Source organism: Muntiacus reevesi, chromosome 3 (genome assembly GCF_963930625.1).
Source record: "Muntiacus reevesi chromosome 3, mMunRee1.1, whole genome shotgun sequence".
Lineage (NCBI taxonomy): Eukaryota > Metazoa > Chordata > Mammalia > Artiodactyla > Cervidae > Muntiacus > Muntiacus reevesi.
In genome coordinates, this window is record NC_089251.1 from 117121489 (window position 1) to 117259005 (window position 137517).

The following is a 137517-nucleotide window of genomic DNA, read 5'->3' on the forward strand; positions in this document are numbered from 1 at the left end:
CCCAGAGGTCCTGGTTCCATGGCACAAGGCCATTTTTCCATAGTCAATGAGCCATTTGAAGCCCTTCACCTGTCGCTGTTCCTTTCTCCAGACTAGAGGACTTCTGTGGCCACCCGCCTTCCCCCATCAGATCCACCATCTGCATTAACCCTGTGTGTAGTTAGCTAGAGTCTCACTTCTTCCAGAGAAATGAATAGGGTTTCTCTTTCTCCAGTTGTCAGCACACCTCCTATCTCCTGCCTGGCTTAGCGCTGAGCATGCATATTTCTGGGCTCTTGTCTGCTCCCAGGCTGTTGGGCCCACCCTTTCTAAGTTGGGGAGACAGTTCGATTTTCCTCTGACAATACGATCTCGCACCAATTGGCCCTTATTCCTTTTATGCTCTGATCATCAATTAAATGATCCTTTCTGGTGCCCATGGTCATTTGGTGGGCCTGCACTCATTTGGGACTTACAGCTTACCGGTGGTTGTTTCTAGAGGTCCAGTTTTGGTATGGTGCCCTTTTCCTGCCTTTCCCCCTGGTATGGTTTACCTGTGACCACCTTACCAAGCCTTAACTTGGGAGAAGACAGTCTTACCATTGGCCCATCAGCTGGTGGGGTGCCCCCTTCCTTTGGCCTCCAGCCCCCTGCCTGTGTGGCCGACCCAGAGCCCATGCAGGGCTGGTGGGGGGGAACCTGTGAAGCTCCTTGATGGGAAGGGCTTTGCCTTCCACTCCTGGGGCTCCACCTTGTCCTCTTTCTGCTGGTCCTTCATGAGCCACACCTGCTCTCTGGGGCCCCTTTCTTTACCCTCTGCTCCTTTGGGTCTTACTGTTCCTCCCCTCCCACTGTGGTTAGGGTGGGGGGTGGTCCCGTTTAGTTTTTTTTTTTTTTTTTTTTTTTTTTTTTAATATTATTTTATTAGTTGGAGGCCAATCACTTCACAACATTTCAGTGGGTTTTGTCATACATTGACATGAATCAGCCATACAGTTACATGTATTCCCCATCCCGATCCCCCCTCCCACCTCCCTCCCCACCCGACTCCTCAGGGTCCTCCCAGTGCACCAGGCCCGAGCACCTGACTCATGTATCCCACCTGGGCTGGTGGTCCGTTTCACCATAGATAATATACATGCTGTTCTTTCAAAACATCCCACCCTCACGTTCTCCCCCAGAGTTCAAAAGTCTGTTCTGTATTTCTGTGTCTCTTTTTCTGTTTTGCATATAGGGTTGTCGCCACCATCTATCTAAATTCCGTATATATGTGTTAGTATACTGTAATGTTCTTTATCTTTCTGCAGCACTGTTTATAATAGCCAGGACATGGAAGCAACCTAGATGCCCATCAGCAGATGAATGGATAAGGAAGCTGTGGTACATATACACCATGGAATATTACTCAGCCGTTAAAAAGAATTCATTTGAATCAGTTCTAATGAGATGGATGAAACTGGAGCCCGTTTAGTTTTATAAGCATTTTTTAAAAATCTGAGCTCATGGATATGTTTCCCTCATGTCAAGTGGGGCTCATGTTGATTTACTGTCAGGTTGGAAACCTACAGCAATTGTGGGCTGGGTGCTGACTTAGGACAGGCATTGGGGAAGGTGAGGCTGGTGGGTGGAAAACAGGCAGTTTCCCTGAGTAACAGGCTTGCAGGTGTTCCCCCTGGTGCTGGCACTGATGGAGCTGCTGGAACCTGCTCTAGGAAGCAGGAACCCGGGCGCCACCATAGAGCAAGATCTGGACATTCAAATCAAGCATCGCCCCTCGAGAAACTTCTTGGGCTTCTTATAATAAAATAATTTTAGATTTATCCAAGAGTTGCAGAAATAGTACTGAAAGTTCCCATATACCCTTCACCTGGCTTCTCCTAGTATTAGCATCTTACATGAACATGGTACACTGATCAGAACTAAGAAGTGAGCTTTAGTATACTGCTTTTTTTTTTTGGCTGGGGGGGCCATGTATGAGGTATTTTAGTTCCCCTACCAGGGATCGAACCCATGCCTCCTGCAGTGGAAGCACAGAGTTCTAACCACTGGATCCAAAGGGAATTCCCTGATACATTGTGAGTGTGCTAAGTCGCTTCAGTCATGTCTAATTCTTTGCAACCCTGTGGACTGTAGCCTGCCAGGCTCCTCTGTCCATGGGATTCTCCAGGCAAGAATACTGGAGTGCATTGCCATGCCCTCTTCCAGGGGACCTTCCTGACCCAGGGATCGAACATCTCCTGCATCTCTCGTACATTGCCTGCATTGGCAGGTGGGTTCTTTACCACTGGTGCCACCTGCGAAGCCCTCCCTGAAACATTACTCTTTACAAAACTTCAGGCTTTTTTCAGATTTCCCGTTTCCCATTCGTGTCCTCTTTTTTTCTTGCCCAAGATTCCACATTAATCAGTCATGTCTCCTTCCCTTCTCTCAATCTGACAGTTTCTGGATCTTTCCTTTTCTTTCATGATGCTGACTGTTGGGAATAGTACTGGTCAAGTGTTTTGGTATTCTGTAGACTGTCTCTCAGTGTGGATTTGTCTGGTGTTTTCTCATGAGCAGACAGGTTATGAATTTGGGGGGAAAGACATCAAGTGTCCTCGGCACATATCAGCACACATGGCGTCAGCACGACCCAGTGGTGCCATGAACCCAGATTACTTGGCGAAGAGGGTCTCTGTCAGGCTTCTCCACTAGCAGTTACTGTTTTTTATTTTCCACACATGCCCTCATTAGAAGGGAGTCTTTTCTTCTTCTCCTTATTCTTTTGGCACCACCTTGCAGCTTGTAGGGTCTTAGTTCCCTAGAGCAGAGGAGAGTAGAGACTTCTACTTTGGCAGTTGGTGGACCACTGGATTTCTCCAGCAGGGTGCACTTGAGTGCTGGAGAAGGGATGAGCTCTGGCCTCATCTCAGCGGTAGTAGTGTGCTCCTGAAGCTGAACAAGCTCAGGTCAGTTTCGTTCCACCCTCAGACACCAGCACCAGGTGAGCGGCATCCACCCCGAGGTGCCTCCCCCTGGAGTCACTGCCTCCTTGGTTTTGTCTCCTTTAGGCCTTTTTAGTGGCTGAGTCAACAATTTCATCATCTTGTTAAAATAACTTGCCTGGTTTGTGCTTCCACTTGGACCATGGCTGATAGACAGAAAGGAAATTTCTATTGAAATGCAGTCTCAAAACTACACTGCTTTACATCTTTTGTAAGGCTTTGCATTAAGTTTCATTCTCCCCTGGTATTTCACATGGGCAATGGTCACTGGAAAGCATTACATGCCCACCTTTGGGCTAAATAAAACATTCCAGGCTAAGACCCGGGGTGGTTTCTTATTTCCAAATTTAAATCTTTGAATTCCAACATTCCTCATTCCAAATTAAGAATTAACAACTATATTTTGGTATAAAAATGTAAATTAAGTTTTGGCAATGATTAATATCAATTAGAGAACAGTATTCTGATATTACATTCATGTAAATGATACTGGCAGTGTCTGGACTCTTCCACATATTTAGTTCTGGAATGCACTTAAAACAAAGACTCATGTGCTGAAGGGCAGAAGCAGGAAGCAAAACACTACTAGTCTCCCCATTTTCCACTGTATTAAAGAGTCCACAACCAGGTTCTTGCTGATATTTTCCATTTATTACTGCAGTAGACAATTGCTCTGAAAGTGCAACACTAAATCACTCTTGTCACAGCCTCTGCTCCTCCACTGGCAAATACTTGGAAATTCATTCTTGGAGCATCGTGGACCACAAGCGTCTCTCTGGGTGGAAAACTGTGACTGCCAATGTCACAGGGCAAACACACACACACATGAACAGGAGGGTAAGAGGAGAAGAGCACTGGCGAGGTGTGGGGCCAGTTTCTGGGGGTCCTGGGAACAGCCTGCCTGGGCACAGGGGGCGCCCCACCTCCAGCAGCCACCCCACACATCTGCTAGGTTGGCAGATGCCTGGTGTACCTTGCTTCCTGTTTCTCTGGAAATGGTGACACCATAACCGCAACTGCGTCCTGTCTGTGTCACGGAGGTCCATGGAGTCATTAGGAATTGAAAAGACCTCGCAAACTAGTGTGGAAAATGGGTGGTTTGGAGAACTGACTCTTCGATCTCTGGTTTAAAACTGTTAGGCAGAAGATCTGGAAAGTTCTAGGGTGAGACACTGTCTAGCAGAAACAACTCTTGTTCTAGCCAGCATATTTTTGATGGGGAAAAAAATAACTTTCAAATACTACAAAGACACAGATGAAGGCGGGGGGCAGGGAGTGACATCAGCAGCTCTAGAAAACACGAGGCTAAGAAATTAAAACGAGACCCCCCCAAAAAAAACCCCACAAATACGGACAACTAAGCACTCGGTCTGACAAAACCTTCACTCGGGAACATGTAACAAACATATGCACCCACACACACATACTAACAGTCAGTCAGGTAGATGCCCAGAGGGCAAATCCAAACGTCCGCTCTCTTTGGGATTTTCATGGCAAATCTGAGTTTAGGCAAAAGTGAAGACCTCCCTGGGGTCTAAACTCAGGAGGCAGCATTTGTCCCCTTCTTGGGCCAACATTGCTCCTGTATTTGTCTGAGCCCTTCACAACTGTCTGGGCACTAGAGTTTATTCTTCATACTCCTGGAGTTTAAATCGCTGCTAGACCTTCTCTGATCTAACTTCACCTGCAATGGAAGCACCTCCCTTTTGGCCCCTGTTCTTTTATATGCCTCTGTTCTTTTAGGAATAAGCACCCCAAGACAGTGGTAATGAGAGAGTGTTCAGGAGTTGGAAAGTAGGAAGAGTAATATAAATACCAGAAGGAAATGCCTGTTACTCTCCTATGATTTCTCTGAGACCAGGAGGCCAAGGATCCCGGCCTGCAAGGATAGGTTTTAGGGGAGGCCTTAATTTAAGGTACTGCAATCTGTGCTCACAAGAGCCAAGTAAGATGGTGCTCCTCGCAGGTTGCTGAGGACTGGTCCTCGGTACTTATTCCAACCCTAGGTGCTCTCTGACCTCTCTGACTTCAGTCCTTCTGGAGTCAGATCACCCAGCTTCTCTGGCGTGTGCCTGGTCATTTTTAGAGCCTGCCTGCAACAGCCCACAAGGTTTGTGTTGGGCTTCCTGGATCAGCACACACCAGCTAACACATTTACCGGGTGATGAGGACTGACAGCAGCATTCTCCACCACTGCAGACAGGCAGAGCCATGCAAAGAAAGCCATCTATCACGGTCACCTTTTCTCCAGATGTCCCAGTTTTGAGATCACAGAACTGACCATGTTAACACCTGGCAGCAGCCAACTTCTGCTTCCCTTCCTCCACGAGGGGAAGGCAAGAACCCACAGCAACAGGCTGGACACAACAGGTCCTGCCCATCTGGGAACCTGGGTCAGAAAACACCCTCAGCTCCAAATCCTGCCCTTGGAACCTCTAGTACAACCTCGCTCCTCATCAAACTGCAGTTTGGTGCAGTTTAATTACAATCATACCTTCTAAGCTGCCTCAGTGAGACCTGTGTGGCCCACTGGTTACAATTCTAAGTGCAGCAGTGCCTAAAAGGAAAGAGTCCCACAGGAGGGAAGACTGGAGGGCGTAAGGCAGGAAGCTACAGAATTAGTAACACACATTCCAAAAGGGTGGCCTTGGGGGACAAGGGGTGTGAAATAAACAAAATGTCCCAATAATTAAATGGCAGATCTAGAAGAGAGCGTTTATAGCTATTCTGGGACTCTCCAACAAAACGCTTTTCCTGGATGCACAGACATTCATAATACTGCTCACTCTCAGTCGACAGCTCTGGCCTGTACACGTGGTCACGATGCCCTTCGTACAGCAGAGGCGAGCACGGCAGAGTGCCCGGGAGGCACCTGGACAGCACACAGCAAGACGAAAGGCTGAACTCCCCCCCACAGAACCCCGTTTAAAAAAAAAGTCTGTCTGTTACAAAGTCACGTGTTCCATTTTTTCCGCTTTATAAAGTCAGCGACGCTGGAGGGTGTCTAGCGGAATCCGTCCTCCAGGAATGAGTGCAAAAGGGGAGCACGCGGCTCGGGGACGTCGCTTCAGTGAGCAGATAGAGGGGCCAGCCGGAGACCTCCCATCTGCTTCGGACACACACACACATACAGAAAAGGATTATTGCCAGCTTGTGTACTCTCACAAGGTGATTTTTGTATTTCGAAAGCTTGAATTGTCCCTGAAAGAAAAAATGGGAGAAAAGAGGGCATTCAATACACAGTGTCATCTCCAGGCAACACACACACACACACACAGGGGGAAACCTGAGCTCGGCAGCTCTGGGGCTCACCTGACACCCTGGGACCTTCCTTCCTTGCTCATCTAATGCCAGCATGGCCATCTGCCCCCACAAGTCCCTTCAAACGCTTGGGCTCAACTGGCTGTAATAGTAAGAGGTCAGAAACAACCCAAATGCATGTGACCAGGGGACTAAATATTACTGGGATACTGTACAGCTTTTAAAAAGGGGGAAAGAAGTTCTCTACTGAGACTTCTGAAAAGAAGTCTTTTTCCCAGAGAGTCCAATAGGTTAAGGTGCAGAACAGCATGTGCATGTGACGCGCTACTGTCTGTGTAAGCAGGGGTGGAGGAAATAAGGTTTTTATTTGCCTCAAGTTAAGCCATACATACTAAAACGCTGTAAGGCTCCATGGGAACCAGTAACAGTGGCTACCTGGGGCGTGTGCTGGCAGAGGAAGCGGACTCTGGAAACTGGGCTGATGGAGAAAGAGTAGAAGGGAAACCTCTTTTTCTGTTTTCTTACACACACATATGCACACAGAAAATGTTTTAAAAAACTGAATCATCAATTTGTATTACATACTCAAAAAAGAAAAACAAAAAAAAACACAACCAACCAAAAACCCCTTGGTTCAAAACTTACAGCTGCTTACAAAAGGATATTCCAGGTGAAATCTGGACACCCTTCCCTTTAAAAACCTGGTACGTACATCTATGTGTGCACGTGTATGCATGTGTGCGTGTAACAGATCACAAGGTATCTTCTTAGTTGCCTTCTAGGGGATGCAGACAGGTTTGGCTGCCCACTAGTAACCTCTCCTGTTTCAGCCTAGAAATCCAACACCTTAGCCATTTTACTCCCAAAATCTCAGGGGTGGAAGGGGTTTTAAAAGTCACTGCACCTACTACTCTGGTCCCAGGCTTTGGATTTAAGTTTGTGTGAACTTTTGAGACATAAATTCTCATTTATGTCTAGAAGCTTTGGTTTTCATTGACTTGTCGGAGAATTGCTACAATTGACTGGGTATCTGGCAACTGGACTGGAGAGAGTTAATACTGATGAATACGTATGCTCAGTCCAGCCAAAGAGCCGTGTCTTCCTGCCGATGGCTAACCAAGTCTCCCCCATGATGGTGGCAGGCTGACAGTAACTTACAGCCCTCACTACACAGACAAGTAACTGCAGATAAGAATGCTGAGAGGGAAACCGGAGCTGGCATGGGTGAACTCTGGCTGGGAAGAAACTGATATTATCTCAAAAGCCCACTGGCAATTTTGTAACTGACACGCATAACCATGTAGCTCCATGATCAATGCTACTAGAATTTGAATGATTTCCATCTAAGGAGTTGACTGAACACAAAGAGAACTTAGTGGAGTAATCAACTTTTTAAAGGAATGTCCAAAAGGACAGACTCCCCTGAGGTGCAACAAGTAGCTAGCAAAGGAGGAGGCATCTGATAGTAAGACAGAAAAGCAGGAGTCACTGAGGTGTGCTAGTTGAGTGCCCCCAGGAACACCGTGCTGCAATACTGAGGGCTGTATGATGGAGAATGCCTTTAAAAACAAAGAAGTGGTTGGGAAGGAAGGATTTGTTTGGCTTCCTTCTTCCCCTTTGATGCCATCTCGATCCCCATGGGCCATCTGGTGGCTCAGATGGTAAAGAATCCTCCTGCAATGCAGAAGACACAGGTTTGATCCCTGGGTGGGGAAGAGCTGATCCACAGATCAACTGGATCACAAAAGTCAATCAGCAGGCAGACCAGAAAGGCAGGGCTTCGGGAAGGCAGAATGAGCGAATCTTCTGACTATGGGAAAAGGATCTATCTTGAAGTGGGAGAGATGGCAGGCAAATATCTGGACTCAGTCCTTTCACAGCTGTTTAGTGATGTAAAGAAGAACGTTCTCAGGATTAATCGTCCCGGTGAGCAGGACATCTTATCTTCTGGGAGAACTCCTGTGCTGTGCTGGAGCTGGGCCAGAAACAAATTCTCTCAGGTGGCAGGTGAACTGAAGAGCTCTACAACACGTTCCCATTCAGAAAGAGGTAATATTTAATTCTACTGTCATAGATCTCTTCATAGAAATCCTAAGAAGTCAGAAGCATTCTAAAGTTTATTTGCAAAACAGAAATGGGGAGGAACAGAGTAACGGAGCTAGAATCCAGCTGTTTTTCCTCCAGAATCTGATATAAAAGAAAAACAGAGAGGAATGAGGGTGGGCAACAGGTTTCTGATGACGACAAGCTGAAGCAGGCTGATAGCAGTGGGCCCCTCAGGTCCAGCCTTTGTTTAAAAAAAAAAAAAAAGTGGGTTGAGAACAGCCTGGTGCCAAATTTAGTCTGAGGAATGTGTTTACATCAAAGCAGCTGAGAACTAACCCTCAGCTGTCCCTCACCCCAGGCTGCAGTGTATAGAGAGACGAGAAGATGGGAAAAGGTAGACAGGAAGTGGCAGAGATCACAAGCAAGTTTTTTCTCCCCCTAAAGATGGGTTTCTGTTCTTTTAAAAGCAAATTAAAATTTAGACAATTAAGACTGAGCACTGAAAAGTTAGACCCTACAGGCATCTTGCAGTGGGCAGACTATTGGCAAGGTTTACTGGTTTTGTTTTTTCAATGGTTCTCAATAATATAAGAGATCATTCAGAAGGAAATGATAACATGTTTTACATCATGGTCTTCAGGGAAACATTCTCTGGCTATTCAGCTGCCCAGCCCAGGCCAGCTCTGGCTTTCTCCTCATGCCCTCCCTGCATAGTAAATAAAACGGCAAACCACCTAGGTTCACTCGGGTAAACTTCAATCTCTCATCTCTGCGAAGTGACCACATTAACTTTATTCCCCATCAGTAGAGACCACTGCTCTGCGCATGCCAGTCTAGACAGGCAGGGACCCAGAATCTCCGCCCCATCCCCCAGCAGCTAACTGGGACTTCTGCTGAAGCTATGGTCAACAGTGCCATGCTTATTTGTAAGGGTAATAGAGGTCACATGACACAGTCCTAAAATATCAGCAGCCACATGGAATGGCACAAAACAGCAGATAGATTGAGGAGAATTATTTGTGGTTCAAGAATTATTTAACTAGCAGTTTATCCCTTCATAGATCATAATCTACTTGGCGGGAGAAAAGGCAGGGAGGACGAGAAGGCTAAAGTCCTAGGGGGCCTCTGAAACGGCAGCTGGTATGAGCATCTTCTTGGAACACCCAGTTAAACACTTTCAAGGTAAAATCAAAACATATGAAATAAAAAAATCCTTCTCAAGTCTGTCATAACAGGGAAGTGAGCTGGGTTTTTTGTTTAGATTCAAATATTCCTCTCATTCTCCCAAGTCTGTGCTTCAAAGAGAATACTTAACCCATTGAAAAAATGTACCCTTCAACCTGCCCCATGAAAATGATATGGGGGTGGGGTGAGACAACAAAAAGAACAAAGAGCCTACAATATGGCAATTATGCAAATATGACTGTTCAAAAAAATTCAAAGGTATTTTTCCTGGGGAATCTAGTGCCAGCTGAAGGGAGAGGGAATAATTTTAAGTTTTCTTCTATTCTGTCTTTTCCAACTTCATTTTAAAGCCCCCTCCCACGACCCCATGGAACCTAAGATGCTGCTGAATTTTAAAGGTACCATCATTCTATGTATTTTGAGAGGTAAACACTGCCATTAAACTATGACAAAAATCTTTCTTATCACATTCAGTGTAAGAAGCCCAATTTTAGGGATCTTCAAAGCAGAAAAAAAAAAAAAGGAATTTTATATGTGGTAATGCTGTTAAAGCAAGTCCCATATCGCACCAGGACTCTGGAAATTTAAACTATGGATGTATTTTGAATGTCTGCTATTTTCCAGCCTACAAGTCAACGTGTTGGTATTAGAACTAATACATGTTTTCATCCCTCTTTGATATACTAGCCACCATCTCAGAATTCTATATTGAATATACTTTACAGGGAATCCCTTTCAATTTCAATTCTGAAAACTTAGCATTATCATCTAAAAACTGAATTCGTGATGAAGGAATTAAATTATTTGAAAAAGAGATATGAGTGGCGTGAGGGTACAGGAATTCTGGGACTGTCTGTTACTCAGACCCCAGCCACTTGCTCTGTCCCTCACAGGGTCATACTCTTTTTGGCTCATCTAGGGAACAGGGCAGGTCTCCTTTCCTGGAAAAAGTCTCCCTTGCTTCCTGTTCTGAAGTGGAGTTCTGAAACAACTACTGCAGCTGGCATGTTCTTCTCCAATTTTAGAAATTCTCCATTTCTTAGGGATGGGGTCCGGTGGTTGGGGGCAGGGATAGTTAATGTCCAGGGATGTGCTTTTGGGCCAGGCACATGCAGACATTGTCCCTGTAGCCATTCCTCTCATCCAGAATAAATTCATCCAATCCCTTCTGCTAAAGAGACAGACATGGACTTGGAACTCCCTTAACTGAAATATAAATATTCTTAAAATGAATGCTTTGCTGACCCAGCCTTTGCTATCCCAGGGCCCCTCTCTGCCAGCAAACACGTGTTGGTCTCGCCATGATACAACCTGGAACCATGCTTCCTACACAGCCCTGAAGTCTCCCCTATCCCCCACCATTCACTTTAGCCTTTGAAACTTGGAGGTTCCACCACTGTTTCCTCACAACTGACAAATACCACCAGCAAAGGAGACACACCTCTCGCCTAAGTCATACAGGGGCCAGAGGAACTGCCCTATTAGTCACAGGACACTGCCAGATAGCTTAAACATGGCTATGTCTGGGAATTAAATAAAAAAAGACCTCTGGTCCATTTATAGTCATGAAATGTCAGCATCCAAAGAGACCAGAGACGTAAGTCTATGGAACCTCACTTTCCAGATCAGAAAGCAGAGGTGCAGTGAGGCTCATCAACCTGCCCAGGGGTTCACTGGGAGACACATGACCCAGGGAGGATAAGCCAGCAGCTCTGGACTCAGTGTTTCCCTCCAAGACGGTGGGTGCCTGGCACAGGCTCAGTGTTGGCAGAGATAAGCCTGGGGGCAGATGGGGAGGGGCAAGCCCTTTGGAGGAGGGTCCTACAGCTGGGAGGGACATCACAGGGTTACGGAGTAAGATAGACGAGGCCCTACCCTGAGTGTGAGAGACAGAGGGGGAGCGTCCGATCAGCGGCCGCTGCTGTTCACCAGGCCATGAAACTCCTCCCAGGCCCTGGCAAACCAGAGACAAAAAACACAACAGCACATTCAGATCAGAGGCTTTTCAACAAAGAGAGCAGACAAGATAACCCCACACCCCAATTCAGATACCCTCAAGGTCAGGTGGGGCCCACCGATACCTGGAAGCACCGCTGTGAGGGTCTCCGCCTAGACTTTCCTGTTAAGCAGGGTGGCTGACACCTTTCAGGGGCACCTGGCACTTCTGGCTTGTGCTACTGCCCATCTGGCCCTCACTGTCCCCAAGAGAATTTCCACATCCTTCCAGCCACTCCTTCCACAAGTCTACTGGGGAGGCCACGGAGGTCAGATTAAGTTCACCCACCATGGGACACACTTCCAATTCACTGAGGTGAGGGGCAGCAGCACTTTCTGTCTTGGGGATGTGAGGAGAGGAGGCAGAAGTGATTTTTCTTCATCAGGCCTCACCCTGAGGGTAAAGGCAGGCACCCAACAGCACTGTGATGCTGACGCAAAGACGGATGAGGAATGACACTGCTTCCTCTGCTGCCATACATCACACCTTTTAACCCTTTTCAACTCAGATCCCAAATTCATGTCAGGTTCCACACGTTTCTGATAATACCCAATTAACGATTATCTTAAAAAATTGTATGTGCCACAGCATTTACAAGGACCAAACTCCTTTGAAATTCCCCAGGACCGATGCTCATCGCAACTTTAATGGTTACTACCTAAATTTAGAAACTGGAGCTAGGAAGGGATAAGGAATGTGACTGAGGGTGAGTCTCTTGGAGGACGTTCCACAGAGAACAAGCCTTGGTGGCTGCAGGCCAAGCACCAGGAGAAAGAGGCTCCCTCATGCCTCCGAAGCCCTCACCCACCTCAAGTTCTGAGAGGAGTTGACGTCCTTCCTTTTTGCCTGAGCCATTTTTCAGCCACTTAGGGGCAAACTGTCAGGTAACTTCCCTGGGAATTATACATAAAATGGGTAATTTGGTGCCTTTGAATCTAAAATCCCTTACCATCAATTATTCCATTCGTGGCTTAAAGGGGTGAAATACTCATGGTAACAACATACAGGGTTTAATATGTTAAATTATTTGCTCACTACAGGTTTAATATTATGACCACTAAAACTACACTTCATCATTAGGTCTCCTACAGATAGCTTTTCTTCTTTTCTCAAATAGGAAAGGATGAAACAAAGACTGGCCCAATAAATTTATTCTTCCATGCAATCATCACATCAGTTTCATTAGTTATTTCCCTTTTGAAGAGCAACACTTATAAGTTAATGATGTAGCTCTCGGAACAAGAGACTGATCCACAGTTAATGGTTTCTTCAGAATATTGCCAAAATCTGGATACATGTATGTTCACTGAATGGAAGGAAAACGTTAAGAGTACCCAGTAAGCATGCATCTTGTCAGTTTATAAACTCAGTTTCCATAGAAAGACATGTTTCACAGCTCTTTCTGGAGAGACGGTAACACAATGAACTTTTGAGAGTCCATCAGTGATGGCAGGAGGTCATTTCACTCTTCACTCCAAATGACGATAAAGAGAAAGCAAAATTTGACACCCAGGCAATGACCCAGGAACGGCCCCTTCTCATTCTAAGAATGAGGTTTAAGTTATATTTAAGCAAGTTAGGTGTCAACAAGAAACTGCATGGCTGTGTTGAAGGTTCACCTCACTTATCCTTTAGTTTCCAGAAAGGCCTACACTAGTCCAAATGGAAGTTCTCTATGTCAAGAACTTACAGAAATATGGATTTCAGAGTTCTCCTCTAATCCAGTTTAGTATTAAACTGCCCTATTTTCTTCAGCAGTATATTCTTTACATGGAAAACTTCAACATGAAGAATCTGGGCAAAGAAATTTCCTCAGGTGGATTCAGTGGAGATAAAACCACTGCTCACAGTCATTGGTACCATCGCTGGTTCTCAATGATTGACTAAGTAAACCAACCGCCTAAAACTAGGTGCAAATGTTCTAGCTATTTTCCACCTGGCATCCCAGGCATATATGTAATTTTAAAACTTGTTTCTTTGAAAGGTAAACAAAGAACAAGTTAAATGTTATATTTGTCATGTAAACTGAGTTTCGTAAAAACTTTCCCCCTCCCCTATTATCCTAATACAACCTACAGGGAATTTTAAACAGATTCAAATGACAAGGTAACAATGAGTCCTTTCAAGACCACTTTTTACCAGCTGGCTTACCAGAGAGCAAATTCTAAAGGCAGAGATCTCATCCCTTAACTCTGCATTTGCCCCAACTCTGGCCGAGCCCCACTTCACAGCCTTGCCCTCAGCTGGCCCTCACACTCACAGGTGAGCTGGGCCTCATACTGGTCTGGGCTTTACCTTGCACATCAGCGTAGAGGGGCATTTCCCAAAAGCAAAGCCTGGCCAGCAATGATGCTGGGTGACACAGCGCCCCCAGCTATGATTTAGCCATGGCAAGAGAAGGGATGGTTGCTCCCTGCCTACCAAATTCAATATTTAAATAAAATGAAATCTAGATGTGGTGGAGTCCCCATGATTTGACCCATTTCTCCTCTAGAACAAATGAATAAAGACAAGTCACCTACCCTCAGCTCTCTGTGCAGAGGGGGCTGGTCAGTCTTCCCAACACTGTGGCCCACCAAGTGCAACAGGCCCTGTCTTCCCCTTCCCATCCCAGGCCGGAGGCACAAAGGGACTCAACGGACTACTCCAAACAGGAATTTCCTCACAAAAGACACTGCTGTTTTATACGGCCCTGTGACCCAAGTCTTCTCCTGGTGGTCCCATGATTCTAGGGTACAAGTCTGGCTGTGTTATGAGGCTGTCCACCTGAAAGGACCCAAATCTCTGAAACCTCAGCCGCACACCCAACACTTGATTTAACCATTTTCCCACTTCTCAGTGGGCCCGTGCACTTAAGGGACTGACTGTTAGCAGTAAACAAGGGTGCGAGGCAGCAAGCAGCGTTCCCTCTGCAGCAAAGCGGCTCACCATGCCCCTTGCGCAGTGGCAGCGGTCACCTCAGCTCAGCAAGTGGTGCTAGCAAGGAGCGCAGCAGGAAAAGGCCATGAGCAGTGTGAAGGCAGGCTGGGGAACGAGACACTTGAAATAGGACGTTGGAGACTGGACAGAAACACAGCAAAGGGGAGGGACACCTAACCGAGAAAGCTAAGCCACCCCTAAAACACTCCCCTCACCATTTCCAGGACCCCTCATCTCCAGAGTACATGGGAAAGAACAAGTGTTGGCTTTTTCCTCCTCGTGTCCCTTCAATTCTCAAGTCCAAGCAGTTGCTGTTCCTTGACTCAAACACAGCCACGCCTGTGGGAGAGTCACGGGGAAGGACAAAGCAGAACAGTCCTGGCTTCTGTTCAGATGTGGCAAGGCTCAGAGGGGTCAAGGTCAGTTCGGTGCTTTCCGATCAACTCTTACTCTGGTGGGTGGAATCAGGCTCAACCTCTGGACCAGCTATATTAGCTGAAATTAAGATCAATACATGTGGACATCACAGCAGAAGGCAAGAGGGAAAGGGCCATAGAACGTCATTCTTTGACAAATGTTGAAAACATAGAAAATATGTATCTCTACACATCAACCATCTCCATCTTTCAGGAACTTTAAGTAATTTGGGGTAAGTGATCACAAAAAGCAGCAATGACAGGGCCACTTCCAGGATGCTCAGCCCACGTGCTAGTCCTGATGTGTGGTCTGTGGGATCCCAGGCCTCATGGAGATGGATGGGCAGTCAGGATGGCACAGCTCAGGGCATCACTGCCAAAACGGAGCAGCACAGCCACTTTGGAGAACTCCACACTACGCCCACAGTCACCTTCACAGATGCTATCAGGCCACCTGGCCTAGTGTGGGCAGAAGTGATTTATTTATGGTTTGGGTGGAAGCTCTAAAGAAAATCTTCACATTAAGCCTTGCTAGATTTCTCCATGCAGGTTAGGGGCCTGAAGGCCAAGTTGCAGCACATACATGCCGAGCCTCAAAAACACGTGAGGGGCTGGGCCATGCTGTGGTCAGATGTCCTAAGGAGTAAAGTCACATAGGACAAAGACACGTCCCCACTCCCAGGTCCTGAAGCATGACAACCCTAGGGACTGGGGAAAGGGAAGGGCTAGAACTTTGCAAAGTGTAAGCAGTGTGAGCTCAGAGAGGAAGACGAGCTGGCTCCAAGGGGAGAACAGAAGGGAAAAAGCTGGCAGAGAGCTTGCGGTTGGGCGGTTTTGGCCAGTGAGGAAAGCCCACTTACACAAAGCAAGGAAGCTCTACACACACAGCGGCACACAGACGGAAGCAGGGCTTCGCCTCCAAGCAAGACATGTCTCTGAAGTAAGACAAATGAAGTCAGCCAAGCGAAGGTCAAGAATCCCCCTTTCCAACCTGATGGACTTTTGAGCTGAATTCTAAATCAGAAATCACTCTGTTCCTGTCCTCAGCATGGCTGGTGGAAACTTAAATACCAAAAAAACCGTGGGGGTCTCTTTCTGAGAGCCAGATGTCACCTCAGTGTCAGACCTCAGCGGAGATGGGACAAAATACCGTGTGATGTGATACCATGGGCTTATGGAAATGAGGCTGCATTCCCCGGATGGCTCTCCACGGAGAAGTCTGTGCCATTCCTTAATATGGTGACAGTCAGTCTGAAAGGCCACTTCTTTGATGCACCATAAAGAGCAAGAGCATGAGACAAGCTAGTTTAGCACCATTTATTAAGTGATCTCAGCTGTTGTTGTAGCTGCTGCATGTCAGCCTGTTCTTAAAACATAAAATGCTCTTCCAATTCCTCTTGTCCGGGACGGAAGGATCTTCCAGGTAGCACACCAACAGAACAAGAGGCTCCGATGACGCCGGCTTCAATGACGGTGCCATCCAGAGAGGGAGAGGGTCACGGCACATTCAACCGCGGCTTCCAGAGGTTTTGAAAAAGGAGCCTTTGGGAGCCCAGCCTGCCTGGCATTCTAGTGGAAGTGCAAAAGGTTGGCACGTTGGGAGAGAAAGAGAGGGAGCCGCGAGGGGAAAGTGGCATCTAGGTGTCAAGGAGGGGTTTCTGGCCCCTGTGGCTGCAGGGCTGGAGGACTAGGCAGACCTCTGATAAAGCAGCAAGCAGCAGACTAAGGCACCAAGCCCCAAGGCTAGCCTAGACTCTATGGACCTGTACACACTGCTACACAAGTCAGGAAGAACTGCTTCAGGGTATTTGAAAGGGAGAAGAGTGGAGAGGGGAGAGTTGAAAAATATCTTTCCCTTTCCTATCTGGGTGAAAAGGTTGCTTGGGGGTGGGGTGGGGGGGTGCGGGGGGCATTTGGGAACACTAAACACAAGAGTCCTAGGAAAAGTAGGTGTGGACCTCTCCAGCCTAGACTGAGTCTGGCTGGAGGGCAGAAACTATTTGTATTCCAGAACAAAGAATAAGAAAAATCTGCCAAGAGAAAAAGAGTGCTGACCCAGGGCTGCCAAGGCAAGCCCTCAGGGTCGTAATGACTAATAACTGCTGGTGGCTGTGATGAGCCACACCCAGCCATTTCAGACAGACCACCTCCTATGGCAGCATTCCCAGTTAAAAACTGGAGCTTAGCTGGTATGAGCCAGTTCCACCCACAACATGATCTGTAAATGCAGGGGAAAAGATTCCCAAATGATCTGCCTGCTGAGCCATCATTGGGCTCATTACTATAATGCTTGTAATAACAGCGTGATGATGTTATTACTAACGATGATGAGAGCAATAATCCTTGACCCTGTTAGAGCATACTCCATCTGAGGATCTTCAATTACAAAGACTGAATCAGTCTCACAAACAACCCTGCTCAGTAAAGCACTCTTACCCCCCACTTTTCCGATGGGACACGTGAAGCGGAGTGGCAGAGACTTTTCAAAGGCACGCAGTGGTATCTGAGTCAGAGGACAGAACTACACCTATAGGTTCTGACTCCTAGCTGCCTTGCTCTCCCTTCACATGTGAGAAAACTCTTTAACAGCCACTCCCCACAACGTGTCTGTAACACCCTGACTTTATTTATGATCTTCAGTCACTGAAGGAGCAACCCTGGCCAGTGATTCTCACTTGTGGATGTCCAGCTCCACTCCCCTGAATCTCAGGTAGACTGCCAAGCTAACCTCCCCTCTGGCATTCCTGTTCCCCTTAGAGTCTACTCTCACACACACACTATTCTACTTCCGCTTTGACTTCAGCTCTGCACACAAGGAAATGCAGTCATCATTCCTGGTAAAGAAGTCAATTTCCCGGAACAAAGAGAGCAGACTGAAGCTAACAAGTTAAAAAGACATGCAAAAGTGGAGTGAGGGACAGACAGGGAGGAGGGCCTCACTGTTCAGTGAAATTATTTTAGGAACTGCAAGAAAAAGAAGAGCACTTTGTCTTTCATTTTAAGATAGAGGTTAGTGAACGAAAGACAAGACAGCCTGTGTGAATACAGCAAGCCCAGGTGGTTCAGCTGGGACTCTGCAGAAGGGATGTCTCTCATCCAGAGCACCCAGGGTGCAGGCAGGCAGAGAAACGCACCAGCAGAGAACTGCTATGAGTGGACAGAAGTACTGGGGGAAGACTGGTCTGTCCCTTCTCCTTAAGTCAGTCTCCTGGAAGACCATATTCCTCTGGACCTGACTAAGGAACTACTTTTGCTGAACTCAGGGACATGCCCCCCACACACCCCAAACCCCCACAACACATACTTGATGCTGTCGGTGTGGGTTTTGTATTCCATAATGGTGTTGGGAGGTAGGTTAAGCACTCGCCGAAGCGTATCCCGTATGCGGGCTGTGGTGGCTTGATCGCTGGCAGTCTTATTCCATATGGAAATAATGTCCTCCTATAGGAGGGACGACAGAAGGATTCATCAAAGGAAACTGGAGGCAGTGAGAAGAGCAGAGGTAACACACGTGAAAGCAGACCTGCCCACGAGGCAGCTTACCTGAAAGCGGACAGAGACCACAGCCCCGCAGATCTCCTCCCCAACCATGAACTGTTCCCCCAGCATAGCCAAGATGAGATTCTCCCAGCAGCGGGATGCCAAGCCCTTCCGCAGTCGAATTATCCATTTTCCGCCATTTTTATTTGCATCATCCTGTAAAAAGAAAGTATTAAAAGTTAAAATATCGTCTCACAGCATTAGGGCCAAGGATTCATGACCACTGAGAAGTCTTGCCGTTTTCCAACCATTCAACTCTACAGGAAAATGTGGAAGGACTATAGGCAGAAGAAATGAGAAAAAAGAAACACAAAGTGGGGATCCTTGCAACCAGCCATTAAAGAAAAACAGCCAAACAGACCCTTTAAAAATAATCCTCTTTTGGGAACTCCCTGGCAGTCCAGTGGCTAAGGCTCAGCACTTTCAGTGCCAGGTCCAGGTTTAATCTCTGGTCGGGGAACTAAGATCCCATAAGCCATACAGTGTGGCCAAAACAAACCAACCAACCCTCTTTTTTGAAAACTACATTAAAACAAAATAATGTCAGATTTCAAACACAGATCATTCCTTACTTCATTTGCTAAAAGTTTATCAAGCGTCACCACGTCCCCAAATACAGACATGAAGTCACGATCTCTACCCAGATCCAGTCTAGTAAAGCAGATGGACAAAAAAACTAATTACAGTAGTATAGTCTGACAAGTACTGCTGTAACAGAGGTACACACATGAAGTTTATGAAGAACAGGATAGTCAGAAACACCCAGGAACAGGAAAACATTTTAGCTGGGTTGTAAGGGACACAGACGTTAGCCAGGTGAAGGGCTCAGCGGGCACCGGGAAGGACACGGCTGTGTGCAAACACTGACTGTGAGGCAGAGATGCAAAGAGGAAGATCTAGCTACACTGAAGGGAGGATCTGGAGAGGACAGGTGACAAGTGCTGAAAGGTAATTAGGTATAAGATCATGTGTGCAACAGAAAACTGCATAAGATTTTTAATTAAGGTGTGTGTGTTTGTTGTGGGGGCGAGGGTTCCCTGATGGCTCAGATGGTAAAGAATCAGCCTGCAATGCAGGAGACTGGGTTCGATCCCTGGGTCAGGAAGATTCCCTGAAGGAAGGAATGGCTCCCCGCTTCAGTATTCTTGCCTGGAGAATCCCCATGGACAGAGGAGCCTGGTGGGCTACAGTCCATAGGGTCGCAAATAGTCAGACAGGATGGAGTGACTAATGACTAAGCACAGCACATGTGTGTGTGATCAGAGTCCTCTGGAAGAATGCTTTGGCATCAGAATAGAGAAGATGGACTACAGCAAAGAGATCACAGAGCTCAGTTCTGGGTCTCTGGTGACTGCCCCTAAGCTTATTTTTACTCACTTTAACCATATGTACACTATGGTAATATATTACACACACACAAAACCAGTCTATGTGAAGAGTAATCCACAAAAATCCTTCAATGTTGTTACAACACCGTGTTAGTGAGAAAACAATCTTTGAAAACCATTCACACAAACAATGGAATCAAGGCTTCTTCCTAGAGTTCCCATTTCCAAGGATGTACCAAACTGTGACGTACCTTTCAAAGAAGACTTTAACCAATGCCCGGCACTAACCCCCAAACCAAACAAACAAAAAACCCCCGAAAAACAGAAAACTTCCTCAGAAAAGCAGTCTAAGGCTCTTAGTTCTCACCTCCCACATGGGTTTAATTCCTTCTTTGAAGAGATGGAAGTCGCTGTGGCCTGTCAGGTCCCCGGGACGCACCATGTGGCTGTAAAACCTCCAGAACTGCTCCACCTACAGAGAGAGGATGGCAGAGTCAAGAGAGGTGCCTTCTTTTTCTCTGAGCGAATGTGAGATTTAAGAGAAGAGCATAACCATGGAAGACACTCTGCTAGAGGCTCTACTTTTTGGAGGACAGATGCTCATTCCGGGGATTGTGGGGGAAGGACAGCAAGTTGGAGGGAAGCAGACTGTCTATTTTGATAGAAGAATAATGTCATACTGTCGACACAAGAATAAACTCTTTAGATGAGAAATGCCAGCCTCAGCCAGGAGCCTTAGTTGGTAAAATGTCAATACACATCATCCTGTGGAAGCCACAAGAGAATCACCACATGCTGTAGGAGAACTTTGTTTTACACAATAAAAACCACTTAGATTTGAGGTATATTCAGTGCCACATAACCTCAGCCTGAACCAAATCACTTAAAAAAACAAAACAAAACAGTGTTATTAACAGTGTGAGTTAACTAGTCATTGTGCTCTACAGTACATGCCCAAGACTTATTTACAACTGCAAGTTTGGGTGCTTCTTGATCAGAGGTTTACTGTCAAAATACAGCATTAGCTACACTGAAGTACACTTTATTTCTATGTAGTTACTGAGCATTAAGTGACAGAATCAACCGCAGGCACTACTCTATACCACGGTGCCCTTGCTAAGGCCCAGACGGTCCAAAAACCAAGCAGACCTTAGCTTCTTCACTCAGGGTTTAAGTTTCTCTTCTTAGCTATAAAATTTCTCTTTGCTCCTCCTTCACAGTCCTGTTAGAAAAATCATACATATTTCTCTGTAAAATGTATGCTTATTTATATTTATCACACTATTTCTGTTTTTCTCACTAGTGATTGGATAAGAAGAAATTACTTCTTTGTGTGTGTGCATGCATTCATGCTAAGTCACTCCAGTTGTGGTCAACTCTCTGGGACCTTATGGACTGTAGCCCACCAGGTTCTTCTGTCCATGGGATTGTCCAGGACAAGAATATTAGAGTGAGTTGCCATGCCTTCCTCTAGGGAATCTTCCCACCCCAGGGATCGAACTCACATCTACGGCATCTCCTGCATGGGCAGGCGAGTTCTTTACCACTAGAGCCACTTGGGAAGCCCTTGATCACTTTCCTATTCCTCTGCAATTCACAGAGAACACCTACAAAGTACTGGGCAGTCAAGTGCACACTTTACAAGGAAAGAAAAAAATGTGAAACAGCCTGAAGAAAATAGTTGGTATTTGCCAAGAAACTGCTGAAGAGGCTCTAAATAAACATGAAGCAAGATTCCATAATGTGCAGGTAAAAACAGGTACCATGCAGACAGAGATTCGGGTCACACTCCCAGATCTGGATAGCAACTGAGGAGAAACCCTAGACTGTGTGAAATGGTTGTGCCTCTTGATCCTCTAGAGCATAGAAACCTGGGAAACATCTCATGTTACAAGGAAATTAGGAACGAAGCCATCTGCAGGACTTCAACACAGTATTTCACCTCAGTGAGTGCCATGCTTAACGACACCCAGGGATCTGGGCCAGTGAATGGTCCTATGCATACAACGAGCAATAATCTTTTCCCCACCCTAACACAGTGCAAAGAAATGAAGCTTGCCTTCTAGAAACTGTGGCTCACTGTGAATGAGGACTTGACGGAAGTGGTGGGGACAGAGCATACCAATCACCTCCAATCCTCCAGTGGAGCACTGCTTTATTAACAGTTTGGTCTCCACCAATCTGAGAGCCATTCTCTACAATCTTATAGCCAGAATTCTATACCCAAATCACGAGAGATGAAATAATAAGCAGGTCGAGAAACAGTAATACTATAAACCTTTTTTTCCCCCATTCTCTTAAGGCAACTTGCATTCTTGAAACTTTCAACTGGAACCCAAGAATAAATATTTAGACTTAGAACATGAAGTGCAGAAAAGACTTTAGAAATCATTTCAACTTCTTTCTTTGCTTTATAATTGAGAAAACGGTTTCAGAATTTGCCCCAGCTCACAGTCAAGCAACAGAACTTGTGATCCCCGAGTCCAACACTTTTTCCATCTCAAGATACAGCTTTCGGTCACCTCAAGAACTTTTAAATGTTGTTAAATACTAGGATCAAGGACCAGTGGGAAATACTACTTCAGCATCATTAGTTTCACAATGTAATTACTTTTCTGTGAGGAATATTGTGGGACATTTCCCAATGCCTCGACTTATATGACATTGGTGAGTATAAAGCAGCATTAACCCAAGATGACGCTGACGATAAAACTGTTCAACTTAGCATATATGCCCAAAGAAAACAAAAACTCTCCTTGCACAAGCTGGGAAAATTCACACATGCTTTTTTTAAGCGGGAAAGAAAAATGCTAGTAGTTATAATCATGCTAAAATAATTCAACAAAATCCTGAATGGTTCAGTTTCTTCTCTCATCCTAAGTGCTTAACCAGTTGTTCATAACATAATGGCTGCCATTTTACCTGAAATGTCTAGCAACCTATCAAAATTTTTGTGGATTCAGGAATGTTAGGATGATATGGATAATTTTTTAAATTCTACTGTTCTCTCTTCCAAGAATTCCTTCCTCTTATCACTTGTTCAAATTGTCTGAATTCAATCTTAAACCCATCTCACTCCCAAAGAGGCTTCTTCAGGCTGAAATGAATCCCTTTATTCTGAACTGCAAGAGCACCCTGGCTATATATGCACCTCCTACTGCCTCCCTGTATTAGAAATTCCTGGACATGTCTTATTTCCCTAAGGGCAAGGTTTTTTAGTCATTTTAGAACCCTATTATGCCCCAAATTCATTCAACAAACTTTTCTTGAACCAAACATGTACCAGTGCACAGCTACTTGTAATAATTCAAAAAACTCTAAATTTAACAGTAATAAGAGAGCGCAGGCCAACTAATACAAGACCTTTGCTTGTGGCTGAAATATCAACTCAACACAGTAATCAGATGACATGATTATCATTATATAGGCATATCTGATTAATAAACAGATAAATAAATACAGCCTGTCTCGTAAACAAACACTTTGAAAAACTGGAGCATCCTGGCATGCATTTTGGTATATGGAAGACTGAAAGAATGTAGGCTTTGGAAGGTGGTTTTTACAGCCTACCCAACCTGAGTCTCAATACTGGTTCCACCACTTAATCAAGTTAATTATAACTGACTTGAGACTTCAGATCAGATATTTAACCCAAGTCTCATTTTTCTCATTTGTAAAATATGGATAACATCACTGACCTCATAGGGCTATCATAATGATCAAAGGAAACTATACAAAGTGACTATAATTGTGTGTCCTTCCTCTTTACTAATTTATTTTAAAGTTTACTGTCTATTATAGTTTCCTTTTCCAGTGTCTGCATTTTAAACAGAACGAATACCTTAGTAACTTCAAAAAAATAACGAATCCTGCATTTGATTCTGCCCACAGATCAACTGTACGAAATACATAACAATCTTCACCCAACAAGACTGGCTTTAATCACAGACAAGCCTCCCAGGGTTTACAACTCTAGTTTTCCGTGAGGAAGATGAGACAGTGCGTGGGCTAACTGTACTGACAGTGCCCACAAAAAAACGGAGACTTCCTTTTCCTTCTAAACACAGAACAAAGATGCTAGTTTATGCGTAATCACTGACATATCCAAAACCCAATGTGAAGTTATTAAAACAAAAACTTTTAAATTTTATTCTCCATTTTACTGACAAGCTTCATGAGGACACCACATGCTATAAAATTTTGTATCTCCCATGATACTTTGCACACAGAAAGGACTCCAAAAATACATACTTAAACAAAACCAGTATTTTTGTATTGTCCCCATCTGATCAATTCCACAATTTATGCACTTATTGATTCTGACATATGTTGCCTATGGATATATAAAGAGAAACAGAAGAATAAGCCAATTTAGCTTTACAGACTCAGGTCAGTCAACTAAGGAAACCAGAATCCTATGTAGGTTACCAGAAGGGTAGATAAACACAACAATGTAAATACAGACAAGAATGTACTACCAAAGCTTAGTACATTAAACCACCAAGTACTCACAGAGGCAAAGGTGCCAATCTGTTTGATATTCTGTTCATAGCTCTGTGAGCTGGTGGGACGACCAGGGGTTCTCCTGGAGTACCAGAAAGTGTAGTTATACTGCAGGGGGTGCTCGGCCGGCCCAGGGACGACAGCCTGTGAATCAAAGGAGACGTGTTAATCTGGGAAAATTTTCCACATGCTCTGAGACTGAGAAAACATTTCCCAGCGTCACCCCTTACCACCTCCATTAAAAAGGATACATCCTCAATTACCTGCAATGGGCTCAAGACTCCGCTTACATGGTAAGTTAGTGGTCAACTGTTTCTAAGTTCCTGTAATACTTTCTCTGTTTTTAATGCTTTCAAAACTTTCTACCTCCTACCATGAGTATTTATGCTTGTATCTCATCTCAATATATTCCCAGGCCAAACACTGCCTCCTCTATGACACCCTATCACTTGCTGGCTCATGACACTGGGCAAGTTGCTTAACCAGTTTGTGCCTCAGTTCCTTATCTGCAAAATGGGGAAAACAATAATGACCATCATCATGGGGCTGCTGAGAGGATCAAATTAACAGATGTGAAGTGCTTAGTACCATGCCTGACACACAGAAGTACTCAATAAATGACAGCCTAGGATTACTGCTACTGTTAAATTTAAGTGCCTTGATTCATGCTCACTCACCTGTGTCCTCTTAGCATGTAAAATGCCTGCATTTGGAATGTACTAAATACTGTGTGATAAATGCATTAATGATTGCTTTAATATTTCAAGAAAGAAACTGAGAGATCTATCTCTCGTTCTCTAAAATTCATTTCTTCCAAGTCACTTTCAGCCTGAATTATTACAGACTATAAGAGTCGAACATTCTCAGTGATGGGCAGGATTTGAAATACTGAGCAGCAGCTTCTGAAGCAACTAACACCCTTGCTAAATTCCAAGATTAATCTCCCCCGCCTCAGGCTCAGAGAATGTTGGAAATCGAGGCAAGAACTCAAGATCCTGTGGCAAGGGGAACCTTCAAAGTCCCAAGATGAACTCCAGTGATGCAACAATCTTTTTTGAGAACAAAATCAGATACTACAAAACAGGGTGTAATCAAGTTCATAAAGTATCCTTCAGATTTCACAAGATCACCAAGTCCCAAGTCCAAAGGCAACGACATCTGTGCAGCACAGAACTCACCTTCCTCTTGCTGCCGCTCTGACTCTTGTCTCGTTCCGTTTTTTCCTTCTCACCATCTTTCTGTGTGCTGTTTTCTTCATTCTGATCATGGTCCCCACTGTCATCATCTTTCAATCTGAATGGAAAAGCAAAACAACAGTACCCCATGATTGAGCTAATTCTTATTTATCTAACTTATTCTTGCTTATCTAAGGCCACCAAGTCAGATGAACCACCATGTAGCCAACCAGCATCACTCAAGTCACAGGCAATGAGGTGCCCATGAAAGAGGGAAAAGGAAATAGAAAGGCAACTGGGAGGATTAAGCAAAAATGAAAATGCACATCAGCTAATTTGTGAATTCCAGATAGCATCATGTTCTAGTTTTCTAAAAGTCTGTACAAAGAAGCAAGAGGTAAACAGTATAAGGAGTTGTTTTCTATGCCAAAAATAGTCAATAATGAGGAGAATTTCTGGATTTTATAACTTTTTCAGCATTTCAAGTGAACTTGAGAAACTTCCCTTTCTATCCTGCCACTTCTAACTATCTTTCCTACTGTTCCCCACTGCTAGGGCTAATCATTTAATTTCTAAGCTTAAAACTCTCCACTGTCCTGTGCCCTTCCATGTCCACCACGCAGGATATAATATAAGGAAATGTAAGATCCTCTACAACTCAACTATCAACTGGCATCCTCTTTCCCTCTCCCCGCCTCCCAAAGCAACCCAGATTCCCACATCTGTGCTATGTACAAATACCACCCCTCAGCCTAAGGCACCATCCCTCCCACATCTGTTTTTCCTATTAGATAGAGGGGGCCCCGGGTTGGTGTCTTATTAACTTTTGTATCTTCAGCAACAATGACAAGAAGATGCTGGATTGATGTTAAATGAAAAAGAAATGAAAGGAAGGAAGAAATGTCTTCTTGCCTTGTAAGTTCAGTCATAAAAACATCAGGTGCCACCCTTTCAGGAGCAGTGAACCTACACTTAGTGCTGTGTTTTGGTTTGCTATAACTTCAAACTCACTTATTTATGACTTAAATGAAGATGCTGTTTTGATATAAGAATGAAGTCTCAGTTCAGTTCAGTCAGTCAGTCATGTCTGACTCTTTGCAACCTCATGGACTGCAGCATGCCAGGCTTCCCGGTCCATCACCAACTCCTGGAGCTTGCTCTAACTCATGTCCATCAAGTCGGTGATGCCATCTAACCATCTCATTCTCTGTTGTCCCCTTCTCCTGCCTTCAATCTTTCCCAGCATCAGGGTCTTTTCCAGTGAGTCAGTTCTTTGCATCAGGTAGCCAAAGTATTGGAGCTTCAGCTTCAGTATCAGTCCTTCCAATGAATACTCAGGACTGATTTCCTTTAGGAGTGACTGGTTGGATCTCCCTGCAGTCCAAATGACTCTCAAGAGTCTTCTCCAACACCACAGTTCAAAAGCATCAATTCTTTGGCGCTCCACCTTCCTTATGGTCCAAGTCTCACATCCATAGATGACTACTGGAAAAACCAAAGCTATGACTAGACAGACCTTCATCACAAAGTAATGTCTCTGCTTTTTAATATGCTCTCTAGGTTGTTCATAGCTTTTCTTCCAAGCAGTGTCTTTTAACTTCATGGCGGCAGTCACAATATGTAGTGATTTTGGAGCTCCCCAAAAATAAAGTCTGTCACTGTTTCCATTGTTTCCCATTTGCCATGAAGTGATGAGACCAGATGCCATGATCTTTGTTTTTTGAATGATGAGCTTTAAGCCAGCTTTTTCACTCTTCTCTTTCACTTTCATCAAGAGGCTCTTTAGTTCTTCTTTGCTTTCTTCCATAAGGGTGGTGTCATCTGCATATCTGAGGTTATTGATATTTTTCTCAGCAATCTTGATTCCAGCTTGTGCTTCATCCAGCCTGGCATTTCACATGATATACTCTGCATACAAGTTAAATAGGCAGGGTGACAATATACAGTCTTGACGTACTCCTTTCCCAATCTGGAACCAGTCCATTGTTCCATGTCCAGTTCTGTTGCTTCTTGACCTGCATACAGATTTCCAGGAGGCAGGTAAGGTGGTCTAGTATTCCCATCTCTTTGAGAATTTTCCAGTTTGTTGTGATCCACACAGTCAAAGGCTTTGGTGTAGTCATTAAAGCAGAAGTAGATGTTTTTCTGGAACTCTCTTGCTTTTCCTATGATCCAATGGATGTTGGCAATTTGATCTCTGCCTTTTTCTATATCCAGCTTGAACAAATGAAATCTATCAGGATATTATGTGTAGTCATTCATACGCACTAGCAGGTCAGTAGGCGAGTAGCCCCTGCTGGGGGCTTATCAGCAAAAACAGATAAAGAAGGAAGCATGGTGAGGGGACATTTAGACTATAAATACTGAGTGTTGTGTGAGGAATATCCGAGTTTCCATCTGAGCAAAGTTGTCCTTTGCTGATCTTGCTCTCTGAAGATCTTAAGCCACATGCTCCTGCAGTGACCAAGGCGACTCTTTGGTGGGCAGTGGTGTCAAATCCTGCAGCAGTCTCTGAAGGGAAGGGACATTAGCTCTGCTGTGGTAAAGCTGCCTCCCTTAGCAGTGGTGACAAAATGTTTAGTGGCCCTGCAAAGATCAGCCTGCCCATCACCACCAGTGCTGGAGTTTTCTAGCAATAACTAACTTTTATTTTGGAGCTGGCAGCTGGACTTCAGTTCCTAAATGGCAAAGCCTTCTCACCCAGTGCCAATTCATATAAAGGTACACCTGGAACTAAATTTGGACCGTATTCCTTTCATCTCCCTATGCCTGGAACAATACTGTGAGTAACCTACCACTGGTTTTGAATATGTTATGCTATTTCTTTACTAGCTAAAAAGACATCAGCATGCTACTGGCTTATGAAATTACTTTAACTCCCACAGTGGACCTGTGTTAAATAAACTACTGGCAAAGAAAAATCTATCTCTGAGCATATTCTGTCACCCTCCAAAACAAAATACTAAGGCTCTCAGTGAACCTAAAATTCACTGGATCTAGACAAAAAGATAAATGGAAGGTGAATTCACAAAGATAGCAAGAATGCTGTTTAGTCTAGAGCTGGACCATCAACTTAGGGATCTTTTGTGAAATCACTTTTCTGGCCCTACCCAGTCACACAAAATTTGGCAATTCTCAGGACAGGCACTAGAAGTGGTCAAACTGTAACTCAGACACAGGAATACCTTGGAGCCATTGTGGGTTTGAGTCCACATCACAGCAATAAAGCAAGTATCACAAGAAATGGAGTCACACAGATTGTTTGGTTTCTCAATGCACTTAAAAGTTATGTTGACACTACACTGTAGTCTATTAAGAGGGCATTAGCAATACGTCTAAAAAAAGTACGTATCTTAATTCAAACCTTAGAGTGGACAAACTACATATGTGCTGGGGTGCCCGCTCTGCCCACTTCACAGCCCTGGCTGTAGGATACACTCCAGAGATTGTGCACTGTGCCACACCCAGCCCCAGCGCCTCCCTGGCCAAGGCAGGACAATGAAAGGCACTGGTAGCCCAGCCTGGCCAATAACCTATGCCTCAGTGCCTTCCTCAGATTCCTCCCTCAGGTCTTCATCCAGAAGGTGAAAGATCTTACAGATTCAGGAGTTGGGGCAGTTAGTCATATGAGTTGCATGTAAGAAAACCCATGAGGGAATAAAGACAATAAGCAAAAGCAGAGAAGGCCAGGAGGGGCCAAGGGGATGGAGCAGATGAGCAAAGAGTGGAGAGGAGAACAGGGTTTTTTGTGATGCTGTTATCTCTTTGGCTTCCCTGGACACCTAGAAGACCTAATGGTGTTTACAATAACTCCTTCCCCGTTACGAAATTTGGGTCCGCAGGGTTTCCTTTTGAAGCGGGGCCTGTCCTAGCATCCAAGTCCCACAACATTTACCAGCACACTGTGTGTATCAGATATTATGAATACCTGACACACAGTCTTTTCCCTCCTTTCCATCCAGTGGTACCAACCCGCCTGCAGTTCCCAGCCTCACCCCTCTGTTGTGCTCATCAGCCGGTCTTTCAAAGAGCTCCTCTTCCCCTACTTAACTTGTCCTTTAGGACCCAGACTAAGGGTCACTTTCTCTTGAAAATATTCCCTGATCTCTCTCTAGGCTGAGTTGGGACCCCTTCTTCTAAACATCCCCATATATTTATAAATGTTTTACTTGTCCTAGCTATACTGTCAGTTTTTTTGTCTCCCGATTACAAATATTTCATGAGTCTTTCTTTTTTTTTTTTTAATTGCTTAGGTCCAACATAGCTTCTAATTCTCTTCTTTAGGGAATATCCCAGGGACTCAAACCATTTCTCTCTTCTCAGCCCCCAACTTCCCACTATACCTTCTGGGGTCCTTTCCCTTCAATCTTGGTTGAAAAAGGGAACAGTTGCTCTAGCACCTCACATTTTGCCAGCTCCAAGCAAAGCATGTAAGTTTCTTTCTTTTTAGTGCTTTTGCTGCTAACCACTACTGGGAAACAGAAAAATAATATCAAGAATAATTATGTCAGAGAAGAAACAATGCTACTGAGACCCTGGTCCCCAGCTCCTGACTCCCTTCTAAAACTTTAACTGGAAACCCTAATAGACCTTCACCTAATGCTGTTATTTCTTGAGGGTGGAGCTCTGCTCTCTGGGACAACACTTAAGGCAAGTCATTCGCACCCTATCTTCAGAGGCTACTCTTTCTTCCCAGCTGGATGCTGGATTTGAGCAAAAATACTATCCAGGCAGAAATATCAGTGCTCCTTAGACACAGGCAGGCAATTAGCATCTGAAGCTATCCATGCTGTGGCGCCTAATCAGTTCACCAAGCTTCTGCCCAAGTATGTCCTCATACTCTGACTAGACAATTCACAGCAGGTAGAAAATTGGGCTAATCCACCTTCACATGTCCAGTATCAGGAAATGCGGGCAGAAAACAAACACATTTAACACATGGATTTCTAAAATCAAGGCAATACAAGGCAGAATAGTAAGTGCCAAATAAGTGGTTCAGATAGTAGGTAAGAATGGGCCAAAGCTAACAGAGAGAACAGGGACAAAATAAAATCTGGCACCTGGATTTGAAAACCAAGCTCAACCCTGTAGGGACTGCAGTACTTAGAAAGCCTCTTAATGGTTTTACATTTGAATAGGATCGAGAGCAATGGCACCTACTGACTTGATGGCAGGGGTGGGGTTAGGGGGCGGATTAGGTTGTGCGTGTAGGCCACACCGAAAAGGATACTAGAACTCCTCTGCAATCTGAGCCCATCAGATTAGACTAGAATACTCAAATCCAAGCACTGGATTTGTAGGACTCTGGCAAACTGAAACATGTCCACATGTCCTTAGGAGCCACGTGGTGAAGAGTATAGAGGCCAAACAGGCAACCAGTGGCCTACAAACTGCACTTTTTTGCATTAAAAAAAAAAACAAAAAACACCTAAGAGTTGGAGTGTTTTCTTCAATTGTTAATTTCAAATGAAAGACAGTTTACTTTTTTTCTCATGAATAGCTAGAAGACAGATGTTTAAAAAAATCTGGCTCAGTATAATGAATAGTTAATAACTGGAACAAATTAAAAATCCCAGGTTAGGGACTTCCCAGATGGTTCAGTGGTTGAGATCTCACACTTTCAATGTAGGGGGGGGGGCTCAAGTTCAAACTCTGATCAGGGAACTTAAGTTCCCACGAGCCACAGGGCACAGCCAGAAGAAAATAATCCAGGTTAATTTTTGTCAAGATGTGCTTGAACCAACGTTAAACAACCTGGGTATGAATCTCACCATATGTGGCCCTTCCTGCTGTGGGCAACTTATTTCATCTCAGAGAGTCTCATTTTCCCTATTTGTAAAACAAAGTAACAAGATCCCCCTTACAGGGTTGTTTGAATCAGTGAATATGTGAAAAGCAGCAAAGTGCCTATGGAAGCCATTATTGCCATTCTCAAATTAGCTTAATGCAGACCAAGAAATGGAGAAGGAAATGGCAACCCACTCCACTGTTCTTGCCTGGAAAATCCCAGGGACAGAGGAGCCTGGTGGGTTGCTGGCCATGGGGTCGCAGAGTCGGACACGACTGAAGTGCCTTAGCATGCATGCATGCGTTGGAGAAGGCAATGGCAACCCACTCCAGTGTTCTTGCCTGGAGAATCCGAGGACAGAGGAGCCGGGTGGGCTGCCGTCTATGGGATCGCACAGAGTCGGATATGGCAGAAGCGACTAAGCAGCAACAGCCCAAGAAATGATTTGGGTAGGAATGGGCCAGATGACCCATAAAGTGTCTTAAGGTGAAATTTTGATTTCTTCAGTTTGGTGGAGAAAGGAGTATAAGGTTGGCAGAAAGATCCACTGAGGCAGGACTTCAATCTAGAGCTAAGACTTGCAGGGCTTAGGATGGGGTTTTTGTTGTTCAATCACTAAGTTGGGTCGGACTCTTTTGCAACCCCATGGGCTATAGCCTGCCAGGCTCCTCTGTCCATGGGATTTACCAGGCAAGAATACTGGAGTGGGTTGCAATTTCCTTCTCCAGCGGATCTTCCTGACCCAGGGATCAAACCTGCTTCTCCTGCATTGGCAGGTAGATTCTTTACCAGTGAGCTACCAGGGAAGTCCCTGAAGATGGGGGGTGGGGTAGTGGTAATCAGTATAGAGATGAGCTCAGCTACACAGTGGGCTACAGAAGCAAACTCCCAAGACTTTTTTCAAGTAGTAGAGCCCTTTCAGCAACCAGGAAACATTCCTGAGGAGCTGCCAAGAGTGCTGGAATCCAGAACTTATGAATTTGCACACCAGCACTCACTGTCCTGGAAAAACTCCTATTTCCCCTCAGCAACAGTGGGTCACAAACTAAATTAATGGTAATTCCACTTCACATGTATCTCTATTTAACACTTTACAGAGTACCTTTAAGCGTTGCTGAATGTGATTTTATCCTTATCACACCCAGTGCAGCAGCAAGACACTAATCACTAATGCGGTTTGGATTAACAGAGACTCAGAGACTGGGTAACTTTCCTGCTGTCAAATAGTTGGTAACTGGTGAGTCTGAGGCTGGAAATCTAGGTCTTCGGAAAAGAAGAAAGATTGACTGCTAGACTATTAGAAGAAAGCCAAGAACAAAAATCTACCTCCAGATACAATCGCTGGAGGGAAATGTGCAAAAATATTATGCATTTCCTTTCTGCACCTCCAAACTGTTTGATGCTGAAACTAGCACTCAAACAATAGATAAGGTTCACCCGTTGGGCGAGAAACTGAGTTCTGGGAGAGTGTTTGGAAGGGGGGTAAAAGAGGAGGAAGAAGAAAGGAAGTAGGAAGGATCTCAGGAAGACGATGAAAATTCCCTAAACAGCAGCCGCTGCGCTAAACGCGACAGCCACATTACCTCACTGCATCCTCGCAACTCTATGACATGGGCTGTTATGGTCCCTACTTTGCAAATGAGAAAACTGAGACTCAGAGGAGAGGTGACCTGCCTAGGCCAGAGAGGTGTGTGAGAAAAGCTGAATTCAGTGGCAGGGCGGCCAGGCTGCGGAAACACCTAAACCGCCGAGGTCTCCGCCCCTCCACGCCGCGGGTAACCCGCACTCGGGCGGGGCGTCCCAAAATCTCCTTCCGGGCCGCACGGCCACCTCCTGCCCACCGGACACCGCACTTCGCCCTGGGTCCATACGACCCTGGGGTCCCCGAGACCCCTGCATCCCTCGTCCCTAACCCCCTCATTCCCGCTGGGCCGGCCAGACCGCAGCCCGAGTCAGAGATTGTGGCCTGTGCCGCAGTTTGCGCCGCCTGCAGTCCGGGCGGGGGTGGGCGCAGAGAACAGTTGGGGGGAAGGGGCCCTGGGGGGCGGCCACGCGCCACTCACGCGTCGAACTTGTTGTTCATCCTCTCGCCGCCACCGTCGCCACTGCCTCACGAAGTGACTTCCGCTCCCCCAGGTCCCTCCGCCTAGGGTCCGGCCACTTCCGGTTGCTCAGGGCACAGCGGAACGTTGGCACGTTGGCCGGGTAGGGGGCGGATATCCCGGGACGCCTTGCTCCTGCGCAGAGGCGCTCAGGTTTGGCGGCGTGAAGTCGGGTGTCGGTTCCTGTCCCGGTCCTTGTTCCTGCCTGCTGCCCGCTCGCCCGCCCTGCTTAGCCGAGGGCGTCCTGAACGCCTTCCGAGACGGGCAGCTCCGAGTCGCTGAGGGAGCCGGCTCTTGCTACAAATCCCGATTCTACCTGCAGTTGGGCTGCGCGATCCTGAACTGTCTCCTAACCTCCCTGACGCTGTTTCTTTGGTACTAACCATCCTTTGATATACTACCCGTATCTTCACGTTGCCTTGTGGATTGATCGAGATAATCAGTGTCCAGCTCTACACAAAGTAGCCCTCAATAAACGGTAGCTATTGTTCATCTTTGCTTACTTGTGCCAGGAACTACAGAGCTCCTCTCCACCTTCGGAGGCAGTCAGAGAGGGTGAGAGATTCACCCCAGGTGGCTGAGCTTCTAAGAGGCTTACAGGAACCAGCAGTGGTCCCTCCATCTTCGAATTACCCGCTGCTCCAAATACACAGCAGTGTGTGCAGTGCACACACACACACACACACACACACACACACACGCTCCGGAGTAAATGCAATGAACCTGCTGATGAGTGATTCCGAAAGCCAGCAACCCTGGCTATTTCCAGGGTCTTGCTCCCTCGCCCCAACAATATCCCATTGTCAGGACACTGTAACATTTTTTAAATCTTCACCAGCACCTTTGATCCTGTGATGAAGGTAGATAGGAACTGATATCTGTGCCCATATTTACAGATGAAGACACAGGTTCAGCAAGCACAAATGTGTCTTGTTACCAGCAGAACTCAGGGATCAGGCTCCAGCCATACTCTAAAAGCATGCCCTTACCGACACCTCCCCCACCCCACCTGCCCCAAAGAACAGCTAGCCTCCTTGTTTCCTAACTAGGGCCAAGGGAGGCTGGTCAGGGTCTCCTCTCAGGATCCTTACTTCCCTCCCTGGCTCTTTCTTGTCTTAACCATCCCTTCGGACCAGTGCAAATTCCCTGGCCTTTGAGAAGAGAAGGGAGAGGGGTCCATTTTCCAAACCATAGTACTTTCTTAGAATGTCTAAGATTGGGTCAGAGTTGGGAATTCTGAACTCCAAACCTTATTTATCCACCATTGTTCTGGCAAGCCCCTCTTACTCTAGGCCCCAATTTGCCCAACCTAAACAGAGGGGAGTAGTGATTCTTGCTTATCTGTAATGCTATGAGGAGCTTTTGAGAATGAAAAAAGGGAATAAAACTCATAAAATGTTTGGTGCCTACAGCCCCCATAAAGCAGGCAGATGCCACCTGGAGTGGGCTGCCTCCCTTCAAGAGAGCATTGGCCGCCACTCTTCATTTCTCTCTTGACTCCTCTCCTTCAAGAGGCTGCAGGGAACTTGCAAAAGGAAAGAGAGGCCCAGGCCTGGAGGGCTAGGACCTTGTCTAGCTGGGGATAGGATAAACAGAGTCCTTAGGGTTTCAGAAGCGATGGGAGTTGACAACACTTTGCTGAAGTGAGGAGAGTGCCAGGACAAGCAAGCCAATGCCACGTGCATGCTGATTCCACTAGCACACTCTGCCCACATCCCAGCCCCAACCACTCCGGGGTTCCAGCTCTGTCTCTTTATTTCCCCAGCTTTTCTCACATATCCCCCAAGAGTGTTTCCCAAAGAGTATACTCATGACCTCAGGAGCAGAACACAGCTGATAAGACTCCACGTGGCTAGCAGTGATCGGTCAGCTCAGTCAGAGGAGGGCAGATAGGAGCGGGGGTCCCCAGGAAAAGGTAGGGCAGGCACTCGGTTGTAGTGGGCCATGAGGAAGATGCCAGCAGTGCCACAGACAAAGAGCGAGAGCATGGCCAGGAAGCAGACTCGATCCAGCACTCGGCCCACCAGGAACCACTCCTCGTTCCCCTGAGGGTGGAAGGCAAGGTAAGAGATGACCAGAGGTGACACCAAGGCTGGATCTCTGGAGCATCCTTAGCCATCCAGCAGGCTTCTGCTCTTCATTTCCATGAGCCCTGCTCACCTACTTCAGGTCGGACTCTGGCCTTTTCCATGGTCCCATGGTGCCACTCCCAATTCCACTTTTTCCATGCCATTGCCATACCATGGCCACCCCACTCATCCTGCCCCCATCTCAGGTCCAAGTTTGCACACTAGGTGTGCAAACCACACCCCACTCCCTGCTGACTTACACTGTCAAAGTGTGTCTGCTGGTGCCGGGCACGGGCAATGACGTTGCAGGCCTCCACGCAGGCCTGGATGGCCGGGGCAGCCTGCTTCAGGCTGCCACACCACTCAGGGCTCTGCCCTGACTCTGGACCTTTCTCTGTTGATGATAAAGGGTAAGGTCTGGGAGTAGAACTGGGGAGGAACAGTCGAAAAAGTGGCCCCCGCTTTCTTAGGGACCCCAGCCCCTCTCTCTCCAAACTGGACGTTTGCCCACCCCTCATCTGCAGTGCCTGGCACATTGGTCAACAGACGACCCTTCCTGTCCATCACATCTCCTGCCTTACCAAGCTTCTCCAGCGCTGCCCTCACCAGCCCATTGCGCTGGCGCTGCCGGAAGAGAAGTTCACTGCGGGGCAAGCAGAGGGCTACCTCCTCCCCAGCTGTGATTGGCCACCCCGAGGAGGATCCATTCTGTAGCCGGGGCCGGGCATCCTGCACGGCCACTGGGGCCAGTGGGCGAACGTGCATCCGCAACAACTGGGGCAAGAGCTGCAGGAACACCTGGAGAGATGTTGTGTGTGGCTTAGCCTAGTGGCCAGCAGACCTTCCTGGGTGACCGGGATTGGGAGCAGAAGGTGACGATTGGCACAAAGAGTTCACATGATGGGGGCCCTGAGGCAGCCCGGCAGGGGCAGTGGCTTGGCCCTGCTATGGCTTACCTGTTCTGTGCCAGACACTGACCAGGGCCCCCAAACTTTTGTGCATGTCAGAATCACCAGGACACTTGTCATAAACATAGGTTCCTGGGTTCCACCTCTGACCCAGCATGTCTGGGGCAGGCTTGGGAATCTGCCTTTGTAACAAGGGTCCCAGCTGACTGCTTCAGGTGGGCTGCAGCTCACACAGGCCCTGGAGCCACTTGACCCAGGCAGAATCCTGCCTCCACTTTCTTGCTGTGTGACCTCGGCAGGGCTACTTAACCTCTGTGTGCCTCAGTTTCCTCATTATAAACTGGAGATGAGACCAATATCCATTTCACAGAAGTCTTATGAAGGTTAAATAAGTTAGTATATGTAATATGCCTACTGCAGAGTAAGCACTGTATATTACTCTTGATCCATCTGGGCATGTGCTTCAAGATACACATGGGGCCGGTTTGCTGCTGAACGTGGTGGGTGAGGAATGTGCCCAGGGCCAGGAGGGTGTGTGAACAGACAGGGCAGGAAGAGGCTGAAGTAGGCAAGGGTAGGGAGCTTGCCTTGCGGACCCCTCGGGCCATGGAGTGTGTGTGTGGGGACCTCAAAGACACGTTGAGCACGACCACAGCGTTCACGACAATGAGGATGGTCACCACCAGGAGGAAGGTCAGGTACCTGCAGGGCAGGATAGGCAGGTGGTGGGGCTGGCTGCTTCATCCCCAGATACCAGTCCCACCCCTAGTGGCTGATTCCCCCAAATCCCTGGGATTGAGGAGGGTGGGGAGTGGCCAGAGGGCAAGTACCCTGCACCCCTGAGAAGGCAGGAAAGGAGGTGGGCTCAAGCACGAGAGCCAGCCTTACTTGCTGATGAGCGGCACTGCCTGGGAGGTCTCGGGCACCTTCTTGGCCACGAGGAAGAGGAAGACGGTCTGGGCCAGGAGCACGTTGATGGCGACGGTACACTTCTGGCCCCCCGCTGCCCATGACCAAGAGGCCCTCAGAGCGGATCTCAACCTCCCCACCGTGGGACAGTACCCTCCCCACAAGGAGTCCGTGCCCCTGGTGGCAGGTTCGGGTGCCATTCTGCCCTCCCTGCTCCTGGTGCCGCAGGCCCCCTCCCACCAGCACTCGGTACCCTTGGCAGGAAGGAAGTAGATGAGGATGGCCACGGAGGAGATGAGGACACAGGGCGCGATGATGTTGATGACGTAGAAGAGGGGCTTGCGCTGGATGAGCAGGTAGAAGACGACCTTCTGGTGGCCTGCCTCCTCGGCTGGGGCTGCCTCGTCCAGCAGCATCTTGGCTGGCCGGTGCCGGATGGCCCACTCCCCGTTTTCTGCGGGCAGCAGGCGGGGGTGGGCACAGGGGCTGGGGGCGGGCCGATCCCGGCAGCCCACGGAGCCCAGTGCCCACAGGAAGCACCACTGTGCGGGGATGGATGCTTGACGCCCCTCCCTCCAAAACCGGAGTCACTATCAATGCGGAAGATCAGCTTTGCCGGGCCTTTAAACAACAGGCTTTTATGGTTCACAGGAGCTTTCACCTTGAGTGACACGGGAGGGGGCGTGGTCTCGGCCTGGCCCCGCCCCCACAGCCAGGTCCTGCACAGACCTTGGATGGAGATTACCTGTGAAGGCCTCCGGGTCGATGAAAATCCATTCGATGGTCTGACCGTCTTCCTGGCTCAGCTGCAAATTGATCTCATTGGTGCTGTAGGTCTGGGACCTGGGAGATGGGGGTGGTAAAGAGGATAAATCGGAGTGTGTGTAGACTCACCCAGGAGGTCACACAGACCATCACCTGAGGGCAACTGAGAGCAGTTTTGCCTCAAAAAGCTCAGTCAAGAATTTCTGAGTTCTCCACAAAACCTTGGCAGGAGATGGGGCGGGGCGGAGCAGGGCAGGGAGTCTGGCTCTTGAGGTTTGGGGAAATTATAGAGTTTAAGGACCAGGAGGCTGAAGCTCCAGGGTGTGCCTCCTAGTAGCCAGAGCTCTGGGCCACCCAGGGTCCCTTCCTTCCATTGCCTCCAGGGCAGAAGGGGCCAATGGTGAGAACAGGAAATACAGCCTGTACCTCTCTGATGTGTTTTTACTGAAGAGGGTCTCCTGACAGTTTCCCTTATTACACACACACACACAAAAAGACTGCTTCTCTAAAATACAGGGAACCTATCCCACAGACCACTGTCCCCCCATTGATGGAAGAGGACACTGAGATAGCCCCGGTCTCTCTGTGGGTCTGAGGGTGCAATGGTCTAATGCATGTGTGCATGTGTGCGTGCACGTGTGTCGTGGGCGTGTGTGTGCCTTCTCACCCACCCACCACAGTCCCTGATGGTTGTCTTTGGCGCACAGGCAGGGAAACTGAGGCAGTGAAGGAGGATGAGTGAGGGGTCTGGGGCTTAGCAGGGAGGGTCGTGGGCATCTCCAGATGTCTGGGTCCCAGGGAGGTGGAGCCCGGCTCCCCACCCCTGGCCGGAAGCCTTGGGTCCCCACCTGGCCAGGACCCCTCTTTGATCGGCTCGGAGAACCCCCCACCCCCGTGCGCGGGCCTCCTCACTGGAAGATGAGGGAGCAGTTCTGCCAGTCGAAGGGGAAGTAGGTGACAGAGACGGGGCAGGAGGAGCGGAAGATGGCCGGCGGCAGCCAGTACACACAGCCGTCGGGAGACACGAGCACGTTGCAGTAGAGGGCCACCTCGAACACGCCGTCTACGCTGCGCACAGGCCAGGTTGTGGGGCTGGGGGCCCGCGCCCCGACAGCCCCTGCTAGACTGAGACACCCCCCACCAATCCTGACCAGTCCTCTGCCCTGAGTAGATGGGGCCCGGGGACACCAACCCTTCCCAGCCACCAACCATACCCCTGCCTGGCCCCCCTCCACCCGGGCTTGGGGACCACTGCCTCCCCCAACAACCTCCCTGCAAGGCTCCCTAGCCCCAGCTCTCCTCCATACGGGTCATGACCACGACCGATGGTGGTTAAGCTCCCCGCTTGTCCTGTGCCTCCCGAGGGAGCTGTCCTTGTCCCCAGGGTAGCGGGGAGAGCAGCCACCCAGGCGGCCCAGCCCTGAGGCTGTGGAGCTGGGGCTGGATCAGTGCTGCTGGTTCCTGGGCCCCACCCTTAGTCCCCACACCCTGGCGCCCTCAGGGGCCCCAGCCGCACCCGTTGTTCACCCGTCTCTTTCCCGGAGGCCCCCTTGTCCTGCAGGCCCTGCCCTGCCCGGGCCCCCCTCCTCACTTGTTCTCCAGCACGATGTCTGGCCGCCACACCATGGTGGACGGCACCCGCAACACCCATAGGCCGCCGTAGTCTTGAGGGTCCCAGCGAAGCCGGTAGTCACACCACTGCTGCAGGGGGAGGGGCTGCCAGACCCCATCCCACCCCCAGGAACCAGGCCCCTGCCAGGGGCAGGGGTGGGGCGCGCAGAAGAGGCAAGATGGGGTGGGAGGGGAACAGGCAGCTCTGAGGGGCCTCGGGGGCCCAGAGTGGGGCTGATGGAAGGAGGAGGGCAATCTAGTGGCTTCTTACCATTTCTATCCAGACGTTGGTGGTGAGGGCCTCCTCTCGCTCATTCTGGGGGTGCAGGACAGAGGGCAAAGCCCCCATCATGGACTGACTCCCCAGATGTCCCTACAAGACCCCAGCCTCTTGGGCAGCCCCCACGGGAGTTGGCCAGCTCCCTGGTGGGTTGCCCAAGCCCTGTCTCTCTCCACTGTGGGCCCTGCCTGCTCCTGCCTGCTGGAGCCACCCCTTCACTCCCCAGTGGGGTCCCAGGGGAGCAGTGGGCTGTCATCCCTGCCCCCACCCCTCAACACACACACACACACAGGCCTGTGCTCACCAGGGAGATGAGGTTGGTGAGGGTGAGCTTCAGGCTGACATTGACCACGTCCAAATCGTGTTCGGCGGGCCTCAGGTCGGGGTTGTAGCCTTGCATCAGGTCCCCGAGCAGACGCTCCTCCTGGTTCCGGGTCTCAGCCCCTGGAGCAGACAGCGGTGAGCCTGGGACACAGCCTCTGGGGCAGATCGGGAGGGGGTGACATGGAGAAGTGGGGAGCTGGGGAGTGAGGGACAGGCCTCAGTAGCGCCCCCCCCCCCAGGCCCTCCGTCCCCTGAGGCCTTGGGCTCCTGCTCCCGGCCTCCCCAGGCCCCAGACCCCCTGTGTCCACACCCAGGCAGATAGCCAGCAGCGGCAGAAGGAACAGCGGCCTCTGGCCCCCGCTCATGGTGCCACGGTTCTCTGGTTCTCTGCAGGGATGGGGTGGGACTGCAGTTCCCCCCCGGGGCTGGGGGTGCAGCCTCCAGGGCTCATGTAACAGCCCACATTCTCCCACCCCAAGCCACTCCGGCCAGGCCAGCCCAACCCCGCCAGCTGTCTGACCACAGCGTTGCCAGCTGTCCCCGCACGGACACAATGCTGGGCTCAGATTACCCAGGCTGAGGAGGACGGAGGGGCTCCATCTGCCCAGACCGTCCGGCCTCTGTCCCCACTCTCAGGCTTAGTTGACCCAGTCTTCTGTCCGCGTTCCGGCCGGGGGCTGAGAACACAGCTGGGGATAGATGAGCATGGGATATAAAGGCGGAGCACTGAGGAAAGATCCCAATTGGGGCTTCCTCCGGCCTGGTCAGGATTTGGGGAGGTGGGAACGCTGATGGGTAAACACGTTTGGTGCTTGAGTTTCTGTGTCACGTGGTTGAGGCCCCCAAACCTGAATGCAAATGAGAGCACCAGGTGTTGGGGTCCCCCGGTCTCTGAGGCAGGGAACTCAAGTCTGGTGAGCTTTAAAGGAAGGGGGACCAAGGAAGATTTGGGACACAGGCCCTAGGGAATAGGACAGCCCCTGAGTAGGGGCTCCTCAGTGGGGCCTCAGCATCTGTGAAATCATCCACTCATGGAGTCCCCAGCTTGTGGGGGGACATAGCGAGGTCAGGGGGACCCAGGGATAAGCCTGAACAGCTCATGAGAACTCACGGTCCAAGGAGGAGGGGGACGGCAGGCAAGATGAAGTGTCTGATGAGGGGACCCAGAGGGCCCAGAAGGGCTTCCCTCATAGCTCAGTCGGTAAAGAATCTGCCGGCAATGCAGGAGACCCAGGTTCGATTCCTGGATTGGGAAGATCCACTGGAGGAGGAAATGGCAACCCACGCCAGTATTCTTGCCTGGAGAATCCCCATGGACAGAGGAGTCTGGTGGGCTACAATCCATGGGGTCCACAAGAGTCACACACGACTTAGCGACTAAACCAACCAACCAAGAGGAGCCAGAAAACCAGTCCCATCTATGCTGTGGATTGTGGTCAACGGGAGGGCGGGCCGAGGCTGATCTAGGCACCGAGGGCCCTGCTGCCAGTAAGCCACCTGTCTTCTGACCAGCTATTCCCAGCAGACAGCTCAGCAGGACCCAGTAGGTGGGCAGGTTCCCACACGTGCCGCCCACCCTTTGGCACGCTGGGGGAAGGCTGGGCGAGGTCTCTGAGGGCTGGAGGGAAGGCACCATCAGAGGATGTGTCCTCCTCCCCCCAAGTGAATGGCGTCTTTGGTTATTTCAATGTGTGACAGTGAAGCAGAAGTCAGCCCACCTGCCCCGTCCTTGGAGATCCAGGTGAGGTTGGCTCAGACCCCAGCCCCCTGCATCGGGCCACAAGGCCCTCCTGTCCTTGTCAGGACTTCGGGGTCAGCGGGTAACAGTAGTGCCCCTGCCTCCCCTGAACTCCCTCGATCTCGTGTTTGGTCCTGCTCCGGACCCTGCGCTCGGCTTTCCTGGACGACCCCGTCCCCAACCTGAAAAGCTTCGCTCTCACCACGCATCTAGGTGTGTAGCCCACTTTCCCTGGCGTTTACAAAGCCATTTTCCCACTTCACCCCCGGTTCCCCCCAGACTTAATTCTGTCACCTGCTTTGCAAAGCAGTACCTCTCCTCTTCTCTGTGCTAAGTTGCTACAGTCGTGTCTGACTCTGTGATCCTATGGACTGTAGCCCCCCCTCAAGCGCCTCTGTTCATGGGATTCTCCAGGCAAGAATACTGGAGTGGGTTGTCGTGCCTTTTCTCCAGAGGATCTTCCCGACCCAGGGATCCAGCCCATGTCTCTTAGGTCTCCTGCATTGGCAGGTGGGTTCTTTACCACTAGCGCCACCTGGGAAGCCCACCTCCTCCTCTCTGCTCACCTCCAAGACGATGCTTTGCCAAATATCATTAATGGCTTCTTCCCCATAATCATGGACCACCTACTGCCCGCCCTCCTCCACCACCCCCAGGCATAGATGGTCAGCTGATTCCCGACATTTCTGACTTTCTTCCCTACAAGTGTCTGGGAAGAAAAAGGAACAGTCTGGAGAGTGACTTCCCTCTGGTAGGAACTGTACCTCCTTCTTCTGGACGCAGATTTTAACTCCCGGTTTCTCCCCTTCTCTCTGCTCTGGGAGGGAGGTCTCCTTGGTGATCTAGGGGCATCTCTGAGGACTGGCAGTTTCTGCCCTGGAGGTGTTAAGGTGGTGGTATGGGAACCATCGGACTTCCCTGGTGACTCAGTGGTAAAGAATCTACCTGCCAATGCAGGAGACTTGGGTTCAATCCCTGAGTCGGGAAGATCCCTTGGAGAAGGAAATGGCAACCCACTCCAGTATTCTTGCCTTGGAAATCTCATGGACAGAGGAACTTGGCAGGCCACAGTCCACGGGGTTGCAAAGAGGCAGACGTGACTTAGAGATTAAACAACAACAGCTTCAGTTCAGTTTAGTTCAGTCACTCAGTCTTGCCCGACTCTTTGTGACTCCATGAACTGCAGCATGCCAGGTATTCCTGTCCATCATCAACTCCCGAAGTTTACTCAAACTCATGTCCATTGAGTCGGTGATGCCATCTAGCCATCTCATCCTCTGTCGTCCCCTTCTCCACCTGCCTTCAATCTTTCCCAGGATCAAGGAACAACAGCTTGGAACCCAGTAAGAGAAAGCCTCCTGTAGTCCTCACTCACTGTCTAACAACTCTGCCACCTTCTCCTCCAGAGGCCAGAAAAGCAAAATGCTCATTTCCCAGTCTCCCTTGCAGGCGAGGCGGCCTTGTGATGACCTCTTGATCGATGGGGTGTCTGCTGAAGTCAGCTGAGCGGTTTCAGCTTTTTCTTCCTGCTAAAAGGGTCAGAAAAGCCTGACCCCTTTCCTGCCTTGAAGATGATGTGAAGTACGGAGCTGTGGCAATCAAAGTGCTACCCAAGGCTTCAGGCTGGAGGACAAAGTCAGCAACGTGAAGGAGGGAGGGCTGGGCAGAGAGCACAGAGCCGGGTCCCTCACAGCTTTGTGGGGGCGGCTGAGCCAGGGAAGCAGCTGCCGTCTCGAGATTCTTCCCATATGAGAAAGAGGAAACCTTGATGTTTAAACCATGAGTCTTGGGGATTTTCTGTTCCTTATAGCCCAGCACATTTTCCTGATGGATTTATCGCCCTTTGAGAGAGGGTGGGTGGCTGTGCTGGCCTGGGGAAAGTGTGTAGGGACTCTGTCTGGTTTCATGGGAAGCTGGCCCCCTGTGGGTGTGACTTCCTGGGGAGGGAAGAAGATGGGGTTCCATGTCACCTGGAGGGTGGACCAGTCCTGACAGCACCCTGGGGTTGGAGTGCTGGGCAAGTGGGTGCTGTTGGGGGACCCACTGTGACCCTGGGAACCTGCTCAAGAGGCATCCTTAGTCGGGTGGGGCATTTGGGGGCTGTGGCTCAGCTGGTAAAGAATCTGCCTGCCATGTGGGAGACCTGGGTTTGATCCCTGGGTTGGGAAGATCCCCTGGAGAAGGGAAAGACAACCTACTCCAGTACTCTGGCCTGGAGGATTCCGTGACTATATAGTCCATGGGGTCGCAAAGAGTCGGACATGATTGAGCGACTTTCACTTCACTTCTCCTCTAGAAGGTTTATAGCCAGCCACCTGAGCAGGCTTGACACTGAGGCCTTGCCATTGAATTGTGTAAGACTTGCTGCAAACAGAGCCACCGTGTGGCAAACAGAAGCAACAACAGTGGCCGAGGGATCTGATTTCAGCCTTGCTGCCCTGACACATCTCTGAGTGGGCTTCCCAGTGGTAAAGCACTGCCTGCAATGCAGGAGACGCCAGAGACACGGGTTTGGTCCCTAGGTTGGGAAGATCCCCTGGAGTGGCAACTCACTCTAGTATTCTTGCCTGGAGAATTACCGTGGACAGAGGAGCCTGGAGGGCTGCATTCCATAGGGTTGCAAAGAGTCAGACATGACTGAGCCTACACACACACTATTTAGACATCTCTGTGCATGAGACAGAGACCCTTCCCGAGTTGGTGGCCAATTCTAGGGAAGACCCAGACTCCCTGCTCATCTGAAAGGTGTAAGTCTAAGCTAGTTTTCCTATTGAGAGGGGGTAAAAACTAAAGATTTGTACCTTGAATTTTTGGAAGGTTCATATTGGACAGCAGAAGTAAATAGGGTCAATTTTGATTTTAAATAATTTCTCTTCTCTTCAGTTCCATGGAAAGATTAAACATCTTTCCTTCTATATACCTGAGCTCACGAGGTCACTGATTCCCTCTGAGGGATGTGGGCTCAGCTGTGAGTCTCAAGCCTGCACATCAAGGAGGTGAAGAATGAGGTTTTCCAACCTGCCTCAGTCCCCTCTCAGTTACCATGCCAGGCCTGGATGTAGAAGGCCCCTGCGAGCGCCCAGGGGCCTGTTCTCGATGACTGAGGCCCACGAATGAAGAATGAGATAAAAAGCCACCCCTTAAATTTGCAGGACACATGTAACTACTGTGACTCCTCCTGGCAAATTTGATCTTCAGAACACCTCATGAGCCGGACTTAAGACACACTTTGCAGATGAGAAAACTGCAGCTGAGAGGTGAGGGGTGATTGGCCCAAGGTGGTCACACTGCTAGTGTAACCCCAAAATGTTGTCTATCGATACAACAGACGTTTACTGTCTCACACAGTTTCTGAGGGTCAGGAACCCAGGAGCACTTGAGTGGGTACTTCTGGCTCAGAGACTTTTGGGTTCATCTGAAGGCTCCACTGTGACCGAAGGGGCCCCCTCGGCTGGAGGATCCACTTCTGAGGTCACTCACAAGGCTGTTGGCTGGAGGCCTCAGTTCCTGGCTGCGTGGACCTCTCCACGGGGCTGCTCATCATGCCAGCCGGCTTCCCCAAAGTCAGAGAGCCAGCTGACCATGAGTGAGGGCATAAGAGCAAGCGAGCGAGAATGTGCTGTGACGTCTTTCACTATCTACCCTCAGAAGTGACACACCATCACTCTGTCTCAGTCTATGGGTCACAGACTACTGGTCTTTTGTTCACAGTACCAATCTTGGTACTGGGTGGGAGGCGCTGCCCAGGGTGTGAGTACCAGGAGGTGGGGGTCCCTGGGCCACCCTGGAGGTAGGCAACCACACAGAACCACATCCTCAAAGAATTTGGCCCTTGGGATAGGATTGGTGGGGGCTCCCTTTGGGGTAGAGTTGTCAGATTTAGTCAGATGTAGCAAAATAAAATAGAGCATTCCTAGTTAAATTTTAATTTCAGATAGACAATGAATCATCTTTTTTTTTTTTAAGTATATGTACGTCCCAAGTCTTGCCTTGGCAACCCTACTTTGGGAGAAGGAATAAGTACCCGTCCCTGGGGGGATGGCCAAGTCCCGAGGCTTTCAGATGGTGCCTCTGACCTGAGCTGGGCAGGCTGATCTGTGGCTTCTGTGGATGGTGAACCTGACCTTTCCACACCTGTCCTCGGCTTCCCAGAGGGACCCAGAGAGAGTGGCCGAGGCTTAAAAACCTGGGGAAGGCCATTCTGCAGTCCTAAGGCTCCCATGTCTGCCAAGAAACTCCTTCCCTAGTAGATCTGGAGAGAGAGGCAGCCCCAAACTCGGCTCCAGGTGGGGCCTCAGACGCCCAAGGCTTAGGGGTTGGCAAGAAGGGGTGCTGTTGGAGCAGAGGAAGAAAGATCCAGGATCCCACCTGCTCCACCCCCACTTGGGGGAGAGGGAAGCTAGAAGATGCCTTGGTCTCTCTGACCCCTCACAGAGCGGTCCAATAGGCCGGCTCCAGTGCAAACTCCCTGGTCCCTAAGCCAGCCCCCTGCAGGCGTGTGTGCTAAGTCGCTCAGTCCTGTCTATTTGCAATCCAATGGACTGTAGCCTGCCAGGCTCCCCTGTCCATGGGGATTTTCTAGGCAAGAATCCTGGAGTGGACTGTCATGCCCTTTTCCAGGGGATCTTCCCAGCCCAGGGATTAACTCACTCTCTTGCATCTCCTGCACTGGCAGGCAGGTTCTTAATCACTAGCGCCATCTGGGAAGCCCAAGCCAGCCCCCTGCCTCCCCACAAATCACCTTGCCCTACCCCCAGCCGATGTCCACGATCAGACCTTCTCCAGGGGCTCCAGGTTTTATTTGCAGAAGAACCACCGTTGAGAGGCGGGGCTCCCCCCTCCATTCCTGGACCTCAGCTGTCTCTGCCCCAGCTTTGCAAGGACTAACAGGGCTCAGGTCTCAGGGCCGAGATTTGGCCTCCCCAGGAAGAGTTGGTGGTCTCTCAGACACCCCTGTTCACACAGCTACCTGCTCCACCCCCAGTCCCTGCAGGCCCATCCCTTTCAAGGCAAACCCCCTCCCCCCACACCCTGAAATGGCCTTGGTTGCTGGGCTGGGCCAAGGGCTCTAGATGAAGCGCTTGTCCTTCTCACGGTAAGAGAAGGGGTCCCCAGGGAAAGGCTGGGGTGGAGGCTGGTTGTAGGCGCCCTGCAGGAAGATCCAGGCTGTGCCCACCACCATGATGGGTGTCACCACGAATAGGCAGAGTCGGTCCACGGTGCGAGCGACCCGGTTCCAGCAGTCCTTCTCCTGGGGCCAAGGGTGACAGAGACAGTGGGGTGAGAAGGGCCCCCAGACCACAGACTCCCACCCCAAGCTGGGGCCCCGTGACAGATGCACGGCCTCAGCATAGCTGTGGGGGCTACCTCGGGCTTGCAGCAGACGGGAGGTGCTGGCGTGTCCCCAGCAAATACCCAGGCCCCCCTGCTCCCCAGTGACTGGCAGGGCTGGTTATCCGGGAATGTCCAGGAGACAGAGAGCAGGGCCATGGCCTCCCCTCAACCACGTGGTGCTGCCACATGCCTGTACGTGAACTGAAAAAAGTACCCCTATCTCAAGAGAAAATTTTTACAAGTTGTATACACTAGGGGTAAAGAACCTGCCTGCCAGTGCAGGAGACCTAAGAGACCCAGGTTCGATCCTTGGGCCAGGAAGATCCCCTGGAGGAGGGCATGGCAGCCCACTCCAGTATTCTTGCCTGGAGAATCCTATGGACAGAGGAGTCTGGCAGGCTACAACCCATAGGATCACACAGTCGGACATGACTGAAGCGACTTAGCACATATACACACGTACAATATTGAACAATCATATAAGGCAGCCTTTTAAGTGTCTGGCTTTGTCTGGAGTTTCAGGCTTGGAGTTAAGCAGGGACAGAAAATGATTGGCAGCCGGGAGAAAGAAGGGACCCTAAGGGAGGTCCAGAGTGTGGCCCCAATAGGGCAGAGCTGTGTGCTTGCATGTATACCTGAGTGTGTGCCTGGCCACACACACTGCTATGAGGTTTTAAGCAGGGGCTCCCCCTCCCTTACAGGCCTGGAATCTGCACTCACTGTTCACTCCTTCATCTAAGTTGGCAGGTATCTCAGAGGGGAGCTGTGCCCCCTTAAGACAGGATATGCTTGATTAGTGCACTACTTGAACACCTGTACATGGCAACACCGTGGCTACTCACCTCATTGTAATTGTTCTGGTCCTTCATGTGGTTGACGATGAAGTTGGCCCCATCTACAGCTGGCTTCAGCTCACTGAAGAGTTCCTGCTGGGCCTGCTCAGAGCCTGCTGGAGGCCGGCCTGTGGACACCAGGCCAGGGGTGTGCATGAGGCCTGCGCTTACCCCACTTCCCACGGATGGGCCAAACTCCAAGCCACTGGAGACTCACGTGCCGTGGTGAGGCGCCGAGCCAGCCCATGCCGCTCTGACTGCTTCTCAAACATGAGGTCACTTCGGGACTTGAGTGAAAAGTACTCCTCTGCCTTGGAGATGTAGCCCAGGGAGCTGCTTCTCCGGATCAGGGTCCCGGGGCTGGGCCCATCCTCCGCCGGGCGGGACATGTGCAGGATCTCAGGAAGGGTCTCCAGGAAGAGCTGGGCAGGTCAGAGGGGCCATCATACAAAGTGGGTCAACTTCACTCATCCAAATATTGGGGCTCCACCCCTGGCTGCCACAAGGTGTTCCCCAATCCATCATTTATCCCCCTGACCCCCACTGATGGACACTTAGGTTGCTTCCAGTTCTCCCTCATTACTCAGCATAGAGAAGAACTCATTGGTTGAAAATGAATTCCAGGTGAAAAACAAAAGGTCAGAAAAATGACCCAAATGCTGAGCTAAGACCAGAAAAGTTGCTAAACGACCCCCGTCAGCTGTCCCCAAACAATCAGGTGGCCCTGCAGAGGCCAAGAGGCAAGGACAGCACCCCTCCGGGGGACCTTGCCCCCACAATTCTCACTTTGTTTTGAATCCAGGTATAACCAATACACAATAGAATCAACAAACCACCATCCTGTAACCAGGTGAAATTCTGCAGAAGCATTTCACTGTGTAAACACCTCTCAAATAAGAACTTTATCTAAGATGTTCCCTCCTGCCTGTGTGTGTGTGAGTTGCTCAGTCCTGTCGGACTCTTTGAGACCCTATGGGCTGTAACCCACCAGGCTCCTCAGTCCATGGCATTCTGCAGGCAAGAATACTGGAGTGGGTTGCCATGCCCTCCTCCAGGGGATCTTCCCAACCCAGGGACTGAACCTAGATCTCCTGCACTGCAGGCACAGATTATTTAGCTGAGCCACCAGGGAAGCTCCCCTCTTTCCTGCCTGGCCCCATCAATTCCTACGCAGCCCCAGAGGGAATCACCACACCCAGACTTCTAGCAGTAAAGACTGGTTTTGCCTGTCCTTGAACTTCACAGAAAGGAAATCTTGCAGTCTCTTTAAAGTCTGACTTTTGGGTAACATTCAGCCTGGGGCAATTCGAGAAGCCGGCGTAGCAACACCCCCCCACCATATGCACGTGCGCATGCGCTCCACCACCGCCGGGTACCACGCCGCGAGCCCGTGCTTGGGTACGCATGCGCCTCGCCCATTCCGCTGCAGAGAGGCACTGGACAATCTCCAACTCTTGGCTACTGAGCCCTCACCTTCTTCACCCGCTCAGACAGCACGTGGGTGCTGGGTGTGCGGAAGTGAATGTTGAGCACGATGACACAGATCACCACGACCATGGTCACCAGCACCATGCCAAAGAGCAGGAACCTGTGGGCGCAAGTGCAGTCTGGAGCCCCTGCCCAGGGTGGGGACTGGTAGGGTGGGGTGGGGTGGGGTGGGGCGGTCGGGGACGGCCGCTCACTTGCCGATGAGGGGGATGGCCATGGACGTGGCTGGCAGCCGCTTGGAAATGAGCAGCAGGAAGACAGACTGGGCCAGGAGCACCGAGATGGCCATGGATGTCTTCTCGCCACCTGGAGGAGCCTGTCCTTAGCTATGACCTCTGGCCCGGGGCCTGGAGGGTCTCACGGTGGCCCTCTGCACTACTGTCCACAATGCCATGGTGCCCAGGGCTCAGGAGCTAGAGCGTTTAGGTTCCCATCCATCTTACCCCTTATTGCTGGGTGACCTTGGACAAGCGGCCTAACCTCTCTGCCTCAGAGTCCTCAACTGCTAAACGTTGGGAGGACAGAGTGAGACAGTGTGTCTTAAATGCTCCGGGCTCTGCCTGGCACTGGGTAAGGGCTCAAGGAACACTTGCCATCCTTGTCAGCCAACCCCTGCCACTCAGCCCTCCTAGACCACAGATCTGCTGTGTCCCGCCCGGTGTAGAAGCCTCAGGGTGTCCTCACACCAGACTAACACTCCTCCTGTCACCCCTGTGCTCAGAGACCCCAGCCCAGCACTGCCCTGCCCTGCCCACCTGAGCCCCTGAGAAGTGCTGTGGGGTGGGCCCCGTGGTCACAGACCCCTGGCCCCCCACCCCAGTGCCGCTTCTCGGTCTGCAGCTCGCCTCACAGCCTGGCTCTGGTTCCCACCCCACCACCCTGAGACTGCACTCCCAATCCTGTATTCTCCACCCTGTCTGCCAGGGTCAGGGCTGGATCACATTTGTCTCTGGGACTCACTGTGCCCTGCTCATAGTAAATGTTCTGGAGCCAAGTGACCACAGATGACATGTGACATGACACCTTCTAGAACCAGGTGAGTATAGATCGCATGCCCCCTGCCCTGGCTTCCTAGAGACCCTGTGATCCACCCATTGGCTCCGCAGCCAATCTCTCCCCAGCGGAGGGAGACTCTAGTGTTCTCCCTAGGGTCCAGCATGAGAGGCAGAAGTGAGGTCCAAGAGGGATGGGACTCCCTGGGGCCCTGTCCACTTAAGGGATGTCCCACAGGGTCACAGAGCCCTTCCGCTGACAGGCCATGTGCTCCGCACGCATGGACCCTGGGCAGGGAACCCCAGGAGTGGTGGCTCCCCCGCCAAGTGGCTCCCGGGGAAAGTGAGGGGCAGGGCTGGGGCGACCGAGCTCAGGGGTCCTCGGGAGGGGGTGCCAGGCGCTGGGCTCACAGTCGGCCGGCAGGTAGAAGACCAGGTTGATCATGAAAGAGATGAGCACGCAGGGCACCAGGATGTTGATGACGTAGAAGAGCGGCTTGCGGCGGATAATGAGGTAGAAGGTGACGTCCTGGCGGTTGGGACTGTCCAGCGGCGCACTGGGGTCCACGTTGACCCTGGCTGGCCGGTGTACTATCTCCCATTCCCCATTCTCTGAGGGAGACACGTGGACGCCTTGGGGTCAGGCTAGGCAAGGTGGCCAAGGAGAGGCTTGGTGCAGGATGGGGGGCTAAATGGTGAGTGAGCTGGCCAAGGGGCTCAGCCAGTTCTGTCTGCAGGGTCCTAAGGGGGCTGGGGGGTGGGGACACAGAGGCGGGTTCACATTCTGTTTGTGGATGTCTTTCCCTGGGGCTTGGGATGAATGTTTCACTCTACAAGGGCAAAGTTTTCCTCTGGGATGGATTTTTTTTTCTCCTTGGGAGAAATAAAAGCTGAGGCCATATGTGGTTCAAATAAGAGCCTTGGGGAATAACAAAGCAGTCAGAGGAATCACTAACCCCCCCATGATGTACCAGCCTTGGGACGAGCGGGATGTGGGTCTCCTCTGACAGACAGGGGCAAGTGGTTGGGCCCCATAAAAGGTCTGAACCTGGTCACAGACGGGGGAGGGGGCCGTTGGGAGGGGCAGCATTAATACTGTGTGGAAGACACACGGCGCACACATCAGACGACAGCCAAAGCCCCAACCACCCCCTGGGCCCTCTGGGGATGGGAAAACTAGACCACCCCCTTCATCCGTCAGCCAGATCAACCCCAGGGACCCTGTCCAGACCGGGAAGGGTCTGTGTCCACCTGCACGTCTGTGTACCGGTGTGACCATGTCCCTGTGTATGTACACACACGTGCAGCTCTGTGGCTGTATCTGTGGGTGGGTGTCTGGGGGAGCCTGGCCACCCAGGAGCTGCCGCTCCCGGCACCTGTGAAGCCCTCGGGATCGATGATGATCCACTCCACGGGATAGGAGCGGCCGTCTTCTTCATCCTGCCTCAGGCTCAGGGTGATCTCCTTGGTCGTGTACTTGAGCGAACTGGAGAGGGCAGAGGGCAGAGAGTGGGTCTCAGCCGCTGGCTGGGGACACGGTGGGGATGGGGCCTCTGCCTGGCTGGGGGCGGTGTTTGCCTCCCTTGGCCCCTGGCAGGGTGCCCTGGTGGGGAGGGGCGGTCAGAGAAGTGGGGGCACCTGAACTTCAGGGAGCAGTTCTGCCAGTCGAAGGGGAAGTAGGTGACCGAGATGGGGCAGGAGGAGCGGAAGATGGCAGGCGGCAGCCAGTAGACAAAGCCCGAGGGATAGATGAGCACGTTGCAGGAGTAGGAGATCTGGAAGGAGCCGTCATTGCTGGGAGACACGGACAAGGGCCATAGTGAGTGCTGGCCGGGGTTGGGGGAGGCAGAGGTGGGAGGGTGGGGGGGGGGGGCGGGGGGAGGCAGGGGGGGTTGCGGCTCAACTTGTTCTCCAGCACAATCTCTGGGAGCCACACCATGTCAGCAGGCAGGCGCAGGACGCTGATGTTCCCAAAGTCTTCAGCGTCCCACTGCAGCCGGCTGTCTGTCCAGCCCTGGAAGCCCGAAAGTAATGTCAGCAGTGGGCTCTGCTGTTGTCTGGGGTCCCCCACTTCCCCCCTACACTCTGTGCCAACCACTTCCCTAGGGGGGGAAGACTCGATAGGATCTGGAACTGGGACAAAAGAGGTTGGGGGAGGTGGGTACAGAGTGGGACTCAGGTCTGTCCTGTACAGCTGTGTAGGATGTGCACTGCACAACTAAGGGAGGGCTATTTCCATAGTGGACATAGAAGACTGACTGACAGGTGGCAGACAGCATCTTCTAATAAAATCAAGCCGCTGTGAGAGTGTTCCCTGAGATGAAGATCCTAATTCACCGAAGGCTCTATCTGCACTGTGGTGGCACTAGCTGGTGAGAAGAGCAGTTGGGTCTGGGGTTTCTCAGGAGGCAGGGGCCAGTCTGTCCTGGAGGACAGTGTCTGAAGCAAGCTGGGGATTCCCCAGCAGAAGCGAGCATAGGGGAATTTGGATGCTGCATCCTCTCTCTGACCCCCTGGCTCTGCGTGGGGTCTCCTTACCTGCTCGATCCACACATTCGTGGTGAGGGTCTCTTCAACTTCTTTCTGTAATCAAACAGGAAGCCGGTGCCCCAGAGGCCGGTACACATTCCCCAGGTGCCTTCTCCCAGCTCCCACCCGGGGGGAGACCACGATGATGACCTGTCCCCAGCAGTCAGGAGTGGATGGACAGATCAAGAAGCAGGGAGGGCACACGGCCTCTTGAATGTGTCATGGGTGCAAAATGGGGTAGGGGGGAGAACCCAGAACTGAAGCTGGAGTGGAAGGGGCAACACCTGAGGTCTGCAGGCAGCACGGGGTGTGGAGAGGGCCTGAGTGCACTTCCTTGGGAGAGGCCCTACAGGAGCTGGGGCTGGGGCCTTGACCTTCCTCCTCAGGGCCATCCCAGCCTGACCTCCAGGAAGTGGTGGCTGCCGCCCTTCCCCCACCAGTCAGGAGGGGCCCCTCACCAGGGAGATGAGGTTGGAGAGGGTGAGAGCCAGGGAGATCTCCACGCTCTCCTCTTTGTGCGCTGCGGGCCGCAGTTCCTTGTTGTAGGCCTTCTCCTCAAACAGGTGCCGGATCAGCCGCTCCTCCTCGTTCAAGCCCCAGCTGCCTGGGGAGGGTGGAGGACAGGGGCCCAGGGAGGATGCTGCCCTGAGGTCCTGCTGGGCATGCAGTGGGATCCCAGGGGCCGGCCCCTCCAGGGAAAAAATGGCCGTGGGAGTGGGGAGGTGGGCCTGATGCTGGGAGAGGGTGTCCCGGGCCAGAGGAGGAGGGAGGGGACCATGCACTGGGGACCCTTTGGAGAGGGTGATGGCCATTCTTACCGCACACGACCAGGGCAGCCAGCAGCCCCAGCGTTAACACAGACCCTTCCATCCTGTTCCTCTGACTGGGTCTTGGGTCTGTCCCTCCGGTCAGCAGGGCTGGGGAGTGTGGGTGGGTTCCAAGGGGACAGGTGCAGGGTGGGGGGTGTGGAGGGGAGAGCAAAGGAAAGAGGCAGCCGGAAATGCAATCTGACACCTCTAGGCTCTTGGGCAGGGCAGAGAAACTGGGGCAGGTGATGAGGGGGTGGGGACAGGGACTGGCCGGCCGGGGCAGGAGCTGGGGGACCTAAGGCAGAGGGACTCCCCACAGCTACCGGTGAGGGTCGGAGCTGGGCGGAGAGGCTGAAGGCTGGGGGCAGCGCTGGGCAGCCACAGACAGGGCAGCAGCGACAGGCAGGTCGGTTGCTGCCGTTTCTTGGGAGGCAGACTGATATCCTGAGATGGGGGCTTTGCAGTCTTCCTCCAGTGTCTTTGTGACCTCTATCAGCTGAATCTGGAGGCTGGGACCTACCCCTCGAGCCCCAGAGTCCACCCACCCCAGTCCCACCCTAAAGAAGCTCTAGAATGGTCTTTGTGGATCATAAATAATGTTTATTAAAGCAGCTGTGATTTTCTGGTGGTGCATCTGAGAAGACACATGGAGCCCTAACCCCCTGCCCCCACCCCACTCTGGCAGTGACGGTTTGTCATCGTGCTCCTTGATCCCCTCCCAGGCCCTGGAGCAGCGGTCCTGATGGGGGTGGAGAGGAGACCCGGCTCAGGGCCACCTGGCTGGGGCCATGTGAGGGCTGAATGGGTGGCGCCCCTTCCTCCCCAGCTCTCGGCCCTGCCTTGAACCCTTGAGGGCTCCCTTGGGCTCTGCCTCTGCCAGGGCTGCCAGGCGGAAGGCCTGCAGGGCCTGCAGCAGCAGCCGGGGAAGGCTTCGGGCCAGCGTGGCTGGCTCCAGACCCACCAGGCCACCGAAGACCACGTGCCGGCCCCCCAAGCCTGCCCAAACCCAGGCTCGGAAGAGCCCGGTTAGTGTCTTGGAGCCCAGATCTGCCAGGACCTGCAGAGGGGGATGGCAGACAGCTCAGGGGCCCACAACCCCACTCCTGGTCCCCCTTCTCCTTGCCCCAGAAACTCACAGGCAGAGCTACCCTGTCCCCAGCCCCTCCCGCTAATCCAGCACACTTCCTGCTCACTTGGACACGCCCACACTCCACTCACACCTCCTCTCCACTCCTTCACACCTACCCAACACCCAGCTCACATTCAGCTGCCCTCCTCATAGCCGTCCCCCCACCCATGGCTGTTGGGGGAGGGTCCCTTCTGTTCCCCCTCTCCAGCAGGGCTGACCCAGGTTAGCCTTCCCAGGCCACTGTGAAGGAGTCTGGGAAGCCTGGGGACCCACCTCGTTAAAGTCCATGGCCAGGCGCTCCGGGGGCACCTGCAAGATCCAGGCGTGGGTGCCCTGGAGGGTGGCCAGCTTCTGCCGCAGGGGCTCCAGCCCAGGGCAGCCTACAGGAAGAGGAGAGACCTCAGGAATAGGAGAGAACTGACGCTAGTATGGAGTCGGGGTGATATTCCCACCAGAACCTCGGGACACCTCCCAGTGGGCAGACCTCCACATGCTGGGATGGGGCAGCCGAAGTTCAGAGGGGTTAAATGGTAACACAAAGCCCAGCCTCTGTGGACACTGGAGCGGGCCCAAAATCACAAGTTCCACACCACACCACAGCACACACACCCCTCCCGCAACAAAGAATCATGCGCCCTGCTGCGAGGGAGGGCGAGAGCGGGTCTGACCGCTGCCAGATGGGGTGAAACTGCATCCCCGCGCAGACAACCGCGAGAGTCCCCTCCTGGACACGGCCTCCGTTGGCCGGCTCCCCGGGCGGCCGCCGGTAGAGGGCGTCATTACCATTCACTTCCCCGCGCCGCTCCGACCTCCGCTTAGGGAACCGAGGGCCCGCAGCCCGGGGAGGCGATCCTGGGGAGACGCAGGGTTAGGGGAACGGCGCGGCCGCGCTGGGGTGGGCCGGGGCTGGGCTGCGAATGGCTTGGAGTACCTGAGTGCAGCCGCTGCTCCCGGGAGGGGTGCCTGGAAGAATCCCGGAGCGACGGAGGGGGGCGAGCCGGGGCTGGTGCCAGGCGGCGCACCCCCGGGCGCGGGCCGAACAGCTCCTGGGCCCCTCGCAGCAGCTCCAGAAGGGTGTGCGCCAGCGAGCGCAGCTCTGCGGGCGGGACGAGGGTCCGAGCGGCGGTCAGACGTGGGCCAGACCCTGGGGCCCTCCCGGCCCAGCCCCGGGAACCGGACTGACCACATCGCCGCCGGCGCTGCAGACACTGCTGGTGCGCCAGACGCGCACAGGCGCCCGCGGGCCCCAGGCATAAGTGGGCGTAGACAGCGCAGGGTGGGGCGGCCTCTGTCTGCGGTTCCTCCGACGGGTCCCAAGCCAGAAGCTCCCTGCAGCTGGGCTCCCGGCTGAAAGGAGAGGCTGCGGGGGGGGGGGGGGGTGAGCGGGCGGGCGTCAGGGATTAGCTTACCACCTCTCCCCCACTTTAAGTCCTAGCCCCGCAAATCCCTCCCGGGAGGAAAATAAGCTTTCTCCACGCAGGAGCCTGGGGCCGGTGGGATGGAAATGGGCTCGTCCCAGGGCAGTTATGGGGCACTCTGGGCAAGGGGTGGGGGCGGGGGGAAAGGTGCTCACCGCTCATCTGCTCCTGGAGCCAGTCCTTGAACACAGCCACACGGGTGTAGACCCCAGGCTTCCCTGGCTCCCCGCATCCGTCCCCCCAGGAGGTGACCCCGTACAGGACCTCCTTGGGGCGGGGGCCGGGCTCAGAACAGGTCAGGGGGCCTCCCGAGTCACCCTGCAAGGACCAAGAGAGAGAGGCAAGAGAGGTCACTGTAAAGACCCACCTCATCGCCCCCCCCCCCCCAAATGTCACCCTTATGCCTGGCAGGGTCAGGCAGCTCTGAGCTCTACTGGGGTTACCACACTTGTACCCATTTTAGCGATGAGGACACAGAGGTGCAGAGAAGTTGAGTGACAGCCTGATTGTAGAAGGAAAGGAGGCGGTCCCGCCGCCGGGGAGTGGCCCACTACCACTCTCCGATCTGGCAGGGCTCATACCTGGCACGAATCGATGCCCCCGGCCAGGTAGCCGGCACAGAGCATGCTGCTGGGGCGTAGCCCTGCTCCCAGGGCCCTCCTGCAGGTGTCGGCGCTGAGTAGGGGCACACGGGCCTCCCTCACCGCCTCGGCCTCTGGCCCATCTAAGGGAAGCCGTGGAAGGGGCTCAGGCCTGGACGGCAGGGGTCCTATTTTAGGGTTCCCCCTTCCCACCGCCCTCCTTGATTATTCCCCACTTGGTGAGATGGGCATCCTTTTGCAAAGACAGTTGGGCATAGGTCAGAATCCTTCCACCCCAGCCTTCCCAAGTGTCATCACTTCAGACCCCCATTTCCCCCACGCCCCCGCGCGGCTCACCCAGGCCCTATCCTGCCTAGTACCTTCGAAGAGGGCACCCCAGCCCGCGATGGCGCAAGGAGTGCCTGCGGGGGGCTCCTGGGGCTCCCGGGGCAGGCACACGGGACGCGCCGCCCCCGTCGGGCTCACCGGAGTCCACAGCTGCACCAGGGCCAGGTCGTTGTGGAAGGTCCGAGGGTCAAACTGGGGAGGGGGTGGCGGCGCCGTGTCAACGAGGCGTGGGCTGGGGGTGCTGTTCCCAAGTCTGAGGGCCTGGGGGCTGCCCTCTCACCTTCGGGTGGGGCACGATGCGGTTCACCTGCACCTCCTCCGCCGGTTCCCCCCGGGGTCCCTCGGCCAGCGTCACGGTCCACAGAAGCTCGTTCGGGGCGCTGCGGCGCGAGACACGCAGGATAGGAATGCGAGAAACTTTCCCCTGGAGACCCTGCCCTCCGCCCACGGGTACCACCCACCCCGCAGCGAGCCGGAGGCTGCGGACGGTGCGTCCCGGGGAGACTCCGAGCCGGGGAAGGGGACTGCCGCCGCCAGGGGGCAGCAGAGACCGCGCCTCGCGCGCGGCGCCCCAACCCGACGACCTGGGAAGAGTTGGAGCCCCGCGCTGGGGGTCCCCGGCTCGGGGACCCGACATACCCCGCGAAGCAGTGCGCCGCCGTGAGCACCCAGGACGCGGCCACCAGGACGCCGCCGCACAGAGGCTGCCCGCCGAGCTGCAGCCTCACCAGCCAGGGCCAGGCCCCTGGCGGTGCCGCGCTGCCCCCCACAATGCGGCCGTGAGCCCGCGTCACGTTGACGTCGCCCGGGCGCCTCTCGCCACACGGCCCTGGAAAGGCCGAAGGGGCACAAGTCAGGAAGCACAAGTCCCGGTCGTCCTAACCATCGAGACCCCTCCAGGGTCCACCCTGCGCTCAGCCCTGCTCCCCTTCCCCCCACACCCCAAGCCTTTGCAACCTCACCTGGCTCAGGTGAATCCTGCAGGAGCGGGGCTTGAGGCCTGGGACGCCCAGGTGCTGCTGAGAAACACACCTCTGAGCCTTACGGCCACCCTTCCCCTCTTCTCCACTCCAGGCTGGGCCTGAGCCCTCTCCCCCACTCAGGGAGCACCCCAACCCCCCCCACCACCCTTCCCAGTACTGTGTGTGTGTGAATCGCTCAGTTTCCGACTCCTTGCGACCTCATGGCCTAGCCCACCAGGCTCCTCTGTCCATGGGATACTCCAGGCAAGAATACTGGAGTGGGCTGCCATGCCCTCCTCCAGGGAATCGTCCCCACCCCGGGATCAAACCCAGGTCTCCCGCATTGCCGGCAGGTTCGTTGCCCTGTGAGCTACCTGGGAAGGGTCTATTTCAGCAGCCATGAATGGCTCACTGTTCACCAGATAAGCCCAGACTGTGCCAGCCCTCCTGCCTTTGCCCTTTCCACCTGGGGAGACCCTCCCCCGCCTATTCTTGGTTGCAGCCCCACCCCGTCTGTGTGTGTCCCCAAGAGGGTGTGAGTTCTGATGGAAGGGATGGGGTGGACAGGAGAAGAGGCCCGGGTTAGTTGGGGCGAGCTCACCGGGGCATGGGGTGGTATGGTTGGCACAGCTCCGGCACTCGTGCAGTCTGTGCTGAATCTCCATCGCCACCCGATTCACCGCCCACTGGGCGCTTCTCTGGGCAGCCTGCAACACCTTCGTCCCCTGGGCGGACAGAGCTGCGGGGGACACAAGTCCCTCACGCGGTGTTGGGGAAAAGCCCCAGGCTCATCCACCTTGCCCCACCCATGAGCCCTGCATTGGGACACCCTGGAAGGAGGCAGGCTGGGCTGCTGGAGTCCTGGGAGGGAATGGCACTCAGAGCAGATAGGTTCGGATGCTCGGCCTGAAATAGCTCTGCAATTTCAACCGGGCTGAGCTGGAGTCCTTAAAAAAGGAGGGCCTTTCCTTAAAAAACCTTGAAGGAAAAACAGCACCCCAAAGGTGCAGATATTATAGGATGCGGGCTTACGGACACAAAATGACCGTGGTGAGTTGAGTTCCCCACCTTGGGGCCCAGATAGCCCAGAGGATGCTGCCCTGGGCCCCTTCCTCCCTGCTGGACCCAGAACCTTCCAGAAAGCACACCTTTTGGCAGTACTTGCCTGCTGTCCCCTCCCTCCCCCGCCTCGGTCTCCCCTTTCCTCTCCCACCTGTGTCTCAGTTTTCGCCCCTTCTGCCAGCAGAGGGGGGCGACAGGGGAACAGGAGGGGCCAAAGGGCCCTGTGAGTGGAGATGGTAAGTTCGGGGCCCCCTGCCTGAAACCCCTCCCCCTTCCTCGGGCCAGCTCACCTTGCAGGGTGCTGGGGGGCACGCGCATGTACAGCGGGTGCCCGTGGGCAGACCGTGAGTCTGGGAGGGGCGGCAGCAGCAGCAGCAGCGCGGCCAGCAGCATGGTGACCCTGTCCCTGCGCTCCGTCCCCCTCGGGGTCCGCCCTCCAGGCGCTTATCCTCGGTGCCTGCCTCCTGGGCACTGAGTTCTCGGCCCTCGCACCATCTGACTCCGTTCTCTCACTTCAAAATGACCCGCTTCCCTTGGCCCGTCCCTCACCTGGCCCTTGACTCCCAGGAACCCACAGGGGGAAATGGGGCCTGGGGCAGGGGGGTGCTATAGAGAGGACAGACTGCAGGAGGGGGGCCGGGTTCTGGGGAGGGAATGGGGTAGTGGGCTCACCTTTGAAGTTTCATCATCTGGGCTCTGAGGCTCCCCCCTGCTGTCTGTCAAAGGAGCCCTTGTTTCTGCGGCTCCATCAAAGGGGCCTGGATGGGCCAGAAGAGCTGACCGTTGGGCTGGGGGCCAGGCAGAGGGGGCTGGTGGGCAGGTCCTGTCTCCAGGGCGCAGAAGAGGGGGGATTCCCATCCCCCTCTATTCCCTGAGGAGTTTACGGCTATGTTGGGGGTGGGTGGGTGTGTGTGCAGACACCCCTGGAGGGGAGGAGGCAGGGGGCGTCTGAGGGTCTTCTGCAGCCCCGTCCCCTGAAGAGGTGCCCAAGCTCCCAGCCTCTCTGCCCCTAATTGCTTGGCAGCGTCCCTCCCCAGTGTGGCCATTTCTAAAGATGATCAAAGCGCCCTAATTAGCGCAGTAATTGCCGCCCTGGGAGGAGCGGGGTGGGAAGAGACGGAGGAAGGCAGACGCTGCAGTGGCCCCGAGGGGAAGGCGGGAGATGAAAGTCCCCCCCACAGTGGCCCAGTTCGGGAAGGACAGGCCCCAGCAGCCTCTGCCGCTCTCCCAGACCCCCTGCCCTGCGCAGGGCCCGCTCGGGCTGCCGGGGCAGCATTGTTCTCAGTTGCTGTGACCCTGATCTGGCAGAAGAGTCTTCTGGCGTCTCATGGGAAGGGCCACAAATGGGCAGCTCTTAGGGGCCCATGTCCCCCACCTGGGCAGCAAGGAACTGCCCCACTACCCCACAGAATGTCCTGGGACCCGAAAAACTATCCTGGTGCCCCATTCATTCTGGTGACCCTAGGGCACCTTTGGCCTGGCCTGGTGCTTTTTTCAGAGTAGATCTGTCATGACATCTGCTCATTAACATTGTCCTTTCTTCTCCAGCTTTTGCTCCTTCTGCATAGGTGAACGCAGCCTGATGGGAACCTGTCCTGCCTTTGACAAGACAGAACTCCAGACCTACAGAGATAGCCTGAGTCAGGGGTCCCATGGGGTTGATGGGTGAGAGGCGGAGAGGAGGCAGCTGGATCCAGCAGCTTCTCCAAGTTCCTCTTTCTGTGCCACTGTGGGCAGCAGACAAGAAGCTTGATTTGTTTCTCCCTGAAATTCTCTTCCCCGAAAGTTTGCAATGCCCCATGAGTTTGGTTCTCCCCAGCCTCTCTGGGGCACTGATCACAATGAGGCTCCCAATCCCTGGAACTCCAGTCTGAGTCAGCTCAGCCCTGCCCCCAAGAGCCAGTCGCCAGCATCTCTTCCCAAGTCTGCTTTTGGTGACATCACTTCTGTATCTTGAAGTCAACCCTGGTGGGAATCAGCGAATGCTAACAATCAGAGCTCTTTTGCCCTGGAGAGCCAGTGATTTGGCATTTACCATCACACCACTGTATTGTTCAGTTGCTAAGTCATGTCCAACTCTCTTCAACCCCATGGGCTGCAGCACGCCAGGCTCCTCTGTCCTCCACTATCTCTGGGAATTTGTTCAAATTCTTGCCTATTCAGTTGGTTGTACTATCTAACCATCGCATCCTCTGCCACCCCCTTCTCCTTTTGCCTTCCATCTTTCCCAGCATCAGGGTCTTTTCCAAGGAGTCAGTGCTTCCCATCAGGTGGCTAAAGTATTGGAGCTTCAGCATCAGACCTTGCTGTGAATATTCAGGGCTGATTTCCTTTAGGATTGACTGGTTTGATCTTGCCGTCCAAGGAACTTTCAAGAGTCTTCTCTAGCATCACATTTCGAAAGCATCAATTCTTTGGCACTCAGCCTTCTTTATGGTCCAACTCTCACATCTGTACCTGACTATTGGACACTGCACACCTTTTCCCCCTCACTGATTACCATCACACCTCATAAAAATAATACCTCTGAATCAGGAATGCTGTGAAAATACTGAGTCTATTTACTGTCCCCACCTCCCCTCAGGATAAGATCCCCATCATTGCCAAGGAAAAATTAGGGAGCTCACAGCATGGACTGCAAGTCTGCTCAGACCCTAGCTCACCCTTCTCTGGCCCCTCTGCCAGTCCTGTTCCCGTGGCTGGATCACGAACCCTCCCTTCTCCTGTGTCTTGACACCACCCCAAGTCCAGGTCAGCTTCATTCAGTTCCACAGGTCACCTCTTGAGAACTTACATCTACATCCACATCTCATGAAATGATTCTTTTATCGGTGATGGGTGCACCTGTTCCTTACCTACTTCTCCTGTTGGACCATGATGGAGAGGACTTCCGGCCACTGTCCCAGCAGGTCCTCTCATCTCTGTCACCTCACCCTCTTACAGCTTCTTCAGAGCAGTGACTTCTCTGTCACAGGCTGTCCAATGGAGTTCTGCCTGTTTAAGGGGCTCAGTCTCCATCTTCTAGAGTGGACAGCTCCTCCCTCTCCCCACTCTTGTCAGAATCCACGGTCCACCCCAGGCCCCTCCTCTGAGTGGATTGGATAAAAGGACAAGGGAGAAGGGCCTTTGGGATGGCAGTGTTGGCGAACAGAGTGTTCTTCCCTCACAGCTCCAACCAGGCAGGAAGGAGTGGAATTCCTGAAGGAATCAAGGAAACCCTTGCTCCAGAATTAGGGAGCTGGGAGAGGGAGAGATTGGCATTCCAGGGCCCAGTGGAGGTCACCCCTCGCTGACCGGCTGGGGTCTCTGGAAGTGCTGAGAGGGGAGGGGCCCACATCCCCCGATCTCCATGATGTCTGGTCCCTAAGCGTTTACAGAGGGCCTTCCACGTGTATCCACAGGCTGGGGGATTGGCCCCCAGTGTGAATGAGACTGGTGGTTTTTGGAGAAAAAAGGCGGCACAGTTAAGACGCTGCCAGCCCTCTGTTGCCATAACGCATGTCTGGCAGGCAGGACAAGCTACATGAGGTGCTGGGATCCCCATGCAAAATGAAAACACAGGGCCCCTTGTTCAACAGTTGTTAAGAGTTTCAAGATCATGACATGCAGAACATTAAACCAAATGTGGAGCCTTGCAGAGCAAGGGCCCAGTGCCCAGGGGAGTCACCCTAAGAGAAACCTCTGTCTGCTGGCAGGTTGGGCCCCGGCCCTTCTTGTTTTCAGTGAAAAGGAGCTACAGCAGCCTTAGGGCCTTGACTCTGGTTCTAGGGCTCCCTGGCCCAGGTGAATCAGAAGCAAGGGCCTTGTCTTTCTGCCGACGTGGACACTGAATCTGGGCTTCCCAGGTGCCTCAATAGTAACAAATCTTCTTGCAATACAGGGAATGGGGGAGATGTGGGTTTGATCCCTAGGTTGAGAAGAGCCCCTGGAGGAGGGAATGGCTACCCACTCCAGTATTTTTGCCTGAAGAATCCCAAGGACAGAGGAAGCTGGTGGGTTACAGTCCATGGGGTCACAAAGAGTCGGACTCAATTGAGCTACTGAAAACACACGCACACACACTCCGACACTGAAGAATAAAGCGGGAAGGGAGACCCCTACTCACCCTCCCACCACCCCACGAGAGCTCCTGAAGCTCCACCTACACTTGGGGAAGGGAAAAGTGAAAGTAGCTCAGTCATGTCCCACTATGCAGTCCTTGGAATTCTCCAGGCCAGAATACTGGAGTGGGGAGCCTTTCCCTTCTCCAGGGGATCTTCCCAACCCAAGGATCGAGCACAGTCTCCTGCATTGCAGGCGGACTCTTTACCAGCTGAGCCATGAGGGAAGCCCAAAAGAGAGGGAGAGGCGCTTTAATCAAGTGAGAGCCTGGAGTCTCCATGGACGATGCCCAGGAGAAGGCTCTAACCTGGAGGGTGGAGAAGGCTCAGAATCTGGCCGGATGTTGGGACAAGAGCTGTGTCCTGCAGTGACAAAGGGGCCTCTGTCTGGCACAGTCTCGGGCAGGCCTGAGAAACCTAAATTGATTTAAATCTACATCCTGCTGTGTCGAGATTCCCCCTGTAAGCTGGTGGGAGCCACCTGCGGTTGTGAGCTCGGTTCTTTGATGTCTGTCTGCTACGGGGAGTAGGGCTTTCTGCCTCATCCCCATGGTGTCCCCAGCACCTAGATCAGAGCCTGACACTCTGTATTTGCTAAACAGATGAAGGCATGAGGGCTGGCCCGTCTTCTGGCTCCAGGGACTGGCACATCAACTTCAATCTGTCTGAAGCCATCCGGGATCTCTAGGTTTCCCGGCCCCCGTGGGCTCTTCCCCATCAGTTGCCTTTCATTGCAGCGGGCTGGGGCCTGGTCTGCCACCCCCTCTCGCTTGGGCCCACGTTCACTCGGCCTGGTCTGTCCACTCCTCTGGAGTGCGGGTCTCCCTTGGAGTGGGGGTCAGTGGGGAGCAAGGCAGGGTTGACGGTTGGTGGGAACCAGCACTTCCCATGGTTATCTCTGAACCAGCAGGTGGCAGAGCTGGGGTCTCCCCCTCACCTCCTGCTACCCTGTCCTTCCTTTTTTCCTCCTGGTTTTCCTGGGGCTGGGGGCAGGACCTCTGTCCAGGGTGCAGGACGGAGAGGGGCTGTTAGTGACCCCTGCGGCCCCTGCTTTCCCAGCCTCCCCTCCAGGCCACAGGCTCCTGCCTGCGAGGTGAGCTGGCCTTGTCTGCTGACCCTCCTGCCCTGGGTGCCCTCTGAGGCCACAGTGGCTCCACCTCACCCCTCCTGCAGGTAGGAGCAAAGTCTCAGCCCCAGCCTCCCACCTGCAGAAGAGGGAAGGAGAGAACCTTGGACCTTTTTGTCGATACCTCGGGAAAGCCCCAGCAGGCTCGGGTCGGGAGGCCCTGTAGGCCCTGGTGACACTTGTCCTCTGGGGGAGGGCCGTTCCCACCTCCCCCGCCAGGCCCCTCCAGGCTATGGATGTGTTTGCCCCTCCCCTCACCCCAAACCACCCTGACCTTCTGGCCCTGCCAGGAGGTGGACAAAAGGGCAGCTAGGTTGGGGGGTTGACTAACCCAGAGCTGATCAGGCCACCTTTGAGCGCAGTGTCCCGGGACATGAGGGGGAACCCACAGCTATGCCGGCTTCTCGGGCCAAATACGGCCAGCTGGACACAGGAGCATCCACGAGCCAGCTGCTGACATATTGAAATATGAGGAGAGGGGACTCAGGCTGTTTTTGGATGACAGGCTGCTCCGCCCGTGATTCAGAGCTCAGGCCTGGGGGTTCTGACTGTAGCTCTGGGTGATTTGGGGTGAGTCACTTCCTGTTGGAGGTTGGATTGCGTTCCCCAGAAGATATGTTGATGTCCTAACCCCCAGAACCTCAGAATGTGATCTGATTTGGAAACAAAGTTTTTGCAGACGTAAAAAATTTGAGGTCATACAGGAGAAGGGTGGGCCCTTCATCCAGTGCGCTCAGTTGCTTCACTCTTTGTGACTCCAAGGACTATAACCCACCAGGATCCTATCAATCCATGGGATTCTCCAGGAAAGACTACTGGAGTGGGTTGTCATGCCCTCCTCTAGGGGATCTTCCCAACCCAGGGATCCAACCTGGATCTCCTGCGTCTCCTGCACTGCAGGCAGATTCTTTACTGCTGAGCCACTGGGGAAGCCCCTGTGTCTTTGCAAAAGAGAACAGATACACAGGCAGAAGCTGGTGTGACAATGGAGATAGAAACTGGAGTAGCCATAAGCTGAGGACTTCTGGCCTTGGGAAATAAGAGAGAGTCATGGGACAGTCTCCCAAATAGCCTTTGAAAGAGCATGACCCTGCCAGCAACGTGATTCTCTTGGCCTCTAGCCTCCAGAACTGTGAGAGAATAAATTTCTGCCCAGTTTGTGATCATTTGTGATGGCACCCCAGGGAAACATACACTTCCTGTTTCTCAGCCAGTCTGGGAAATGGGATAATGTCACCCGTCTTGCCGGGAGGCGTGAAGGACATCCGCTGGGCTTCCAGTGAAGGGCTGGCAGGGACTGTCATTATTGCCCTAGATCAGTACTCTGTACACACTGGGAATCCATAAGATTCTGTCTCCCGGCATGAACACGATGAGAATAGCGAGGGCCCGATCCTGGAAGGCACCAAGGGAGATGCTGGTGCCTCGAGAACGGAAGAGAAAGGGACCTGGGGCAGCAGTGTGGGGTGGGGGAGGGGCTCCCCAGGTCCTGTGCAGCCTGATGCTCAGAGGCTGTCTGAATATTGGGGGTTCCCCTTGCCCTGAGGGCCCTTCCCCAGGCTTGGCCTGTCTCCTTCAGCTTGTCAGCTTTAGTTGTTGCTCTGATTTCTCCCGCCCTTTGGGCTGTACTTGACTACTCGTTTTTTCCTTTGGCCACACTGCGAAGCTTGCAAGATCTCAGTTTCCAGACCAGGGATTGAACGTGGGCCATGGCAATGAAAGCCTGGTAGCCACTAGGCCACTCTTGAGAGTCCCTCAGACTACAAGGAGATTAAACCACCCAATCCTAAAGGAAATCAACCCTGAATATTCACTGGAAGGACTGATGCTGAAGCTGAAGCTCCAATACTTTAGCCACTTGATGGGAAGAACTGACTCACTGGAAAATACCCTGATACTGGGAAAGATTGAAGGCAGGAGAAGGGGATGACAGAGGATGAGCTGGTTGGATGGCATCACTGACTCAATGGACATGAGTTTGAGCAAGCTCCAGGAGACGGTGAAGGACAGGGAAGCCTGGCGGTGCTGCAGCCCATGGGGTGGCAAAGAGTCGGACATGACTGAGCGACTGAACAATAACAACACCAACAAGACCACCAAGGGACTCTTAGGCTGAACTGACTTTAAAAGGGAGAGGCAAGGGTGCTGTTTGGGGTTGGGGGCAGAGTGTCGAGCCGGGGGCTGCCCCCTGCAGGGTTTATGGGTGTCTAAGAATGGACAGGTCGTGGACCTGCACGAAGGACTCTCTGTGGTTGGCGAGACCCCTGGCTTCTGACCAGGTATGTTCAGCAGGGGTCACAGGCACGGAAGCACACAGACCATGCCCTTCACGCCCCCAATTCAGAATCCAACTTTTTGTGTACATCTCATAATCCATTCAGTCGTCATCTTCCCCCGCTCAACCTTTTCCTCCTGAAGCATTTGGGAGGGGGTCATCCCCACCCTCTCCCCTCCCCCAGGCTCATTCTGGCCTTCTCCAGCAGGGTCAGCTCCCTACCCTCGTCACTGGTATCCTGCGGTGGTGGGAGGAGGGTCCCAATGCTTTTCCACTGTAATCACAGACTCCAACTTTTTTGTCTTCATTTAGTGAGAAATGTTGGAGAGTTCAGGGGAATTTTGCTAAAAACACCAAGAAAACATAAGCAAAATACAAAAACTCAAGTCCAGATGAGTTCGTAGAACATGAGGTCATGTCCTACTAACAGTGTCTTCCCCGGGTGGGTACCACTGTGGGCTGAGCAGTTCGCCCCGTCAGTTGAACCATATGAAGTCCATCAAAGTGGTCTGATAAATTCAAAAGAGTTACAGCAGATTTTTTATTTTACTTAAAAAAATTTTTTTATTTTATAGTTTCCCAGGTGGTGCTAGTGGTAAAGAGCCCAGCTGCCAATGCAGGAGACAGAAGAGACATGGGTTCTATCCCTGGGTTGGGAAGACCCCCTGGAGGAGGGTATGGCAACTGACTCCAGTATTCTTGCCTGGAGAATCCCCATGGACAGAGGAGCCTGGTGGGCTACAGTCTGTGGGGTTGCAAAGAGTCAGACACGACCAAGGCGACTTAGCACAAGCACATTGCTGATTAACAATGCCCTGATAGTCTCCGGTGGACAGCGAAGGGACTCAGCCACACATACACGTGTATCCTTTCTTCCCTAAACTCCCCTCCTGTCCCGGGTGCCACATAACACTGAGCAGAGTTCCATGTGCTGAACAGTTGGTCCTTGTTGGTTATCCATTTAAATACAGCAGATAGTACATGTCCATTCCAAACTCCCTAATTATTCCTTGCCCCCACCCTTCCCCCAGCCACCATAAATTCGTTCTCTAAGTCTGTGAGTCTGTTTCTGTTTTATAAGTTCATTTGTATCAATTCTTTTTAGATTCCACATATAAGGGAAGTCATACCATATTTCGCCTTCTCTGTCTGACATACTTCACTCAGTATGACAATCTTGAGGTCCATCCGCGTTGCAGCCGATGGCATTATTCATTCTTTTTAATGACCGAGTGTATATTCCATTGTGTATATGTACCACATCTTTATCCATTCCTCTGTTGATGAACATTTATGTTGTCCCCATGTTTTGGCTAAGTATAGCAGCTTTATTTTAAAATGTCAATATTTACTACACGCCAGAAACTACATCTTTCTCATCATTTAAACATGATAGAAACCTTTAGGAAAGAAGAACACAGGTAAGGCAAAACTCTTTTAAGTTAAATATGTGTGCAATTTTGAATACCATTGCTCAACCCTGTGCAAACCAGTCCACAATTGTGCCTGTTTCCTCTCATTTTCTTCCTTGTCTTTTGTCTTCCTTGCTTGTGATCTTTCTCCATAAGTTTTCTTTTTCTTTTCTCAGCCTTGCCATCAGCTGTTACTTTGAAATTTGCTAATTTAATGCCTTCAATTTCTACTATAATATTCACATTTCTCCCCCCTTCTACATGAAAGATTCTCCCTAATCAATACTTTTTATTCTTATGGCTTTCCTATCTCTTTGTTAATATGAGATGATCTTTGTAGAATGCATTGTCTCTCTGATGAAGAGACATTTACTAGAGTTACGTGGTTTCTTCCGTTTCCTTCCATTTATCTTCTTTAATGAAAATAAACAAAATTTGAAAAATTATATTTAAAGTAGTCAGATCCCTTCTCATAGCAATATTTCTATGCATTTAGCACTCTAAATTTCTACCTGTATCAGTGCAAAAATAGATTTCTGAAAATGGTTATTATTCACTGATTATGGCTATTTCTGACAGGGAGATTTATTTTTATTTTGTTTTGCTTCTTACCCTTCTTTGTGCTTTCTCAGTTAGCTTGAACTCTTTAAGCATTTGTACAAATGCAAAACATTAAGAGTATAAAAGCAAAGTGCAGGACATCGAGTAGATACCTTATCATTGACACAAAGTTGACTTAGTGCAGTATCTCACCCAGTAAATATTAACGTGGAAACTGCTGGAGCATAAGCAATTTCTTGTGGCTCTATGTAATACAATCTATTAGACCTTTAATAATAATTATTTGAGCCAGGTGTTATCAGACCCAATTTGCAGATAAGGCCACTGAGACGCAAAGCTATTGAGTGATGTGGCCAAGATCAGCTCACCAGAAACTAGGAGCAGAGAGGAAAAGCAATCCCACCTGCTGCTGAAGGCCACTCCCTTGACCACTGCCCTGCCCTCCCTCCAGAGCCCACGGGGACCTCCCGGCTGCTGTCAAGGTTCACTGAAGGCTCCTGACACAAAGATCAAAGGTCCTTCTCGAAAGGAGAGAGGGTTTGCCTCCCTGTGGGGGACACCTGGTTGTGCTGAGGCAGGAGGAGGCAAGGTGAAGCAACTGTGATGGCACTTGGGGGTAAGGGTGGGGGTCTATGGGAGGCAGATGACGCGAAGGGTGGGAGACCAGGGGCCTGGAAGGGCTGGAGCGAGATGGGAGACTGGAAGCCAGGGCCTCAAATGCCACCGAAGTCCTCCCAGCATCCATCTTGCACCCCTAGGTTGGTTCTGTCCCCCCAGGGCCCCGGAGGTCTCAGAGGCTGAGTGGGGGGTGGTTCAGCTACTCTCTGAGTCCGGCTGCCACCCATGGAGGAGAAGGGGGAGGACAGGGACCCCAGGACCCTCCAGTTGGCCATTTCAGCCCCCTGCCCAGAGTGCCAGACCCCATCACTCAAGGCCCAGTGGAGGCTGGCAGCCAGGGCAGGGGACCAGAGGTTGGCAGGGAACGGCATAAACTCCCCGAGGCAGTGAGCGAGGCATAAGCAAGGCTCCTTGCCTGCCAAGCCCCCTCCCCTGTGCATGCATGTGTGTGCGTGCTTGAGCACGCACACACACACACACACACACACGGAAATGCAGCCCATTTGCACGGTAATGGCTTTGCGACAGCAGGAATTCTCTGCAGCATTAGTGGCAGCCAGGTTGGGGTGGAGGGTGGAGGGCAGGCTGAGGGCAGGGGCCCCAGGATGAGACTGGAGGATACCAAGGGAGGAAGCAGGCCCTGGGGGTGGGACCTGGGGGTCTGGAGATGCTGCAGGGGCTGCGGCATGCGTGGGATGCAAAGGGCTTGGTGAGGGCCAGGGCCAGGTGGTTGGCCCCTGCCCACTGCTGTCCAGTCCTTTCCTTCCTGTGTCCAAGGCCTGTAAGTGGACAGATGATCAGGGGCACTAACTCAGGACCCGAAATCATGGCCAAGCAGCCCCTGCGTCCTGGCCTGGCCTCAGGGCGATGTCTGCTACTCAGTCCTGGGCTGCTGCATCCTCTGACAGGTTGGGGGGGCAAGGGTGATGAAAGCACCCCTCAGGAGGGGAAGACATGTGTGTGCGTGTCAAGGGGTGGCAGGGTTGGCATGAGCTATTTCCCTCTGTGACCGTCAGAACCGGAGGCCCAGCAATGCCAGGGGGCCGGGGGGTGGGGCGGTTGGGGAAGAAGGATCCCTTCCTTCCTCAGATCAGGAAACTGAAATGAGCCACCACCTGGGTCTTCAGCAAAAGCCTCTGAAAGGCTGTTTCAGGGTGAGGACACTGGGGTCTAATCCTTTCCCATACCCCCTTAGCCAGTGGGCCTTGGCAGGGGCTGCAAAGCCCCAGTTTAAAAAACAAAACAAAACAGGAGCAAGCTGGAACCTTCCAGGCTGCTAGGGATGCTAAGGTTGCGGTGACGTTGGGGTGGAGCTGGTCCCTGGAGTACCTAGTGTCCCACCCTAGGGCTCTGGTGCATCTGCCGCGGGGGTGCTGGTGAGTCATGCCTGTCAGTCTGACAATAAAGCCGGGCTCCATGACTCTGGCGGCAGCAGAGCATCCTGCCCACCTGTGGGCACACCCAGATTGCATTTGCTGAAATAAATTGCTGGAGAAAATAAATCCTGCACACATGATTAATGGGAGGCAGGGAGGCAGGCAGCCGCCACAAAGAGCCGCTGGGGAGCAGAGTGACAGTCGGGCACAAAGCCAGCGCAGCCGTGGGGCCTCCGGGAGTGGGCTCTGGTGACCGCACAAACCACCAGGTCACCGTGGCCCTGGCACTGCCACCAAACGGGGCGTCTGAGGCTGCAAGCCAACAAGACCCCGGGGGCTCCGACAAACCCCTGGCTTGACTCTCCACCATTGCGGGCAGGGCAGAGGGGGCCGATCCTGAGTTTGGAGCCCCCCAGACCTGGGCCTGACTGTCCCTGGTGACCGTGGCTGGTGGGGGTGGGGTGGTGGGCTCCCGCGGGCCAGAGTAAGGAAGTAAAACCAAGGTCTCAGGAGCAGAGACGAGGGCTGTGGAGAAAGATACTTCTCTACCGGCCAGTGGTGAGTCCTTGATGAGTCCTTGACCTCCTCTCTGAGCCTCAGTCTCCTCATCTGCTCAATGGAGCTAGTACCCATGCCTCCCACGTAAGGCGGTTGAGAGTCGCAGCTGAGCCCATCTACGCATGGATGTGGGGCACACAGGGAACTGTACCAGCCAATGAAGGCATAGTCAGCATCTCTGATGTGCCTGTGTTGTTTCAGGGACTGGGGTACAGTCCCTGCGCACATGGGGCTTTTAGGCTGGTGCCAGGCAAATGTTGATGAAATAATAACGGTATAGTATATATAATTTCAAATGCACAAGGTTCTGTTTAGACCTGTATGCTGGGGACACAGGCAGAGGAGTGACAGTCTGGAGGTAAAGACAGGCTTCCCCGGGACACTGAACACAAGTGAATGTGAGGCAAAAATGCAAAAGTTCAGCGGTGCATTCTGTTGGTGAGGCTGCAGAGAAAGTCTGGTCATTGCCTGGGGAGGGCAAACAGTCCAAGCCCCATGCAGGGCAACTAGCAATACCTGCTCAAGTACCTACCCAACTGCCACATGCTCTCACTGTGTGACTAGTACTCTCTCTCAGGGCATTTTATGCTACCCATCCATACAAAAACATGCAACCACCTAGGTACTCATCAAGAAATGACTGGATTACATAGACTGTGTGTAGCTACACAGGGCTTTCCTGGTGGCTCAGAAAGAAAAGAATCTGTCTACAATTCGAAAGACTCGGGTTTGATCCTTGGGTTGGGAAAATCCCCTGGAGGAGGGCGTGGCAACCCGCTCTAGTATTCGTGCCAGGAAAATCCCATGGATAGAGGAGCCTGGTGGGCTACAGACCATGGGGTCCCAAAGAGCTGGACATGACTGAGCATGCATGTAGCCACACACTGGAATACAATACAGCTGGAAAAAAGGAACAAGGGATCTACTGTTATGGAAAGAATGTCAAGATAGATTTAGTGAAGACAAAGTGTCCATAATATGCTTCCTTTTGTGTAAGATAGGTGGGTGGGGGAATAAGAGCATAGATATTAACTTTGTGCTGAAGACTTCATAAGAAATTAATAAAAGTGCTACCTGGCAGGTATGTGTGGGTTGTGTGTGGGTTGGAACTGGTATGTGTGGGTTGGAACCAGGGGCTTGGAAACAGGGTTGCTAGAAGGCTTTTTACTTTGCATTGTTTTAATTTTTTAATCAATCCCATGTAGATCTTATCTACTAAAAAGCAATTGTTAAAATTAATGTTTAAGAGACTGTTTCTTCCTGGAGGATGGAGGGCTCTCTGGTGGAATCTGTGGGGCAGGACTGAAGGATCCAGAAGCCCCGGGGTGGATGTTGGTCACTGGATAAACTGACGACTCTAGGCCCGCCTTCAAGTTGGAGTGGCTGGAGAATAAACTCTGGCCAAACAGACCAGCTTTACGAGCAGTTAATCCATCCAATCTTCAGAGAGGGATAGGAGCTGGGGGAAGGGGGACCACAGCATAGGACTCTGGGTCCTGTGCTTGCAGGATGACCGAGGTCTTCGCGGGTGGGGCTGGGGAGTAACCGAAGCCTGGACCTCGGATGACCGCGGGCGCAGAGGGAGCAGGATCGCGCAGAGAGCGTTGGATGAGACGCCCGCCACCCGATGGGGGTTCAAGAGAGAGAAAGGGTGCGCGGCTCCGCGGGCCACCGTGGAGCTGGGGCTGAACCGCAGACCCTCTGCACCCTGACCCCGAGGACGCCCAGCTTCCAGACCGACAAACCGTAGGGATCCGGGGTTGAGGCGGCGGGGGGCGGGGGGCGGGGTTCGGCCCCCACGGGGAGGCCGAGCAGGCATGGGGCGCCTCCTGGTGGCCCTCCGTGAGAGATGCAAGCCTTGAAGAACCAGCAAGCCCTGGACCAAGTGCCACCTTCCCTGCACCCCAGGGAGGAGTGGGGGGGCTAACTAAAACCATGGGTCTCACAGCTGGACGACAAGGGGTTCGAACTGGGGAGACCCAGGGGGAGATCTTGGGCGGTTGAAGGAAGACCTCAGTGACGGGGGCTACCCCAGGGACCCCTGTCTGCGGGAGTCAGTTTCAGAAGCACCGCCCCTCATGACGACCCCATGCCTCCCAAATCCCCTCCCTCTGGCCTCCCCAGCGGAAGGGCACAGCGGCCTGCCGTGTGTTCTTGTGGGGTTCAGGGAGTGAGCCTTCAGCGTTTTCTGCCCTAGCCCGCCGTGTATTTCTACCCCACCCCTCCCCTCCCCCCTTTCCCCAAGATAGCCATGCTCTGTTCTCTGCGTCGTCCTTTACCTGCTTTAGCCCCAGACCTGGGCAGACTTGCCCACCTGTAAAATCCTGAGTGATCAACGTCAGCACCGATGAGGCTGAGTGGGACCAGCGGGCAGCGTTGCAGAAGGTGGTGCTGGAAGGAGGGGGGCACAGAAAGTGGAGGTGGTTGGGTTCCGGATTCCCACTCCCTGGGACATGGGGCCCTGGGCCTGGGATTTGGGGCTCCCCCTCACCCCATCATCATGCCTAAGCATCTCCCCTCTGGGAGGCTCCCAGGCCTTCCTTGCTTCCCAACTAGTGTGTGTGTGCGTGTGTGTGTGTGTGTATGCACACGTACACACTCACACACGCACACACACACATACACACACACACACACACACACACACACACACCAGGCTGTGCTGGTCCTCTGAGCAGAGCATCTGAACCAGGCCATTCCGGGCTTTATCAAGTGCTTACACGTTCTGGTTCCACTGAGCCTAAAGATCTGCCCATACTGCAGATGAGGAAACTGAGGCATGGAGCGGTGGATGGCTTTATCAAAGTGAGTCAGGATCTCCAGGTTTAGGCACGAAGCCTGCTGAGGAGTAAAAGCGGGTGTGGGGACTTGCTCCAGGTGTCATCTAGCTGACATGGTCATGGCTGGGGCCTGGGGGAAATATGACAATTAACGACAATTTGTGAAGTTTGCTGAACCATTAGGATGCGCCAGACCCGGTTCTAGGCATCCTGCAGGAACTGCCTCGGGGAACCCTCACAGAAGCTTCATGCTGAAGCGGCTATAAGCACCCCACTTTACAGATGGGGTCTGACAGAAGCATGACGAGGTCACACAACCTGCTGGGGTCATGCCACAGAAAGGATGAAGCTAGGACTTGGAGCCAGGCAGGCTAGATCTGCTGTCTGGGCCAGTACCTCTGAGGTGATGCCAGAGGGGCAGGCCTCCCCGAGGTCTGTCTCTGTCCTTTTTGCTCTTTCTGAACCACCTTGTCTCTAAGTCTTATTCTGGGCTTGCCCCATCTTTTCCTCCCCCAGAGTTCCCTCAACCCAGCAAATGCTGCCTCATGGGGCCCAGGGGTTCAATGGGCGGGGGTGCTCCTTGAATGGTATGGGAACTTGAAGCTGGAACTTACCCTTTTGTATTGGCCCCCTTTCTCCATAGAGCAGGCAGTCCATGGGGCTGAAGGCCTTGCCCATTGGCCTAAGCCAGTTCCAACAGGGCCACCAACCTACCCAGTGCCCTCCCAGCCCAGGAGGCTCCGGATCAAGTAGAGGGACATCGAAGACCAAGGCCTGCCTTGAAGCCAGGCCTCCAGCCTGGAGGCCGAGTCCCCCTTGGTGGCTGGCCTGCTCCGCTGGGCTGCAGCCCTGGCTAAGGCATCCTTGCCTGTACTCTGTACAGGCATCTCGCCTCTTTGCACACCCCAACCCCACAAGTCTCCATCCCCCCATCCCCAGCCCCATTTCTTCTCTCCCGGCTGTATCTGTATTTCTGGGTATCTCTGTGGCCTGTCTGTCTCTCTGCCATCCTGCACCCCCACCCAAGGTGTCCCTAGCCCTCTCTCAACCCCTCCACCCCCAGGCTCCCCCACCTTCCCAGAGCTTGGTCTTCAGGAAGCCTCCTTCTCTCCCTAGCTCTCTTCCCAGGCTTGCTGGGGGCGGAGTGGGAGCAGGAGCACATTTCTTGTCGTCCAGGCTTAATATCTTAATGCAAAGCCATTACTCACCCGGAGTCCAGGCAGGGCAGGCCTCTCCCCTCCTCGTTTGTCATCCAGAGTGAAGCCTCTGCGTTGTTCCTCGGGGATCAGATTAAGGCACTGACAGGCCGGATGAACAAATTTAGCTGCCAGTGCCGCCGCCTCCTCGCTCCCTCCCGCCACAGACTCTCAGGCTCCCGGCCCCTTGAACTTTGAGTAGGGGGAGGTCTGAGGCCTCAGGCAGTCCTGTTTCTTGGTTCTGGTCCTCCTCACCTGGCAAGGGGTTGAGGGATGATGGGCGATTTTCTCCTGAGTGAGCGAGAGAGAAAAGGAGCTAGGTCCAGAGTGACCAGGACCCCTGGGAGCTATTGGACATTTACTACAAAAATAGAACAATCAACGCTATATATGTCATCCTTAAAGCCTGCCAGGCCTGTTCGAAGCCTATTACTTGTCTGTATTCACTCATTCAGGCCTTGTAACAACCCTATGAGGCAGGTACCATTAGTATCTTCATTGGCAAAGGCCCAGAGAGGCTCAATGACTTGCTCAGGTCACACAGCTAGTGAAGTCTATGTGCTAGTTATGGTGCTTTACATTTTTGTTAATTTTCTCAGCACAATATCTGTGGAAACCAACAAGGACCTACTGTATAGCACAGGGAGTGCAGCTCAGTATTCTGTAATAACCTAAGTGGGAAAAGAAACTGCAAAAGAATAGATACTTACATGTATTTTTAAAATCTCTTAATACTATAATCATTCAAAAGGGGATATCTAATCTGACATTGTCATGAGTAGAATAAGTATTATGTAAAAATCATGGTTATAATAACAATAATTTCAGCTGAAATAAAGGCAAAACAGTATCTGTGGAGATGGATTAGTGTCAGTCCCCTCTTACAGATGAGAAAACTGAGGTGCTTGCCCAGATCTGGAGCCCTCTGGTACGGCTCTGTATCCCACCCTGGTCCTGCCCTCCCTTTCTCTTAAGTCCCAGGGCCAGGCTTGTCTCTGTGCTCAGCTGATTTGGGGAAAGCAGTAGTGTGAGGATTCCTGGCTTGGGCTGTCTGCCCCTCAGCCCCGTCTCTGGAGCGACATCCTCCACCAGAGCTCTCGGTTTGCAGGGGCAGAGTTCAGAGTAACCCATCTTCCTTGCCCCTCTCTCTGGCCTTGTCACTGGGCATCTGCTGCCTGGAACCCAAGTCCCAAAGCTGAAAGCTGAGAGGTGCCTCCACGGGAGGGGCAGAGGAGGGGCTGCAGAGCCCACCTGGAGCTTTCTTGCTGCCTCCTGGACACAAACTCTTTCCACTTTCCACATCAGCCTGGTTCCCATAGTAACCACTGGCTTGCTGTCTCCTAGCAACTGAGTGGTCCTCAGAGTGGGAGGCAGAGCAGTGGAGAGTGGCTGTCATTTGAGGCCAAAGAAGTTGAGTTCAAATCCCAGCTATGCCAGGTCATAGCTGTGAGGTCTTCGGCAAGTCACTTAACCTCTCTGAACCTCTGCTTTCTTATTTGAGAAATGGGATATTGTTCAAGGATGAAGCATTTACGATTAAGTCAATCACCTGGGAAACTGTGAAGCTAGGCAAAGGTGTGGAATGAATGAGAGAGGGCCAGTGGGGTACTGCTAAATCTGGTAGGAGCAGAGGAAGGTGGGGTCTGGGTTCTAGGTGGGAGTCTGGAATGGGTGGGCCTCCCCACATGAAGGACCCCACCTGGCAGCCCCCCTCAGACTCCCTGACCCTTCAGACAACCACAGTCCAAAATCCGATGCTTTCCGTCATTATTTGCCCAGGGACCCTTCTAGAGGAAGCATATCTCGACAACAGGTCTGCCTCCTTCTTAAAACTACAAGATACAGGCTCCAAGAATTGGATAAGTTCTAAGCCCTTTACCTATGTTATTTAATTTTACCCAATAAGACAGGCTTTTCAAAAATTCATCCCACTGTCAAATGTGGAAACTAGGACTCAGAGAAGTTAAATTACATGGCAAGCTCTGGAAGCTGAGCGGAGACAGCTGATACTGGAACCTCACTTCCTAACGTCCTTCCGGGGCTCCCTCCTACGAGTTAGGAAGGAAGGAGTGGGTGAGGGAGGGGTCACCTAAGGATGGAGGTGCGGGGAGAGGGAGGGAGGGGGCTCCAGGTCAGGGCCGGGAGCGCACGAGGTAAGGGATAGGGTCAGGGGATGGGACAAGGAAAGCTCCTGGTGCCCGGGGGAAGCTGGGGGGGGGGGGGGGGGCGGGCGAGGGGGATGAGGGACGAGGGAGGGGCGGGAAGCCCCCGCCCTGGGGACCGGGAATTAGCCGCGTTTCTCCGCACCGATGGGCGGAGGCGAGGGTGGAAAGGAGACCGGCAAGCTCAAGGGGCAGGTTGGAGCCGGCTGCCCGAGAGTCCCTGGATGGAGTCCGCAGAGGTCTGGCCTCCGGCCAGTCCGTCAGCTCCCCCGGCGGGCACTGGACCCTCGGTCTCTGCCCTCGATAGATTGGGAGGGGACGGGGAGGCCGAGCGGGATAAGGATCAGTATTAGCGAGAGAGCTCATACTCCCGGCCTCTGTTTGGGTGCGCATCTCCCAACCCACACAGCTGAACACCCGCCATGCTCCCGCCCAGCCCCCTTCTCGGGCCAAGGCTGAGGTCGCTGCTGCAGCTCGGGCCGCTTGATTCAATTAACTAATTCCCGACAAGACAGATGTGCAATTCCGCGTTGCCTGCCATGAGAGGAGATGGAGCTACTCGCGGGCGGGGGAGGGGGGCGGCGGTGACGTCACGGCTCGGCGGTGACGTAATGGGCGCCGGCCTGGAGTCCCACAGCGAGCCGGCCCGCCTGGGTCTCTGCAGTGAATGTGTGCTTGCGTGTGTCCGCCTGTGTGTGCGAGTGCACACCTGTGTCTCCGGGCGCTGCGCCCCGCCCCTCCTTCTCGGGAGGGACGCCCTTGGAGGTCTCCGCTGCGTCTACGATTTGGTCCAACTAGGCTGATCCCTAAGGGTGCGACCTGCCCCTCCTCTCCTCCCCTCCTTCCTCCTCTTTGCCCTCTGAATTTGCCTCCCTCCCCAGCCTTGCTCCCGAGTCTCTTACCTTGGTGGAGTTTTCTGGTGAGTGCGTGCAGAGTGAGGCCCGCGCGTGTGCCTACACACCCAGGCATGCACATGCGGGTGCGCACAGGGCCCACTCGGACACAGGTGTATGCCCAAAGGCGCAGGCTTCCAAACATGTGTACAGTGGTGCCCCGGTGCATAGAAAGGGACCCAGGGGACCACAGCAGTCTCCCAGCTTCACATCCACACCTGTGCACACATGCACAGCTCTAGGTCTGACTGCAGGGTCCTGCAGGGCCCCCCAGACCTGTAGCCCCCAGCCTCTTGTGGGAGGGGAGCATTGAGGAAGGGGTGGCAGAGCGGGAAGGGAGGCCCTGTCAAGGACACCAGCAAGGAAAGGGGAAAAAAAATGAAGTGGAAGAAATAAAATCAAAAGGCTTTTAAGGCTGCTCTCCCCAAGTAGTTGATGTCTTGGCTGCGATTGCCGGCAATGAAATATTGTGCTCTCTGATCGCTTAATGCAGGGAGCCCCGCAGCCCCCCTCCCCCAACCCAGAGGCAGTCCCCTCCCCTCTCCTCCCTCCCTCCTGCTTCCCTCCTCTCCCATCTTCCCTGGCAGATTTGCCTCCTGGCTCCAGGAAGGGTCCAGAGAGTGTGGTGGAGGGCACAGCTGATGCCCACTCCCAGCCTGGCACAGACCCCAGGACGGGCTCAGGAAGCCCCAGCTGGCATGGGGGCCCCAGCCCAGAGCCTGGGCAAGAGGGGCGAGCCAGCTCTGGGCTGGGACTCCAGCTCGTGCCTGGAGGTTGTGCCCAGGGCTCTCCTTGCAGAGGTGTTGGGTTTGGGGACTTAAAGGCGAGGCACCCGCAGCCGGGAAGAGAGGGACGTGGAGACCCGTGTCCTGACAGGGATCCCCAGCACCCTGGAGGGGCTGAGGCTCTTGGAAATTGTGTGCGGGTGGGGGGGCGGGGATTGGCTAGGCGGGGGTGGGTGGATGGGTGGAGGGAGCCCTGGCCTGATTCTCAGCCTTTAGTTAGAAACTGAGCTTAGGAATGTTTAAAATACCTGACTTTCAGCCTCAGCTCCATCACTTCCTGGCTCTGTGACCTTGGGCCAGCTCTGAGCCTTCTGTGCCCGAGTCCCACACCGGGGAGGATGGAGCAAATAATAGAACTGGCCTCAGAGGGTTATTGGAGGATTAGAAGAGAAAATATATGCAAAGTGCTCAGCATAGGGCCCATGCACAGGGAGGGGGATGCATAAGTGGGGCTAATTATCTCTGTAATTTCCCCACCGACTCCACTCCCCCCATGCCTGGACTTCGAGGGGCCTGAAGCAGCCTCAGAGGTGGTGCAGCCCTCCACCCTTCTCCTCCTCCTCCTCTCTCACCCTTGCTTCCACACCCCACCCTGCCCCCAGGCAACTGTTCTCTGCGCCTTTCTGTCAGGGCAGCCAAATTGGCCAAATCTCCGTAATGCTAAAAAATTGGCCCATTAGCTGGCAGAGAACAGGGACGGAAGGGGAGAGTGGTGTGCATCCCTGCCACAGGTGTTCGGGGTCGGGTGGAGTGTGCAGGGGCGGGGGGGATAGGGTGGGTCTCCAGGTCTCCCCAGGGATTCAGCAAGGCCCAGGGAATGGTCAGCTGCCAGTTTGTGTGTGTGTGTGTGTGTGTGTGTGTGTGTGTGTGTGTGTGTGTGTGTGTGTGTGGTTGGGGCCCCACTCTATGCCAGACTGTCTGCTGGGGGCTTTCATAGCATCACTTCATATAATCTCAGCAACAGTCTTGAGACTTTGACCCTGTAATTATTCCCATGTTGCAGATGAGGAAACTGAGGCTCAGAGTCAAAAAGTTCTCAAGTAAGGTAGCTCTGTGTGTGTCAGGGAGAGGACTTACACCCTGGTCTGAGACTGCTGGCCTCCTAGGTGTCCCGGTGACCCCCGAATCCCCCAGGAGCCTGGCTCCTGAAGTCTCTGTCCTGCCTCCTGGCCCTGCCCATGGTGGGGTTTCTCACTGCACTGAGGCAGGTGACAGACCGAGAGTTCACCTTGTTGGGATCAGCCATACCCAGTTGCTCCTCAGTGGAGAGAAGTGGGGTGTGGGAAGAGTCCTGGGTGCCCAGAGGAGGATGCTGGAGGGAGATTGATGGCTCCAGCCTTCCCTGCTGGAGGTGCTCAGGGGAGGACTGCCCACCTGGGCATGATCTCAAATATTATTGTCCCTGTGTTTGGATGAGGAAACGGAGGCTTAAAGAGGCCGAGTGATGTGTTCACAGTTAGGAAATGGTGATTAATCCATATTCATCTGACTCCAGAGCCTGAGATGTTTAATCCTTTTGCTCCAGCGATGGAAAGCTACCTCACTGGGTGTCGTGTCCTATTCAAGGACAGCTTTAATCCTGAAATTGTTTTCATTCACTCTTTCATTCTATAAATATTAAGTACCTCCGAGTGCCAGCACTGTGGTCCGGGGACACGTGATGGGTAAGACCCTTCCCTGTGCCCGGCCTGGCTGCTGCCTGCAGCTCCCTCAGACCTGCAGGCCCTGGGCAGACCCTGGCAACCTCTGTGCTACTCAGCCATCTCTGCTATTCCTATCCTCTCTTGATCTGCTGACACACAGATGCTAGTGTCCCCAAGCTCTGTGGGCACCGGCGTCACCATGCCTGCCCTTGAGAGGCTGAACCGGCTGCAAATGGTTCCTTCTTCTGCAGCCCCCAGCCTTCCCACTGCCATCAGACCCCAGGCAAGGCAGCAGGTACCAGCTGTCCCCTGCGGATCTGACTGTCCTCTTGGCCCTCCCGAATGCCCAGTACAGCGAGGTCCATGCTCCGGGTCGAAAAGAGAAAAGCTGGGAGGCTTGGGAGCAGCCTTCTTTCCTGGCTACCATCTAGTCCCGTGTCCTGAGATATCACCAAGGGCGCTGCTGAGCTGCTGCTTATCCTGCCCACCCTGTGCAGCCACCGCCCTGCCCGCTCTAGGTCTGACTGTTCACCCCCGACTTGGCCACCATGTGTGAGAGATAAATGAGCTCCCAGAGTTGTGGTCCAGAACGTGAGGGGATGCTGAGGGAGATGCAGCACTCTGGCCTCTGTCTGGCTGGAGACAAGATTAGAATCCAGCTTCTCAAGTTGTACAACTCCTTTAGACCATTTTCTTCCCTCCAGCCCTGGCAAAGGTCAGCCACAGGGAGGCTTGGGCAGGACTGCCAAGGCCCAGCAGGGCGATGGGATGGCTGGCGACTGCTGGGTCCTCGGGAAGCTGGGCCAGGAGGAGGGGAGGCCTCTGATTGCTAACTCCTGGGTAGACCAGGTGGCTCTCTCCCCACTGCCTTTTCCCCTTGTCCTCTGGCTTGATTCCATAGGCTCCTTGACTAAGAGGTGGTGATGTATATTAGTTATGACTTTGGCTTTATTATCGGGCCGTTTTTAGTTCAAACTCTTCCTCTGCTACTTGCTAGCTTTGTAACTTTGGGGAGCTCCTTCCTTATAAGCCTTGGCTTCTCTAATGTGAAGTGGAGGAATAATACTGGCACCTATTTCTTGGGTATTATGAGGGTTCAATATGATAAAGTGTCCATATTATTGGACTGCGAGGAGATCAAACCAGTCAATCCTAAAGGAAATCAACCCTGAATATTCAGTGGAAGGATTGATGCTAAAGCTAAAGCTCTAATACTTTGGCCACCTGATGCAAAGAGCTGACTCATTGGAAAAGACCCTGATGCTGGGAAAGATTGAGAGCAAGAGGAGAAAGAGACAGCAGAGGCTGAGATGGTTGGATGGCATCAGTGACTTAATGGACATGAGTTTGAGCAAACTCTGGGAGATAGTGAAGGACAGGGAGGTCTGGCGTGCTGCAGTCCATGGGGTTGCAAAGAATCTGACATGACTTAGCAACTGAACAACAACAAGAACCATTATTAGAACAGTTCCGGGTACAGTGATGGCAATCACTGATGGCAATGGTAGTGGTGGTGATTTTGATGGAATTGATGACGATAATTGAGAAAGTGATGGTGATGATGGTCGGAATTGTCATGATGATGGTGGTGATGACAATGAGGCTTGGTGGAGATACTGATGGTGCATTTGTCAAAAATTATGGTGGCAATAGAGAAGATGGTGATGATGCTCATAGTTGTGATGGTGATGATCTCAGTGATGATGATTTTAGTGGAAATGAAGATGATGGTGAATTTGGATGAAAAGGTGATGATGATAGAGAAGGTAATGGTGATGCTGCTACTGCTGATAATGGATGGTGATAGAGGTGCTGATGGTGGCAGCGATGGGGATGATGAAAAGGATACAATTTCTTGCTCACAAGGAGAGAACAGGTGAAGAGAAAGGGAGCATAAAACAGGTGCTGATCAGTGACCTTCCCCCTGCCCCACCCAGCGTGGCCCAGCTGCTATTGGCCCACCTCCCCCAGCTAGCCTAGGAGAAGGGAAGGGCTTTGCTTCTTTCCAGCCTGGCACTGACTGGGCATTAGTTTGGGCTCTGATCTGACCATAGCCTCTTGGCCTAGACCTCTGGGGAATGTCCACCAGTCCCGATGGGCGGGCAAGCCCTGGTTCTCCTGCCCCAAGGGACTTGTCAGCAGGTGACTGTGGTGTCCAGAGTGGCAGGCATGGCATTGTGCATGGGCCTTGGACAGGGCTAAGGCCCAAGGTTACGGCCCTTCCCTCTGAGCTCTGAGGAGCGTCTGGCAGGCTCTGTAGGAGAGGACAGTTACATGGCTTAGAGGGTCAGGTTGACATAGTGCTTCTGAGTTTGGTATCAGACCACTTCCAATCCTTTTCCACAACTGATGAGCCAGGGGGTCTTTGCAGATTCTTAATCTCTGAGTCTCAGCTTTGTCACTGTCCTGACACACAGGCTAATATGGTATCTACTTGATAAGAGTTATTTTTGCAATAATCCTATGAGTTAGGAGCTCAGCAAACTGCCTGGCATCTAGGAGGCACTCGGGAGATGTGGCTTTTTTTGGCTCTGCTGGGCTGCACAGATCCTGGCCAGGGCCGGACCCTGGGTACTCATGGGCTGAGCCAGGGGCCGGGCGGCGGGGGCGGGGGAGTCTCTAGCCGCTGGGCCTCCTGGCAGGCGGGCTGGGTTGGCAATCTGGGCTCCGACGCCCTACCTCCCTGTTCCCTTCCTGGCCGCCCTACCTCCCGTTGCCTTCCTGTGCCAGGCGACCAGCCCTCGTTTGCCCCCACCTCCCAGCCTCCCCCTGTGCCCTCTCCACAGGCTGGTGAGGGCTCTGACGTGTGAAATAAAAAGGGATTTTAATTACCTCTCAGCAAAACAGCAATTAGAGAGAATCACAGCACAACAGCAGTCCCCTCCCCCACCCCCTCCCCCTGCCAGGTCTGCTTTCCCCCCTTTTTCTCCAGCCCCCACCTAAGCTCTGAGGCTGGATGAAACAGGATGCCCTCCATTTCAGCCCAGACCCCTGAACCCCAGAGCTGGGGGGCGCGTGGCAAAGGGCAGGAGCGGTCTGTTCTGAGGGCAGGGCAGGGGTATCTCCACACTGTGGAGGCATCCAGCACCCACCCACCTCTCTGGGGTCTTCGTGGGTCCCCCCAGGGACATGCATCCTCTGCGTGTGCCCTGGTACACACTATGTGCGTGTGTGTCTAGCACGTGTGAACACCCGTGTGTGCATGCAAGCGTGTCAGCAACCTGGGGCAGTGCAACCCTCAGGATGAGCCTGCCGCGCTGGGAAAGCAGCGCTGTTTCCAACAGGCTTTTAAAATAATTGCCTGTGACCCTAAGCTGTAGCTCTCTGTCCTCTGTCCGCTGGCCGCCTCCGCCTCCCCGGCCCCCCGCTGCCAGGGGTCACTTCGTCCATCGTCCATCAGCAGAGCCTGGGACACCTTGCTGCATTTGGGGAGGGGGCCAGGGAGGTCAGGGCAGGGTGTCCCCACAGGTGGCCTGAGTCTGGGGGCGGCTGGTGGTGGGTGGCTGATTGAAGCAGTAATTGCAGGCAGCAGGCCCTAGCTAATGCATGTTATGATTAAGCCCCATTATGAAGGGAGGCCGCTCAAGCATGGGGGTGGGGGCGGGGGGGCGGGAGGTGGGAGGAGGCTGATGGTGTAGGGGCCTGTGATGGGGCTGATTGACAGTCTTCTCATGGGGAGGGGGAGCAGGCGGCCACTGTCACCTCCGTGGTCCCCTCCTCCTCCAGAGCTGCAGCCTGCCCAGCTGAGACGGGAAAGCCAGAACCTAGAGGTGGGAAAAAACCAGCTCCCCCGACCTCCACCCTGCCCAAACACAGTGCTCATTCCTGAGCAAAGGTCTGAAAGCCCCTATTCAGTTCTCTGGGGGGGCCCGCCTGCTTCTGCAGGGTGGCCTTTAATCCTGGGGTTCCTGCGGCTGTGTTGGGTCCTCGGTAACCATCAGCCCCCCAGTCTCAGTGCCAAGGAGCACATGTCACTGGATGGCAGAAGCCAGAATGGCTGCAGCTGAACTGCTGACATCAGGGACCCCAGTCCCACCCCACCTCACTGGGAGCCACAGGTGCTAATCAGAGCCCCCTGGCTCAGATGGTAAAGAATCTGCCTGCAATGAGGGAGACCCAGGTTCGATCCCTAGGTTGAGAAGATCCCCTGGAGAAGGGACTGGCAACCCACTCCGGTGTTCTTGCCTAGAGAATCACATGGGCAGAGGAGCCTGGCGGGCTACAGTCCATGGGGATGCAAAGAGTCGGACACCACTGAATGACTCACAGTTTCATGCCCACCGGGATGAGGATAGAGCAGGCCTGAGCCCACTTGCCCCTGGCTATGTGGGCCCTGAGGTCTGGCCTACTTCTCCATGGAAAATGGACTTCATTTCTCTTCTTTCACAGAGGTCCAGAGAGGTTATACAACTTCCCCAAGAACACACAGTAAGGGCTTTGTGTTAATCTAGTATTCCAAGCTGGCCACTCACCAGCCACGTGACTTTGTGACAATCACTTCATTTCTCAGGGCCTCAGCTGCTGCCTCTACAGAATGTGTGTGCCCAGTCACTGAGTTGTGTCCGACTCCTCGTGACCCCATGGACTATAGCCCAGCAGGCTCCTCTGTCCATGGGATTTCCCAGGCAAGAATACAGGAGTGGGTTGCCATTTCTTTGGTGATACACATAGCACCTACTCCTAGAATTCTGAAGATTAAAGGAGATAACTTGGCACTTAAGCCCAGGACCTGGCCTGGAAGTCAGCTGCTCATATTCTTACACAAACTTGGCTCTTTTGCTCGTATCTCCTATGATAGGCACAATTCCAAGAGGCCCCTCAAGATCCCTGAACCCTGGTGTACACACGTACTTCTCCCTGCTTTTCAACCAAACATAAATCCAGGTACTATTATGAAGGGATGTTGCAGATGTAATTAAGATTCCAAATCAGTTGACCTTAAGATATGGAGATCATCAGACCTAATTACAGCAGTTTCTCGGGCTGGTGTCTGAGAGGAACACAGATTCAATGCAGGACAAGAATTCTGTGCTGGGGAGACCTTTCCACTGATGACTTTGGAATTGGAGGGGCCACAAGGCATGGGATGCCGCTGAGAGCAGTCCCTGGTTGATAACCAGCAGAGAGGCACTTTGATTCTTCAGCTGAAGGAATAGAATTCAGCCACAACCCATGAGGTGGGAGAGAAGCCTGGACCCCAGAAGAGACCCCGGCCCTAGCAGACCCAGACTTCAGCCTTCTGAGGCCCTGAGCAGAGAATCTAGCCGTGCTGTGCCTGGTCTTCTGACCTGCAGAAACGGGGACAATAAACTTGTACTATTTTAAGTTGCTATGTTTGTGGTGATTTGTTATCTGGTAATAGAAAACCAAGAACCCACGTTGGCAGTTTGGGCAGAAGGCGCTGGGACATCCCGCTAGGAGTGAGCTTGGTGCCAGGCTGAGGGAGGCTCCAGTTATGGCTGCTACTTGGGACCTGTGGGTGTGTGCCCACTGCTGGTACCTCTGTGGGGACAGAGCACCTGCCTCAGGCTGTAAGGGGTGGAGGGGAGGCAGACCTTTGGCAGCCAGGGTTCTTGCTTGTGGAACTGCCTGGGGCTGGGGCCCCTGGCATCCTGCTGCCCATCCTCAACTCTGACCTATCACTACATCCAGAGGATATCTCAGGGAGCCCCTGACCATGCATCGCCCCACAACCCAGGCTGGGAAGGCCTTAGGCAGAGGTGAGCATGGATATTCATGGTGAGCATAGGTGTTGGATAGGAGCTCTGATTCTGGAGTCTTACTCTCTGTCCCAAAGCTCCTCATCAAGGACAACTCCCTCCAAAAAACACAGCTTACAGGGGGGGTCCTACCCAAGGCCAGGCCTTGGGCCCAGCCCCCTTGAATCACTCTGAGTCCTGCTGTCCCCTCCCCTCTGCAGCCCTGCTTTCTCTCCTACAAGGGACGGTTAGTGGCCCTGGCTTTAATTAGCTAACGATCCTCTTCAGCTCCAATCACTTGAAAAGATGAGAGGGTGCTGGGGGAGGGGACCTGAGCCTGGTGACCCCAGGAGACAAGGAGCAAGCCCTTCAGAGCATGCTAGCTTCTCCAGGCTTAGCCCAGCCTGAGCCTCTCTCCTGGCCAGCACAGGCAATGGGTTGTGGTGACCCTTCCAGGAAGATGTGTCCCAGGCTCCAGGGTCCACCTCCCTGCTCCTCACCCCCTGCCTCTGGGGCCTTGTATCTGGCAGCAGGAGCTGAGCCACCTGTTGTGGCCTGTCCGTCAAACAAGGGGCCTGACTGTCAGAGCTTGGACAGAGCATGCGCACAAGAGCTGCCCCACACGTGTTACTGCGGGGTCTCCACCACGGCTGTGGGGGGACTGGTCCAGATCTGAGCAGCTGCCTGGTCCACTCAGCTCAGACCTTGCACCAGGCTCCATGGTGGCCACGAGGGTCACCTCTGTCTTGCAAGGAGAGGCACTCAGGCAACCTTACTTGGATGGAGACCTGCTTGATCCTGGGGACTAACGGGGTCTGGGAAGCTTGAAATGGACCTAAAGGAGGACAGGAGGGCTGGGGACGAGGCACTCGGGCAGAGGGTGGCAATGTTGTTAGACGGTGAGTGAGGACTACAAGAGATTTTCTTTTAATGAGTCCCAAGTTGTTGATGTTTAGTCGCTAAGTTATGCTGGACTCTTTGCAACCCCGTGGACTTTAGCCCTCCAGGATCCTCTGTCCAAGGGATTCTTCAGGCAAGAATACTGGAGGGGGTTGCCATTCCCTTCTCCAGGGGATCTTCCCAAGCCAGGGATCAAATCCAGGTCTCCTGCATCATAGGTGAATTCTTTACCATCTGAGCCACCAGGGAAGCCCAACAATACTGGAGTGGGTAACATATCCCTTCTCCAACAGATCTTCCTGACCCAGGAATTGAACTGGGGTCTCCTGCATTGCAGGTGGATTCGTTACCAGCTGAGCTACCAGGGAAGATCCCAATATGCTTCATAGTTTAAGTCTTTGAAAGCAAGAATGTATTGGGGATGATCCTGGTGATCCAGTAGTTAAGACTGGGTGCTTTCACTGCAGAGGGGCACGAGTTCGATCCCTGGTCAGGGAACTAAGATCCCACGTGCCGCACAGCACAGCTGAAAAAAAAAAAACAAAAACAAGAATGCATTTGTACATTTTTCTCATATAAGATAAAAAGCTGCTCTAGAGGTTGGCAGGTGACGCCAGAGAAGAATCTGCCCAATGGGGATGAAAGCCTACCACAGGGAGGACAGGAGAGGGGAAGAATGCCCTCTCTGTCATCTGATGGGCCCCAGAGTCAAGGAGAGGTGTGTGTGAGGACTGAAAGTCTGGGCAGGTTTGTAGGTGAGGGCGCTGTCCCCGGGGTGAGGCTGGCCTTGGAAGATGCTTCACATAGGCTGTTCTATGTGCTGACCACAGCTGTGTGAGAACTTTCCATGATGATCAAACACATCATCTGTTCCAGATTCTGGGCTGCACAGCTGGATAAGATGCAGGTGGTGTGATGGGTGCCACAGAGGTGGCACAGGACCAGAGAAGAGAAGCCGACATCCCAAGAAGGATGAGTGGCAACTGGCCAACGGAAGAGGTGCTGGGAGACGGCTGTTCCAGTAGCCGGAACAGCAAGTGCTAAGGCTCTGAGGTGAGCGAGAGTCTCCCAGCAGAGGTCTGGGAAATGACAGTAGATCAGACTGACCTACTTCCCCTTACTCACTGGGGGAAGAGAGGTATGGGGTAGGGAGACAGAGAGAGGAGAAGAGGAGAGAAGGATGGGGAGAGGTCACTGCCTTGGGGCCACTGAGGTGTGAGTTCTATCCTGGGGGTGAAGAGAGGCACTGGGAACCGGAGGCCAGTGGGGAAACTGGGACAACTGTCCAGGTTGGGTTGGGTATAGCAGCCTGTTGGAACCTAGCAGAGGAGCTCAGCTGGAGGTCAGCACTGGGGAGACTGGAGCCCAGCTCAGTGAGGGCTGGGAAGTTTGGGGAGGAGAGGGACCAGGGCAGGTAGCCCCAGGGCCGCCCCTCCAGGCCCAGGAATCTGAAAGCAAATGGAGAACAAGTTCCCTAGCCCCTTGCCTGATCAGGAGCAGACCTCACTGGGAGCTCAGGCAGGACTGACAGGTGCTAGCAACAGAGAAGGAAGAATGAAGGCACAACCTGGGTGGTGGGGTACAGGGACGCTTGGGGTCCCCCCACGGCTGCTGCGGGCACCCAGATTTCCAACAGGAGTCTGAGTCAACACAGTGATGGCCGCCCAGCAGCTCCGTCCTTTCCCCGCCCCCTCCCCGCCACCCCGGCCACTTGGGAGAGTCATTTCATTTCTCAAATTAAAAATCCATTCTGTGCTGTGAATAATAGATGGGATGAGCCCTGGGAGGCTGGGAGGACAGGAAGCTGGTTGGGGGAGATGTTTTCTAGGGCGAGACAGATCCTGCAGCACTCTTGGTGGGGCAAGTGGACTGGTGGAGTGGGGTGGAGTCAGGGGGCATCTCCCAGAGCAGAGGCAGGGCTGCGAGGTTCAGGTTTGAGCAGCGGGCAAAAAGAGAGGCACAGGCTGTCCCCACACATACAAGCCAGATGGGTATAGAGATGGGTCTGATCACCATAGGCTCCAGGTGGGGCCAGGCTGGCTTCAGGTCAGCAGCCCTCCTGTGAAGTCAAGCACTTAGCACCTGACTTGGTGGAAATAGAACAGACCTGAGTCCTCAGTGTGGGACACGGGGGTTGCACCCCCCCCCCAGGCATCCAGACCTGGGGATGCCCTGCCCAGCAGGGGTGGCCTGCCATCTGGGAAGGGGAGAGGTAGAGGGTCCCCCTACCTCTGCCCCTAGCGTTGCCCTCCTTTCCCCTCTCTAACCAGCTCCCCTGCTGCCCACCACCCCCCAAACTGGGCATCCAGCTGCCTCCTCTGGGCTTGGCTGTGTCCTGTCATCCTCCTGCTTCTCAGTCAGAAGAACAAGACAACGAGAAGGGACACTGGACACTGGGAGCCTCAAAAGGAGAGTGAGGAGCCGGAGGCCAGATACATACCGCCCTCCACTCATCTCCACTCAGCTCTGCTTTCTGAGGACAGAAGTGCCTGGGAGGCAGGGCTGGTCACTCTTTATTGGTGGGCGGTACAGGGGGTGTCTAGGACTGAAGGGTCCTGGGCCCAGTCCCCACTCAGCCCCCGTGGGCCCTGGTGGCTGTGCTCAGGCCTGGGGGAGCCTCTGGGCTGGGGGTGGGGGTGAGGCGCTGTACAGAGAGAGATGGCGGCCGGTCCAGGGCAGTTGGGAGGCAGATGAACGGATCAATGGCAGCTGGGTGTGTGGAAGAGGGCTGGCCGTGAGGGAGGTCCTATGGCTGACCTGGGAGGGAGGGGGGATGGAGGAGGAGCTGAGGGCCTGGGTCCCCCACCCCCCAGTGGCTGGAGCGGCAGAGTCCCTGGGGAAGCATGTTTGCCTTTGTGCCTTTCTGTCGGAAGAGAGTCGGCTCCCTGAGACAATATCCATTTTTATATTTCTTGGAAATTTCACGGCATTCATTTCAGGGAAAATAAAAGCTGTCATTGCTGGAGAAATGATACCAATCAGGGCCTGAAAAGGCTGGAAAATTATCCTCCTGGAGACAAAATGTTGAGGGAAAAATGCAGATTAAAAGCACAAAGAGACACTTTACCACCATCCTGCCCTCCCCTCCCCCTGTAAGGAATCACCACATTTTACATAACTCCACCTTCCCTGGGTGGAATTAATTGAACCCAAGAAGAACTAACTCATGGGTCAAAGGAGGACTGTGAGATGGCCAGAGATGGAGACAGAGAGTATCCAGAGTGGTAGCTCAGAGGTGGACACAGGGACAGACAAGGAACAGGCAGGATGCGGGCAGAGGTGGCCCCTTAGGGCCTGGCTCATGAGCAGCCCCAGGGAGGGGACTGGACATGGGTTCTTTAGTCCCTGCCTCACTGTGGTTTTTATTAGATGGGGACCCCCGGCAGTCTCAGACAGTCTCTGACTCCGTTTAGGTGAGTCCTGCAAGCTGGAACCCTCGGGCCTGGGAGCACTGGTGCTTTGTGGGGTGCCTGCTAGGGACCAAGGAAGCAGAGTGGGTGGACAGCTTGGGGGCAGAGAAAGCAGAGACTCCGGAAATGGTATCATTCATCCAAGAAGCAAGCCCTGAGTTCTGTGTGTTCTGCATGGACCAGGCCCTGCTGGTACAGTGTGGAGTGAGGTCTGGCAGCAGCAGGCCATGTCCAGGGGCTGGGAGTCGTGGTAGGGAGGTCCCATATTAAAAAAGCAAGTTGAGGGACTTCCCTCCTGGTCCAGTGGTTAAGATTCCATGCTCCCACTGTGCAGGAGATAGGTTCAGTCTCCAGGAACTAAGATCCTATAGGCCATGCAGCACAGCCAAAAACCTACAAACAACAAATGCAAATTGAACCAGAAGAAAGAAGTGGGTGGATAAATTCATAGTCCCCCATCCTGACCTGTCCCCCACCTCTCCAAATACCAGGGTCCTGAGGTCCAAGGGCCTGTTTGAGGCAGAGCCCGCAGGCTCCCCGTGCTGGCTCCTGCAGGGTGGGTTCTTTCATTCTTTCCAGTCGTTTTCTCCTCCCTGGGCCAGGGGCTTCCAGCGGGTACCACGGCCAGCCAAGGTTTGGGGGCGGTGCTGAGTCTGGCCCTGTAGCCCCTTCTTGTAGCAGTCTCCAGAGCTCTTCCCCCATCACTGCCAACCAACACCCAGGCGCCCGCGGTGGTGGTGGGGAGGTGGGGAGGGGTGGGGAGAGCTGGGGGGGGTGGGGGGGGGGGGACCTGGGCATGGACAGAAGCTAAAGGACAGGATTGGGAAACCCCCGGATTGAAAGCGCTCTGGTCCAGGCGGTACCGGCACTATTTCAGCGCGCCCCACAGCCTATCCGTGAGTCCTCCCTGGACGGTGCTCCAGTCCTGTGGGCTGGGGTGGGCTGGCTCATCGTCTCATCAGCTTTAGCTTGAGCCCCTTTCAGACGGTCTGGCAGGCATCCCTGCGTGGGGGTGGGGGGTGGGCATCGAATCGGAGGGGACATGGGACCCTCATTCCTCTCGGGACTAGAATTCCCGAGCCCAGAATCGGTGCCAGACCCTTGGGAGCTTGTTCCCGCAGCCGCCTTCCCCGCCCCCGAGCTGCCACCGAGCTGACAGGTAGCCGGGATGCAGGCAGGAAGAAGGAGGGGGTGCGGGGGGCGCGCGGAGGAGGGTGGAGCCGCTGGCTCGCCCCCTCCCTCGGGGCCGGCGGGCGGCGCAGCGCGGCGCGGCAGCAGAGGAGGCGGCGGGCGCACGGAGAGAGCGGCCGCCCGCCCCGCTCCGCCCGGGCTCCGGCTCCGGCTCGGGCTCCATCTGCGCTGTTTCCGCGCCGCCCGAGCGCTCACCTGCCGGGTAAGTAGCACCCGAGCCCGCCGCCGCCGCGGCCACCGTCAGCCACCTCCGCCGCCGCGCCAAGCCTCCAGGCTTTGTCTGCGTCCTCGCGGCTCCGGCTCCGGCTCCGGCGGCGACTCGCGGGCTCGGTGCTCGGGCTCCGCGGACTGCCCGGCGCGGGCGGGAGGCTGCGCACCAAGAGCTCGGGGCGCACCGGGCCAGCTCGCTCTGGGCCGGGGATGAAACTTCGTCCAAGTTTGGGTTCCGGGGAGAACCTGTTGAAGCCGGGAGGGGCCGGCGGGCGAGGACGCGGGACGGAACCGGTTCCAGGTCTTTTAGGGCCGTCGGGGTTTTCTCCCTGATCCTGGGTGGGACGGCGCGCCGGCGCGGGGGCTTGGGAAAGGGACGGGTGAGGGTTCTGACCATTGAATAAAGAGGACGGGGCCGGGGATGGCTCTGCGGACAGCCGCGAGGACAAAGTTTGGTTCTCGAGTCTCTTTCTTGAGCGTCTAGTTCCAGTGCGGAAAGCTGAAGGCGGCTTCAAGGGCCGCATAGACGCCGCACTGACCACACCTCCTTTTCCCGGCCTCAGCTTTCCCCCTCCCCCCATCTGGCCTTGGCTGTAGCAGGTCGGGGGCAAGCAACGCAGAGAAGAAAAACAGCCTTTCATTGACGGCCTACTATGTGCCAGGCCCGGTGCCCGGCGCTTTATTACAGGGGCTTCCCCAATCTGCGGCGGGCACGTGTGTGCAGGGACAGAGGACGGTAATGGACGGACGGTGCCTACAGTGGCTGGTGGCCGCTGGGAGCCTTCTCCCTTCCTCCATCCCCGAGTGGCGCAGGGAGGCCAGGCCCCAGGCCCACTCGCTGTTGGGGATTCCGGGTGGCCTCCAGCCTTTGGACCTAGGCCTGTACCCTTCCTCGTCGGGCTCGTGGGTCCCGTCGGGCCCCAGTGCCTTTCTGAACCTTTGTCTACTTTTCCTGCAGCTGCGGCCCAGGGGCCATGCAGAGGCCGACTGGGAGCCTGGCGGCCCGGAGCAGCCTGCTGTAGCAGAGACCGCCCAGGGCTGCGCGGCGGCGGCAGTGGAGCCATGGAGGCCCCGTATTCGATGACAGCACACTACGACGAATTCCAGGAGGTGAAGTACGTGAGCCGGTGCGGTGGGGGAGGCGCGCGGGGAACGTCGCTGCCCCCCGGCTTCCCGCTGGGTGCGGGGCGCAGCGCCACCGGGGCCCGAGCCGGGCTGCCGCGCTGGAACCGGCGCGAGGTGTGCCTGCTGTCGGGGCTGGTGTTCGCCGCGGGCCTTTGTGCCATCCTGGCCGCCATGCTGGCTCTCAAGTACCTAGGTCCGGGGGCGGCGGGGGGCGCCGCCTGCTCCGAGGGCTGCCCGGAGCGAAAGGCCTTCGCGCGCGCCGCCCGTTTCTTGGCCGCCAACCTGGACGCCAGCATAGACCCGTGCCAGGACTTCTACTCCTTCGCGTGCGGCGGCTGGCTGCGGCGCCACGCCATCCCGGACGACAAGCTCACCTACGGCACCATCGCGGCCATCGGCGAGCAGAACGAGGAGCGCCTGCGGCGCTTGCTGGCGAGGCCCGGGGGTGGGCCGGGGGGCGCGGCCCAGCGCAAGGTGCGCGCTTTCTTCCGCTCCTGCCTGGACATGCGGGAAATCGAACGGCTCGGCCCGCGGCCCATGCTCGAGGTCATCGAGGACTGCGGGGGCTGGGACCTGGGCGGCGCGGCGGAGCGCCCGGGGGCGGCGGCTCGCTGGGACCTCAACCGGCTGCTGTACAAGGCGCAGGGCGTGTACAGCGCCGCCGCGCTCTTCTCGCTCACCGTCAGCCTGGATGACAGGAACTCCTCGCGCTACGTCATCCGCGTGAGTGAGCCACCCCCGCAAGCCCCCGCCACGGGCACCCCACAGGCGGCTAGGAACTAGGAGTGCCGCGGCCTGGCACGCCTGCCCCGCGCGCCCCGTGCGCCCGGGAGGCCGGTGCGGAAGGGGGAGGTTAGGGGGATGGAGGGGAGCGCACACCGGCAGAGCGCGGGAGGAGGGCGCAAGTAATTTCCCTCGAGTAATTGCGGTGTTTAGCGGAGCCGCGGGAGCCGCAATTTCCCAGCCCTCTGACAGGCGGTGAGAGCTCGGGGAGGGGTGTGCTGATGGGCTGTGGTGACAGGCCTGTCGGGCTGGGGCTGGCTGGAATGCCTGAGAGGGGTGGCGGGCGGGGGTCAGCTGTCAGTGCGCGCGAGAGTGCCCCTCAAGGGTGGGGAAAGGAAAGGATTTCAAAAGGAAAGACAGGGACGGGTGGCAGGGACCTGGGTGGGGGGTGTAGGGAGGGTGGGGGCCGGGGAGCCATACCCATTCAGTCCCCGGTTTAGGCCAGTCAGTTCTGGGGGCTTAGACCAGCTGCTCTGGATTTGAGGCAGGGGCTGTCGTCTTTATGCTCCGGGGGCTTGTGACAGTGGATGCCTGGCAAGTCCTCCGTTTGCCTTTTGGAAGGGGATTCAGTCTGTTTGCAGGAACCCGGAGTGTTGATGTCTGAACCCCATCTCTCCCCAGATTGACCAGGACGGGCTCACCCTGCCAGAAAGAACCTTGTACTTAGCTCAGGACGAGGAGAGCGAAAAGGTGTGGGACCTTGGGATGGGGTTCCGGGGAAGCCCTGGGACTCTGGGAGGCATGGACCGGGGCCTGGCACCGCCTGCATCCTTGCCCTGCCCCTTCCTGGTGCAGATCCTAGCAGCATACCGGGTGTTCATGGAGCGCCTGCTCAGCCTCCTGGGTGCCGAGGCAGTGGAGCAGAAGGCCCGGGAGATCCTGCAGCTGGAGCAACAGCTGGCCAACGTGAGCAGGCGCCGGCTTCGTGCTGGGGGCGGGAAGGCTCGGGCGGGGCTGGGTCAACCCTGCCCTTCATCCCCAGATCACAGTGTCCGAGTATGATGACCTCCGGCGAGACGTTAGCTCAGTGTACAACAAGGTGACCCTAGGGCAACTGCAGAAGATCACCCCCCACGTGAGTGCCACCCAGCCCTGTGGGGTGGCGGGGAGATGCTGATCTTGGGACTCCTGGGCTGTCCCCTCCCTGAGGCCTTCCATGGCCATGGACTCCTGTGACCTCTGGTTGCCTCTCCCTGCCCCCTCCCTGCCTTCTGTGGTCCCTGCCACACCTGGTCCCACTGTCCCCATTTGTGGCCCCCCCAGCTGCGGTGGAAGTGGCTGCTGGACCAGATCTTCCAGGAAGACTTCTCGGAGGATGAGGAGGTGGTGCTGCTGGCTACAGACTACATGCAGCAGGTGTCGCAGCTCATCCGCTCCACCCCCCACAGGTAGGGCTTCCAGTCACCCACCTGCCCCCCCCCCCATCCCTCCCCTGCATCCCAGAGCTATCTGCTTGGAGAGCTTCGAATCCCTGCCTCCACTTCTGTCCAGCATCCGCATTGGGGAGGCAGGTGAGGAGCACTGGAAAAGGAGTCCCGATCCCTAGGTTCAGACCTGGCTATCCCCTCTACTGTGTGGGACCCTGGGCAGGGCCAGGGCTTCCCGGGCTGCAGTCTTTTCATGTGGGGATGGCAAGACTTGAGTGAGCCTGAAGTTAAAAGGGGACGCTGTGGCAGTTACTCTGCTCCCCCAGGGCCACCGGGGGGAAAACCTCCCTGGCCTCTGCCCCATCTCAGGAAGGAGCTGAGGCCCTTCGAGGCCAGCTCTGAGATAGGCAGTCACCCCAAGCACCCACTCTCCCACCACATGGCAAGTGGAAAACAGTGCTGGCCCGTGCTCCAGGAGCACCCAGCGCTTTCTCGCTGGCCCGAGGCGTATCTGCTGTGTGTGGGCCCAGCCCTTCTCTCTGACGGGCTGGGAGGACCTGGAATGACCCTCAGTCCTGTGCAGGTTCTTGGTCCTGCCCCGGGCTGGGGGCTGGGGGTGGGGCGCCTGTCGGGACACCCCGTTGCTTCACCTGGCCCTTAGGATCCTGCACAACTACCTGGTGTGGCGCGTGGTGGTGGTCCTGAGCGAGCACCTGTCCCCGCCGTTCCGAGAGGCGCTGCATGAGCTGGCCCGAGAGATGGAGGGCAGTGACAAGCCACAGGAGCTGGCCCGTGTCTGCCTGGGCCAGGCCAACCGTCACTTTGGCATGGCGCTTGGTGCCCTGTTTGTACACGAGCACTTCTCGGCTGCCAGCAAGGCCAAGGTCAGGCTGCCTGGCCTTGGGGGGTGTGGGAGTGGGTGCTGAGCCGGGGATGAAGCTTTTGCATGACTGTGGTCCAAGCATGAGGAGCACGGGGAGCCCCGCACATCCCCCCTGCAGCGAGGGGCACCGGGCTCAGGGAGGGCTGAGCCCTCTCTGAGCCTCCAGGGTGCTCCTCACTGGGCCTCCTCCCCCAGGAAGCCTACCTGGTTTGTCAGTCGCAGGACGCTCTCCCCACCAAGCTCCTGCCCGGCCTGCTCTTCCATGCTCAGTGGGATGGCCTTAGGAATGTACGTGATCTTTGCTGGGGCAGTTAGCCCCTTCCAGACCAAGCTTCCTTTCAGGGTCCAGGGCCTGAATCTCTTACCTCCAAGGTCTCCCCTTGGTGCTGAGCACCAAGTCCTGGGCTTCGGAAGTGGTGCTGAATGATTAGGGGGGTAACCCTTGCTCCAGGTGCTGGGGACCCAGAGTTATGGCCTCCTGGATTGATCCCTTGATCCTTGACCCCTGGCCCTGCAGGTACAGCAGTTGGTAGAAGACATCAAGTATATCTTGGGCCAGCGCCTGGAGGAGCTAGACTGGATGGATGCTGAAACCAAGGCGGCTGCGCGGGCCAAGGTGAAATGGGATCCTGGTCCCATATGTTGGTTCCCTAAACACGCATTGAGCACCTACTCTATGCTAAGTGCTGGGATGACAAAAGAGACAAAGATGCCTCTATGGAGTTGGCATTACCTCTCCCCGTTCCTTGAGCCCCACTCCTACACTGGCCCTGGAGCTTTCTCCCTTGGGGAGTTAGGGGGGTATCTCCTGAGGCCCCAGTCCACCCCTGACCCTCTCGCTTACAGCTTCAGTACATGATGGTGATGGTGGGCTACCCGGACTTCCTGCTGAAACCTGAGGCTGTGGACAAGGAGTATGAGGTGGGCCTGCCCACTGCCCCTGCCCTAACCAGACACGCTGCTCCAGGCCTATGGCCAAGACCCCCTTGGAGACCAACCACCACTGCAGGGAAGGAGCCAAGGCCCTCAGCTGATGGATGCTGGGAGGGCATGGGACCTGCCAGGTGCTGGTCTGGCCCTGCCCCCTGGCCTGCCGCTGAGGGCTGCCCATCCCCTGTGCAGTTTGAGGTCCACGAGAAGACCTACTTCAAGAACATCTTGAACAGTATCCGCTTCAGCATCCAGCTCTCAGTCAAGAAGATCCGGCAGGAGGTGGACAAGTCCACGTGGGTACCTGGCCTGGAGCAGGGGTCAGGGGTGCCACGGGGTGCCATGGGGACAGTGTTTCTTATCAATGCCTGGAGGAGGGCACATTGCCTTACAGACATGCTGGCATGGGGAGGGGGGACTGGGCCTGCATTGGGTGTGGGGTCTGCCTAGGAGAGGGCTAGGACAGCAGTAGGCTGGGACATTAGGCCATCCTAACCCTAAGGAGGAAGAGGCTAGGAGGTTGGGGGTGGTAGGGGACGGAGTGTGGGTTCCCCCAGCTGAACCCAGCCTCCCTCCACAGGTGGCTGCTCCCCCCACAGGCACTAAATGCATACTATCTCCCCAATAAGAACCAGATGGGTAAGGGGGCGTGTCGGGATGGGTGGGGGTGGGGTTTAGGGGTGGGCAGGGCCTGGAGGTGGGGCGGGTCTCCTCCTGACCACGCCCTCTCGACAGTGTTCCCAGCTGGAATCCTGCAGCCAACACTGTATGACCCTGACTTTCCGCAGTGAGTATGGGGCCTCGTGTGAGCGAGTCCTGGCCATGGCCTTGTCTGCGGGGTGGGCAGGGAACTGCTCAGACTGCCCGAGGCTCAGGCTGGGCACAGGAGTCGTGACAGTTGCAATCCTGGGTCCCCATGATCTCATTTCGTTGGTTATTTAGAAAAAGGTGTAGGGTTTTGTTTTGCTTTTTTCATTCTTTTAACTGTCCGGAGTCCCTTTTAACTTGGGTTGAGGCTTCTTTGGGCATTTCAAAAGTGAAGAAATCTAGGGAAAAGATTAAAGGAAAAAGATCTAGGAAAAAGGCTAGATCCCATATGGGGTGCCTCAGTTTCCCTCCACCCCTGTTTCCACCCACCCCCTTGACTGCCAAAATCTGTTAGATGTTATTTCCTAAAAGAGCTTGCAGGTATCGCTGGCCCCTTTCACATACCGCAGGGAAGCTGAGGCACGAGAGTCCTGGGATAGTGGAGACATTGGCCCTCATGGGCTACCTCGTGGCCTGGGCAGGGCCTCCTGAGGCCATCGGGGCAGCAGCCCAGTGGGGCTCTCAGAGGCCGGCGAGGCTGGGGCCTGACGCTGCTGCCCCGGCCCAGGTCTCTGAACTACGGGGGCATCGGCACCATCATCGGTCATGAGCTGACCCATGGCTACGATGACTGGGGTGAGGCCTGCAGGCGGCCTGAGGAGGTGGGGGACAGGCACCGGGGCGGGGGGGAGGCAGGGTGGTGAGGACTAATTGAGGCCCTGTAGCCCCCTCCTGTGCCTGCCGGCTCGCGGGTGAATGGACAGGGAGCCTCAGCCCGCCCTGCCTGCTGCCCGCAGGAGGGCACTATGACCGCTCGGGTAACCTGCTGCACTGGTGGACCGAGGCCTCCTACAGCCGCTTCCTGCGCAAGGCCGAGTGCATCGTCCACCTCTACGACAACTTCACCGTCTACAACCAGCGGGTGAGACCCCACCTCGATGTTCCCGGGGTCCCTCAGGCGGGCCTGCCTGGCCAGCACGGACGAGGCGTGTGCACCCCCTTGGCACACTCCTGGCCCTGCACAAACCCAAGACAACGGTCCCTACACACCCGCCAGGGTCCGGGTGCACACTGACTTGGGTGCGTGCGTGAGTTCACACAGCCTCACACGCACGTGGGGCACAAGGTGGGGGAGCCCTACCCAGACTTTCTGGGAAAGGGAAGGTGGGGCAAGGGCAGGGCTCCGGGAGGCCAGACCTTAAGGAGGCCAGAAGGCCTGGGCAGCCTGCAGCCTCTTCGCTTCCCCCCAGGTGAATGGGAAGCACACCCTCGGAGAGAACATCGCGGACATGGGCGGCCTCAAGCTTGCCTACTATGTGAGCCGCCCCTGCACGCCCTCCGCCCCTGCGGGGAGGGCTGGGGGACCCTGAGGACTGGGCTAGAGACCTCGTCACCCCTCCCCCCGCCCCCGCCCCCATCCTGCTGGTCTTGGAGGGGAAGGTGCTATGCTGGGAAGAGGGCTTCCTAAGTCCTTGACTTCTGGGAAAGCAAAGAGGGTTGCCTGGAGGAGGTGGCCCCTGCCTGGGGTTAGCCTTCTGGAGAGGGAAGAAGTTAGGGACCCGAGGGCTCAGCCTGGTGGGCGGTGTGTAGAGCTGGGGTGGGAGACCGGCTGGCTGGGTGCCCCGCACAGGCACCCCAGTTCCATGCTCTGCACCCCCAGGCATATCAGAAGTGGGTGCGCGAGCACGGCCCTGAGCACCCGCTGCACCGGCTCAAGTATACACACAACCAGCTCTTCTTCATCGCCTTTGCCCAGGTGGGCCGGGTGGGGACCGGTGGGGTGGGGTCAGCTTCCAGCCTGTCTCCCACGGGCCACTCCTCAGAGGCAATGCCCACCCCCCCCCCCCCAGCCCTGGGCTCTGATGGGGAATGAGGACCTAGTGTGCGGAAGGAGTGGTTGTACAGGCTGGTCCGTGGACTCCCGGCCTCACATCCCCGCTGCTCCTCTCCCCACATCTGGCCCCAGAACTGGTGCATCAAGCGGCGGTCGCAGTCCATCTACCTGCAGGTGCTGACCGACAAGCACGCACCCGAGCACTACAGGTTTGCCCCCTGCCTGCCTGGGCCTCATCCCCTCCTTGTGTCGGGGGGGGGGGGTGGGCTGGGGGTGATGCGGGTGGGGTGGGAAAGGACAGCTGGGGTCTGGTGGCCCCTGAGACCCACACTCTGTGGGTCTCTCCCTAGGGTGCTGGGCAGCGTGTCCCAGTTCGAGGAGTTCGGCCGGGCCTTCCATTGCCCCAAGGACTCGCCCATGAACCCTGCCCACAAGTGCTCTGTGTGGTGAGCCTGGCCGCCCACCTGCGCCCCCCCCCTCCCTGCACGAATCGCCTCTCGCCAGCTGCCGGGGCAGGCATGGACCCGGCTCTGGTCCACTCAGGCGCCCCCCCCCCCCACCAAGCTCGCCTTCCCGGCCCTTTTGGGACTCTGCACCGCCCCACTGTCTCCCACTCCAGGAGAGACCCAGAGCAGGGCTGAGGCTGGGCTCCAGGAGGGCGTGGGGCAGAGACTCTAAGGTCCGCAGACTGGGCTTTCAGGAGCCAGAGCCTCCACCAGTCTGCACTGTCCAGGCCCCCCACCTTCGCTATGTTCTTGCTGCTGAGTCTGGTCAATAAAGCTGCTCTACTGTCGCCTCGGCCTCCTTAAGGGCCCCCGGAGCAGGTGGGGTTGGATGAACTCCTTACCTTAACGTAATGGGACCTAAAGAAGACCTTCTTGTCCCCTCCTGGTGGCCTCAGCTGGGCTGACTCTGTCCCTCCCTCCCCAGCTCTTATCTTTCTCACCAACCATCCACTCTGGGGCTTCCCTGAAAGCTCAGTTGGTAAAGAATCCGCCTGCAATGCAGGAGATCTGGGTTCAATTCTTGGGTTGGGAAGATCTCCTGGAGAAGGGAAGGGCTGCCCACTCCAGTATTCTGGCCTAGAGAATTCCACGGATTGTGTAGTCTATGGGGTTGCAAAGAGTCGGACACAGCTGAGCAACTTTCACTTTCACTTTTACACTTTCACCCAGTCTGCCCCTGCCCCCCCCCCACCTCAAAGTCTTGCCGAGGCCCCTGGACCAGGTTGTGGGGGCCAGAATGCCGTGCCTAGTGACCTCCACCCCAGCATGACTCTGGGACCTGACTTCTCCTGGGTGTCCAGAGTAGTGCCCCACTTACCACTGCAGGAGTTTCTGCAGTGTCCCCAACCAGTCATGGAGCCCAGGCCAGGCTTTGGCTCATCTTCTTGGAGAAAGAGGACATGACACGTGACCTGAAAGCGTCCCCTCCAGCCTGGGGCGGGAGCTCCTGGGCAGAGAGGGGGAAGGGAGTGGTGGGGGATGGGGACGGGGGCGGGGGGGGGGCCCAGGTGTGGCTGTGGGGGGAGGGGAGGAGACGTGATGTCTTGAACAGGAGGGCAAGGGGAGGGAGGAGCCCCCCTGAGGGGTCCCAGCCGTCTGTGGTGATGAGGCTGGGCGCCCTTCCTCTTCCAGGCCTGTTTCTGTTACATCAGGGGTGGCCTAGAGAGGGCAGCCTCTCCCGGGGCCCTGCCCTGTGCGTGTGGCCTAACCTGTCTCCCACTGCAGAGGTGAACCTCTTGCTGGTCCAGCTTCTGTATTTATGCTCAGAGAATGTCCATCCGCCGTTCAGCTTCGAGGGGTGCTCAGAAAAGTCTCTGTTATCTGAGCCTTGGATGTCACAGCCTCGGGGAGGGGAAGACAGAAGGCACACCCGCCACTCAGACTGAGCCACAGCGGGGGGTGCAGGGGGGTCCACCGAGGAGAGACAGGAATGAAGAGGGGACCCCATAGAAGGGGGAGTGGCCGAGTCCCCAAGAGGCAGGGCTCTTCACACACACAGGCTGCAGGCATCAGTCCAGGGCACAGAGCCCTGCTGGGAGCTGCCTGGCGGGGTGGTGAGGGTGGTGATGGTGGTGAGGCGGCCCTCGTATTCAGGGCTCCTTAGAGGTGCTGTGTTTATGGATCTTCCTTAGTTTCCTCTGGAAGCCTCTTTCCCCCTCGACTGGGCACGTACATAACCATGTCCTTTGGGGAATGAGAGCAGAAAGACTGTCTAGCTCCCTGTCTCGACCTGCCCCCCAGCTCCTGGTCCCATGCCTCACCTCCCTCCCTCTGGTCTGGGATCCTGGTTGGAGACTAGATCCTCAGGCACCCCCTCTTGCCCCGCCCCCAGCTCCTTGAGTGGCCCAGCTCCACCCAAGACAGATCCTTCCTGTCTCCCAGTCGGCACAGGGGAGGCCTTTGGGGCTAGGTGGGGCCAGTGGGGTGAGACTCCAACAGGGAGTGCCGTGAAGCCCAGGTACTCCTGGGGCCAAGTTCCTCCCCTCCCCATCCATACCCAGCTGAGGGGGCCAGTGGGGGTGGGCTTGTAGGGGAAGGTGGGCCCCTGGGATGGGACATGGGGTTCCTGGCCTCCAGGCTAGTCCCGAGCTGGAAGCTGGGAAGCCTGAGAGTCTTAGCTGCTGGCCAGGGCCCTCATGCCCACTTGTGTCCCAGTGGGGACCACCCACCCTCCTGGCAGGGTTGTGGACAGCAGCCCATGAGGCCACTGGAGACCCCCTCATCCTGACGGATTCCTGCTGGGCTCACAGCAGTGATGTCACTGCTACCTGGGGCTGCAGTCTCCTTGCACCTTTCCGGGAGGACGGAGGGAGACCAGTGGTCAGAGGGATCACAAGCCAAGGGCATCCCAAGGACAGCTTCCCGGCCCCTGTGCTAAGTTGCTTCAGGCATGTCTGACTCTGTGACCCCATGGATTGTAGCCCACCAGGCTCCTCTGTCCATGGAATTCTCCAGGCAAGCATACTGGAGTGGGTTGCCATGCCTTCCATCAGGGGATCTTCCTGACCCAGGGATCGAACCCATGGCTCTTACATCTCCTGCATCGGGAAGCCCACCCCCCCACCCCACCCTAGCCCTTAGGGACCATGAAACTTAGACAGCCAAGGACCTCAGAGCTACAGGGTGGCCCTGTAGGGTACAGTCGTGACGTGGGTGTCACCCATTGGTTCCCAGACTGCTTTTCCAGGCGGATGCTGAGAGCATCCTCATCGCAACCCAGTGAAGTGGACGGAGGACGGAGGACAGAGGCAGCCCCTTTAACAGACAGGGAAACAGGGGAGTCACGTGCCCTGCTCAGGATCACGCTGCTCGTGTCTGCTGATGGACGCGTCTTGGCTGCTGGGTCCTCTCGAGCTCCGGATGTCCCTCCCACCCTCAGCATCTCCCCTCGATGAGTTCTGTTAGGAAACCGAGCACTCAGCATGGAGGCGGCCTCTTCACTGTCCAGCAGGCCCTGTGCCTGCAGTCCAGCTGAGGATCCACTGGCTGTGATGCTGACCCAGCTCAGCACAGCTGCCCACTCGGCCTCAGTTTCCCTTGTGTTGGCTGAGGGGCTCAAGTGCCGTGGTGAAGGTCCTTCCAGTTGTACAGTGATTCTAGAAGTCGCCGCGGGGCAGCTTGTCACAAGCCTGGCTCCATCCTTCCCCGAGGAGGAGGACGGCTTGGCCCACAGCAGGGATCCTCTGAGCAGAGCTCATTGGGATGACAGAAAGCAATCTGCGACTAAGCATGTAACAGCAGGGAAATAAAGGAGCCGTGGGATGGTTTACCACTGCGCTGAGGCTTCCAGGCGTCCACCTGTGTGCCCTCATGTGTCGGGCCTCACGGTTCTGCCCTCCGCAGCTTTGAGGCCCAGCCTTGAGCCCTGGGGGTCCCTCCTGCCTGACCTTGGCCAGTGCCTCACCCTCTTCAGGCCCAGGGGCATCACCGGTGGCCACAGGGCTGTGGATGAGGGGGCGGGCCCACCTGTGCTGGCCAAACGTGGGCCCCTCCGCCACCCCAAGACTGCACAGCTGCGGCCCCAGCAGTGAGAGCCCCAAGCTGAGTCCTCAGAGCCATCGAGGTGTCCCCGAGCAGCCCTGCCCCCCAGGCCTTTCCAACAAGTTCAGTGGAGCCCACATTCAAGTTTCTGACACCTGTGTGGTTGCTTGTATGCAGACCCAGATGTCCAGCGCCCCAGGGACCCCAAGCTCCCCAGCCCGTGAGGAGCCCTAGAAGCAATGTTTTTAAATGGCTAGAGCCCCTGTTCCAGACATGCTAGGAATCCCAGTGTCCTCCATGAGCATATACCTCTGCAGGGTTCTCAAGGGGGGTGGGTTCCTCCTCAAGTCCCCACCTCCGTACCCCCATGTTGGGCAGCACCCTGAATCCTTCTCTCCCCAGGGAGCAGGTGGAATCAGAGACCTCACAGAAGGGCTGGTTGCTCGAGGGCCCCTTTTGCTGCCTCCTCCTCTCGTCTTCAGGGCACCTTGCGTGTGTGCGTGCTAAGTCACTTCAGCTGTGTCCGACTCTTTGCGACGCTATGGACCATAGCTCACCAGGCTCCTCTGTCCATGGGATTCTCCAAGCATGAATACTGGAGTGGGGGTTTGCCAAGCCCTCCTCCAGTGGCTCTTTCCGACCTAGGGATCGAACTCGCGTCTCTTATGTCTCCTGCACGGGCAGGTGGGTTCTTTACCACTAGTGCCACCTGGGAAGCCCTCAGGGCACCTCACCCCTCCCCTAAACTGGCTTGAGGAACCCACTTTCCCTCAGTACAATAAAAAGAGCAATTTCTCAGTCCCCCTGCCAGCTCCAGGCCTGTCCGGGGGCTGAGTTCTGGGCTCCTGAGGCCACCCCCAGGCCACTCTGCCACAGGACAGGACAGAACAGGGCAGCGCACAGGGCTCCAGAGCCCAGCTTCCTCCTCTGTCTCCCCTGTCCACCTGTGTAGGAGCTTGGACTTGAATCTAAAGGGGTCATCGCTGAGAGGCAATCATATCCTCTAGCCCCCAAGCCCACGTTTGAGGAGAGACTGTAGAAGGGAGTGAATTGTGCTGGCTTCCACTCCTTGGACTTCCCTGGTGGCTTAGACGGTAAAGCAGCTGCCTACAATGCGGGAGACCTGGGTTCAATCCCTGGGTCAGGAAGATCTCCTGGAGAAGGAAATGGCAACCCACTCCAGTATTCTTGCCTGAAAAATTCCATGAACAGAGGAACCTGGCAGGCTACAGTCCATTGGGCCACAAAGAGTCAATGGCGTTTCCCCTGCTGGCAACTTGCGAGGGGTCACAAGACACCTCAGTCTCCGTCCCAGCCTGCGGGGGCCCCAGAGGGCTCCTGGATAACGGAGACATTTTCCGCTTTGGAGCCAGGCAGCCTCCAGGGTACCTGTCACTGCATAGCAGGTGACCACGTGAGGCGGTTCTTGGGAACATTTTACAGAAAAATGCAGGCCTCCGAGCACGTTATTTATAATTCCTTCATGGGATTATTGAAGGTTTCAGAACAGTATGACTCTCAGCCCATCCTCCCCCTAGAAGTCCTTGCTCTGCAGGCTCCATTTTCCTGAAGGAAACCCCGAATTTGGACAGCATGTGGCTGAGCAGGACTCTGGCAGCATGGACTTCACCCTGAGGCTGGGCAGGGCAGGTGTCCTCACCTCGAAAACCACTGGGGGTGGGGAAACCACGTCCCGAGGCCCCCTCACCTTTGGGGAAAGCTAGTTGCACCCTGTTCTGTCCTGTCCTGTCCTGCAGAGCTATCGTGGGATCAGGCCTCCAACGCTGGTGGGTTTCAGTCCCATGTGGTCAAGGGGACCCCAGGCTCCTAACCCTGCAGACCTAACACCAGCATTTGTGTTCACGGGACATGGCTTGTGGCTCATTTGGGGCCTCTTTGTTGGCCCTGGTGGGGTTCTCAGCTCTCACTCAGTTACAGCCCATCTTTGAGGTACCAACCTCAGGTTCCACTGGCCGTGTCCCCCCCCCACTAGTATGGGGGTGTCATTCATTCGCTCTCTGCCCTGTGGCCCGCTGTCCTCAACAAGGGCCCGGCCCAGCCAGACCCGTGGATGCCTCCCTCCTTCCCACACTCCCTGACTCCTACACAGGGTGGGAGGCTCCCACTGCAGAGGCTGCGGGGGACACATCGCCCATTCCGCAGGTCCAGCCCTCTGAGCAGCCCTGCAGCCGGGCTGTGGGCCAGCATGATCTCACTGGGTCAGAGGAAAAGGACATGGCACCTGGCCCCCCACCGACCTCAGCTGGGCCCAGACCTGCGAGCCTCTGGCTGCTGCTCAAGCCGATTCACTGGGGGGCAGGCAGCTCAGATCCCCAAGCCACGATCCCGTGGTGCTGCAAAGCCGCGTCTCTCCTTGTCTATTTTGTGTAAATAACATAAAAAAAAACCTTCCTAGCTTCCCATGGGGACCAGACCATGGTAGTCACTGCTGACAGAGGTCTGAAGGCAATGACTTTCCTGTCACTCGAGGAGCCCAGGCTGGGGTGGGGGGCAGAAGGGGTGCCCTGCTGCTGATGACCAGGAACTGGGACATCTGGTGAGCTTTTCTAATTATCTCACCGATAAATAACCTGTTTTCATGCAGAAAAAAAAAAAAGTGAGTGACATGTCTTTAATTCTTACAAATAGGAATTCCATTGTGTGTTTATGACTAGTAAAAGCACTTCTTACTGGGGACATAAAAGGGGGAAAAGGCTAGAACCACAAAAACCTGGATGCTCCCTACTGAGGTGGATGGTGGCCTCAACATCTGGATGGGGGGGCATCCCATCCCTGTTTCTTCCCTGAGAGGCGGCTCCAGAGACACACAACTGGCTCCCGGGCACTGTGCCAGGCATGTTGGCACAGGTTGGGTATCCCTGGTGGCAAGGGGATGTCAAGGGGACTCTGGGCTGTGGCCTGGATTGTGTGCGGGAGCGACCCTGAAGCTCTGCTCACCTGGAGGAAGCAGGCCCTGGGTCACTTTAGATCAGAGGGTGCGACTGAGAATATGACTCAACTTCCTGCAGGTCTCTGGACCCCTCAACCCCACCTCTACTGGAGACAGGGATGGGGGAGGCATCCTGGAAGGGACAACAGCTGGTCATGCAGATGCTGAGCAGGTGGGGAGACCTGTGACTGGAAGCAGTAGGGGGTCACAGCCTCAGATGGGAGCATCAGCTGCAAGGTCAGGATGGTCATCTCGTTTGAGGTCTCCCGAGGTTTCCAGGCAGCACTTGTGCCTGCCCATCAGGAAGCATCCTGTGTTGTCACCAGAGCCCCGCTGGGCTTGGTTCAGGGACCAAGGGTCGGGGTTGGGTGAGGGGAAGAAGGGACTCCAGGAGCCAGGGATGGGTTGTGCTACAGGTTTGGCTGGGACTGGCCTGGGGCACCCCCTAGAGCCCAGTCTGAACTCTGCAGGGAGTGATGCACTGGTAGTCATGGGGAGTTGTTTGTCCTTAGAGTCCTGTCTGGAGGATTTCTCTTGTGGTCCAGTGGTTAAGAATCACCTTGCAGTGCAAGGGATGTAGGTTTGATCCGTGGTTGGGGAACTAAGATTCCATTTGCTGCCGAGGAGCAACTAAGCCCACATCCTGCAACTACTGAGCCCATACTGTAAGAGCCAACCCAACACAGCCAAATAAAAAAATTTTTTTTAAAGAGAGAGTTCTTACTAGGGTCCAAGGATGACTGGTCTCCCACTCAGATCTCAACTGGTTGGTTGAAGGGACATCAGGCCTTCCAGAGTGCCTAATGCGTGTCCGGCTCTCCCAGGCTTTATCTCATTCTGGCCTTGCCACAAACCTGGACCGTCAGCCCTGGTTTCCCTGGTGGTTCAGCTGGTAAAGAATCCGCCTGCAATGCAGGATCCCTGGGTTTGGAAGAACCCTTGGAGAAGGGAAAGGCTACCCACTCCAGTATTTTGGCCTGGAGAATTCCATGGACTGTATAGTCCATGGGGTTGCAGAGAGTCAGACTCGACTGAGCAACTTTCACTTTCACTCCTTCCTGGAACTTTCATCCTGATGGAGTAAAATTTATGTTTGGGGCAGGACAAGGCAATCTAAACATAACGCACTCCCTGCCGGTAGTAGGCCCTCCCTAGCGTGCAGCCTGCACCTGCATTATACATGAAGCCAACCTTCTTGAAGCTGCGAATGCCTGCTCTATCATGAAGATCAGGGTTGTTTTTTATTTTTTCTGACACAGGCAGCGTAACTCCTTAGTATGTTGCATTTCTTTCCCAATCCCATAAGGGGTCCTGGGACCTGTTGCTCACTATGTATGTGCTTGTCTGGACTCTGTATTTTTAGGTGAACTTTGTATAAAATATGGCTGTCTCCTCTGAGTGTATTATCCTTTATTTCAAAAATGTGTGGGAGCAGTCCTTGGAGTTTTCTGAAAGACTTCCTACTGGGTTATAATCTTCACTTGGCTCAAATAAAATTTTCTATTTGGGGACTTTCCTGGCAGGTCAGTGGTTAGGACTCTGCATTTCCACTACACAGGGCAGAGGTTTGATTCCTGGTTGGGGAACTAAGATCCCACATGCTATGCAGTCCAAAAAAAAAAAAAAATTCTCTATCTCTTCTCTATATGCAATGGTTTTGACCAGGCACCCACCTTCCAGCATGGCTGTCATGCTGGGGAAGAGAATGTGGGCACGCACTGCAGCCAGGGGGCTGACGAAGTGTTCCGTACTCATTTGCTCACTTCTGTTGGATTGAGACTGAGTAAGTTGAGTGTGTCTAGCTAAGTAGATCTATAGATTATATGATCTATCGTAGTTTTAAACAAATGATTCCTCCCAAGCAATCAAGTGGGCTTACAAAAATTTTTTGTAAAGAGACGGCAAATAATACCTGTAATCCATACCAGGTTAAGTGGTTGCTACTTCCTCCCTCCTGACACATGCTCATCACCCATGGTACAGAGCTGATGGGAAGGCAGCCCTAAACATAAAACATTAAACAAAACCAAACTGTGTGAAGCACCCCCACCTCCATCATCATTGGTTTGCTCTGGGAGCACCTTGAGATAGTCTCAATAACATTATGAACCTCCCTGGTTGACAAGGCATTTAAAACCTTAGCTTTCAGGGCATGAAGACAACCCCCCACAGTTTTTTCCCTGTGCTGTTTAAAGTGATGTGCTGTTCTACCTAGTACTTTTTGATATTTCCCTAAGCAATGATAAATATTTGGAAGGCTCTTTTAAAGTTTCTTGTGTAATAGCACAAGACGAAAAACACCTACCACCAGGCAAACATTTATTCTTTCTGCTGCAGTAAAAATGGCAGAAACAATGAACAGAAAATGATCTGTCGAAAAACCGAAAGGCATTTCTTTGTCAGCAAATACCTTTGGAAGATGTAGAGAAAACACTGCTGTAGATTGAAGAAAAAGTGTTAGAGCAAATTACCCAGTGTGGGAGGTTTGCTATACAGTCAGTTGGCTGAAAGTACAGATGTTTCTACACATCTCAGCTTAAGGTATTTGCTGGATTCTGTTCCAAAAATGAAATACACAAACCACTTTGTGTGTGTGTGTGTGAGCCACTAAAGGAAAGATGTGGCAGGGAAGATATATTTCCAACAGTTCATACTTTGTTTAATAAAAAACAATGTCATGTGGGGAAAACAGTGTAAGTGCACCCATTGATGGAACTGCTAGTGGGAAGAATTTTTTCCCAACAAAACTTTCACTTATTTATTCCTGAGACTCATAGAATGCTAGTGAGGAAAGAGCGAACATCAGGAGCCAAGCATTCCATCTCTCCCATGAGCTTTTCAGACAGCAGTGATGGTCTCACTATTGTGATTTGGTTGGTTGATGTGTAGGTGACCTTCAGTTCAGTTCAGTTCAGTAGCTCAGTCGTGTCTGACTCTTTGCGACCCCATGAACCGCAGCACGCCAGGCCTCCTTGTCCATCACCGACTCCTGGAGTTCACCCAAACCCATGTCCATTGAGTTGGTGATGCCATCCAACCATCTCATCCTCTGTCGTCCCCTTCTCCTCCTGCCCTCAATCTCTTCCAGCATCGGGGTCTTCTCAAATGAGTCAGGCCTTAACACAGTATAAATGTGTGCATTTCCTGTGTGAGGTTTCTTGTAGACCCAGCTTGGTTCTCCTCCAATGTCTTCTCTCGGAGGTGTACCTGATTTTATTGCCAGGTTTCATTTGAATCCATTGAGGAATGAGACAACTCTGCTTTTGTATCTTGACCCAGAATTGCTTGAGACTGAAAGTCTTGTGAGATGTGGTGAGGTGCAAATTCAACCACACACAGGATGGCGGAGAAAAGAGTTGGGAAGGATTTAAAAAAAAAAAAAACCAAAAATGATTCTGGATGATAAAAGCTGCAGAGGCAGCAGAACCTGCAAAGCCCATCTCTGGTCAAACCATTGCAAGAAAGACCTAGAAGCCTCAAGAGCACATAAAATACAATAGGAGCCATCCATGGTGTTCACTTTCTAAAACCAAGATTGTCCGAGTAAGGGAGAAGCTTCATGATAGATTCTTGGTAATGGGATTGAATGTGACCTTGAGAATGTTCCAGATAAACTCCACAGAATGAGACATCTTTATGGCAAGCTATTGAAGGGAGCTGGCATGAGTCCTTCTGCCCTCTTTCTTCTTGACTCCCTTTCCTTCTTAAAGGTCAATGTGCTGATATTTCTCTAGGTGACAAGCATGTTGACGAAAATAATCTATAAACAATCCATAATGTTAATAGGAATTGTAAGGAGTTTTATTTGAGCCAAACAGAGGACTATAACCTGGAAGACAGCCTGCTGTCTGGAGGAAACTGGAAGAAACTGCTCTAGAGATGCATGGATTTCAGCATGGTTTCAGAACAAAGAAATAAAACAAGTCACGGATACATTCCTTCAAGGTTTAAAAAAAAATCAGATCAGCACATAAAAAGAGTCAGTATGGCCTTGGCAGCTGGGAAGGGAGCCCCAGGATTGGACCCGGATTGGTGTCCCAGAAAGGGAGGAATTTTTAATTTTTTTTAACCTGGACATTCTTTATGCCTACTCAATGTGCCCTTTTCTTAAGAATTAAATTAGATGTACAAAGTATGTTTGATAGGCCAAAAATCAAGTTAACTCATGTAAGCCAGAGTGAGTTCCCCATAGCTGGTGTGTAAAAATTTATTTTATCAGCAACTATCAGTCTTAAGCAGTTAAAAAAAAGCTTGAAAACAATAAGCATACTTTCTCTGCATCTATCCTTCATGGTAAAGATTTTAGAACTGATGCTTGAAAATGTGTCCGTGGATGTGATTTTGTGCCAACACTTGGACCTACACACTTTTTAAAAGCTTGGAAACAGAAACTGTTTTCGTAAGTTAGGTTTCATTTATGTACCATAAAATTCACCTTTTTCAAGTGTACTATTCTGTAGTTTTTCTTAGAATATTCAGTTGTGTGACCTTCACCACGAATTCCAGAATAATCTGTTTTTAAAACCTGTGGTTTGAAAATGAAGAGTTCCCTTGGGATTTGAACCCATTTATGAAACATAAACAAGCAGCTCTTTCCCTTTGGTTTGCTGGACCAGCTAACTGACAACAGAGAAGGATGAACCACACAAGCTGCATTGTAACAAAATGCCTTTGCACAGTTGATGGGTGAGTGTAAAAACCAGTCCAGTGATTTAGTAAGGCCCTCCTTCCATTCAGCTCCATAGTTTGTGACAGTCACTAAAAACCAGAGTTGAAGCAAACTGTCCTGAGAGCCTGGCCTTCAGATTGATGTTTTACAGTGTGAAATCAAAATTTTAGTAAATAAGGAAGCACATTCAGTCATATTAACATTTCTAGTGAGAGCAAAATGCTTTCCCTGCAACTTTTTAAAAGTACAAAGAAATTTGTAGTTTTGTAAAATGTATTGGAAAATATGGCTGTCTTCAATCCTATAAAACCCTTTGGAATGTGTCTGTGGGGTGGGTTATATGACTCAGACAGTAAAGAATTTGCCTGCAATGCAAGAGACCCGGGTTCAAACCCTGGGTAGGGAAGATCCCCTGGAGCAGAAAATGGCAACCAACTCCAGTTTTCTTGACTGGAGAATCCCATGGACAGAGGAGCCTGGCAGGCCACACTTTTACTTTCACTAACACTTTCACTTTCACATAGTCAGTGTTTTTATATGGGAGTGGGTGCTCCTGAATGTTTTCAGACAGAGGTCAGAAACGTTAGGAGTCTGTGGTTCTTCTCTGGTTTCCCAGCTCCCACCTCCACCCCCATAACAGAAAAAGAAACAGAATAGAGTCTTCTCTCCTCAGTAGCCAGCAGAATATTTTCTAGTCTTCCGGTCCTGTTATGTCCATGCTCACAGCCTTCCTCCCACACTCTGGATGAAATTCCAGCTCCTCCCCCATCCTCCCATTCCCTCAGCTTTGACCCTCTTTACCGGCCCGGTTCCCCAACTAGGTCCCCTTGCCCTGCACCCGGCCCTGCCCCGCTGTCCTTCTGTGTTGCCTTTGGTCTTTGCTCAGTGTCAGCCTTCATCAGCCCCTCCCTGACCTGATGTGACCATGACCCCCCTCACCCAGACACACACTCCGTGCCCCCACCTGCTAAGGGCTTTTCTTCCCACACATATCACTCCTGTATCACACTTAGAACAGTTTATTTGAGGGCTGCTTCCTCCCTCCCAGCAGTGTGGGGCCTGTGTCCCCACCCCCAGCTCCCCACTGCTGCTCCTGGGATCCCCCAGCCTGGAAGGGGCACCGGGGTCACCCTCACAGCAGCTGAGGGACCTGAGACAAGTGTCCCCTCCTCTGTGTCGCTGTCCCCTCTCTGTAATGGTACCGCTGGGTTCCTAGGAGGGGCCACTGAAGATTCTGTGTCCAGGGTCCCCTGGCACTCTTTGCTCCAGACATCTCCTTGGGCCCCAGATGCCCACAGGGTGGTTCCAGGACAGGGAGCCACGCCTTCTCGGAAGCCACCCCTCTGAAGCCACGCCTCCAAGAAGCCACGCCTCCCGGAAACCCCACAGTCCCAGGGTCTCCTGAAAGGCAAGATGTGGATTCCAGCCGGGCCTGGGACCCCTGGGACCCCTGGGACCGTGCCAGGCTGGTCCTCAGGTTGGGCTGTGGGCAGTGGGGGGAGTTTGGATGGTCCGAGCCCCCTTACAGGGATCCGGGATGGCTGAACACAAAATCTCAAGCCACTGAGGTTGGGTCGGGAAAATCAGGGCCTGAGTCTCCAGGATGGTCTGGGCCATGAAAGGCTGTGAGCTGAGGCTCCTTCTTGCTGGGAGGTGAGGTTCTGGTGGTGGGGCTGGGTCGAGGGTCCTGGAGTGGCCACTAGGATAGCACTCTTGGGTGGGGACTCTGAGGTGGTAGCTCTGGTGGGGCCTGCGCTGGGAGATTTTGGGCAGGAAAGCGGGAAACCCCAAGACCTGGAGTTGGTGGGGGTCAGTACAAGGCGGGCACCAACAGCAGCAGCATCGACCCGGCCAGCAGCGCCAGCAAAGGCGGGCTGGCCGCCAGGTGCGCGGCGTGGGAGAGGCCAGAGGGGGCCGGCAGATTGCAGTCGGTGTAGGGCTCCACGCAGCCCGCAAAGGCCATGACGTGCGCCACGAAGGTCTCCTCCTGCACGCCGTGCACCAGGTGCGCCTGCGGGCCTCGCGCAAACACAGCCACGTCCTCGCCCCCGTGGGTCTCGCTAGCCAGGGGCACAGCCGCCTGCTGCCGGTACGAGGGGTCCTCTGGCCAGAAGGTGGGGAGTTAATGTGACAAGGGAAGCAGCCTTCCCCTCCCTAGAGTTCCTGTGGCCAGGGTCCCCACCTTCCAGCCTCCCAACCACTACACTTACCGCTTGTGCTGTCATTAACATCGGGCCTCGAGCCCCCGCCAAGCACGTAGCCAGGGCCATTGCCATAGAGGATGGAGGTGTAGGACTTGTTGTCTGAGGCCTTGCTGGGGGCCAGACCTGCAGGGAAGAGGGGACCCCGTGAGCACACTGACCCCAGCCTTTGGGGTGCCTCCTGTGTGCAGAGCCCAGGCAGGTCTTGTCTGTTGAGTGACTTAATCCTCGCCAGAGCGATCCAGGGCAGTTGCTGTTATTACCCCACTTGACAGATGAGGAAACTGGCTCAGAGCACTTTGTGCCTCATAACTTAGGGGCAAGGATCTGTCACTCTCCCTGGGCTTACCGAAAATGGAGGTCCCACGCAGTGTGTAGCCACCAAAAGAGAAGACATGGGAGTGGTCTGCAGTGACAAGGATCAGCGTGTCCAGTTCGCTAGTGAGCTCGTTGGCCTTGGCGATGGCATTGTCAAACATGACCGCCTCGGTCAGCGCCATATAAGCTTTGCCATCATGGTGACCGTGGTCAATGCGGCCTCCTGCAAGAAGGTCACATATAAGATATCAAACCCACCCTGATGGCCCTCATCAGTCCTCTGTTCCCCAAGGGGCTGCCACTCACCCTCCACGAAGAGATAGAAGCCACGGGGGTTCCTGCTCAGCACTTGCAGGGCCGCCTCTGTCATCTCCTCCAGGGTCGGGTCCATAGTGTAGTCTTGCTGAACATTATACTTCATGTCTGCCGGCTCAAAGAGGCCTGTGGGAAAGGAGAACAGTGATGACCCTCAAGTTGGTGATTGGGGTGGCCCGTGGCACCCATCCCGGGGAGGCCAGTGGTTGTGGGTTGGGTGGTTACCCATGAGGTGTGTTACACTGGAGTCATTGGCCGCCTGAAGGAGCTCTGTGCGGTTCCACACATACTGGGCTCCCTGGGAGGGGCAGAACCAGGCCTCAGCCCATAGCCGACACCCCAGGCCTGGCCCCGCTGTACCCCCTGCACCCATGAGCCCCCATCACCTGGTGCTTGGCCTGCCACTCCTGCACCAGGTTCCGCTTGTCCTTCCGGACTCCGATCTGATTGACATTATCTGGGTATTCAGGGTCTGGGGTCCCCTCAGGAAACATGTACTTTCGGCCTCCACCCAGGATCACCTGGGACCAGAGATTAGGGCAGGTGGGTTCGGGGCCTGGCTGGCCCTTTACTCCTCTCACACAGCCCCTACCTTCCCCCCCAGGTCTGTGGGAATGGCCTGTCCCATCTCCTACATGGTGCCACCCCACCACACATACACACACATGAAGCCATGGAGACCCCAAAGACCCCAGGGCTGGAGGTTGCCTGGGACTGTGTTGAGAGTGTGCCCCACCACTGGTCCCCAGCCCTGCCCCATGCCCAACATGTCGCACGTCAATATCCATGTTGTTGACCAATTGTGTGGCGATGTCCTGGCAGCCATATGTCTGTGCATCGGCAGGCAGGTCAGCATCTGAGTACCAGTCTCGATTCACAACGTGCGCGTAGGCCCCGGCTGGGGAGGCGTGCTGCACCCTGGTGGTGGTCACCACTCCCACTGACTTTCCTGAGGGTGGCAGAGGTCATGGTGGGCCACTGAGGTTTCTGAACCTGCCCCTGCTCAGGAAGCTGACGCCCAAGCCCACCTGCTTTCTTCGCCCGGTTCATCACAGACGTGACCTCATTGCCACGTGTCGTGTTGCACTGGTTGTAGCGGGCGGCTGCACTTACACCGATGGTTCTGTAGTTGCCCTTGACCCCACACAGGTAGGCGGTGGCAGTGCCTGCACTGTCTGGCACCTGTCTGTCCACGTTGTATGTCTGGGGGCAGAGATGTCTTCAGCTCTGCTGAGGTAGACACCCAGCTCCTGACGCAGGCCCTGGGCCCATCCTCACAGCCCCTGGCCCCTAATTCAGCCCCCAACCCTCTTGGGGCTCTCCCTCCTACCCTGCTCCCTAGGCCCACAACCACCCCTCCAGTGTAGACCAGACTGAGGTCACTTGGCCCTTACCTTGGACAGAGCCACGTATGGAAACTGGTCCATGGCCAGGGGTGTCTCAGGTCCCAGCTTGTCTTTCATCTGCCCCTTTAGGATCCGAGTGGCTGTCACCGTAGGCACCCCCATCCCTGAAGGTACACACTGTGTCAGGTTTGAGTCCCTGGGGCCAGCCTGGTCAGCCAGCAGCTCAGGGTTCCAAGGTGGTGGGGAGATGGGGTGGACTGGCTTAGCGCACTCACCGTCCCCCAAGAAGAGGATGACATTCTTGGCGGCTGTCTGGATGGGCTGCAGCTTCTTAGCCACATCAAGGGCCTGGGCTGCCTGGCGGTTCCAGAAGGCGGGGTCTTCCTCCTCAACTGCCCAAGGGGAGAGTGGAGGTCAGGTCAGCCTGGGGCCGCCCCCTGTGAGTAGGGGCTGCCGGGAGCTGCCTGATTACCTGGGACGAGGCCAAGGGAGAGCTGTAGCTGCAGGCCCAGCAGCAGCAGCACGCAGGCCCCCTGCATGGCTGTGTGATGGCGGAGGGTCAGGATGGGACCTCGGGAGGCCGGGTCTCGGGCAAGCCTGTGACACCAGGTACCAGCTGCAGCACTGGCTGCTGGGGCTTAAATCTAGATAGACTTTGTCCCTGCTGTAAAAGTCTCCGTGTCCCTCCCAGTGCCCCAGGTGGCCACACCCTGCCCCTCACCTGCCCTATGACTTTGAGCCCTGTTGCCAGGAGGATGTGGTGGGTGTGGCTGAGCCAGCAGGGGTCCTGAGATTTCAGGTCCCTCCCTCACAGGATGGTCCCCAGCTGTCTCCTCAGGGTGGTGTGGGGATTAGGGTGCAGAAGGCTTAGGCCTGAGGAACATTTTCAAGGTCCTGACTGAGGCTCCTCCCAGCCCTCTGGCTCACCAAGTCCTGTGGGAGAACCATCTCTCCTTCCTTCATGTGTTCAGTGTTTTCTGAGACTCAGCCTTGGCCTGGTTTGGTTCCTAGTGCTGAGGGACACAGCCTGGGCCAGGGGCCTGGGTTAGTTCCCTGGTGCCCTGAGGCAGAGATCCATGGGGTGGCCTGTCTGCCCTGCCCCCTGCTCAGCTCACCAGACTTGACCTGGGCAGGAGGTGTGGGCACTGGGCTAGTGGGAGCCCCTGGGAGCCTGGGCCCAGCTTCTGCTGTGGAGATGGATGGGGCTGGAGGTGAGAGCGGAGCGGGGGCCTTGCCTGTGTCTTCAGTTACTGAAGTGCTGGGTCTGCACCACTGTTTGTGTCTGTGTGTTTGTGTGTGTGTGTGTGTAAGGTGCCTGAAATGGGTCTCCAGGTGTGGGCCCAGTGCCCCATAACTGAAGTTGACCTCTGCTCCATTGAACAGGTAAATGGAAGGCAGAGGTGAGTCTGTTCTCTCCACAGGCCACACACACTCACAGGAACAGCTTCTGATAAGGAGCTAAAAGGTTTCGGTAATCCCAGGTTGGGTTCAAAAGCATTCCTTCCATCCAACAATCCCACTTCTGTGTGTATCCCCAAGAATTGAAATCAGGATCTGGAAGAGGTACTTGCACACTCACATTTTAGTAGCATTACTCACAGTAGCCAAGAGGCGCAAGCCACTCAACCATCCACAGCAGACAATGGATGAGCAAAGCATGATATAACTCTGCAATGGAATATTGTGCTTGGTTGCTCAGTCATGTTTGATGGTTTTCCATCCTATGGTCTGTAGCCCACCAGGCTCCTCTGTCCATGGGGATTACCCAGGCAAGAATACTGGAGTGGGTAGCCATTCCCCTCTCCAGGGGATGCTCCCAAACCGCGGGATCGAACCCAGGTCTCCTACATTGCAGGCGGATTCTTTACCAGCTGAGCCAACAGGGTAGCCCTTTTTCTTGAGGGCCACATCTAGTGGAACTCACGGGACCAGGGAGGTGACAGCCACCAGGTGACCGCCTGGGAATCAGGCAGGGAGGTAGGAGGGGTGAGCACTGAAGCCCGGGAATGTCCCTCTGTTTTCAGGGAAGGTGAAAGCCTGGCTTTGGGGGAGGGGAAAGCCTCAACTTGGTCCAGCTGCTGGCCTTACCTGGCCCTGCTGACTCCCTCGGGGTCCCTGAACTGCTGTCCTTCGGTGTTGCTCACGCCCTCATGGCCTTTGGTCTTTGCTCAGTGTCGGCCCCTCATCAGCCTCTCTTTGACTTATTGATGTGAATCACCCACCTCCCGCCCTGCCCCCCACCCCATACACACAGACACACACTCTGTGCCCCCACCTAAGGGCTTTTCTTGCGACACGTATCACTCCTGTATCACACTTAGAACAGTTTATTTGAGGGCTGCTTCCTCCCTCCCATGAAGGCGGGGCCTGTGTCCCCACCCCCAGCTCCCCCGCTGCTCCTGGGCTCTCCCAGCCTGGAAGGGGCACTGGGGCCACCTTCAAAGCAGCTGAGGGACCTGGGACAAGTCTCCTCTCCTCTGTGTCGCTGTCTCCTCTCTTTAACGGTATCCTGGCTTCCTAGGAGGGGTTGCTGAGGGCTCTGCCCAAGGTCCCCCACCGCTCCTGGTTCCAGACGTCTCCTTGGCCGTCTCCTTGGCCGTCTCCTTGGCCAGGGAGGAGCCCACAGGGTGGGTTCCAGGAGGACCAGAAGCCACAGCTCCCCAGGAGCCACGCCTTCTCAGAAACCATGTCTCCTCAGTATCCACGCCTCCTAAGAAGCCACGCCTCCCGGAAACCCCGGAGTCCCAGGGTCTCCTGAAAGGCGTGGTGTGGGTTCTAGCCGGGCCTGGGAACCCTGGGACCATGCTAGCCTGGTTCTCAGGTGGGGCTGTGGGCAGTGGGGGGAGTCTGGATGGTCCGAGCCCCCTTACCGGGGTTCGGGGTGGCAGAACACAAAGTCCCAAGCCACTGAAGTTGGGGTCGGGCAGTAGGTCTACGGTGTCACAGGGAAATCAGGGCCTCAGCCTCTGGGATGGCTGGGCCATGAAGGGCTGTGAGCTGAGGCTCCTTCATTGCTGGAAGGTGAATCCTTCATTTCTGGGAGGTGAAGCTCTGCTAGTGGGGCCGGGTCGGGGATCCGGGAGTGGCCGCTAAGATAGGACTTCAGGTGGGGACTCCGAGGTGGTAGCTCTGGTGGGGCCTGCGCTGGGAGATTTTGGGCAGGAAAGCGGGAAACCCCAAGACCTGGAGTTGATGGGGGTCAGTACAAGGCGGGCGCCAGCAGCAGCAGCATCGACCCGGCCAGCAGCGCCAGCAAAGGCGGGCTGGCCGCCAGGTGCGCGGCATGGGAGAGGCCAGAGGGGGCCGGCAGATTGCAGTCGGTGTAGGGCTCCACGCAGCCTGCAAAGGCCATGACGTGCGCCACGAAGGTCTCCTCCTGCACGCCGTGCACCAGGTGCGCCTGCGGGCCTCGCGCAAACACCGCCACGTCCTCGCCCCCGTGGGTCTCACTAGACAGGGGCACGGCCGCCTGCTGCTGGTACGAGGGGTCCTCTGGCCAGAAGGTAGGGGATAAATGTAACAAGGGAGGCAGCCTTCCCCTCCCTAGAGTTCCTGTGGCCAGGGTCCCCACCTCCCAGCCCCCCAACCACTACACTTACCGCTTGTGCTGTCATTAACATCGGGCCTTGAGCCCCCGCCAAGCACGTAGCCAGGGCCATTGCCATAGAGGATGGAGGTGTAGGACTTGTTGTCTGAGGCCTTGCTGGGGGCCAGACCTGCAGGGAAGAGGGGACCCCGTGAGCACACTGACCCCAGCCTTTGGGGTGCCTCCTGTGTGCAGAACCCAGGCAGGTCTTGTCTGTTGAGTGACTTAATCCTCGCCAGAGCGATCCAGGGCAGTTGCTGTTATTACCCCACTTGACAGATGAGGAAACTGGCTCAGAGCACTTTGTGCCTCATAACTTAGGGGCAAGGATCTGTCACTCTCCCTGGGCTTACCGAAAATGGAGGTCCCACGCAGTGTGTAGCCACCAAAAGAGAAGACATGGGAGTGGTCTGCAGTGACAAGGATCAGCGTGTCCAGTTCGCTAGTGAGCTCGTTGGCCTTGGCGATGGCATTGTCAAACATGACTGTATCAGTCAGCGCCATATAAGCTTTGCCTTCATGGTGACCGTGGTCAATGCGGCCTCCTGCAAGAAGGTCACATATAAGATACCAAACCCACCTTGATGGCCCTCATCAGTCCTCTGTTCCCCAAGGGGCTGCCACTCACCCTCCACGAAGAGATAGAAGCCCCGGGGGTTCCTGCTCAGCACTTGCAGGGCCGCCTCTGTCATCTCCTCCAGGGTCGGGTCCATAGTGTGGTCTTGCTGAACATTATACTTCATGTCTGCCGGCTCAAAGAGGCCTGTGGGAAAGGAGAGCAGTGATGACCCTCAAGCTGGTGATTGGGGTGGCCCGTGGCAGCCATCCCGGGGAGGCCAGTGGTTGTGGGTTGGGTGGTTACCCATGAGGTGTGTTACACTGGAGTCATTGGCTGCCTGAAGGAGCTCCGTGCGGTTCCACACATACTGGGCTCCCTGGGAGGGGCAGAACCAGGCTTTAGTCCTTGGCCCAACACCCCAGCCCCGACCCCGCTGTACCCCCTGCACCCATGAGCCCCCATCACCTGGTGCTTGGCCTGCCACTCCTGCACCAGATTCCGCTTGTCCTTCCGGACTCCAGTCTGATTGACATCATATGGGTATTCAGGGTCTGGGGTCCCCTCAGGAAACATGTACATTCGGCCTCCACCCAGGATCACCTGGGACCAGAGATTAGGGCAGGTGGGTTCAGGGCCTGGCTGGCTCTTTACTCCTCTCACACAGCCCCTACCTCCCCCACCAGGTCTGTGGGATGGTCTGTCCCCACCTGTAACTCCTGCAGGGTGCCCCTCCTCGCCCCCACAAACCCGTGGAGATCCTGCAATACTCCAGGGCTGTGGGCAGCCTGGAACTGTATTGAGAGTGTCCCATCCCCTCTGCCCAGCCCGGCCCTGTGCTCATCGTGTCGTACGTCAATATCCATGTTGTTGACCAATTGTGTGGCGATGTCCTGGCAGCCATACGTCTGTGCATCGGCAGGCAGGTCAGCGTCTGAGTACCAGTTGCGGTTCACCGTGTGTGCATAAGCGCCGGCTGGGGAGGCATGCTGCACCCTGGAGGTGGTCACCACTCCCACTGACTTTCCTGAGGGTGGCAGAGGTCTTGGTGGGCCACTGATGTCTCTGAACCTGTCCCTGCTCAGGATGCTGATGCCCAAGCCCACCTGCTTTCTTCGCCCGGTTCATCACAGATGTGACCTCATTGCCACTTGTCGTATTGCACTGGTTGTAGCGGGCGGCTGCACTTACACCAATGGTTTTGTAGTTGCCCTTGACCCCACACAGGTAGGCAGTGGCAGTGCCTGCGCTGTCTGGCACCTGTCTGTCCACGTTGTATGTCTGGGGGCAGAGATGCCTTCAGCTCTGCTGGGGTAGACACCCAACTCCTCATCCAGCCCCTGGGCCCATCCTTACAGCCCCTGGCCCCTATCTCAGTCCCAGTCCCTCCTGGAGCTTTCCTTTCTACCCTGCTCCCTAGGCCCACACCCACCCCTCCAGTGTAAACCTTACTTTGGACACTTGACCTTACCTTGGACAGAGCCACGTATGGGAACTGGTCCATGGCCAGGGGTGTCTCAGGTCCCGGCTTACCATTCATCTGCCCCTTTAGTATCCGAGTGGCTGTCACCGTAGGCACCCCCATCCCTGAAGGAACACAGTATCTCAGGTCTGAGTTCCCGGGGCCAGCCTTGGTCAGCTGGCAACCCAGAGTTCCAGGCCTGTGAGGGGACAGGGGGTGGACCGGCCTCATGCACTCACCGTCCCCCAAGAAGAGGATGACATTCTTGGCGGCTGTCTGGATGGGCTGCAGCTTCTTAGCTACATCGAGGGCCTGGGCTGCCTGGTGGTTCCAGAAGGTGGGGTTTTCCTCCTCGACTGCCCAAGGGGAGAGTGGTAGTCAGGTCATCCTGTGAGTAGGTCATCCTCTGTGAGTAGGGGGCACCGGGAGCTGCCTGATTACCTGGGATGAGGCCAAGGGAGAGCTGTAGCTGCAGGCCCAGCAGCAGCAGCACGCAGGCCCGCTGCATGGCTGTATGATGGCGGAGGGTCAGGATGGGACCTGGGGAGTCCACGTCTCGGGCAAGGCTGGGACACCAGGTACCAGGTCAGTGCTAGCTGTCCGGGCTTAAATCCCTGCTATTAAAGTCTCCGTGTCCCTCCCAGTTTCTCGGGTGGCCACACCCTGCCCCTCACCTGCCCTATGACTTTGAGCCCTGTTGCCAGGAGGATGTGGTGGGTGTGGCTGAGCCAGCAGGGGTCCTGAGATTTCAGGTCCCTCCCTCACAGGATGGCCCCTAGCTGTCTTGTCTCCTCAGGGTGGTGTGGGGATTAGGGTGCAGAAGTCTTAGGCCTGAGGAACATTTTCAAGGTCCTGACTGAGGCTCCTCCCAGCCCTCTGGCTCACCAAGTCCTGTGGGAGAACCATCTCTCCTTCCTTCATGTGTTCAGTGTTTTCTGAGACTCAGCCTTGGCCTGGTTTGGTTCCCAGTGCTGAGGGACACAGCCTGGGCCAGGGGCCTGGGTTAGTTCCCTGGTGCCCTGAGGCAGAGATCCATGGGGTCTGCCTTGCCCCCTGCTCAGTTCCTCACCAGACTTGACCTGGGCAGGAGGTGTGGGCACTGGGCTAGTGGGAGCCCCTGGGAGCCTGGGCCCAGCTTCTGCTGTGGAGATGGATGGGGCTGGAGGTGAGAGCGGAGCAGGGGCCTTGCCTGTGTCTTCAGCTACTGAGGTGCTGGGTCTGCACCGCTGTTTGTGTTTGTGTGTGTGTGTGTGTAAGGTGCCTGAAATAGGTTGACAGGCATGGGCCCAGTGCCCCGTAACAGAAGTTGACCTCTGCTTGATTGGACAGGTAAATGGAAGGCAGAGGTGAGTCTGTTCTCTCCACAGGCCACACACACTCACAGGAACAGCTTCTGATAAGGAGCTAAAAGGTTTCGGTAATCCCAGGTTGGGTTCAAAAGCATTCCTCCCATCCAACAATCTGACTTCTGGGTGTGTATCCCCAGCAATTGAAAGGAAGATCTGAAAGAGGTATTTGCACACTCACACGTTAGCAGCATTATTTACAGTAGCCAAGAGGCACAAGCAACTCAACCATCCAGAGCAGACGAATGGATGAACGATAAGTCTACAATGGAATATTGCACTTAGCTGCTCAGTGTGTCTCACTCTTTTTCACTATGGACTGTAGCCTGCCTGACTGCTCTGTCCATGGGGATTCTTCAGGCAAGAATTACTGGAGTGGGTTGTCATGCCCTCCTCCAGGGGATCTTCTTGTCCCAGGGATGGAACCCAGGTCTCCCTCATTGCAGGTGGATTATTTACCAACTGAGCCACCAGGGAATCCCCAATGGAATATTATGCTGCCTTCAAAAGCAAGGAACGTTTGATCCCTCCTATTACATGGATGAACCTTGAGGACATGATGCTCAGTGATGTAGTTGAGGTGTTGTTGTTTATTTGCTAAGTTGTGTTTGAGTCTTTTGGCATTGCATGGACTGTTTCCTGCCAGGTTCCTCTGTCTATGGTAATTTCCAGGGGATCTTTCTGATTCAGGAATCAATCCCATGTCTCCTGCATTGGTAGGTGGATTCTTCACTGCTGAGTCACCAGGGAAGTCTCAGTGAAGTACACCAGTCACAAAAAGACAAATACTATGTGGTTTTACTTCATTAGGCATCCTAAGTAAGCTCTTTGGAAGAAAAGCCAAGAGAAACCTAAACAGTGTATTAAAAGGAAGAGACATTACTTTGCTAACAAAGGTCCATATAGTCAAAGCTATGGTTTTTCCCATAGTCACATATGGATGTGAGAGTTGGACCATAAAGAAGGCTGGGCATGAAGAATTGATGTTTTTGAACTGTGGTGTTGGAGAAGACTCTTGAGAGTCCCTTGGACTACAAGGAGATCAAACCAGTCAATCCTAAAGGAAATAAACCCTGAATATTCATCAGAAGGACTGATGCTGAAGCTGAAAGTCCAACACTTTGGCCACATAGTCTGAAGAGCTGACTCATTAGAAAAGACCCTGATGCTGGGAAAGACTGAAGGCGGGAGGAGAAGGGGACGGCAGAGGATGAGATGTTTGGATGGCATCACCGACTCAATGGACGTTAGTTTGAGCAAGCTCCAGGAGAAAGTGAACGACAGGGAAGCCTGGTGTGCTGCAGTCCATGGGGTCACAAAGAGTCGGACAGGGCTGGGTGACTGAACAACAACAAAGACATCTCAAGCAGTCAAATGATTAGAAATGGAAAGTCGGATGGTGGCTGCCAGGAGCTGAGAGGAGGGGGGAACTGAGGAGTTGTTTAATGGATACAGACTTTGAGTTTTGCAAAATGACCAAGTTCTGGAGATCTGGGGCCAACCACGTGAATAGACTTAGCACCACTGAACTGTGTCTTTTTTTTTTTTTTTTTTATTAAATTTTATTTTATTAGTTGGAGGCCAATTACTTCACAACATTTCAGTGGGTTTTGTCATACATTGACACGAATCAGCCATAGAGTTACACGTATTCCCCATCCCGATCCCCCTCCCACCTCCCTCTCCACCCGACTCCTCTGGGTCCTCCCAGTGCACCAGGCCTGAGCACTCATCTCATGCATCTCACCTGGGCTAGTGACCTGTTTCACCATAGATAATATACATGCTGTTCTTTTGAAACATCCCACCCTTGAACTGTGTCTTAAGAATTGTTATGATGGCAACTTCTATGTTGTGCTTTTTTAAAATCACAATTAAGAAGTTCTTTTCAAAGGGGAAAAAACCCTTCCTCCCTGCCTCACCCACCCCAGTGGACCTGGGTAGCCCCCTCCCAACTCGGGCCCCCTCATCCCTGAACCACACTGCACCGGCCACTTGCATCTTTCTGTCCAGCTGCCTCCCTAGGTGCCCTCCCTTCAGGCAGAGCTTCCGGGTTCCTCCTCCTTGACCTGCTGTCCCACCTGCTCACCACACTGACCCAGGTTACCCTCCAGCTCCCAGAGGACCTGCCCACTGGGGGGCTCCTTCCTGCCTCTGTCCCCCACCCCTCTGTCCCCCGCATAGTCCTGTGCTCAGAGAATTCTTGGCTAAAGGTCAGGAGAGACTAATTCCTGGGCAGGCCCTTAATTAATTGATTGCTTCTTATGACCAGGATGTAGGTTAAAGGTTTGTTATTCCCCTATTAGTCTTGAGTTCCCAGTTCCCCCCCTTTTTTTTAATTTGGATGTTTGATCTAACTGTAGATTCACATGTGGTTGCAAGAAATAATACAGTATGCTTGTATGCTTTCTCCTATTCTCTCTCGTGGTACAATTCACAGATTTTCACATTTCTATTCAGAGTCTGCCATTTTACGTATTCTTACATGTGTGTGTGGATTCTGTACATCTTATCACACGTGTGGGTTCATGTAAACACACCACAGTCAGGATACTGAGCAGCTCCAAGCCCCCGGCCCTTTTATAACCACTTCACCTTCTGACCCTAACACCTGTCCTTTTGTCCTGGAATTTTGTCACTTCAAATAAGTTACATGAATGGAATCGTGCAGTATTTGGTGTTTGCCTTTTTCACTTAGCCTGATTCCCTGGAGATTCACCAGGGCAAGGATCCCACTTGGCTCCTTTATGCCACTGGCCAGTGTCTGAGGGTGAGTGGATTTTAGGGCATGTTTAACCATTTTCATGTGCAAGGACCTCAAAGCTGATCCAGTTTTGCCTGTTTTAATTCAAGCTGCCACAAATCTTCAAGGACAGGTTTTTCTGTGAACATTTCATTTCCTTCCCTTTCTCTGGGATACATGCCCAGGAGTGGAATTGCTAGGTCATATGGTTGTGCATGTGTAGTTTGGTTTTTGTTCTGTTTTGTTTTCATCTATTAAGAAATTTTTACCACTACCCCCCCTCCCACCAAAAAACAACAACAACAACAACAACAACAGAGGAACTGCCAAACTGTTAGCAGAGTGGCCGCACAACTTTGGATTCCATCAGCAGCACCTGAGGGATGCCGTTTCTCTGCATCTACACCACCATCAGGTATTGTCACTGTCTTTAATTTTAGTCACAATGACAGGTGTGGAGTGCACAGTCTCTTTGAATGTTCTTCTTATGATGACTTTAAGTGATCATCAGCTATGCTCCTGCTTGATTTCTTGTGAATTTTGTCCTGGGCCTGGGCAGGACCTGAGACCAGACACAAACCACATGTCATTGCAGCAAATAAAAATGTCCAAGTTCCCGCCAGGGCACCTGGCTCCCCCCTTCTGGGCCCAAGTCACCTGAGTGAGATGAGAGGCTGTTACGCTCCCTCCCCTGGGGCCCGTGATGACCAGGCAGCAGGCAGCGTGGCTTCTGCTCTGCAGTAAGAGATAACACCTCCAGTCCTGCACTCAGGGGTTATGGATGCCTGGGGCCAGGGGCTGGCCAGCGCCATGGAGCCTGCTCTGTGGGGGACGGTTATCCCGGTCTCTCTGTTCTCTGGGAGCCCAGCACCTTCTACCGTTGTCTCCATTTACCACCCTGGGCTCTCTGGGCTGTGTCTCAGCCCCCAGCATACTGCCCACTGCAGGCACTGCCAGCAGGGGGCAATGTGGAGCCCACGGCAGCACCAGGGGATCCCTGGGGGGATGTCTCCTGCCTGCGTCCTGCCCACCCAATCTCAGGATGTCCCCTGAGACGTAGTGACAGTCCTGTCACTCAGATGAGAACAGGGCAACAGCTGTGAACAGGAAGGCTTTGATCATTGATACCCCACCCCCAGTCCCCACACTCCAGAAATTTGCAGAAATGGAGGCTCCCTTTCTAGGGCAAGTGCTCCCTGGACCCTCCTCCCCACCTTACATCTCTGCCTCCACCAGCCCCACAGAAATGGTATGAATGTCCCCACTGCAGCTGGGATGCAGAAAATGAACACAAGTTTAATTTTGTCCTCTTTTCCTGGGGGGCCACGTGGGATGTCGCTGAGCTTCCTGGGTGTCCGCCTGGTAGGTAGGAGGGCACTGGGTGAGCATGGGGGCTATTCCATACGAAAGACAGCTCTGGTGCTACAAGGTGGTTTGGGCATGGATATATACAACGTGTGGAAATGAAAGCCTAAGAAAGTCAAGAGCCTCTTGTAACTCAGAACCGAAACCAATTTCACTCTGATTTTGCACCGTAAGAACGAGGACAATTTTATTCCAATAGAAGCTTGGTTAGTTTGAAAATCTATTAAGGTAAATTTATGCTAAAGGAGAGTTTTTGTTTCATGTTTCATTTTTCACTTCGGTCTCTGTTGCTTTTTCAGTGTTTGGCTGACGGCTTTTCAGAACTGAGGAAGTATAGTTTAAGAATGTTAAAGAAGCAATGCAACTCATGAATCTGGTTAAGTACAATAACTTCTTAAAGTATTTAAATGTATTCCCCCCCTTAAGATGGGTTTCTACATATTAAACAACAAAGACCCTCAAATCATAAAAACCCATAAAAAGACAAGGTTCAAAGAGATGATCCTGCCACACTAACTCAGTCATGGGCAAGTGATGAAAGCACCCTCCTCCTTGTCCAGAAACTTCTTTGTTGTGGAAGGCACCTTCCTCCTTCCATTCAATCTGCTTCCATACTACCCGCCCCCTCCATTTAACCCTGAAGTCCATGACTCTGACCCACCAACTCCTCCAGCCAGGGCTCCTCAAGGCACAGCTTTTCTGTGGAGCTGCCACACCTGGACCGGCAGCCTCACCTAGGGACCACCGTTCTCCGGCCAGGTGGCTGCTTCCTGCCTGACCGGCCCCTCACCCTGGACACCCAGGCCTGGGCTCAGACACAGAACAAACAAGGCTCCTAGGGGCTCCACTGAGGCAACCGGGACTCGTCACCACCTAGACTGTTACCTGAATCTTTAAATGAAAGACCTTAGACAGCATTTTAGCTAAGTGGCAATACCAGGTCTCCTGTCAGCAAGAATTTTATCTTGGTTACTGGAATAATGGACTGTTTAATACATCCGTTGCTGAATGTACAAGAAACCTTTTAAACCCATTGCATATTCATTCCTGCTAAAGGAAAAAAAAAAAAAATTTTTTTTTAGTTTTAGCTTTAATTTTTATCCAAGTTATTCATTAATGTGATTTAAAGTATCAGATAGATCTGTAAGGTTTGTAGCAATAAAACAAAAACAGTTTCCTGTCTCCCTCACTGTTCTCTGAGGTAACCATCTCTCCCTCTTTTGAATTTTATGTGGATATTTACCATTGTTTCTAAATCACATACTTCTTCATTTTTGAATTTTAAAACTACATTTATGGATATACTCTCTTGGTATTCTGCGAGTTATGGTTGTGTAATGAACCAACCGAAAACAGTCTTAAGAAGCAACAATAATTTATTTGATGACAAATTTGCTATTTGGGCAGGGTTTGAAGGGAACACCTTGTGTTTATTCTGGAACTCTTTAGCTAGGGTGGCTGAATAGGAGTTAGGAGATCCACTTTCAAGATGTCTCAGTTGTATGACTGACAAACTGGTCCCTCTCCACCCATGTGGGCTTTTCCACAGAGTTGCTTGAGCTTCCTCACAACATGGTGTGGACTCCAAGAGGCAGGAAGTAGCTGCCAGAGTGTCCCTTGTGCCACATTTCTGCCTAGCCCGTCCAGATTCAAAGGGCGGGATGTACCCTCCATATCTATGTAATCAGTTGATTTGTTTAGCATCTTAATTGATGTATAATTGACACATTTGCTGTTGCTGTTGTTCAATCGCTAAGCTGTGTCTAACTCTTTGTGACCCCATGGACTGCAGCCTGCCAGGCTCCCCTGTCCTTCACTGTCTCCCGGGGTTTGCTCAAATTCATGTCCACCGAGTTGGTGATGCTATCTAACCATCTCATCCTCTGCCACCCCCTTCTCCTGTTACTTTCAGTCTTTCCCAGCATCAAGGTTTTTTCCAATGAGTTGGGTCATTGCATCAGATGGCCAAAATATTGGTGCTTATAATAATTGACACATAGGCATTATATATATTTAAGGTATACAACTTGGGTTTTTTTGTCTTAGAAAATATTAATATATTTTTTAAAGTTTTTTTTTAATTGGAGTAATTGCTTTACACTGTTGTGTTTCTGCTGTACCACTGAGTGATTGAGTTATATGTATACATATATCCCTCCTTCTTGAGCCTCTCACCCACACCCCCCATCCTACCCCTCTAGGTCCAACTTGTTGTTTCAATATATACATTCTTCATGAAATAAGTACCATGATTAACCTAATTAACATATCAACCACCTCATAGTTACTATTGTTTCTTTTTGTGGTGAGAACACTTAAGATTTACCCTGCTAGCAAAGTTGAAGTATACAACATGATGTTATAACTAGAGTCACCATGTGGTATGTTAGATCCCTAGAACTTACCTTATAACTGAAACTTTGCAACTTTTCACCAACATCTTTTCTCCTTTGAGTCACCTTTGGAAACCACCATTCTACTCTCTGCTTTTGAGTTTGACCTTTTAGCTTCCATGTATCAGTGAGAAGATGCAGTGTTTGATTTTCTGTGACTGACTTGATTCAGTTAGCATAATGCCCTCTGGGTTCATCCTCTTGTCGAAAATGCAAGATCTCTTTCTTTCTCATGGCTGAATAATATTCCATTGTATATTATTGACTATGCCAAAGCCTTTGACTGTGTGGATCACAATAAACTGTGGAAAATTCTGAAAGAGATGGGAATAACAGACCACCTGACCTGCCTGTTGAGAAACCTGTATGCAGGTCAGGAAGCAACAGTTAGAACTGGGCATGGAACAACAGACTGGTTCCAAATAGGAAAAGGAATACATCAAGGCTGTATATTGTCACCCTGCTTATTTAACTTATATGCAGAGTACATCATGAGAAACGCTCGGCTGGAGGAAGTACAAGCTGGAATCAAGATTGCCAGAGAAATATCAATAACCTCAGATATGCAGATGACACCACCCTTATGGCAGAAAGTGAAGAAGAACTAAAGAGCCTCTTGATGAAAGTGAAAGAGGAGAGTGAAAAAGTTGGCTTAAAGCTCAACATTCAGAAAACTAAGATCATGGCATCCGGTCCCATCACTTCATGGCAAATAAATGGGGAAACAGTGGAAACAGTGACTGACTTTATTTTTTTGGGCTCCAAAATCACTGCAGATGGTGCCTGCAGCCATGAAATTAAAACACGCTTACTCCTTGGAAGGAAAGTTATGACCAACCTAGACAGCATATTAAAAAGCAGAGACATTACTTTGCCAACAAAGGTCCATCTAGCCAAGTATGGCTTTTCCAGTGGTCATGTATGGATGTGAGAGTTGGACTATAAAGAAAGGTGAGTGCTGAAGAATTGATGCTTTTGAACTGTGGTGTTGGAGAAGACTCTTGAGAGTCCCTTGGACTGCAAGGAGATCCAAGCAGTCCATCCTAAAGGAGATCCGTCCTGGGTGTTCATTGGAAGGACTGATATTGAAGCTGAAACTCCAATACTTTGGCCACCTGATGTGAAGAGCTGACTCATTGGAAAGAGCTTCCTGATGTTGGGAAAGATTGAGGGCAGGAGGAGAAGGGAACAACAGAGGAGGAGATGGTTGGATGACATCACTGACTCAATGGATAAGGGTTTGGGTAGACTCCGGGAGTTGGTGATGGACAGGGAGGCCTGGCATGCTGTGGTTCATGGGGTCGCAAAGAGTTGGACACGACTGAGCAACTGAACTGATAGGAACCATGTCTTTTTTATCCCTTCATCTGTGAACGGACAGTCAGAGTATTTCCACATGGCTGCTATTGTGAAAAGTTCTGTTTCCCAGCACTTGCTGTGTCATTCTTGTTTTCCTAACCCTACTGTGAGGCTTGAACTCATTCTTTCAACTCCTGGCAGCAGGATTTGAGGCTCTCTTGTGCCCAGGAGAAGTCCAACCTCTGGCCTTTGCTGCCTCAGACCCGTCCCCTGCCCTGTCCTTTCCCCCCCACTCCCCCAGGGCTCCCCTCCCCACCTCCTCTGTTGGTGGCCCATCCTTGTCTGTGACTTCAGCACCTGGCTGTGCAAGGTCCTGGACTTGCTCCGTCTCTTAGGCCTTCATTTCACCTGGATTATTGCAGCCCCTCTAACTTGGCCTCCAGTCTCCTGCCCCCTGGCCCATCACAGCTCTGTGGTACTAGCAACTGCAGTGGGCACCTGGGGCTGTCTCCCCAGTGGATTCATCTCTTTGTGGGACCTGCTCCCCAGCTTCTAACAAATCCCTCCCACCTGCTCGGGTCCCCAGGAGCCACTATTCTGTACCATGACATCTCTGATGGGACCGGGGGTGGGCACCTGGCCTATTCTTTCTGGGGGTCTCTTGTAACTAGAATTGGAAGAGAGGTCACTCTTTCCCCAGGATGGTAAGCCGCAAGATACAGAAGCCTGGGTTTCCAGAATGTCACTATGAAGGAAGCAGCGAATACCAGGAGAAAGGGAAACGACTCAGAGAAGGGAGACCGAGAGCCATGGAGGCACCGAGATTTCTGCCCCAGGAGACCTGGAGGACCGCCCGGTGATGGGCTTATCTGCCTTCTGATGGTTCGTACACCACAAGGAGCCTTCTTGTCAATTACCTTGCCCTGAAGCTACTTGACATTAGGTTTTTTTCCTTTGCAACCTAGATAAAAATCTTCCTGAAGCCTTGGGATGTTACCAAGGGAACTTGGCTCCCCTCCTCCGGCGAGCAGCAAAGCCGGTCTACTTACTGACATTGGTTGTGGGGAAGGAAAGTACAGCGTTTATGCAGTTGCCAGGCAAGGAAGAAGGGCAATTCATGCTCGAAAGACCCAAACTCCCTGATGGCTTTCAGGTGAAGGTTTTAAAGTCAAAAATAGGGGTGAGGGTCACAGGTATGTGATCAGCCTGTGAACCTTCTTCTCATTGGTTGGTGGTCTGGGTGCTGTTTTATGAATCTTGGTCATGAAACTTCAGGTTCCAACCAGTCTGGGGTCTGTTTAACTGCTTGTGGTCGGCATGGAGTCACCATCTTCCACCTGGGTGGGTGGATGGGTGGGTGTCTTCATTTCTGCAGAACAGCTCAGAGATTTGTGTCAGATTGTTCTGGAAACTTGAGATGGAGCGAGGTGTCCTGTGACTCTGTTGTTTAAGCATTTCTTATATTTCTAGCTTGACTGCTTTCCTGTTTCCCTTTCCTTCAGTTCTCTAACTAGTAACACTTGAGTCTTTCTTCAGAACTCAGGGAAGGCCTAGGAGATGAAAGTCTTTTTCTAGAAACAAGAAATGTGGGACACGGCAGGGCTTTTGCACCTGGAAAGGCCTCACAGGGTCCTGCTCAGCCTCAATTTCCCTTTTCTTTGATCCTCTTCATTCCTGAGGGGAACAGGGACAGGACAAGAAAGGGAGAAAGACTGGACGAAGAGTTCATCATAAACTTGGCAGGGAAACTCAGGTTCAGGGGGACTTGGTTTCAAGGACCCTACTCTTTCTGGGCTCTTATCTTCCTGACCTCAGACATTCAGTCCCTCTGGCTACTCCCACTTCCCTCCCCTACCGAACTCACTGTTGCAGGCTTTCAATTCTGCCTCCCCCTGCACTCAGACCCCTCTGGTCATTTCCACACCTGCTCCTGTAGCAATCCTGTCACTTCCCCTTCACTCTGGTCCCCAACTTGCCTGCTTCTCATCAGCCCCACTGCTTCCCCTGACTCCCCTCCACCTGGCCTGGCCCCTGACCCTGCCTCTCCATTGAGCCCCTAGGTCTATCCCAGATGCTGGCTTGTGCCTCTCTCTTGCTCAAACCCTGCAAAGAAATCCCTCTCCCACCATCTCCAAGGTGAGCCTGCCCCTGCCCCCAGCTCTCTTTCTAGCTCCTTCCACCCCAGTACTCTGCCCTTCAGCCCCCTTCACTGACCAAGCCCACTCTGGCCTTAAGGGGTGCCTGCAAGTGGCCACGGATGGTTCCTGGACATCTCAGCCACACGTGCCCCCTCCTCAGCACTGGTTTTCCTCCCCCGCCGTCCACAGTGCACTCTCCACCTGCCACTCTAGAAACTCAACTTCCCCTCTTGACCCCATGCTCCCAAGGACACGGGCACAGGGAGGCTCTCAAGATTGTTGACAAACGAGTGAAGGACAAAGGTCACATCATGTCACGGCCCCAGTGAGACCTTCCCCTGGCTCTGACGGCCTCTAGCACAGAGTCAAGCTGTCGGGCTGGCATAGGTGGCCCGTGAGGACTTACCTGTTCCTACCTCACCAGCATCTCTTCGCCCGTCCTCTGGGTGCCCTCTGACCCTGGTGATCTCTGCCCTTCACGGCTCACGTCAGAAAGCTTGGAGTCTCAGCTTCTTCACCCACGCAGGCCAGGGGCCAGCACTTTCTGCTTCTGAGCGCCACCTCTGCCAGGCTGGGAACACACACCCTAACCTCTGAGCTTGGCTAGAACCTTGTCCTGCAGTGACATCATTTGCATCTATGCATCCCTGCCCATGGTGACTCCAGGTGACTCCTTGAGGAGGCATGTAGGTGCTCTGGGACAGCTGAAGGAATGACTAAGGCTTCCTTTTTGACAAGCTTTGGTCTCATCACCCCCTTTATCCACAGTCCCCTAACCCCAAGAGAGGGGCCACAATGGCTCTCTCATTGGACCGGTGGATGTGTGTCCCACCAGCGCCCGGCACTTGGATGGTGTCCACGACACCTGCCATCTGAGCAGATGTGGATGAAGGACGTGGCTGCAGTCAGGCGGGAAGAGCACTGGGCCATTTGCTCTGGGCCCTCAGGCTGGGGGTGTGGGGCGAGCATGCCAAATGCTGGGCCTGGCTGGAGACCTGCTGCCTTTCTGGGTGCGGGTGTCCTTCTGTAAATGGGAGGAGGTGCTGGGGATGCCACTGGTCCCTCGGCTCTGGGCCCATCGGGGCGAGGCCAGCCTCTGCTTGCCTGTCAAGTCCAGGCAGCAAACACCTTCCCTGCTGACCAAGCTGGCTATGCTTCACCAGAGTCTGAGGCTCTGGGGCCATGAAGAAGAGTATCTGGCCTGGGGCCATGCTGCCCTGGGTCTACCCAGCACGCTGACCCATCTCTGCCCTGAGGGTGTCCCTCTGAGGAGGCTCTCCTCTGCCCTCGGGTCCCATGCTCTGTGGGTGGCCCTTGGGGACAGCTGGAAGAGAGGGGGCTGATCACCCGGGCAGGGGTGTGGGGGTGTGGGGGGCAGGTGGAGATGTCTCACCCTCCGGCTCTCCGTCAGGCTGCCCAGGCTGCAGAAACCCCTTCACCCATCACCAAACCACCAGACCTCACCTATTTCCCTTCCAGACACTTGGTCTAGAAGGCTTTGGAGCAAGAGCAGAGAGGGAACGGGGGCTTCTGGGAAGACATGGGGGTGGCAGGATGGACAGACTGAAGGCCAGCCGGGCGTTGGAGGAGTAGAGAAGGGAACTGGGGGCAGGGACGGTGGTGGGTCTTTTGTCCCCTCTGGCACCCAGCCCAGTGCTGGGTGGACCTGAACCGTGGCAGCCGGTGGCCGAGACCAAGGCAGCCAGGCCCAGTCATGACTCCAGTCACAGCGAGGGCCTCCTGCAAGGGGCTATATTGAATTTTTCTTTGAAGAAAACTCACTGAAACCAGATCAAGTGACTTGCTAATTCCCATACCCCAGGAAACAGCCTGGTAGTACCGGGGCCTTGGTCACCATGGTTTTCACTCTAGTTTCTGACCACTTCTGGGGAAGCCAACCTGGGGTTCTCGGGTTTGGTGAGGAAGCAAGAAGCACAGGTTTAGGTCAAACCAGCTGCAGAGAGAGCCCCATGGGGCGCCTCCCACCTTTGTCCCTGGGTCCCCAAGGATCACTGGGTGCTCGGGCAGGTCCCAAGCAGTCAACTGGGCCAGGCCAGGGCCACCTGGAGCCCATTTTCCCCTCTCTAGTCTGGAAGGCCAGTGTGGAGGTGCCTCCCCTTGGGCAGGCGCAGCCTCGCTCTGCCCCCAGGTTCCCCATCTGCTGTCAGGGTACAGATGGGGACTGGAGGTGCTGGGGTGCTGGATCCCACTAAAGGAGGTGGATAAGGTCACCCAGAGCTCCAGCCTTGGTGGTGGGGATGTCACAGGACCCAAGCCCCCCTCTTGAGGCTATGGGGGGCCAGCAGGCCAAGAGGAAGTGGGGTGGGGATGGTCACAGCCACCTGCACAGGGTGATGGGTGCGCTTGCCATCTGGCATTCTAATTCCATTTCTAATCAGCCAGACTGAGGCCCTGGCCTCCATCTGTCATGCAGCCAGCTCCGGGAATCTTTCTGGACCTGACAGGAGATTCCTGAGGGCGGCCGCCCCAGCTGAGCCATGAGGGGTAGAGCCAGGCTAGGCCCCATGTCCTGGGTCTAAGGGGCGCCCAGCCGCCCCACACACCAGACAGCACTTCACACTTGATTTTATTCCATGACACTGATTTGCTGAAAACCCCTGGTTTCCTGGGCAGGGGCGGGCAGTGGGTAATGGGGCAGAAGGTGGGCTGGCCTCCAGGAGGACTGGGTTTAGCTCTGGGCGGCTGAGCACCGGCCAGACCTCAGCCTTCCGTCCGGCCAGCCCCACCTTCTCCCCCCTCCAGCTTAAAAACTGCGCTGCAGAAATAAAACAGGATGAAAAAAATAAAAACAAAACCCTGAGTTGTTAAAAACAAAATTAGAGAATTCCCTGATGACCCAGTGGTTAGGACTCTGCCCTTCTACTGGAGGGGCAGAGGTTTGATTCCCCACTCAGGGAACTAAGAACCCACATGCCATGAGGCGTGGCCAAATAAATAAGTAAATAAAAATATAAAGGCCTTAAAAAAAAACAACCCAAATTAAAAATCCTCGTTGGGACTGCCCTAGTGGTATATTGGATAAGAAAATGCCTGCGAATGCAGGGGACATGGGTTTGATCCCTGGTGTTGGAAGACTCCACATGCAGTGGGGCAACAAAGTCCGTGCACAACTACTGAACCTGAGTACCCTAGAGCCCGTGCTCTGCAATGGAAGAAGCCACCACAGTAAGAGTCCTGCCCACTGCAACTAGAGAGTAACCCTGGCTCGCTGCAGGCAGTGGTCGGCCAGCCTCCCAGCCTCAGCCCTTCTTGTCCCTGACAACCTGTCCTGAGACCAAGACCCCGAGCGCTGAGGTCAGAAGGCCCTCCTGTAGGGCAGGAGTTAGGACTGAGGCCGGGGGGGCGGGGGGGGGGACACTGAGTGTCTCTAGGGGCACAGCAAACAGCCCGGCTCCCACGCTGGAGCTGTGGTGAGAGCCCGGGCCACCGTCCCTCCCATGGCACCGAGATGCCATGACGCCTGGGAGCCAGTGATCAGGTTTCTCGGCCAGGGCCTCAGTCACACTCACGTGTGTTCATTCGCTCCCTCCCTTGCCACTTGCTCACACTCACACCCTCACACTCACTCTCTCACACCCTCCTACCCTCCCGTGTGTTGGGCCAAATGCACAGCCAACTCTGGTTACTCTGTGATCGAAGGCCCTGGAAGCCAGGACGCAGCTGGAGTTGACCTGCTCTGCTGCCCGACTCTGCTTCCCTTTCAGTTCCCCCTGAGCCCTGGTTACCTCCGGGGTGAGTTGACAACGGAGGTGGGAGCCGCCTCCCCCGGGAGCCACGTTTGGCTTTTGTCCTCAGCAGTGGCCCAATTCCCAAGACGAGCTGGGTGAGGAGGGCAGAGGGCCCTGGCCCCCTTCCTGGGCAGTGGGGGTGTCTCTGGGCAGGGTGGGACGGATGGGGACCCAGAAATGGGGCAGAGACAGGGGACCAGTCACCCTGGTCTCTCTGGTCCCTCCTTGAGATCAGATCCCAGGCAGAGGCTGGTCTCTGAGGTCACTGCAGGCAAGGCCATGGTGAGTCTGGTCTTTGTCAGGCTCTGGGTGACTGAGAATCCCTTGGACTGACTGCAAGGAGAGCCAATCAGTCCATCCTAAAGGAAATCAGTCCTGAATATTCATTGGAAGGACTGATGCTGAAGCTGAAACTCCAGTACTTTGGCCATCTGATGCGAAAAACTGACTCATTGGAAAAGACCCAGAAGCTGGCAAAGATTGAAGGTGGGAGGAAAAGGGGACGACAGAGGACGAGACGGTTGGATGGCATCACCAACTCAATGGGCATGAGTTTGAGTAAACTCTGGGAGTTGGAGATAGACAGGCAGGCCTGGTGTGCTGCAGTTCATGGGGTCACAGAGAGTCAGACATGACTGAGCGACTGAACTGAGTGGTTGACTGAGGAGGGGACCCCTTACCTTGGAGCTCCAAGGCTGGGTGGCTTCCAGAAACTGGCAGTGGGGATGGGGGCACACGGTTGTGTGCCAGGTAGATCCAGATGTCTCCCCATGCAGTTTAAATGTCGCTGGGGCTAGGGTGGTGGGGGTGGGCGCCCGACCTGCTCCTTGGAGCCCGGCGTCTCCAGCCTGCACTCTGGGGCTGACCTGGGCTGCATTTCACGGCGCGGCCAGCAGGGGACAGCATGGCCCCGTGACAGGGCTGTGTGAGCTCAGCCCAGGGCAGGGCACGCGGCAGGGCAGGGCTGGAGCTCCAGCGTGAGCCCCCACCCACACGGCCTCAGGTCAAAGGAACTGAATATGCGGGGACCCCCCTAATCAGGAGCTGTGCTCGTGCCCCTATTTCCTGCAGGGCCCCTCCCTGCTTCCCACCTTAAGGAGGAGACCCCCAAGGGCAAGGGAAAGGAGGGTGGGCTTGAAGCCCAGAGCCCCAGCAGCGAC

General features: G+C 53.8%; 7 protein-coding genes across 11 annotated transcripts; 1 reads left to right on the forward strand and 6 right to left on the reverse strand.

Annotated features, from left to right (window-relative positions):
- Nucleotides 1-3592: 3592 nt before the first annotated feature.
- Nucleotides 3593-33320, reverse strand: EIF4E2 (eukaryotic translation initiation factor 4E family member 2). 3 transcript variants are annotated; one of them, XM_065930347.1, is made up of 8 exons: nucleotides 33184-33320; nucleotides 25336-25450; nucleotides 24167-24301; nucleotides 20022-20126; nucleotides 18330-18482; nucleotides 18091-18227; nucleotides 11331-11409; nucleotides 3593-6164 (listed from the first exon to the last, which is right to left on the reverse strand). In XM_065930347.1, the coding sequence occupies exons 1-7, from the start codon at nucleotides 33201-33203 to the stop codon at nucleotides 11364-11366; spliced, it is 711 nt and encodes a 236-aa protein (XP_065786419.1). In that variant the 5' UTR covers nucleotides 33204-33320; the 3' UTR covers nucleotides 3593-6164; nucleotides 11331-11363. The 3 variants fall into 3 exon arrangements, with proteins under 3 accessions (XP_065786419.1, XP_065786420.1, XP_065786418.1); XM_065930348.1 differs by lacking the exon at nucleotides 11331-11409; XM_065930346.1 differs by lacking the exons at nucleotides 3593-6164; nucleotides 11331-11409 and adding an exon at nucleotides 16090-16355.
- Nucleotides 33321-35093: 1773 nt separating this feature from the next.
- Nucleotides 35094-40453, reverse strand: LOC136163157 (acetylcholine receptor subunit gamma). The gene is made up of 12 exons (XM_065927594.1): nucleotides 40399-40453; nucleotides 40069-40208; nucleotides 39756-39800; nucleotides 39465-39574; nucleotides 38786-38941; nucleotides 37854-37951; nucleotides 37362-37562; nucleotides 37088-37202; nucleotides 36787-36901; nucleotides 35873-36089; nucleotides 35552-35685; nucleotides 35094-35267 (listed from the first exon to the last, which is right to left on the reverse strand). Exons 1-12 carry the CDS (start codon nucleotides 40451-40453, stop codon nucleotides 35094-35096), a joined length of 1560 nt encoding a protein of 519 aa, XP_065783666.1.
- A 6420-nt stretch (nucleotides 40454-46873) lies between these two features.
- On the reverse strand, nucleotides 46874-53872 carry CHRND (cholinergic receptor nicotinic delta subunit). 2 transcript variants are annotated; one of them, XM_065927595.1, is made up of 12 exons: nucleotides 53821-53872; nucleotides 53461-53606; nucleotides 53012-53056; nucleotides 52378-52487; nucleotides 52112-52267; nucleotides 51850-51959; nucleotides 50885-51085; nucleotides 49676-49787; nucleotides 49467-49581; nucleotides 48211-48415; nucleotides 48003-48121; nucleotides 46874-47077 (listed from the first exon to the last, which is right to left on the reverse strand). In XM_065927595.1, the coding sequence occupies exons 1-12, from the start codon at nucleotides 53870-53872 to the stop codon at nucleotides 46895-46897; spliced, it is 1554 nt and encodes a 517-aa protein (XP_065783667.1). In that variant the 3' UTR covers nucleotides 46874-46894. The 2 variants fall into 2 exon arrangements, with proteins under 2 accessions (XP_065783667.1, XP_065783668.1); XM_065927596.1 differs by lacking the exon at nucleotides 53012-53056.
- A 705-nt stretch (nucleotides 53873-54577) lies between these two features.
- On the reverse strand, nucleotides 54578-59704 carry PRSS56 (serine protease 56). Its single transcript, XM_065928904.1, has 13 exons — nucleotides 59602-59704; nucleotides 58878-58988; nucleotides 58250-58303; nucleotides 57927-58116; nucleotides 57568-57667; nucleotides 57320-57479; nucleotides 56940-57082; nucleotides 56514-56676; nucleotides 56124-56300; nucleotides 55872-56036; nucleotides 55724-55792; nucleotides 55214-55320; nucleotides 54578-54868 (listed from the first exon to the last, which is right to left on the reverse strand). Exons 1-13 carry the CDS (start codon nucleotides 59702-59704, stop codon nucleotides 54578-54580), a joined length of 1833 nt encoding a protein of 610 aa, XP_065784976.1.
- A 32389-nt stretch (nucleotides 59705-92093) lies between these two features.
- Nucleotides 92094-100586, forward strand: ECEL1 (endothelin converting enzyme like 1). 2 transcript variants are annotated; one of them, XM_065927597.1, is made up of 19 exons: nucleotides 92094-92198; nucleotides 93165-94054; nucleotides 94736-94804; nucleotides 94910-95020; nucleotides 95097-95189; nucleotides 95378-95502; nucleotides 96143-96365; nucleotides 96560-96652; nucleotides 96882-96980; nucleotides 97211-97285; nucleotides 97487-97590; nucleotides 97875-97933; nucleotides 98030-98081; nucleotides 98670-98737; nucleotides 98899-99023; nucleotides 99352-99417; nucleotides 99762-99857; nucleotides 100068-100144; nucleotides 100286-100586. In XM_065927597.1, the coding sequence occupies exons 2-19, from the start codon at nucleotides 93269-93271 to the stop codon at nucleotides 100383-100385; spliced, it is 2421 nt and encodes an 806-aa protein (XP_065783669.1). In that variant the 5' UTR covers nucleotides 92094-92198; nucleotides 93165-93268; the 3' UTR covers nucleotides 100386-100586. The 2 variants fall into 2 exon arrangements, with proteins under 2 accessions (XP_065783669.1, XP_065783670.1); XM_065927598.1 differs by lacking the exon at nucleotides 96560-96652.
- Nucleotides 100587-113350: 12764 nt separating this feature from the next.
- LOC136163161 (intestinal-type alkaline phosphatase) lies at nucleotides 113351-116259 on the reverse strand. The gene is made up of 11 exons (XM_065927599.1): nucleotides 116193-116259; nucleotides 115996-116112; nucleotides 115769-115884; nucleotides 115403-115577; nucleotides 115151-115323; nucleotides 114761-114895; nucleotides 114600-114672; nucleotides 114366-114500; nucleotides 114091-114282; nucleotides 113751-113867; nucleotides 113351-113643 (listed from the first exon to the last, which is right to left on the reverse strand). The coding sequence occupies exons 1-11, from the start codon at nucleotides 116257-116259 to the stop codon at nucleotides 113351-113353; spliced, it is 1593 nt and encodes a 530-aa protein (XP_065783671.1).
- Nucleotides 116260-118919: 2660 nt separating this feature from the next.
- LOC136163162 (intestinal-type alkaline phosphatase-like) lies at nucleotides 118920-121832 on the reverse strand. Its single transcript, XM_065927600.1, has 11 exons — nucleotides 121766-121832; nucleotides 121564-121680; nucleotides 121334-121449; nucleotides 120969-121143; nucleotides 120717-120889; nucleotides 120331-120465; nucleotides 120169-120241; nucleotides 119935-120069; nucleotides 119660-119851; nucleotides 119320-119436; nucleotides 118920-119212 (listed from the first exon to the last, which is right to left on the reverse strand). Exons 1-11 carry the CDS (start codon nucleotides 121830-121832, stop codon nucleotides 118920-118922), a joined length of 1593 nt encoding a protein of 530 aa, XP_065783672.1.
- Nucleotides 121833-137517: the final 15685 nt, after the last annotated feature.

Bases quoted from the DNA above. Each gene is read 5' to 3' on its own strand.
- EIF4E2 (XM_065930346.1), bottom strand. From the start codon at position 33,203: ATGAACAACAAGTTCGACGC. The intron at 18,483-20,021 runs GTGAGAACTAAG...TTCTTTTTACAG, and splicing joins GAATTAAACCCATGTGGGAG to GATGATGCAAATAAAAATGG. The intron at 18,228-18,329 runs GTAAGCTGCCTC...TCCCTCCTATAG, and splicing joins TGGTCTCTGTCCGCTTTCAG to GAGGACATTATTTCCATATG.
- LOC136163157 (XM_065927594.1), bottom strand. From the start codon at position 40,453: ATGAGCGGGGGCCAGAGGCCGCTGTTCCTTCTGCCGCTGCTGGCTATC. The intron at 40,209-40,398 runs GTGTGGACACAG...TGTCTGCTCCAG, and splicing joins GCTGCTGGCTATCTGCCTGG to GGGCTGAGACCCGGAACCAG. The intron at 35,268-35,551 runs GTAAGTCAGCAG...TTCCACCCTCAG, and splicing joins AGCAGACACACTTTGACAGT to GGGAACGAGGAGTGGTTCCT.
- CHRND (XM_065927595.1), bottom strand. From the start codon at position 53,872: ATGGAAGGGTCTGTGTTAACGCTGGGGCTGCTGGCTGCCCTGGTCGTG. The intron at 52,488-53,011 runs GTAAGGAGACCC...TCGGGCTTCCAG, and splicing joins CGAATGTGTGGATCGAGCAG to GGCTGGACAGACAGCCGGCT. The intron at 51,086-51,849 runs GTGCCGGGAGCG...TGTCTCCCTCAG, and splicing joins CGATCCCGAGGGCTTCACAG to AGAATGGGGAATGGGAGATA.
- PRSS56 (XM_065928904.1), bottom strand. From the start codon at position 59,704: ATGCTGCTGGCCGCGCTGCTGCTGCTGCTGCCGCCCCTCCCAGACTCA. The intron at 58,304-58,877 runs GTGCCAACCATA...GTTTCTCAGCAG, and splicing joins ACTGCACGAGTGCCGGAGCT to CACCTGGGCGTCCCAGGCCT. The intron at 57,668-57,926 runs GTATGTCGGGTC...CTCGCGCCGCAG, and splicing joins GCGGCGCACTGCTTCGCGGG to CGCCCCGAACGAGCTTCTGT.
- ECEL1 (XM_065927597.1), top strand. From the start codon at position 93,269: ATGGAGGCCCCGTATTCGATGACAGCACACTACGACGAATTCCAGGAG. The intron at 95,021-95,096 runs GTGAGCAGGCGC...CTTCATCCCCAG, and splicing joins TGGAGCAACAGCTGGCCAAC to ATCACAGTGTCCGAGTATGA. The intron at 96,366-96,559 runs GTCAGGCTGCCT...CTCCTCCCCCAG, and splicing joins CGGCTGCCAGCAAGGCCAAG to GAAGCCTACCTGGTTTGTCA.
- LOC136163161 (XM_065927599.1), bottom strand. From the start codon at position 116,259: ATGCAGGGGGCCTGCGTGCTGCTGCTGCTGGGCCTGCAGCTACAGCTC. The intron at 114,896-115,150 runs GTGCGACATGTT...CTCTGGTCCCAG, and splicing joins TCAACAACATGGATATTGAC to GTGATCCTGGGTGGAGGCCG. The intron at 114,501-114,599 runs GTAACCACCCAA...CCTTTCCCACAG, and splicing joins CAGTGTAACACACCTCATGG to GCCTCTTTGAGCCGGCAGAC.
- LOC136163162 (XM_065927600.1), bottom strand. From the start codon at position 121,832: ATGCAGCGGGCCTGCGTGCTGCTGCTGCTGGGCCTGCAGCTACAGCTC. The intron at 121,144-121,333 runs GTAAGGTCAAGT...CTCTGCCCCCAG, and splicing joins CATACGTGGCTCTGTCCAAG to ACATACAACGTGGACAGACA. The intron at 119,437-119,659 runs GTAAGCCCAGGG...TCTTCCCTGCAG, and splicing joins GCGTGGGACCTCCATTTTCG to GTCTGGCCCCCAGCAAGGCC.